Source organism: Tyto alba, unplaced genomic scaffold (genome assembly GCF_018691265.1).
Source record: "Tyto alba isolate M040663 unplaced genomic scaffold, T.alba_DEE_v4.0 Super-Scaffold_12, whole genome shotgun sequence".
NCBI lineage: Eukaryota > Metazoa > Chordata > Aves > Strigiformes > Tytonidae > Tyto > Tyto alba.
In genome coordinates, this window is record NW_024881274.1 from 4,742,686 (window position 1) to 4,880,966 (window position 138,281).

At 46.8% G+C, this 138,281-nt stretch overlaps 9 protein-coding genes and 1 long non-coding RNA gene across 19 annotated transcripts; 9 read left to right on the top strand and 1 right to left on the bottom strand.

Annotated features, from left to right (window-relative positions):
* The first annotated feature begins 23,387 nt into the window (after positions 1 to 23,387).
* HOXB9 (homeobox B9) lies at positions 23,388 to 30,741 on the top strand. The gene is made up of 2 exons (XM_032985030.2): positions 23,388 to 24,015; positions 27,454 to 30,741. The coding sequence occupies exons 1-2, from the start codon at positions 23,508 to 23,510 to the stop codon at positions 27,687 to 27,689; spliced, it is 744 nt and encodes a 247-aa protein (XP_032840921.1). The 5' UTR covers positions 23,388 to 23,507; the 3' UTR covers positions 27,690 to 30,741.
* A 5,505-nt stretch (positions 30,742 to 36,246) lies between these two features.
* On the top strand, positions 36,247 to 38,162 carry HOXB8 (homeobox B8). Of its 2 annotated transcripts, none has more exons than XM_009973236.3 (2): positions 36,247 to 36,969; positions 37,738 to 38,162. In XM_009973236.3, exons 1-2 carry the CDS (start codon positions 36,549 to 36,551, stop codon positions 38,043 to 38,045), a joined length of 729 nt encoding a protein of 242 aa, XP_009971538.1. In that variant the 5' UTR covers positions 36,247 to 36,548; the 3' UTR covers positions 38,046 to 38,162. The 2 variants fall into 2 exon arrangements, with proteins under 2 accessions (XP_009971538.1, XP_009971539.1); XM_009973237.3 differs by having other exon boundaries at positions 37,741 to 38,162.
* An 896-nt stretch (positions 38,163 to 39,058) lies between these two features.
* Positions 39,059 to 44,396, top strand: HOXB7 (homeobox B7). Of its 3 annotated transcripts, none has more exons than XM_032985028.2 (3): positions 39,059 to 39,233; positions 40,634 to 40,916; positions 43,938 to 44,396. In XM_032985028.2, the coding sequence occupies exons 1-3, from the start codon at positions 39,153 to 39,155 to the stop codon at positions 44,189 to 44,191; spliced, it is 618 nt and encodes a 205-aa protein (XP_032840919.1). In that variant the 5' UTR covers positions 39,059 to 39,152; the 3' UTR covers positions 44,192 to 44,396. The 3 variants fall into 3 exon arrangements, with proteins under 3 accessions (XP_032840919.1, XP_032840920.1, XP_032840917.1); XM_032985029.2 differs by lacking the exon at positions 39,059 to 39,233 and adding an exon at positions 39,254 to 39,893; XM_032985026.2 differs by lacking the exon at positions 39,059 to 39,233 and having other exon boundaries at positions 39,991 to 40,916.
* Positions 44,397 to 47,393: 2,997 nt separating this feature from the next.
* On the top strand, positions 47,394 to 56,578 carry HOXB6 (homeobox B6). 2 transcript variants are annotated; one of them, XM_032985002.2, is made up of 3 exons: positions 47,394 to 47,478; positions 54,375 to 54,961; positions 56,289 to 56,578. In XM_032985002.2, exons 2-3 carry the CDS (start codon positions 54,553 to 54,555, stop codon positions 56,546 to 56,548), a joined length of 669 nt encoding a protein of 222 aa, XP_032840893.1. In that variant the 5' UTR covers positions 47,394 to 47,478; positions 54,375 to 54,552; the 3' UTR covers positions 56,549 to 56,578. The 2 variants fall into 2 exon arrangements, with proteins under 2 accessions (XP_032840893.1, XP_042642980.1); XM_042787046.1 differs by lacking the exon at positions 47,394 to 47,478 and having other exon boundaries at positions 47,853 to 54,961.
* On the top strand, positions 47,395 to 62,340 carry HOXB5 (homeobox B5). Its single transcript, XM_042787045.1, has 3 exons — positions 47,395 to 47,478; positions 58,635 to 60,215; positions 61,179 to 62,340. The coding sequence occupies exons 2-3, from the start codon at positions 59,666 to 59,668 to the stop codon at positions 61,424 to 61,426; spliced, it is 798 nt and encodes a 265-aa protein (XP_042642979.1). The 5' UTR covers positions 47,395 to 47,478; positions 58,635 to 59,665; the 3' UTR covers positions 61,427 to 62,340.
* Positions 62,341 to 63,572: 1,232 nt separating this feature from the next.
* On the top strand, positions 63,573 to 105,959 carry HOXB3 (homeobox B3). Of its 5 annotated transcripts, XM_042787042.1 has the most exons (5): positions 63,573 to 63,669; positions 80,921 to 81,166; positions 96,188 to 96,250; positions 101,969 to 102,522; positions 103,599 to 105,959. In XM_042787042.1, the coding sequence occupies exons 4-5, from the start codon at positions 102,087 to 102,089 to the stop codon at positions 104,363 to 104,365; spliced, it is 1,203 nt and encodes a 400-aa protein (XP_042642976.1). In that variant the 5' UTR covers positions 63,573 to 63,669; positions 80,921 to 81,166; positions 96,188 to 96,250; positions 101,969 to 102,086; the 3' UTR covers positions 104,366 to 105,959. The 5 variants fall into 5 exon arrangements, with proteins under 5 accessions (XP_042642976.1, XP_032845540.2, XP_032845539.2 ...); XM_032989649.2 differs by lacking the exons at positions 63,573 to 63,669; positions 80,921 to 81,166 and adding an exon at positions 85,082 to 85,168; XM_032989648.2 differs by lacking the exons at positions 63,573 to 63,669; positions 80,921 to 81,166 and adding an exon at positions 90,304 to 90,611.
* Positions 63,610 to 79,333, top strand: HOXB4 (homeobox B4). 2 transcript variants are annotated; one of them, XM_042787044.1, is made up of 3 exons: positions 63,610 to 63,669; positions 76,666 to 77,092; positions 77,858 to 79,333. In XM_042787044.1, the coding sequence occupies exons 2-3, from the start codon at positions 76,672 to 76,674 to the stop codon at positions 78,172 to 78,174; spliced, it is 738 nt and encodes a 245-aa protein (XP_042642978.1). In that variant the 5' UTR covers positions 63,610 to 63,669; positions 76,666 to 76,671; the 3' UTR covers positions 78,175 to 79,333. The 2 variants fall into 2 exon arrangements, with proteins under 2 accessions (XP_042642978.1, XP_042642977.1); XM_042787043.1 differs by lacking the exon at positions 63,610 to 63,669 and adding an exon at positions 76,404 to 76,561.
* On the bottom strand, positions 94,978 to 96,666 carry LOC116960863. Its single transcript, XR_004406631.2, has 2 exons — positions 96,274 to 96,666; positions 94,978 to 95,554 (listed from the first exon to the last, which is right to left on the bottom strand). It is a non-coding gene; the product is annotated as an uncharacterized LOC116960863 (long non-coding RNA).
* Positions 105,960 to 109,272: 3,313 nt separating the features above from the next.
* Positions 109,273 to 111,791, top strand: HOXB2 (homeobox B2). The gene is made up of 2 exons (XM_032989625.2): positions 109,273 to 109,840; positions 111,057 to 111,791. Exons 1-2 carry the CDS (start codon positions 109,447 to 109,449, stop codon positions 111,698 to 111,700), a joined length of 1,038 nt encoding a protein of 345 aa, XP_032845516.2. The 5' UTR covers positions 109,273 to 109,446; the 3' UTR covers positions 111,701 to 111,791.
* A 9,586-nt stretch (positions 111,792 to 121,377) lies between these two features.
* On the top strand, positions 121,378 to 123,066 carry HOXB1 (homeobox B1). Its single transcript, XM_032989647.1, has 2 exons — positions 121,378 to 121,990; positions 122,741 to 123,066. Exons 1-2 carry the CDS (start codon positions 121,378 to 121,380, stop codon positions 123,064 to 123,066), a joined length of 939 nt encoding a protein of 312 aa, XP_032845538.1.
* The last annotated feature ends 15,215 nt before the right edge of the window (positions 123,067 to 138,281 follow it).

Genomic DNA, 138,281 nt, shown 5'->3' on the forward strand with positions numbered 1-138,281 from the left:
TCAGTTCCAGCCAGGGATTGCCCTCTCCTGGAGGACAGGAGAAAGTCGCATCCCACAATTTTGCAGTCCTTCCTTTCGGGCTCTAATCCCTGCACCTGCCAGACCCCGGGACAATTTGGCTCTCCTGGGGCACACTGTCCTGTAGTAGAAGATTTTCTCCATCAAAACTTGGGGTAACCACACCATCCATTGCTGACTAAGCTGCCAGGAACAGAGGACTGGTTGAGATGGAGGATGACAGAGATCTGGAAGGCAAAGGGAAGTATCCAGGGGAATACTTATTCTCAGTTTCAGAGCATGGGAAAGTTGTTTCTCATCAAATACTGTGGAAGTCCCTGCTACTAGAGGATGTAGAAGCCAAAATTGTAAATGACAGTCTAAAAGGGGTCCAACAGACTACTGAGGGAAACATCCAACTTTGTTAATCATGACAGAGCCACCGAGTCAGAAAGCTCTGCTGCTTTCCAGGGGCTGGGACATGATCCTCAGCAAAGGTGCACCCCGTGCATGTCCCTTTTCCCCTGTACATCTGCTCCGGGGCTGCGCTGGGAGCTGGGGTGAGTGCTGGAAGTGGGGCTGGAGGGTGCTCTGGGCTGATGCTTGTGATAAACCTTGATCCACCCAGCAGCACAGATGCTTCTGGGTCTTGCAGCTTTTGTAACATTACCTTCTTGCTAATGCCCAGCCACATAACACCGTGGCTTTTGCTCACCCCCATCACCCACTTGTAGGATGTCGGACAGGCATATAGACATGACCATGGCCTACCACCAAACATGTGTGTCCTGCTGTAAAAAAAAAAACCCACCCCAGCAGCATGCCACCATGTAGCCAGCCTGGGTTACGTGGACTCATTTCTTTCCCTGGTTGTGTCCCCAGCTCTTTCTCTGTCCCCATTTCCAGCAGCTGCTGCCACTCGTCTTGCATGCTAAGAGGCAGGAGGCTTCCAAGGTGCTTGGAGACCTCCACAGGGCGGTGATACAGAAATGCAAAGCATAAATCCTTTATGTATTTAAGTCTCATAAAAAGGAAACCCACATCTCCTTCAGCTGCTCTGCAGAGCCCCAGAGACTTGGCCTGATATGAAACAGATTTTTTTTTTTGTAACGTTGCTATTTGGATAAGGGCACCAGCAGGAGAGAAGGTCCATTTCTCTGCCTAATGGTGCTTCAAACACTCTTGTGAAGTTGAATTAACACCACTAAAGGGAAAGATTAGAAGTCACTTTAAAGTGGCTCTGGGGGAAGTTTTCAACCCAATCTATTTGCACCCATGACACTGTGTAAAGATAGAGCTAATGGGAGTGCAGTGAAGTCGTAAAGACAGGCAGCCTTGGCTTTAAATTAACAGGACCATTATTTACACCTAGGACACGGGATACAGTAAACCTTTTACATAATGACTGCTACTTTCTATTTTCCTCCCTCCTATAGACTTAGGCAATATTAGAGTAGTTAATTAAAAAGACAATATAAAATTTCAGAAAGGTTTGGTTCCTTTTTTTTTTTTTTTTACTGAGTGATTCATTTTTATTAAGGTTGGTTGGTTTCTATCAAGATAAATACACAATATCAGTGTTTTATTCTCCAAAGAGCCACTGAATTTGATGCTAATAAGATTAAAATGATAATAAATAAGCCCAACAACAGCTTTTATGACCTCGTTTCTGCTGAGCTCCCTTTTGGTTCAGTTTTGCTCACACTCAAGCCTGAGCTCATCTACCACACAGCTCCAGCCCATCCACTACAGCATGAAGACCTATTCTGGGGCTGCTTCCCCCTCTCCCCACCCACAGGATCTCTGCTGAAGTCTTCTACAACCCCTGAAAACCCCTCATTGATTTCAGGAGGCTTTGGACCTGCAGCAGAGATCTGCACTGTGCAGGAAGGGCTGCAGAGGGAGGAAGGTGAGGGAGGAACTGAGACTGGGGTTCAGGATGGGTCTGCAGATCCTTCTGCATGCAAGCAGCCACCGAACGAACACCCCCAAAAAAAGGTAATTCTGCTGCAGCCACTCGGCTGATACCCAAGGGTGTCCCTAGCCTTTGTGACCCTCTAGTGTGGCCTCTTGGCTGCAGTCCCATGACGTTTGGCAGGCTCTGGATCAGACCTGGGGATCTCCCCAGATCAGCTCTGCTCTGGCCTCCCTGGGCATGAGCTTACAGTTAGGCCAGGCTGGGAAATGTTAAACTCCTTAACATTTATTCCTTGCATTTCCCCTTCCTCCAGAGTCACCTCAGAAATCAATACTGGCATAAAAAAGGCATTTTGGAGACAGATTAATGCCTTTTGCTTTCCCTCAAATGCTTCAAAGTGAAGAATAAATACCTAGGCAGACAGGAAAGAAGGTCTGACAGCTGTTTAAATCACTTAGAGCCCAAATTACCCCGATTCAGATCACAAACGCACAAGACCGTTTCCTTTGCTGCATTTCAGGTTAGTGTCATCTTGCTGCTACATACGTAGGGGGTTTTGTATATATATCAGCATAAATGTAGCTTGAAATGCTTGTAATAGCACAAGTAGATTAATTCTTACTTTCTCTCCCAGCTCCAATGGTTTTCCCACTCAGTTAATTCTCAGTCGTTAATTAATTGAGCCCCGGGCTCCCTCTAGCGTTGCTCGGGGCTGCTCCCGGAGCAGGGGGCTGCTCTGGTCAGGACCCTCTCCCTTCCCTTCCCGACCACCGGGCCAGAAAACAGGAAAGAAAAAAGCCTTAAGGATGGAGTTAAGCATCGCAGCAAGACCTGGGCCGTGGAGGTTTACTGCAGATCTTTCCATGTGTGGCTTTCACAGATGATACGAAGGGCTGTTCACTGCTCTCTTCAAAAAATGTTGAAATAGGCTTTTTGTCCTTGAAGTCATTTAGACCATATTGACATTGGCAGATGATCTGGAGCTGAGTCTGTTCAAATCTTGAGGCTTCAGGGAGGTGGGCTGAGGTTGTGTGGAAGGTTCTGGATCTTCAAACACTTCCCTGTGTGCTTTGTTCCTCTTGGCCCAGGGGATTGACCGGCATATATTTGAACATAGACTTTAATGCCGTGTTGAACCACCAAAGGGAGCAGTTGCCAGTGATACATGGTGCCTGCAGTGCTGTCTGGATTTGGTGGGACACACAGGCAGGGGACCTCAGCAGAATCATGCTGTGATCCTGCTCACATCACCCCTATAAGCTCATCCCCTGGACAAAGCGGGGGCACAGCCTGTGCACTGGTATCCAGAGGCAGACATGCTCAAACCTCCATCTCTGCAGTCCATGGGCGCAAGCCAGATGGCTCTGGACCACTAAATAAGTTACTTTCCTCATCTGAATGGAGATCCCAGCAGAGAAATAAGGTTTCTGTAGCTTATTCTACCCTTGCTGCCCTGAAACAAGGCTTGCAGTACTCTTTGCTTCTCTGATTGGTATTCCCTGGGGGAAACTGAGCCATACAGCTGTAGGCAACTCCCCAGAGCTCTGCAGGATCTCACAGAGGGAAGACTTTCATAGTTGTTGTGTTGAACACAGATTCAAGACTCAGACTCTTGCTGTGCCTCTATGTTACTTCCCTGCCCTTGTGGGGATTCTCTTCCTTTCTTCACTTCCTGCAAAGATGCTTTTGGGCAGCCATCCCTGCCCAGATAGTGGGATGCTTTTTCTATCACTCTCCACAGCACCCAACTCCATAAAACGGCCAGCATCAGGGTCTCTGGGCCTGCCCAGAATGCAAATAGTAATAAATAATGAGGCCTTTTGGCTCCAGCCATCCTGCCCCTCCTTTCTCCCCTCTTTTCTCCCCTCCCTCAGCTGCGGCGCATCCTTTGGGGGGTCTGCAGGTATGAGACTGTCCGGAAGGAGCCCATAATTCTTGGGAAAGTTGTCCTTTCTCACCCTGACCGAGGCATTCCTCTTTGTTAGGGAGACTTTTCCCTGTGATCTCCAGCAGACACACCTCAAGTTTCAATCCAAACCTCGCACTCCTGCTCCTTATTCAAGACCATGACCTGCGACCTTCAAGGTCAGACATCTCTAATCCCAAGAACAACATCCCTCTAGTCAACAGGGGGATCTCTCCCTCTCTCTCTCCAAATTCCTCCGATCTGGCTACATAAATCCCTCCTCCTCCTAGAAAGGAAAAAAAAAAAAAAAATCCCACCACATTAGTAAAAATAATATATGAGGGGTAGTGGCTCTGGGGGTGGGGTAGGCAGAAGAGACCTTAAAAGGCCCCCATCTCCCATGGATGCGAGCTAAATGGTTTCAGGATGGTGCCACAACTTGCCTTTTCTCTGTCGGAGGGGAGAGATGCTGAGCTCTGCTGCTGGGATCCACGATCTCATTTTGCTCTTGTGACTCACCTCTTCATTTTGGGGCCTTTTAATTTTATTTTATTTCTTTATCTAAAGAGTACTTGGGGGACTAGTGGGCAGACCCACAGCACCTCCCAAGCACTAGGAACAATCAGAGCTGGAGAAGTCTCTTTTTTTGGCTCTATTTGGGATCCAAACCTTCAGAGGGACTGGAGAAGGGGAGGCTGTGTCATCAAGCGCACGAAACGCTGACACTACACAGAGAAGAACCATAAACCTAAGAGGCGAAGTTTCCCGGACAAGGGCCGGGGGGGCAAGGGGAAGAGGAGGGCTCACATCCATCCACTTTCAAGGGGAATTAACCCATGGATTTGCTCTTATGCTTTTTCCCTGACTGGATTTCCAGTGCCGCTTTCTCTTTTTTTTTCACCTCCTTCTCTCCCCATCAAACTCCTGCTTCAAACTCCAAAATGCACATGTAAATAGAAGGAAAACCAGAAAAACCAACAAAGCAACACACCTGAGGAGCTTCTGCAGCTGCTTCAGGCTGGAATTGGTTTGAGATTTTTTCTGTATGGATGGCTGGACCTGCATGAGAGCAGAATGGCCCTTGGGATGTCCCAGGGCCAGAAAAATCTCAGGACAAACCAGCCTCAACACCTTCTTGCAGAGACTGGAGCTGCTGCTGGCAGAGGGGTTTCCCCCACCATCATGGGGATCCCAAGGACTTATTAAAAAATGAAAATCCCCCCAGCTGGAATCAGAGTTCAGCTCCAGACGGTCTGAAAATCCTGCGGTTTAAGGCCAGGTCGTGAATCAGCTCTCTTTGCAAGGTTTGAGTGTTTCAATTCATGCTAAACCCAGAGGGATCTCTTGCTAGAAAACACAGCCAGGAGAGGAAGGGATGGAGAGTTAAGGAATTAAATGAAATTGTGTCCTGGGATTTGGGTCATAAAAAGTTGTTACCTGGTACTTTTCAGGCTCAGGAGATGTAAAGTGACTTTTACAAGGAAGGTTTCTTTATGAACTGGGGGCACAAGGGCTGTCACCGGGGATGTCCCATGTTCCACCAGCCCGGACTGGGACCACGATTCTCAGCCCGGGGCTGGTCGCCTCCAGCGACCGGTTAATATCTGCCGGCATCAAATTTGGGGAGTCAGCAGTTTGGGTTTGTTTCTCGTGTGATTTGCATCATGTGGCAAAATTCACTGCTTGTTCCCCGCCCTCGGCACCCGCCGCCCCGAGGCCCCGCACGATCGGAGCCGCGGGGCCGCAGCATGAAAACCCGAAAGCGAAGTAAATTGAGTAAAGCCCGTCAGGGAGCGGAGGGGAGGGAGCCCCCGGCTGCAAGTAAGTCAAGGAGCGATTGTCAGGATTTGGCCCGGAGTAAAAGGAAGCAAACTCCCCACCCCACTCGCCTTAACGGCGTGGATTTAGTCCGGGCCCTTCAGCGGCTTCCACCGGGCGGTGATAACGCCCCGAGCCCGCTCCAGCCCTCCCTGCCGAGGTCCATTTGTCATTCTTCGAGTATTTCCATCAGAAAGCCTCTCGAGAGGGTCGAGGGTCCATTCCAAGGGATGATCACATCCCCTGCCCTCTTCACTGCGAGGAGCGCAACCCGCGGGATCCAGCTGCCTTTTCCTTCGCATTTTTCCGATAGATTTTTGCTAAAAAAAAAAAAAAAAAAAAAAAAAAAAAAAAAAAAAAAAAGGAAGGGAAAAAATTAAAATAAAAAAGCAGTAGATTTTCACTCTTTTTAGCCGAGACACCCCAAAAACTCAATCCCGGACGTTTGCTTTAAAAGTCCTGTCCCTGTTTATCCTCCCCGTTCCCCGTCCCCAGTTCCCCGACGGCTCCCGGTGAGCGGGGCCGGTGGCCGGGGGGGACGGTGACGGCCGATCCCACTCGGGCACACGCTGGTTTTGTCCCTCGGCTCGCTGGAAGCACCCACGAGTGACCCTTTGGACCGCAGGATCGATGTGCAAAGCGGGTCTAGACTTTGGTTCCTGGGGGAGGAAGAGGAGGCGAGGCTGAAGAGAGAATGACCTCCCCGAGGGAGCTCAGTGCAGAATCAGACCCTGGAGGAGAAAGGTGGTGTTTTGTTTTGTTTTGTTTTGTTTTTTTAATTAAGCGTTTTATGCAAAGGCCCGGTGAGAGAGTAAGCGGGGAACCGGTTGGAATAGGAGATGGGAGGCAGAAAGGAGATGAAATGGGGAAAAGCACCCCAAATTCACAGCTCGTGGCTTGGAGAAGTGCGGGGAGCGGGTCTTGCGCGCTGCCCCGGTTGGTCCCGGCCGCGGGGGCCAAACACCCGCCGGGCTCAGGGCGCTCGGAAATGTGCCCCTTCTCCTCCCCCTTCGGTCGTTTCATAGCAGAGGTTTGCTTGGGTTTGCTTCGGGGTCTTTCTTTTCTGTACGAAGTTATGGTTTATACTTATGATTTCCAACATCTGTAAAATCTCAGTCTTTTTTTTTTTCTTTTTCTTCCCATTATTGCCCATTATTAGCTATTTAAATCGGCGTATTTTTATATTTTTGAGAATGTGTCACCAATATAGAACCAGCTGCAACTGCAAAATATCTTCCACCAGCATAAGCTTTAATAGTTTTCCACCAACACCCCGTCCCCGCAGGCTCATTTCCAGAAGGGAAAGAGTATTACAAGTGAAGAAATTGGATAAATAGATTCTACCAAAGAACCAAATTTCCCCTTTTCTCCATGCTCTCAGTCCGAGCTGCTTTGGCAATAGTGTTCCAGCCATCGGAAAACCGCCGGTGCCGCTGGGATTTGATTTCTTCTTTGCAATGACAGCCCTGCAGAGGACTGTGCCACAAACCATCATTTTTCTTAAAGAGAGTCAAAATTAACTCGCGCTGATTGTTAAATTGTCCTGTGCGGCCGGGCATTTAATCCTGTATATAAATCCTTTCTGAAGAGAGAGCAAGAGAGCTGGGCGCCGTCCTCCTGGTAAACCTGGCTTTGCTCTGTGCTGGCCATGTCCCCCGACAACCCCCAGATTAGGGAGACACCCCTGCCCTGGCTTTCCCAGCCCAGGAGCGGGGTCCCCGTCCAGTTACCAGCCAAGAACTTGAATTCCTGCTGGAGGGGGTGGGAAAAAGAAGTTGGCTGAGTCTGAGCATGGAGGGTACATTCAGGTGGGGGTGCTGCTCTGCCTGCTGCCCCTCCACTCCTCGTGCAGCCCGACCAGGCCCACGTGTGTGCAGCGCCGCAGCCCGCGGGGGTGCAGGTTTTCCACGGGAGCAGCCTGGCCCCAGCTCCGGTTTGGCTCTGGGAAGGGCGAGGAGAAGCTGGAGGGGAGAGGGTGGGTATTGGGGGGTATCGGGGTGGGCACCGGCATTTGGGGTACTCCGTGTCACCTCCCGGCTCGTCGCTCCGTGGGTCCTGGTGCTAGAGCAAGAAACTGCAGCTAGGAGGTCTCCCCTTCTCTAAAAATGCCACGGCCATTTTGAATTTAATATGTAATATTCAATATATTAATATTATATACATAATATTCGATATAATATCACTTAATATATTATATTTAATATAATGTTTAATATTTGCCCCCCTCTGCACTCAGCTGTGTGCAGCCTGCAGGCAAGCAAAGGCTTCGAGCCCAGCTTGCAAACGCTGGGCTCAGTGGGGGGAGCTGGACATCAGGACTCCTTCTCCTCTCTATCTTGTATTTTTGTGGATGGGCTTTCATACCTTGGCACAGCCACGGGCTCCCGCTTCACCTCAGCCAAGGGCTTTCCCAAAATAACCCCCACTCCAAAAATGGGGGAGGCTGGAAATAGAGGTGGGAGCAAACTGCTTGGGAGTCGAGCGGGTGGGGAGGGGCGAGGGGAAAGCCGGCGGTAGCTGCAGGTCTTTATATTAAAAAATACATTCCCCCCCCCGCCGCAAAGCAGTGAAGTTTCCCATTAAAACTGACACCAGGGGATGGTCTCAGCAGCCTCAGCCGCCCCGGATTGGTGAGCTCGCCTGCAGACGCGTTTTCTAACAGATAAGTCAATGGCCAGAGATCTCCCCCCCCCTCCCCTTACCCCAAAATATCTTTTTTGCAAAGCCCCAGCCCGCTCCTTCCCCTGGCAGCGACTCGCTCCCCCAGCAGCGCTGGCCGTCGCCTCTCCTCCCTCTCACCACCCTATCGCAAAGTGGGGGGGAAGAGGGGTTCCCCCCCGCCTCCACACCTTTGAGGATGAAAATGAGGGGCCAGCAGCCAGATCTGCGGGTCCCCCCCCTCCTTGGGCAGCCCAGAAGAGCCCTGCCCACCCCCCGCACCCCCCCCCCCGCCATGGCACAGAGTGGGATTCCTGCCTGGGAAGCGAGTCTGGAAATCCCCTGCCACCCCCCCCGCCTCGGGGGGGGCCGTGCCGGAGAGCGGCACCCCGCTTTACCCACCCCGCGGATTCTCGGAGGCCTCTCGGGTCCCCCCCCCCCGGCAGTAGCCGCCTCCCCCCTGGAAGGGGGCTCCGCAGACGCTGCCGAGGGGGATTTTGAGGTGCCCGTTGTGCCGGAGGCTGCTTATGGACCGGGGGGAAGTAAAAGAGAAGATAAAGTCCTTTTTTTTTTTTTTTTTTTTTTTTTTTCGGCAGGAAGCTCCATCTTTAGACAGGTCTAAAGATGCTAAAACAGCACGAGAAGTCGAAGGTGGGTAAAACAAATAAATAAAAATTAAAATCCCTCCCCTGCCTTATAGCAGAAGAAGGCAAACAAGCAGGAATTAGGGAGGAGCGGAGAAAGTCTGCAGTTTGCCGTCAAAACAGTGATTTTGTCTAGACAGGGGGAGGGAAGGTGTTGGGTTTTTTTTTCCCTTTGCTAACACAATGGCCCTTTGGTTAAAAATTAATTTACAGCACCCTCGCTCTCAAGCCAGACTAACATTCAACCAGGAGTCCCTACAATTAAAAAAAAAAAAAAAAAAAAAAAAAAAAAGCGCCAACCAAAACTTAAAAAAAATCAAATCAGTCAGAGCTGGGAAAGGTTTGCTCGGCTGTAACAAGTGGTGGAAGGATGCCTCTGCGAAAGAGAAGGGCTGCCGTTATTTATTTATTTCCCTGGTAATTTTAAAGGGGGAGGGGAAACATTTGCTTTAAAAAAAAAAAAAAAAAAAAAAAAAAAAGACAGAGAGGAAAGGCATGGACAGGTAAGTGAGTGCTGGATTCGGCCTCACCGGGAGGCTGCAGAGGGAGGTGTTTTTCGTAACGTGTTGGTCTTTTATAATTTCCCACATGTAGCTTCTCGAGAATACTTTATCCTCCTCCTCAGCTGCAGACGTCTGGGGAGAAAACCGCTAGCCGGCTCTCTGGCCGGGCGAGCAGATTTGCTTATCTTCCCTCTTCTTTATTTTTTCATTACAATTTCAGGCTCCGTCTTCTAAAAAAATCTCAAACTCTCTTTTAAAACAAAGATCGGAGGCAAAGCCGCGTTGCTCGGTTCCCCCTTCTCCACCCGCCTGTTTCTCTGCTGGGAGTTTTGACTATTTATTTTTTAATCATTGATCCGACTCTTCATCATTAGCATCACTTATTTAGTTATCTATGACTAAACCCACTAACCTGCTCCATGGACCCGGGGATTAGAAGCGGCCGCGTCGCAGATCCAGCTCACCGCAGAGAAATCCTGCTTGGCTCAAGGGCTGGGAAAGCCTTCTGGAATAAATCCCCCCTCTTGCAGCCTCTCCCAGCGCATACCTAGTTTTAAAAAATAATCATAATAATCCAACCCACGCTTTCTACTTACGTGGCTCTACCACTCGCGCGATTTTCCTTTCTCCCTCTTTTTTTTTTTTTTTTTTTTTTTTTTTTTTTTTCTTCCCCCCCCTCTCTGCTGGCTCTCAGAGCCCACCGGTGGGATGGGAAGGAAGGCTGCTTGCTAGACTTGAAACTAAAAGGTCATTTCGACAGGATTGCCAAGTCCACTTGCTGAGGGGGACTCAGCCTTTCCATGTCGCCATGTGTTTCACCCCGTCTGCATAAACTTGCGTCCGCCCGCAGCGATGCAGAGCTAGGAAAGCAGTTGTGCCGTAATGAGGTACCTTTAAATTTAATTTCCTGTCCCTCCCCTGCTTTATGGATTTCTAATAACAATGTTGAAAACCAGAGAAGAAACCTGTTAAAGTCTCCGGGACAGAGGGCTTATGTAAATAACTGAAGTTAGCCAGGCTTAATTGAATTTCCCAATAAATGGCTGGAATAGGAACAAACGGAGTATTTTGTTTAAGGAACCGCCCAATGTTGGATATAATTCTGTTGCTCATTTCCAGAGAATTTTTATCAATATTGTTCCTTTTTCTCTTTCTTTCTTTCTTTCTTTGTGTTTTTTTGGTTTTGTTGTTTGTTTGTTTTTTTTTTTTTTCCAACGGAGAACTCTTGCAAAGATTTAAGTGTAATTCAAAATACTCCGAAATACAGCAACTGAAATAATTCCTAAAAAGAAAGAAAGACTCTCCTGAAAATTATTACAACGAAGATCTTAGAAATATTTTGATGGCATGCGAATATACTGGGCAAAATAAATTCTCGCACGAGTTGTTGGACCTGTGAAGGTCTTGGCAAAGCGAGAGATTTAATCCAGGAGAGTTAAATGCGCTTGACCGATCGATTTCTTGTCTGATCATCGTCTTGTTCAAAATATTTTGCTAATTTATTTTATTTAATGACAGCCAACGTAACGTTTCTGACTCTTTTTGTACCTGTAAGAATTACTTTTTAAGGCTTAACCCCAACCCCTCAGCCCAAATTGCTAATTAAAGGAAGCCTCATTTGATTAACTCAGAAACTTTGCCACATGTTTGGAGATAAAAATCTTTTCCCAAGCGAAGCAGCTCTCCCCTGTCCCCCGGTTTTGGTGGGTCCTGGACCCCGCGGCTGGGCCGGGGCTGAGCTCAGCCCGCAAAGGCACCTCCGGCACCCCCGGACACCCCAAATTGATTTCGGCTGCCGGGGGAAGGTGTTTACTTGCTCACTGCCGAGATGGTTTTTCGTTTTGCTCCCCTGCACCTTTTGGGTTTCCAGTTCGCCCTGCAAAGAAATCAGGATTATCACGAGGCGGGTGTGTGGGAGATTTTCTTTGCTGTTAAGTGAAGTTTTCTAATTAATCTGAGCAGCGACGGGAACGTTGTTCTTTTTTGTTTGTTTGTTTGTTGGGGTTTTTTTTTCTTTTTTTTTCTTTTTTTTTTTTTTTTTCCTGGATTCTGCATTTAAACCCGGGGCTTTGCAGAGTTTGCTTGCCCTTAATTCCTCGGGAAGTGGGTGCGGAGGGGAAAGGACGCTGCGGGGACACGCGTGGGTCGTTCCTTGGGTTTTCCCTGCCCGGGACTAATGACTGCGTCTAATTGCGGGTTTAGTCTATAAAATCAGGGGCTCCGGCTCCCCCTGAACGCAGGAAGAGAGTGGGCGGCCGCACACCGTAATTTCGGGACCGGGGGGGAACCCGAAGATGGAAAAGCGAATCCTCCAGCCCAGCCCCGACAGGGAGGGCAGGAGGTCAGGCCGAGGGGCTCCGACGCGCTCCCGTTTCACCCCACCCGTGTCACCCTTGTGCCGGAGGAAAACTTTTTTTTGATTCCGTAGCAACAAGTAGCCGCGGTGATGCTGCCCCCGGGGTTTTGCTTCTCCCCGCCGAGGGGAACCGCAGCCGGAGCTGCCTCTGGCAGGGTATGGCCGTGTTTTAGGCGACCCACGGTGCGGTCCTGCCCCTCACGTCGCGGCAGGAGACCCACCCTCGGGGCTCCTCCTGCCCCTTCGCACTCCAGGGCCGTGGCAGGGAGAGGACCCTACTCACTCCCCGGTCACTTCCACTCGGGGCTGTGGCTCCTCGTGTACCTCGCTCCCCTCCACCCACTCGGAATTCCTTGCGTAGCAAAACTCTTTGCGTGGGTCGTAAGAACTTGACGGGGCTTCAGATAAACGTGATCTGGGTGAGGGTATTTTTTGTTTTGGTTTGGTTGTTTTTTTCCTGGTATTTGAATGCGGCTTTCCTTAACGCAGGAAGTTTAATTTAATTTTTATTCCAAATCTCTTTTTTCACTTTGCTTTCCTTCCTTTTCTTTCAAGGAAAAAAAAAAAAAAGGGGGGGGGGGAGGGGAAATGGGACAGAATTATGGAAAACAACAAAAAAACCAGTGATAATGTTTGTCTTCCCCCTTGGCAGAGAAACAAAAGCTGCACCTCGAGAGCTGGCAGCCGGCTCCGCGGAGCGCGGCGGGGCCGAGGGCGCTGCGGGCCCCGGGGCCAGCCCGGCCGGCGAGCGCCGCCCCGAGGCCACCGGCCCCGCCGGGAGCGAGCCCCGGGGCCACCGGCGCTGCCAGCCCGCTCCTGCCGGCCACGAGTGGTTAAATACAGCCTCAGCCAGCGGAGGGGCGGTATTTATTATTTATTCCTCTTTTTAAAAAAAATATTATTATTACCGGAGCTGTAATGATTCAAGCATTCACATAAAAAAATATATATATATATAAATTTTTGCAGTGGGTGGTTAAGAAATATCACAGCGCAGTTTTGTGTGCGTTGCTGTTATGTCCTTTGGCCTGATGGATAGCTGGAAGAAAGAGAAAGAGCCCACGCCGAGCTGTTCCCCACTCACATCCAGGCACAGCCGGGGCGGGGGGAGGGAAGGAGGAGGGTTTAAGGCCAACTTTTTAATCTTTTTCCTATAAATGCGACAAGCGCCTCCCGTTTGTAACATATTCCGCTTGGGAATATCCGCATGACTCCTAAGGAGCGGGCACCAAACACTCCCAAAGGCTAACGCTGATGAATGGGAACTGTGAAAACCAGCTGCTATAACCATATTTTAATAAAAATCCCGCTTTGTGAAGATCTAAGTAAGTCACAAAGAAACCCATAATGAGATCTTGAGATTCAGTGCCACTTCCCTTGGATGATATGTAATAGATTCTTCTATTATATAAGTGTGTGTGTGTAATGGATATGTACACATATATACATTTACTGATATATGCTCATGCAAACACTTGAAATCCCTCCCATCCCAGCCTATTAATTATTTTAGCACTTATTCCCCTGACAAGTAGAAGTTATCTTATAGCTAAGACATCCATTTACTGTCTAAGAGCTCTAACTTGTCTTTGACGTCTGAATTTAAAATGACTTTTAAAACTTTAGCAACAGCCAGAAGGGAGGAAAAAAAAATCCCATTACCTTAAAATGTTATTCCAGCCCAAGAATTAAACCTAATACATCACCTATTTAAATTTGGGGTTCTTTTTCTTTTTTTTTTTTCTCCTTTATTTTTCCCTCTTACTGTTATTTATTTTAACCTAATCGTGAAATTAAATGGCACATGCAGTTTTGTTTTTCACGCTTATCTTGAGTGCTTTTCTTTATTTAGGTTTTCAATCTGCAATTTAGGAGCGGGGGGGGGATACTTCATTTCCAAGTTACAGCAGTGAAAGCTCTGTTAAAATATATTCCTCCTGCCTGTTTTGTTTGAAAAAAAAGAGCTTTTAGTAGGACGAGTTCAAGTGTGACCACGACTTTTGTTTTACAAATTGCACTGGCATAAAAAGTAAAGCAGTAAGTCTAGATTAAACAAAACAAAAAAAAAAATCCTCCTTGTAGGAAATAGAAAATATTCGACACATTTTTAAATTATTATAAGTATGGTACATGTAAGTATAGCAGACTGTATGTTTGCATGTCTGCAAATATATATTGCATGTACGTACTAGAGGTATGTAATACTATAGGTCCCTCGTGTAAACGTAAGTGAAGTTTTACAGTAAACTTTAAGTTTTTTCCCTCCGCAGGGTTGATTTAAACTTGAACCCGCTTATACTTGTGTATCGAAAAGGAAAGAGAGAGAAGTGATGGCTTGTGAAATACTAGAAAACTCCGTATTCATTTCACATTATAGCTTATACCAAAGATGAGGGATCCGACGATGTTTCCTCCCTCTGTGCTTTTAGAGAGCTCTAACCTCACACAAAATAAAAACACAAACAAACCCCCAGGCTGACAATATCCCCCCCAAAAAGAGTCGTCGTCTCCCCCCTTTCTATTCTCTTTCAAATGGCTGTTTGGTTTTTTAGGGGGGTGTCTGTTCTTTGTGGGTTTGTTTATTTGCTTTTGGATTCCGCCCTGTCTCCTCGCCCGACCTGGTGTAAACTGTTTGAAGTTCAACAACATGGCTAAGTTTTATTGTATTTCCGGTACAATAGATTTATATACCGTCCCATCCAGGCTTTTAAAGGCTTTTCAAATGAAATGAAGCTAAGTTATAGTCAAGTTTCTGGCTCCTCTGTGCATTTCTTGAACTCGGAGGATTTGTTTCTTGAATGAACTTTTAAACCCCCCTAAACTTGCCCTTTCGGGACGGGGCTATCTCTGCCTATTGTCTTTCCAGTCTTTACTATTTCTTTTGCTCACTCCGCTTAGTTATTCAGTCCACTTGAGGACAAACCCCCAGCTTACAAGGTAAGACGTTGACTTTATATTACATCTATAAAAATATATACATATAAACGTGTTTTGTGACTTCACCCGATGGACTGGGGATGTACAGTCCTTTTTTTTTTTTTTTTTTTCTCCCTAAATGGGAATTTTGGCTTTTTTTTTTTTTTTTTTTCTGCAGAACTTCCCCCGCGGAAGTTGCTCGGAGCTCAGCAAAGCCCCCGAGGCCTGGCCGCCTCCCGGCCCCTCTCCTCGGCTTTAATTCTCCCTTTTATCACCACCCAGTCATTATTTTATAACACGCTTTTCCAGACCGGGGAGCGCGTTGGAGGGAGGAAAGGACACAATAAGTTTCTCTGTGTTGCTATTTACACCTATAAAATAGTCACAATGTCGCTTTTTTCTCTTGCTTTAATTGATTTATATGTTCTTGACTTTTTTTTTTTCTTCAAATGAATCACGTTATACTTGCTTTCAGGGGAGGAGAATATGAATTAATTGCTTTTTTCCCGGAACTCACTGATTTAACTCTATTCTCTGCGGAAAGTTATCCAAACGCTGGAAGATTTAGATACTAAAAAAAAATCTGGTAATAGAGTTTTAATACGAAGTCTTGATAAATCAGCTTCATATCGGAAACGATCCTTTAAATTAGCTTTCCAGAGGAGGTGGGGGAAGAACTTTAGGAATTTTTGCTCTTTTTTATAGCTGCGATAATCGCTTGTTTCTCAAAGTCAATAGCATTTTACTGTTTCCTCTGGTCTATTTGTAAACTATTTGTAAAGTCCTGCAGGAGGGATCCGCTCCAGACACTGTACATAGGAAATCATTTGAATAGTTATTTCGTGCAATCGGAGGGGTTTTATTTCGTCTCTGAAAAGATCCTTTTGTTGCTTTTGTTTCCTAGCAACTGTTTTCTATTATAAAAGTTCAGATTGCAGATGATGTCAAACAAAATGGCCGCCCAGGCGCCTTTCTTGGGAATTTTAGCCTTTGACCCAAGGCTGAACTAGAACTGCTCTGTGAATTAGGTAGTTTCATGTTGTTGGGCTTTTAATTTTAAACACAAGAACATCAAACTACCTGATTTACTCCAGTTATCCTCCTCGGTCTTGTTTGCTGAGGGCAGTTGCCCCGGGAGGGATGGGGAAGGGGTCCATCCCTGTATCCCTCCCTCCATCCATCCCTCCATCCCCTGGACCGCGCCGGGGCCGGCTGTGTCCCCCCAGGGCCGGGTCCCCCCTCTCTCGGGGCCGGGTCCCCCCCCCCCGGGCCGGGTCCCCCCTCGAGCCCGGTTCAGCCCGCGCCGCCTCCGGGCCCCATCACCGGGCACCGCCGGGGCAGGGGTGATAATTTCTTTGTTTAAATCCCCGTTTCAGGGACCTTTTGCGAGACAACGCAGGCACGCCCCGAATCATCAAGAGCTTATTAAAGGTCTAATTAGGCTGCGGCGCCTCTCAGAGGCTAAAATCCCCCTCCCCAGCGACAGGCAGCCCCGCGTTAGCAAGCCCCTCTATGCTCAATAAAGTTTGTGTCTCGCCTAAAAATATATACCTATAAATATATACGCAGCTATAAAGAAATCTTAGTGTGTCTTATTTTAGCAGTTGTGATCTACACCTCCGTGTAAAAGATAAGGTGTGGGTTTAGGGAACACAAAAGAACTGTGTCCAGCTCATGAGTTTAATTGTCCCCATTGATAAAATAACTTTATTAAAGGCTCTGCTGCTGCGCATCTCCGCAGTGCTTCACGTTTGTCGTGTCGCTGGCAAGGTTTATAGGAACAGGGATGGCGGGCGGGTCTTTGTGTCTTTTCCTATGGAGGTAAAAACGCCCGACTTAGCCATACGGGCTGGATATTCAATATTTAGTCACCGAGGAGCTCCTACACCTCGTAGGAAACATGCCCACGTCTTTAGAGACTGATAAATGCTAATCCGCGGTCTCTACGCAGGTAACCACGCAAAGATGCGCAGGTGATGATCGTTGCTGGGGATTGATCTGTGAGTTCTTCAAATATAACGTCTTCAGATGAGGTTGGGCAAGGACCACGGCTGCTAAGCTCACGAAATAAAAGGGTTTAGGTGGTGTCAGAAATGCCCACAGTAGTTTCACCACATCCTTCCTCTGTATCTCAACGTGTTGCACGTGGGAATATGCTGATTATTAAAAAAAAATAAAAAAATAAAAAAAAAAATCAAAACCTATAATGATCCGTGTGAGAAAGAGGGAGTGTGGAGAGCTCTGCATGTCAGAGTGTGTGCTTGGATGAAGTCCACCCATCCCACTTTCTGCAAACTGGAAACCCGTAGAGTTCTGTGTGCGTGTGAGCAATCAGCTCATGGAAGCGATTTTCTCTGCATTGGTGTTTCAAATACGCATAAAAACAAGATTCACATGATCCAGGCCACGGCTAAATAAGCCTGGGACTGGATCTCCCTTCGAGGTTTGAAGAATTAAACTTTGATACCATATCCAGGGTCTAAACCACCATCTGCTGCTACTTTTTGTGGCCGAGGGGATTACTTGGATTTCAAGGTTTTTTTTTTTTCTCCACTCGGAGTGTTAAAAGAAAACGAAAACAAACAAACAAAAAACTTGTATAGGTTTGTAAACTGGTGCGTGCTTTATTCCCGAAACTGGTGATTCTTGTAGGCATAGCGTCTATCTCGCCTATAAAACAAACAGCCGCTCAAGGGGAGGAGAGGGAAAGTCAAATAGCTTAAAATAACTCGGAGTTTTCTACCTTACTCACAAGTCCTGTGACTCCTTCCTTAGAAACAACGTGCTGCTTGTGCCCTAGCTCAAAGCCCTGAAACGGAAAAGGACAATCTGGGAAAGTTAATCATAAACTCTTCGGTAATAATGTCCCCATAGGCAACCACTAACCTGCCTCGTAAATGTCTGGGCTTCTGATTTTGATCTCCCTCCTACCCACGTAAATACAGGAAACAAGGGCCAGGGAGGAGAATGGGGGACACAGAGCTGGGAAAGATCAGAATCAGGCCCGGGGGGGTCTGTATTGCTGCCTGAAAACAGGAATTTGGACTAATTTCCCAAAGGCTTTGGGGGAGTAGGGTGCGGTGGGCAGGGGGTCCCGTCTGTCCCGCAGCACGGCTGCCTGTGGAGCGAATTGTTTCTCTTCTTTTCCAAATTAGAAAGATAAGAGCGACCTTACCTGGAGAAGCAGCTGTGTGGGGATGGCTACAAAATATTCTCCTCCGCGTTGTAATTGCCTGGTTTGCGACACGCTGAACATTTCTGCGCTTCCAGGCAACGAGCGGCTGCACTTAATGCAGCAAATTTCCCCCAAGTTGCTACCCTGCAAAGGTCCAGCCTGTCTGATATTACCCCGACCCGGGATGAGTTTTAATTACAGGCAAAAGTGTTGTGGAAAGAGCCTATCCGAAAGAAACTACCCCTTTTATTTCACTGGGGCTCATGCTACGGGGTTTATGGAAACAATTCTATCGCAACTTAATTCTTGTACCTGTGCTTTTATTTTCCCACCCTCTTCCCCTGCCTTGAGTGGGAGCGACAGATTTCTCACCATCACGGGCTGTTACTTCCCTTCCTCCCAGACTAATGCGAGTTGGACGATTTTTTTGGGGGGGTGTGGGGGGGTGTGTCTCCATTTCTATCGTGGTGACCCCAAAGCAGAGCCAGTGGAATCCGCAGCAGTTGGACCAGAAGCTCCCGGGGTGTAAGATCTGCAGCAGCGAGGCAGGCGCCCAGCTATTTCATGGCAGTTGAATATTATTTCAAGGAGGGAGGCGATGGAGGGGGGGTGGAAATTAGTCTAGTAGCCAGAATGTGGGTTCCCGAACAACAATCAAACTTTATTTAAACTTTCTGTCCTTCCAGCTTCCCTTTTCAAATGCACATACGCTTTTACTTTACAGGGGATCTAAATGCTTTATTAACTGCTGAGATTACAAACCTCATTTGGAATTGGGGTTTTTAGCCAGAGTATACTTTCGGTCCTTGGAAAATTGCCCACATGTGTAACTTGTTTTTGCTTCTCTTCAGACAAGGAATTCCCCCCCCTCCCTCCCTCCTCACCACTTACGGATTTTTAACAGACGGCAGCATTCAAACTGAGAGCTAGCACAGGAAATGGCAAAGGTAGATCCTTCAGCTTGTAGGCTACAGAAACTTATTTCACTTTTTAAAAAAAAAAAAAAAAATTTACTCTTCAGGAGGGATTTTTTGTCGCGCTTTCGTGCGTTTGGAGGGGTTTGTGACTGAAGTTTCTTTCATAACCTCTTAGACTTGCCTAAATGTATCATTCATAAATTATGTTTGCTTTATGCCGAGATTTTATTTCTGTTTCCTGACTCTTTGAAAAAAAAAAAAAAAAAAGAGTTATTTGCTTGCTGTTGTTGTGATTATCACTCTTATTGTTATTATTAGTATAATTTCGGAATGTTTTATATCGCCTAAAATAAACGCTCAGCCCTTTGAAGGCTGAGTTATCTCAGAATCTGGTCTCCAGACTCTCCATAGCCATGAAGTTCACTCTCAGTTTTTATCCCCTCTTAGCTTATCCTTATCGGCTTCCAAACCTAAACTGCACAAGTAAATATGCCTGAAGTAATGCAGGTTTACACCCCGACGCCGTGTCGGCCTTTTGGGGTGAAGATCCTGGTGAAGCCCCCCCGTCTTGCCCTTTCCGTGCAGCGGGACGGGGGGAAAGCGCTGCACCCCCAGGTCTCCTCACCTTCTCCATTTCAGTGATAAAGAGGCAAAATCAGCTGGAAGAAGGTGCCAGTTCTAATAAATAATAACAACCGTCTTTTAAAAGTGGTTAAATATGTTTCCGGTAAGAAGTGGCTCATCCGCTCTCTTTCTTTCTTATGCCAAAACTTATAAATCAATAAAAGGTGGCAATTGCACAGACTTAAAATCTGCATATTTAGAAAAAAAAAATATATTCAGTTGTTTTCAGCTTAGAAATGCCAATCCACATACTTGTTTGTTAAGGATGGATTTTGGCAGTTGCTCATTTCAAAGCACTATTTGGAAATGATTCTTTCTCTCCACAAACAATAAAGATTATTTATAAACAGTATCTGAGTTCAGAAACCTCTGGCTTTCCATTGCAAGCTGACAATACTCCGAATTTTTCCTCACAGCCAAATACACTTGGCGCTGATTCTGAAAGCAGGAAAAAGTTTCCATTTCGGACTTTTTTTTTTTTTTTTTTTAATAACTATTTCCAGTCCCACTTCCCTTTACCAACTCACAACAATCGCATATCTAAAATTAATCTAGTTTGCGAGCCGAGCAAAGCTTGCACATCCTGCCTCCTCTCTCCCGAAGATTCATCCTTTTAGACTTTTAGACTTTTAGACTCTGCTCTGAGGTCACTTTCTCCTTGACTTTTCCTTCTCCATTATTTTTTTTTTTTTTTCAGGCAGAAGAGGTTTAATGTAATTTCTGAGGGGTTCTATTTGATACTTGAAAATATAAACGCCTATATAGTGTCATCTGAAGCAGGCAGCACCACAATACGTGGTCTCTCCAAGCAGGCAGACCTGGGATGAAGCTGTAGTTTGCCTTAAGCCCCTCTCAGAAAAGGCTACAAAGAGATGAGCTATGGGGATATGTATAAAAAATAAACTACTGAACAAACGGAAACCTCCAGAGGAGCAAAAGCAAATGGATTTTGCAGATCTTCTTGTGAGGTTTCCATTCACTAGGGATCTGAAAACCCTTGGTTTCTGCCTCACAGCCACACTCCTAGGAGTCTTCTTGGTTTAAATTTATATACTACAGAAAATTATATACTCACATGCTGACATAGTTCATCATTATTTATAGGAGGCGCACCAGGATTTTTTCCAAGAATATATTTATTACAGGTAAGACATGGCCAATCTATCTAGCAAACAGAGAACAGGTGTTTTGCTTCAATTAACATTCAATAATTTCATCTATACTTATTCAACACCCTGTTACCAACACGGCTGTTTATCCATCAGTTGTATAAACACATTTCCATGTGCCAAGCGAGTTTAATCTCCACAACAGACTTAAATCAGCCCTTTCCTTTCCCAAACTCTCATAACATTTGCAGAGTCCCTCCGAATCTCTTGTGAAATAGCCTGATTTTTAAAAATCATTTCTGAAAGGCAATAAAGTGGAGAAATATGACAATGTGAGCAACCAGCTCGTATTTCATGTCTGATGACACAGGGTCTTTTCATTTCAAAACCTTCCCAACTCTTAAGGAAGTTAAAAGAAGGGAGGAGGGGGCAGGGAGGTGAGAGGAGATAGAAATGTGAAAAGTTGGAAAAAACAGGAATTTCTCCCCTTGTTTCACACAGCCCCCCTGTTCGTGGGAGATGCACCGGAGAGAGCAGCGATCCTGCCCCACGCTGCTCACTGGCAGGGGATTTCTCTGCCTTCACCAGTTTAAACGCGAAAGGGGTGAAGTGGAGTTACTTTGGATTAACCCCCCTGGAAAGGAAAGGAGGGTTTGCGGGGCAATGGGGAGTACTCACCTGGTGACATTTTACCCACGGCTGGCTTGGCAGGATCCTAGCCCAGAGGCTGCAGAGGGGTCCCCAAGTTCTCCTCAAACCTCACCTTGGCTGGAGCCCGCGGACTGAGCCTGCTCCTCCAGCACAGGGGGGAATTTGAGCTGGGTGGGGGGCTCCTGCTACCCTGATGGATGCAAAAATTAAAAATAAATCTGACCTCCGGCATTAAGCTCCGGCTCTCCTTGCCCATCATCACGACCCTCTCGATTTTTTTTAAATGAAAATGGACAGCTTCCTAATAGCGCCTCATTTAGAGGAGCTCTGGTCCTGGACATGGGGAAACGTGTCCCTCCACCAGGCTGCAGGGCAGATGCTCCTGGAAAAGCCCCGCTTATAGAAATAAGGAAAAATCTAAGGCTTTGAGTGTAGGCTTTTAAGCGCCTTCATAATCTTCCAGTTTCAGTAAAGCACCTCTGATAGCAATTTCCCACATCCGTTTTGTGTAGGCACGGACATATGGACACACAGGCACCCACACTCTCATACAGACAGAGAGAAATGTGAAATATATTTTTCCTTCATTTCAGGCAGCTATTAGCACCTCTCAATGTTATTATTAGCCTGTTAATATAGACTTCCTTCTCTATACACTTCAGGAAGGATTCACGATGATTTATCATTCCTAGAAATCTCTTTGCCCTTCACTTTAAATATCCTTCAGTGTTGGGGTGAGAGGGAGAAGGGCGGAGGGGTAATAGATTAAAGGAGGCAAATTGATCCAGACTGTTACAGCTGAAGTCCAGAGAAACACTTTTGCCGTAATCATAGAGAGCACCTTTTCCTTAACCAACATTTACGACGCCATCGGACCATCTTGCAATAAACGGATTTATCATCATAACTTGGCAAAACTGACCCCGTTACCCCGCATCATTTGGGCTGGGAGCCGCACCGAGCTCTAACCCCGTGTCAATCATTCGCTTCAGTGGAAGGAAAAAAAACCCGAAATCGTCGGGTTTTCGAAAACGCACGGAAAATGCAAGCTTGGGGGGTTGTTTGACACGCTCACATACCGTGGGCACATACATGTGAGATGTGAGGGGGGGCACGGTGACTGAAAACGCGAGGGATTCCTTTTTTTGCCCCCTTTCTTTTCCACAGGCAATAAATTCAAGGCTATAAAAATCAAAGAAAGCTAATGTAAGTTTTATTAAACTATTTAACCATCACAAGTTTAAGGCATTCTGTAACAAAGCCGGATCAGTGGCGCACTGTATTTTACTAGCCTTGTAAAGTTAAATGAAGGCTTCTGATTTCAGCAATGTGGGGAACTATTTTAGCCCAAGCAAAGCAACCCTGAGATTATGCCGTGAAACATGTGAACATATGTTCTTATACAGAGATATTTTAAAGACGTTTTATATATATATACAAGCATAAAGTCTAAGGCAGGCTCTGGATGTACACAGGGCTTGCGGCTCGGCAGCTTGCTGGTCAAAGTTGCAATGCCACGTCCGTGCCAGTGACATTTTAAATTTCATATTTACCCACATTATTTTACCATGTTAACAATCCATTTTCCCATCCCATCTGGTTAATTATTTATAACATTCTCCCCACCACTCTTGCTACCTAGATCCATCTTTTTCTTTACAAAAGAGCATGTATGCGTGCATTTATGTCTAGATGCATGCAATGCATGCACACACATGTATGTATATGAAATCAGGCGCGGGCGGGGCGGGAAGCGTTAGTTTTACTTATTCTCTGTTTGGTTTTTTTTTTTTTGCTATCGTACTCTGGAGCCCGAGTGGCAAAGAATAGCTTTTATCTCTATTCCCCTATGATGGTTATTAAAGGCAAAGCGAGCACATCAGCATCTTTCTTTTTAAAAAAAAAAAAATTAAAAAATCCGCTCCCTCCCCCCCTTTCCGGACCCCCCCCTAATATTTCAGGAGCAAATCTAGGAAGGGATATTAGCCCTAGCTCTGCCCGTTTGGTGGCTTTTCGAAACTCCTGACGTTTTGCAACATTGCATAAACATAAAACAATCCATCCTTGATATGGAATGCAAGGGCGGATGACAGCGCAGCGCAGCCCCCTCGGCTTCGATTGATTTACGCCGAGACTGACGCTTTATCAGGCACACGAAAAAAGTTTGACCAATCATTTTGCTGGGAGCTCACAACACAGCAGCCCAACTGTACTTTGTTGGCTGGGAAGTTGGAGAAGGGGGTAGAGTGCAAATCTAGATCTGTCCTATATATTTTTTTCCCTTCATTGAACCGTGCTTTGTATGATGTCTGAGAATGTCCATTTCTGGGACTCTTAGCAATTATTATGTCGACTCTATTATAAGTCATGAAAGTGAAGACTCGCCTTCAGCTAAATTTTCATCTGGGCAATACACCAGTTCCAGGCAAGCTGGGCACAATGAACATCTAGAATTCCCCTCCTGTAGTTTTCAGCCAAAACCTCCAGTTTTCAGCGCCTCCTGGACTCCTTTGAATCCACATTCTTCTGGTACCCTTCCTGCCGTCTACCATCCATATATTCAACATCAAAGCGTCCCATCTGATAGCAGGTATCTACGGAGCTGGCTGGATCCAGTACCCAGAGCAGAAAACCTCCCCGGGCAGGGATCTGTTAAGGCAGAGCCGCTGCTGGGCCGTCCCGGGGATGTCCATAAACAGGGAACACAGGAGTACAATTTAGAAACTTCTGCTGCAAGGGAAGGGATCGTTTCCAATCAAAGGCCCAGCTTCGAGGACAATAAAGTTTGTGAAGGAAGCGAAGACAAAGACAGGACAGATCAAAGTAAGTTATAAAAGTGAGGAAGTAAACAGTATAAAAGCTGGAGGAGGTGCAATAAAAGGGGACAATGCTGCGTAAAGTTTAAAATCAGGGCTTAAAGAAAAGTCTCAGCTTGCTGATGCCAACCTAAGGGGAGAGGTGGGGAGGGGAGAGGGGTGGCATTGTCTCTGCCGGTAAATAAAAATAAAAATAAAAATGAGCGTCGTCTCTGAGCTTAAACAGAGTCCAGAGAGGACAAAAGCTGGAGCGAGTCATCCTCTTTCCTACAGAGCGCTGGCTCCGGCAGCAGAGACCACTTTAGTAAGCGGGAGTAAATCTGTGCGGGTGCGGGCGGTGGGGACGGGGATGGACGGGGGGAGCCAGTAAATGTCGGGGAGAAGGGTAGGGAAAGGGGAGCGGAGGGTGAAGGTCGGGGGAGAAGAAGAGGAAGGGGGGAAAGAGGAGAAATTACGGAGGAAAAGTTCACGTGGGGGGAAGTAAACAGCAGCGGGGGCTTTTCCGCGCCCGCCGTGCCGGTGTACGCGGCAGATGCGGGGACCGGCTCGCTCCTCTCGGGCTTCCGTGGTGGTGTCTTTGTTTGGTTCCTAGTGCTTGTTTGTTTGGTCTTTTTAATTGTTTGTTTATTAAATGCAACGGTTCAGGGTATGAATATTTCAAAGCCACACTCCTTCCTTATTAAAAAAAAAAAAAAAAAAAAAAAGGAGGGAGGGGGGGGGTGCTTCCAACTTAATTAGCTTTTATTTGTAATGTAGCCAGATTGAGAAAACAAACTTCAGCATGTGCTTTTTCTGCGAGCTGTTTTGTCTTTTTTCCCCTGAAGTATAGAAAAAAAAATCATTCGCCTTGAAAATATCTAATAGTACTATCAATAATGCTATTAATAATTCAATTATTATTAATAATAATTATTATAGTGATGATAATAATAATAATGCAATGGCGTTTAAGTAAAACAGAATCAGTATCTTCACCTCCTGCCGACCCGGTTGGTACCTGGTTTCCATCTGAAAGGTAAACCGGAGCCAAAGCCCGAGCAGGAGGCACAGAGAGAAACTTGGCTTCACCCCCACAGTAAATATTTTGCCGTGAAATCCAAAGTTTTCCAAACTGGCAGAGGAGCAGCCCCCGCCGAAGGTATAACTCCTCGGAGCCTGTGCAGGACTCACTGACACAGTCATTTTTTTCCCCTTGAATTAACTTCTATTTTACGCGCCCCCCCCCACCCCCCCCGCAACGTGGAACAGCAACAGAGATTGCCATTGCAGCCATACGATTAAAAATACAGTATATTCTCGCCCCTCATGATTTCCTCCGCTCCTTGTGCAGGATGTTATGGTGACTTTTTTTTTTTTTTTTTTTCCTATCATTTAACTTGCGCACAGACACACGGGCACACACACACACTCACACACACACAACAAGAAAGTCCTATTCTATTGTACTGGGCAGAGATCCAGAACAAACTGCAACCGTGAGGTGAATGATTTGAGAGAATTAAATATCCAGGTTCTGTGCTCAATGTCCCTGAAATTGAATATATAAAAATCTTGTCCAAGAAAATGTTATTAAGTTATAAGTAAGTGCAGGGACCCGCGCTAAGAGGATGCTGTGTGGTTTCTATGGCATGTGGTTACGACGCATATTTTGTTTTAAATAATAGTTTAATTTGGGCTGATGTTGAGAGTCTGCCAGGGCTGGAAGACGGAGCTGTTTTGCAGCAAGTACTCCCACCAATTTCCCTGACTCTTTCAATTTTTGAAAGTATTTCTTCATAATGAATCTCTGCCCTGTGTATGGCACAGGGATCTGTTAATTTATTTGCTGGATTTTAAAGAAAAGATGTGCCAGAGCCTCTTCCCATTCACTTTCCTGTTTAGGGATTTGTGTATAGTGAATAGATAAAGCAACACTGGCATTTAAAATATCTTATATTTTAATGATCCAAAACATGACCAAAAAATAAAACCAAAGAGAATAAAAATCTGTTATGAAGCAGAGTCCTCCATTGCCATTAAAGGATGGGTAGCAGGATTAACAGTATCAATTATTAACAGCTTTCTTCCTCTTTAATATTTAATTCTGCATATTAGATCAAGTCAATTACATTAAGGAAATAGCCGTGCAAATTTGTAAGAGGCAGTACTTACAGGGGAAGATTAACCGGATTATTTTTTAAAAATATTCAATATATTTCATTTTACGTAGAGGAAACGTTCTGATGGCTCACGCGTGTGTGTATGTATATATTTATAATGGTCCATTTAATTGGTGTAAAGGTTTATGGCTTCAGTCATAATTTCAGAGGAGGCAAAGGAAATAAAATAGAAATACGTGGTCTGTCTATAACCCTTCATTTTACTCTTTCCCGCCTCTCAATTGCCCAACGGTCAGATAATATTTGCATGTGATTAGTAAATGTTCTGTTATTTACCCTGAACCCACCTCACCTTTGGGTGCGACCGTCACCACCACCGTGTCTGTGGAGGTGGTTTCTGCTCCTAAAATGTTGTTTTCTCCCCCCACCACACCCCGTGAGCAGACTAATTCCTGAAATGCCCTTTCTCCAAAAGATTCCCACGTAACTTCTCCCACACGCGAGGGTGACGGGCAGCCTGTTATTTATTTTTGGCTGCATTTGTAGCCCTGCAAATGTCCGTGTCTCTGGGTAACACTGTCCAGATCTCCGGCAGCAGAGTTCATCCAGCCCTCAGAGGATGTTTATTGTATCAAGACCGTTTCTTGCCACATAGCAAAAAATAGGCAGGATTTATGAAATGTTTCGCCAGACCTCCTCTCTCTGCTCTTTTCCTGCTCGATATGTCTGTAGGAGTAAATCTGCAGACACGTGGGAAAACATGTCTGAAATATATATATATATATATATAATTTTTGATTGGTTTAGTTGTATATAGCATGCGTAACGTGCAGATGGGCATTATGCAAATCTATAAGTGCATGTGGGTGTTTACCTGGCATAGATGGACCTGGGAAAAAGTGGGGGGAGCTCTGCTCACGGCACGTGTGCTCCCAAACATGTGTGTGCGCAGACACGTGTGTGCAGGCATGTATGTTCCAGGACACGCGTGTGCACGCAGCCGTGGGTGTGCACAGACACAAGTCTGTGCGTACAACCAACACAGACCCGCGGGTCCGCGGGTCTCAGCTCTCCTCCCCCCCACCCCACGCGGGAGGGATGGGGTGTGGGGTGCGTGTGCAGTGGTATTCGGGGATCAGCCCCCACCCCAGCTGCGCAGCCTGTGCTCGCCCTGAGGAGCCCGTGTGATTTTTCGTGGGGCCTCTGCTGCTCGCTCCTACGGCAGGGAGCATTTTTCACCCGGGCGTGCATATGCGTATGTATAATCTTAATATTTGATGGCATGATTAAAACCTTCTGAGAAACACTCAAGCTGCATCGTATTGATCTTGCTGCTTTTCTTTCAGCCAACCCAGCTGCCAGCTGGCTGCACGCCCGTTCCTCCAGGAAAAAACGATGCCCTTACACCAAATACCAGACCCTGGAACTAGAGAAGGAGTTTTTATTCAATATGTACCTGACGAGGGACCGTAGACACGAAGTGGCCAGACTCCTCAACCTGAGTGAGAGACAAGTCAAAATCTGGTTTCAGAACCGAAGGATGAAAATGAAGAAAATGAACAAGGAACAGGGCAAAGAATGAAAAACCAGAAAAGCAGCATCCCCCACCCCCTCCCCCCCCAGCTCCCCGCCTCCGCGGCCGCGCACCCCCACTGTAGTGCTGCCAAATCCCCCAAACACGAGGGGGAAACCTCCCCGTTTCCCATCTCCACCTTTGCATGCGAGATGTTGCTTATTATTCTTTTTTTACCCTCTTAGTATTGCCACATAGGAGGCGACTTAGCCAAAACTGCAGCTCCTTTTTGGGGACACATGCTGGGTTTTGTTTCTGTTCTCTTGTTTTCTTTCCCTATTTTTTTTCCTTTCTCTTTTCTTCTCCCTACAGTGTAACATAGACACAGGCTTCTGTCTGAGCAGCAGCTTTCTCTGCTTGCATTTTCTCCATGGAAAGCAAGACGGCAAACACAACCGGCCACAAACAACCCCGGCCCAAGCCCCCACCAAACCTCGCTGTCTTTCTTTATCCACGTAAGGACAATGATTGTCTATAACATTCACAACACCCCGGCGCGCACACACACACACACACTCACCCACTCACACTCACACGTTGAGGTGGCCAAGGAACCAGACGATTTAATTAAACTCCTGCAAGACAGACACATTCGTAAGACTCGCGTTTAATTGCACCCAACAAATCATTTTCAATTCGCCAACTTTATACCGGGGTAGTCGGTTAATGACAGCCCAACTCCCAACTGCGCCGGGTTTCTTCCCTCCCCCTCCTCGTTTTTTTGTTTTTTTTTTTTTTTTTTTTGGTTTGTCTTATTATGCGGGATTTTTATTTGAATCGTGCCATGGCAGATATGTGACTTTGACCTGAAAGTTTAGTAGGATCTCTACAGGCAAACCTCCTCATCTGGTAGTTTTATACTGGGTCACTTGGAAGAGGAGAAAAGACGGGGAGGGAGGCGAGAGAGTGTGTGGGGGGCACTCTCAGAGCCGCATTGTAAATTATTTAGGAGAAAAAGGGGCGGAAGAACCCCTGCCAACTTATTCCTAACTTTTAGAGAAGAGGAAGAATGGGATTTTCTAGTTAAAAAACTACCTTAGTAGAACTATAAGGGAGGGGAAGGTTGTGTTCTTAGTGCTAGCATATTTATAATTTATTGTGAATTGACTTTTCCTAAAGCAGTAGGCTGTTGCAGAGATAAAGTGCCAACCCTAGCCTGAGTGTTTTTCTTACCCCTCCTGTTCGCTGAGATGCTCTCAATACTTGAATGTCGGTGGGGTTTTGTTGGGGTGGGGTTGGCTTTTTGGGTTTATTTGGTTGGGTTTTGGTTGTCTTTTTTTTTTTTTTTTTTTTTTTTTTTTTCCGCCTGAAGCGAGCTCCCGGCATGTTTTCCCATTGCCACCCGCTTTCCAGTGGGGCCAGTGCCACGCCGGGGCCGGGGCCCCGCCGCCTCCCCGGGGAAGGAGCCTCGTCCCGTGGGTGGCACCGGGGGATGCGGCGGCTCCGCGCTACGCCCCCCCCATCCCCATCCCCATCCCCATCCCCATCCTCATCCTCATCCTCAGCCCGAGGAAGCGTTTAGAGTAACAAATATAGACCTTGCTGCTCTCATGGCATGCCGGCCGGAGCTGATTTCTCATCTGACAGATGCGCTGGAGGTTTCTCCAACCCGCCCGTGCGGGACTGGTTTCCCTTTATCTCTGTAAGACTTAACTTTGTTTTGGGAAGGGGGGGGGTTGGGGGGGGGGGGGGGGGGGGGGCCGGGGGGGTTTAGTACCAGTTGATTATATGGTGGGTATTGTAAAATGTGTTTGTGGTTGTGTTTCTGTGAATGTTGAAGCTCGTTTTCTGTTTCTACTGTGGCTTTTTAAGTATGCGAAGAGTTCTGCAGTTGATAGTGGATGGAAAATATCGAAATAAACCTCTCTCGTTTTCTTCGTGTGCAAATTTGTATATTTAGCTGCCAGGAGGCTTTCTAGGAACAAGGCGAGTGTAAGGTGGCTTGTTTTAATAGGGTGGGGGAAAAAAATAGAGAAAAGAAATGTATTCCTGCTGTATATCTGAACGAACCATTGCAAACCTGATTTCAGAAGCGACTAACTCGTGTATCCTTAGCGTCAGGTTTTGTGAGACCACTTTTATCTGCTGAACAGCGATTGCTCTGGGAAGGAGAGATAGGCAGATTTGCGTTTTTGGAAAGTGTTCCTGCTTTTCTCCCCCCTCCCCACCATGATCCAGAGATAAGAATCAAGTAGCTGCGCCTCGGTGCACTGAAATTTCCACCACTTCATTTCCTCTTGAAAGGGGTCAAAAAAAAAAATCTTCCACTCACAAGAAACCAGACCGTAGGTGTTTAAGACCATTCCTCAGAAAGTTTATTGTTTTTTCAGATTTTTTTTTTTTTTTTTAATGCCTAGACTTTCTCACGTAAAACTTTCCATCGTGAAGTAGATCCTTGGGGGCTTCAAAATTTAACTGTTCTGTTGCCGGAGAGAGATAAATGTAACCAAACTTCACCCTGTGTCAAAGCCCCTAAACTCCTTCCACGAAACTCAGTTAAGAAAAGCAGTTTCGCAGACATTTTGAGTTGGGGAAAAAAAGTTGGTGGCAGCAGGATCATTTCTCTAAATCCGGATTTATGTAAAGTAAAAAAAAAAAAAAAAAAAATAAGTGGGTTGAAAATGGTGATTTAGCTGTGTTTAAGCTGGGCAGTCAAATTTTTCAGTTTTGTTGGATTCTTCTCAAGAATGGATGAAATTTCAATCTGTTTCATGTGAATTGGTGTATTTCTCATATCTCGAACTGAGTATGGACTTGCCTAAATCCTCATTACTATATTTTTCAGACGCGTATCTGTGACTTAATTGGTGCTTGCAACCCATCGGCCACTCGGATTTAGAAACGTTTTTCACTTTCCTTAGTATTGTGGTAAAGAGCGGATATTTTTAAGACGACAATATAAGGTTCTTTTTAAATAGAATTTAAAATGTTAGTTCATTTTATTAGGAAATATGCTTACTTAAAAAATGTTGGAAAAATTGTCTTCTGTAGCATCAGCCCGGATGTATTTTCCAGAGATGTTTAATGCTCCAGAATAAAAATCGATTTTAGAACAACAGCACCTATATGTCATTGTGTTATACTGCTTCATCTAAAATTTCAGAAATATTTTCATTGTGTTTTCCTGCGTTCTTTAGTGGCTCGTTAAATGTATTATAAGAATCAATTTTTACTTAAGTTAAAAAAAAAATGTCCAGAGACAAATGGAAATAATTCCTCTTCGGTGTAGCAAGTGCTTACTTGGTCCCAGGCAAACTTGCTGCGTTTCGAAATACTTTTTATTTTAAAATTGGGGATCGTTAATCTCTGGTTACATTTACCGGTGGCTGCTTGTTTGTTTGTTTGTTTATTTGTTTGTTTTTGAGGGTTTAATCTTTGTATTCCCGCATCAGCCTTAGGGGACCAGAAGTAAAAGTGAAGAGAAGACTGGCTTTATTTGACTTTCTTTGGTTTATTCCTCTACCACCCAAGGAAAACTTTGCTAAAGAAAAATTAAAAACCCAAAACAAACAGTGGGAAACCCCACCCCACTTTCTCTGCTTGGCATCACCTCGGATTTGACACGCGGTTCCTTTTTCCAAGGGCTCAATGAGCGGTTCCTATAATTCCGTCTCTAAATTCGTTTGACATTTTATTGCTCATGAAGAAATACAAGCGCTTGAAAAGTGTTTCTATCTCTATATTTTAAAAAAAAACAAACAAACCCCAAGACCTGCTCAGCCCTGCAGGAAGCAGGTAGGGAGAAATATAACCAAGAATCTCTTTCCACTAATTTTTAACATAATGGGCGCTCTAAAGGGCAATATTTCACTTCTTAAAAAAATCCTTTCTTTGGGGCAGCTCTGAAAAGAAAACAAAAGAAGAAGAAAGATATTTGGAGCTTACTGAGGGAAGAGAGAGAAAGGGAAGTAACTTGTCATAAAAAAAAAAAGGAAAATTCAGTGCAGTGTGCTGCAATAAAAGAATATGACCGCTATAAAACTTTATAGGGTATAAATTTCTGAAGGTTAAGGAACTAAACGGCTGTAAAGCAAACAGTGCAAGAAAACTTTCAGGAACTCCTAAATTACTACAACGACTTGGGAATGTGGGGAAACCCAACGTGTAAATGCTCTTGTTTCTGCTTCAGTCACATACAAAGTTCTCCCCCCCCCTTTTTTTTTTTTTTTTCTTAAGGGAGGGGGTAGTTAAAAAATGGGGAGGGGGGAAGAAGAGAGGGAGAGAAAAGGTGGGGAGGGACTTTTGCTAATTTATTCTTCTCTTGCAGATGCCGTGAAAATCCAGCGCTCTGGATGATTCCCTTTGTTCTTTTTTTTTTTTTTCCCTCTCTTTTTTTTTTTTTTTTTTTTTTCTTTAAAGCAATTCCAGGCTGCCAGAACGCTGAGCCATGCACACAACAACAACAACACACACACACACACACACACAGGCCCCCCCCCCACTCACACACTCCAACTTCTGGCGAGACGTCTGGGCTTGGGAAGCTCTTTATCGGTTTACAGCCCCGGCCTTCCCCCTCCAGAGCAGAATGACCAATTGTTTAGTCTCGGAATTTGAAACAATAGTGGTTTTCAAAAGCAAACCCATTTTGCCTCTTTTATTGCCAGGGAGATCTTCCCGCGCTCAAAACTTCAGCGCTGCGGGGCGAGGAGGAACAGCTCCATTTTCTTTTTTCTCCCTTTTTTTTCCTCCCCTCGCTTTTGGCTGTTTTTATTTCCCCAGGTCGGAGCGGGACCCCCCCCTTTGCGCCCCCCCCGCCCCGCTCTGCGCCCCCCGGCGCAGGCTGCAGCTCCGCGACGCGCCGCGAGGTGGCGCCCTTGCTCCACGCTAGACGCGCGTCTCCCGCGCTCGGCCGCGGGGCTCCGCGTAACACCTTGATTTCATTAGAGGCAGCAACTGGGCTGTTTGCCGGCGAGCATGAATAATCCCGAGGCATAAAATATAGGGTTAATTATAGCCATTTTGCCGATTTTATAGGTTACATCTATTTTTCCCTGCGAGGGTAAATTATGTGAGGTTTAGGGGAAAAAAAAAAAAAAAAAAAGAGTTAATCTGGAGGCTCTGCTGGGATGCGGTGAGGGGTGGGACACACATCTATTTTAAATGTTCATTTAAAGAGGAGAAAAAAACATCGGGTTTTGTCTTCTGCTAGTTCGGGTGGCGGTGAGAGGACAGCTTCATTATCTCCAAACCCGAGATTTACGTTTGCAGGACTGGAAAAGAGAGTGGGTCCAAGATTTCGGGGAGAAAGGCACACACAGAATCAAGACGTTTTTCCCTGGCTCTTTACCTTAGCCATTAGGACGATCTGCTCTTTCTTGGCTCTTTATTTTATGTGTTTTAGGTTCATAGCCACCGCCGGAAAAAAAAACAAAAAAAACAGTATATGCTTTTTAGAAGTTGAACCGGTCATTTTTGGTATAGATGCTCCGTCTTTTGATGATGTTACTGCTCTTCGCCCAAGATCTTTGCTTAATATGTTTGGAAATATTTTTAAATGCTTCAAAATAGTAAATTAATCCAAAACGTTATTAACTTGCCACGTTTTGTGAGATATATAAATACTCTACTGACGCAGTAGCAGCAAAAATGTAAACTTTTAACTCCATTAGTTCACTTTTATTTTGACCTTTGTTTCTTCAAAATTACAAGACGACAATTATTCAGACGTTTTAGTCCTTCAGCTACAGATTCAGCTACAAATAACATAGAAAGGAATGGTGGCAATAATTTCAATATAGGTTTTCTTTCAAATTGTTATAAACAGGGATTTTCTGAATAAATGTTTCTCTGAAGTCACACCAGAAAATACATCCGTTCCCCGATAAGCAGCATTCAGGGGCAGAATGTAACAAATTGAACCGATACACACAACAGAACAGGATGCGGTCTGTTGTTTTAAGAGGCAAAGTTTAGGCATCTCAAGACCCTGTTTAAATGCTATAAAATGGAATACAAATGTAAACAGAAAGAGATGGGGGAAATAAAGAAAAATCCTGTCCTTGTGCTTTCAGTAAAATGCAGAGTAATGAAAAGTTGAGGTTTACCTAGGGAAGGGTTTGGGGTTCTTTTTTTTTTTTTTTTTTTTCCTTGTGAATTCCTAATAAATCTTTCCTCCACTGGGTATTTATAAATTATCTTCTCTCTCAGACACACACGCGCATGCACACACACACATCCCCACTTGTTTTTTCTTATAATAGAAACATTTTCCTTTCATCAGGAATCTGAGTACAGTATAGGAATGATTTAAGATCCGCCACTGATTTCTGGTGCATTGGTGAGTTACCATCACATCATGACCATAAAATTCTGCTGCACTTGATAAAAGTGTTAACTTCCAAGAACAACTTCACTCTCGCCTTCTTGGGGTCTTGAACGGGAATTCCTGCTATTTTGTACTTCACAAACTTCAATAGATGGGAGTACGCCTGTAAATACACATAGAATAAAATAGCTTATTTTCTAAAAATACTTCAGTCGATTTTTTTTTTTTTCTTGAAAATTCTAGCATCAAGCATCCCCACGCCAGGCTGCAAATCTCTATTTACTTCTGTGCACAATTTCTGGGGTTTTACGTTCAAAGATGAAACCAAAATCTGCTCAATCGACAATAAAAGTGTTGAGAAAAATAAAATGTTAACTTGTCTTTTAGGGGGGAAAAAGCCTTAATTATACCACTGCAAGTACTCCAACAACAATAATTACTTGAAAAGGCTCTTAGACTCGACTGAAATTATCCCTACACAAAATAAAGGAAACGTATTTACTTAAATTATTTCTCTAAGGATGGTTTTAAAGTTTTATTCCGTTACTATCTTTGTTTTCTTTCTTTCTCTTTCTTCCTCTCTGTCTTAATTCCCTGCCTACTCCCACTGCCAATTTTAATGCAAGTTTTTTTTTTTTTTTTTTTACCAAAGCCCTGGCAAGACAGACTAACCGAAACGTCGCAACTTTTTCCTCTTTTCCATGTTGTGGAGGTTGAAAATTGTCCCTCAGATCAAGGCAGGCACGAGTGAAACCGTCTTTAATTCACCTTTCTCGTGTCAAACCCGCACGGATGGGTGCAATGGGAAGCAGCAGAAATCCACACAGGGCAAATGAAAAGAAAAAAAAAAATGTGTTTAAAAGAGTGTCTTTAACTCCTATTGAAGGTTGAAGGATTGGAAAATATAGCTGGCATTGCGAGGGGCTTGGAGGGCGTCGTGGGTGTTAGGCAGGCTGGGGCAGCGCTTGGGCTGGGAGGGTTTGGTGTCGTTATTAGCTGAAATACGTCTCGGTAATATTTGCTGACTGCGATAAATGAATTTCAAAATCTACCCCCTGTGTGTTTAGATGGTGGAAAATTGCAGCGTTGGCATCTTAGGGGTAAGTTTGCTCCGTTGTTACCAAATGCCAATAAAATAGAAAGCCTCTCTCCTCTCTCCCTTACCCCATCCCCCTCTTCTTCTCAGTTTTCATTAGAAGTATCATGAAAAAAAAAAAAAAAAAAAAAAAAAAAGAAGTTACTGAGGAGGGGGTGAGGTAGGGAAGAGCCATCAGTTACTGACCATCAAGGTTCTGTTCTGGATGTGATAAGCGACACAATACTTTTAGTTCACAATCATCCCCGACCACATCTTGAACAAGTCCTCGGCGGGGGAGGAGGCAGGGAGGGGGCTGCGGGAGAGACACAAAAAGTCAATGTTATATATGAAAAACTATAATCATTTTAATTCAATATTGACACCTCAACATCTCGCTATAATGCGGACGGGTCCAATCGAAACCTCTGGTTTATAGCAGTAGAGGAACGAACTCGTAAAATCCTAACGGCTTTTATGTAGTGCGGTATAAACAACAACAACATCCCCGGCTTTATGGCGTTTTATAGTTTGTTAAACAGTTTACAGCCTTTTTTGGGGCTATTACAAATGCAATTCCCTTCATGTGATAGTTAAACCTTTATCAATAATAAGGAAATTGATCATTAAAATGTTAAATATGACTACCTCGTTTGTTTTAAAATATGTTTAGGGTAAGAAGCTGTATGATTTGATAACTTGTATTAAAATACCAATTACATTTATAGGACCTTTTAAAACTGGTAGCAATTAAATCGTGTTCTTTTACAGTTTTCCAAAGCGACCCTGACATTTAAAAAGGCTAAAACTGCCTCGTTAAAATTTTGAAATTAACGACTGCGAGCGCTTCTCTTTAATTTTCCAACACTCCCCAAAAATCAATCTTTTGGGTGGTCTAGGTATGTGATTTGTTGTGAGGCGAGCGATATCTCATTAATGTAGGTAGTTAAACATATTTAATCCGTATATTCACCCCACCTCCTTCTCCCTTCCCCTCTCGCTCCCTCTCTCTCTCTCTCTCGCTCGCTCCCTCTCCCTCTCTCGCTCCCCCTCGCTTGCTTTTCCTTCTTTATTCTCTCACACTCTTCCTTTCACAATCATGCAGTGCAGAGTCCGTGTGGAGTAAGGAGAAGCCAATAGGATGAGGTTTTGGTAATAGATGCAAATGATCATGAAAAGACACTGCAAAATATGAAACAACTCATTTGCGCTGAAGTAAATCACTGAAAACTGTTTATGAACTGGCATCTCTTCTTGGAAATGTAAAGCGAGAACTCTTTAAGTGGCGATTTTTTTTTTTTTTAGGGGTGGGGGGGAGGAAAGAATTCAATATCATGCAGGCTTAGAGTTTTGATTATATCCTCCTTTTATATTCCTGGAAATCACAAACTGTCGTTGCTTAGCATCTTAGCGCTTTCTTTTTTGCTAATAGATTCCCGTGGTCTGGTTTGGTTGGCTTTTTTTTTTTTTTTTTTTTTTTTTTATTTTCTTCCTCCTCCAAACAAATATTCTTATTTAAATTAAAATGAGCTCTTATTTTGTCAACTCACTCTTCTCCAAATACAAAACCGGGGACTCCTTGCGTCCCAATTACTATGACTGTGGGTTCGCTCAGGATCTTGGGGGCAGACCCACGGTGGTGTACGGACCCAGCACGGGGGGCACCTTCCAGCATCCGACCCAAATCCAGGAGTTTTACCACGGAGCATCCTCACTCTCCAGCTCCCCTTACCAACAGAATCCCTGCGCCGTGGCGTGCCATGGGGACCCCAGCAACTTCTATGGCTACGACCCCTTGCAAAGGCAGAGCCTCTTCAGCGCCCAGGAGTCGGACTTGGTGCAGTACACGGACTGCAAGCTTGCTGCCAGCGGCCTTGGAGAGGAGGCGGAGAGCTCGGAGCAAAGCCCTTCTCCGACCCAGCTTTTCCCCTGGATGCGACCGCAAGGTGAGGCGAGATGGAGAGGACAGCGAGGAGGCATTTCCTGAACCCAGAAAGTAGCCCTCTTGCTTTCTTTCTGCCCCTCTTGCTTGCTTGCTTTCTTTCGCTCCCTTTTTCTTCCCCAGTGACTGTATTTTACTGCTTTATGGGGGTAAACTTTTGCACTTGTAAATTGCTTTATAGTTTAATTACCCTGAAGGAGACCTTTTCTTCTGGGGGCTGAGCGAACCGGGCTTTCTGTGGAAGGAAGCGTCCTTAAAGTTTATGGCACTTTTATAGCCTCAAAAAAGCCCCTTCATTTTTGTTTTGCGTTTGATTTGGGATTTCTGTGGTGCTGCTTGGCTCTCCCCGGGCTGCAGCTCTTTTTTTTTTTTTTTTTTTTTTTTTCGGGATCCCGAAGAGCCGGACGCTGTTGTTGTTGTTGTTGTTGTTGTTGTTGTGGTTCGGGTAATAATAAGTGTGCAAGTGCAGGCTTTAGCTGGGCTGCTGGAGTGGGCTGGTGGGTCACCCCCCCCTCCCCTGCCACCATCACCCCTTTCCTTTATAACAATCTTCCCTTTTATAATATTCTACAGGAGCCTTTCCCTCTCCCTCTTTGCTTCCTGCCTTTGCTCCTGCGAGTCCTTTCTTCCTCCCCCTCCCGTGTCCGTGTGTGTGTGTGAGTGTGTGGGAGCGGGTGGGAGCCTCTGTGTGCCTATTCCCGAGCCTGGTTTATGTATCTCTCAACCTCCTTCTCTTCTTCCCCTCTTCCACCCAACCTTTGCAATTCCCCAGCAGCCGCTGGACGGAGGAGGGGGAGGCAAACCTACAGCCGCTACCAGACGCTGGAACTGGAGAAGGAATTTCTATTTAATCCCTACCTGACCCGCAAACGGAGGATCGAGGTCTCGCATGCCCTGGGATTGACAGAAAGGCAGGTCAAAATCTGGTTCCAGAACAGGAGGATGAAATGGAAAAAGGAAAACAACAAAGACAAGTTTCCCAGCAGCAAATGTGAGCAGGAAGAACTGGAAAAACAGAAAATGGAAAGAGCCCAGGAGGTGGACGAGGAAGGGGAAGCACAGAAGGCGGACAAGAAATAAAAGGATTTTTAAGGACTGAAAGGCAAGCGCTGCTGGGGTGGAAGAGCCCCTGAGCCCTACGTTAATGGCAGTTAATGTAAGGGAGGGGTGGGAAAAAAACCAACAATGCATAGAAAAGAGAAAGGAAAAAAAAAAAAAAACCTTTTATTGCTGTAAAACAATATAGCTGTAAGCACCACTTTCCTGATTATCCTTTGATACAATGAACAGTATGCAAAAGTGATCGGGAGGTCTCTCCTGCCTTTTGCCAGTTATTAACTAGTGGTAGTGTAACGCAATAGCTTATGTAAAACATGACTGTGAAATTTTCTCTCTCTCTCTGTCTTTCTCTCTGTCTCTCTCTTCTTTCCTGGGGGGTGGGTTGGTTAACATAGCTTTCAATGCTATAGGAGTTACGTGAAATTACATTTGTGCACTTTTTTTTAATTATTTTTCCACCTTTTTTGTTGTGGTTTATCTGTATGTACTGGAGGTAGCTATTGAAACAAACATCCCAACAACATGAAACTGCCTATTTATGCTATAGTTATCTCTCTCTTTCTCTCTCTCTCTTTACTTTCCTTACTTCTTTTCTTTTATTTGGTTCGGGATTTTTTTTTTTTTGTTTACAATTTTTAAATGTCTCTTCCAAAAAATAAGGGAAAAAAAAAGAAAAAAAAAAAAAGACAAGAAAAAACCCACGTTTTTCTCTCCTTTAGTTAGCATGCGCACAGTGAAGCAAGTTGTAAAGTGATCTTTAGGTTAACTGTGAAAAAGAATGTATACTGTATACGTGAATTACTTTATTGGGGGAACTAATGATATATTTTGTTGTTCTTTCATCACTTTGTTCTATTGTCTAAACCTGGAAGCGGCGGAAGAAAGTTACAATAAAGTTTACAAGCGAGAATTCCGTGACATCATTCTTTTACCCTGCTCCATTTCCTCCAGGACCACTTTGATAGAAAGGAAATAAAAGTCAATTGTGTCGGAGCTGCAGCCCTGGCCATCAAAGACTTCTTTGCCTGGAGAGATGCTGGCGGGCTGGAGCGCTGCTGGGACAGGCTGGGGCCGGGGAGCTGCTGCCTGGGAGCCTTGGGGAAGGGGGGGGGGGCCGGGGCAACTGCGATGGCTTCTGCTCTTGTTGTTGTTTCTAACAGTTCCTGGGTGGTGACAGGTTGGGAGGCTGTGTGGAAATCCTTCCTGAAGGTAAAGTGTGTTGTTTGGCTTTCCCCCCCCACCCCCCCCTTTCTCTTTCCTCCTTTCCCTCTCTCTGCTCGCCCACCCTACTGTCCCCGCAAGATGAAGCCCAGCTCTGGGTCCCCCTTCCTTTCCTCCCACATTGCGAAAAAAAAAAAAAAAAAAAAAGGAAAATAATTGTCAGTCGCACAGCTGAGCTGCTTTCTGCTCCTTCGCCTACCGAGCTGCCCTGCCATGGCAATACCGGAGTGCGGGGATGCAAACCCATCCCCTTGCAACATAACCTTGGGGAAGGAGAAACAGCACAAACCCGAGATGCATATCCACCATTGTCTGAGCTGCTTTTCCTGCCTGTAAGACTTTCTTTCTTTCTAAAACCTTCCCCCCCCTCACCCCCCCTACAAAAAAATTGAGGCAGATCACATTTTGGAAGGTGTCTCTGCTTCTCCAGCAGAAAGCAAATCAGCCAGCTGGTAAGGTTTTACTTCTAACTGTAATTGAGTCCTGCAGAACCGCTGACACGCTAAACAAGGGATCTGTACACTCTTTATTTTTCGCAACAAGAAAAGCAAATGCCAGCTCAATACGAAGCTCAAAGCCTGTGGCACTGGAATAAATTAGATATAGAGCTGAATGGCATTTGGGAAAAAAGAACCCTGAAACTATTAGGTATCAATGAGACATTTGTCTTTTTTTTTTTGGGGGGGGGGGGGGGGGGGGGGGGGGGGGGGGGAGGGGGGAGAGGGGGAGAGGGTCAAGGGGGAGGGAAGGGAATTATGTACAGTCTTGTGAAAAAGTACCTCGGAGCCGGGGAAATGGTGCGAAGGAGGGAATTTTAGACGGGATCAATAAAGGGATAAATAGAGCTCCCTTCCTTTTCCTCCAGCAGAGAGAGACCGAGAGGGAGACGCTGGTTTATCAGCAACGTGCTTTTACCCCCCCCCCCCCCCGCCCTTTTCTCTTTCTCCCTCGGTCTGAGCTGAAAACTGATTACAGGTTGCTTATCGACTCCAGCACAATTTCACCCCTTCCAGCATAGATCTTGGAGGGTTTTATATCGCATCAATTATTTATCATATTTTATAAATCCAGCAGCACTACAATTTTTTGCCCCCGAGGAGGGAGCGGGCGGCGATTGGCGCCGCCGGAGCCACGTGCCCGCGCGTCACATGGGCCGGGAGGAAAAAGGGCTCCTTTTTGGTGTAAATCTGGACTCTAATTCCGTAATATATCACGGTACCTCGTAAAACCGACACTAAAACGTCCCGACCTACAAATCACCCGGCCAAATTATGAGTTCATTGTATTATGCGAATGCTTTATTTTCTAAATATCAAGCCGCAAGTTCGGTTTTCCCATCCGGAGTCTTTCCCGAGCAAACTTCTTGCGCTTTCGCCTCCAACACCCAGCGAGCGGGGTATGGGGCCGGATCCACGCCTCCCTTCGCCGCCTCCATGCCCGGGCTCTACTCCAGTGGCAGCGCCGTGCACCCCCAGCCCCCCAGCATGTATTCCTCCGGTTACGGCCTGGAGCCCGGCTCCTTCAACATGCACTGTTCCCCTTTTGAGCAAAACCTCTCCATGATGTGCCCGGGAGATGCCTCCAAGCAGAATTGCAGCAAAACGGACCAGAGGGACTCAGATTTGCAAAGCGACAGTAACTTCCGTATCTACCCCTGGATGAGGAGCACAGGTAAGCCCCAGCCTCCCTAAAGAAAGGAGCCCCGGGGGGAGGGGGGGGGAGCGGGGGGGAGTGTAAATTATTTGATGGCGTGCGCGGGGGGTGACGGAGGGGGAGGGGAGGGGGGAATTGTCCCCAACTCCTTTCATGACGTTTCACCGAAAACGCATCTTCAAAAGAGAGAGGGAGAGAGCGAACAGCCCCCCCCCCCAGGTCCCCCCCCCCCAATCCCCGCCATAAAGCCATCCTTTTAGCTTTAAATATTTATTGGTGTTGCTGGGGCTGTGTATGTGCCATGCAAAAGGCAGTTTGTCTTTGAGGGGACAGACAGAGCTGCAGAAATAATGGCCAGCCCCTTCTTCTCCTATATTTACAGGATGGAGATTGTGCTACCCCCGTGTAGATATAGATATAGATTCTGAAAGAAACTATTTATGGGAGGTGCTTGCAAGCTTGGTTTGTTTTCTGTTACACTGCAAAACCTTCATTTGCCAGCCCCTCACCACAATGTCCCAGACACTGCAATTAAGCGTAGCGTGTTGCCATCAGAAACAGCCACACATCATTCCCGGGGCAATTAAAAGCCCCGCTCTCCAAACGGTGACACTCCGGCCGGAATCCGGATGGATGGATGGATGGATGGATGGATGGATGGATGGATGGATGGATGGATGGATGGATATAGTGGGGGGAGCACCTTTATCTGTGCCACCGCCCGAAAAACATCACCGCGGAGGGGTGCGGTGCACTCTGCGCGTTGGGGAAGGCTCTTTGGGGACCACGGGATGCTCAGCGTGGCCCTGATGGGGGGGCCAGGGGTCCTCGGGATCCTGCCGCGGCTCAGGGCTGCGCAGCTCCGCGGAAGGCCGCGCAGTGCTCCGCGGGAGCGGAGCGGGGGACACCCCACGCCGGGACACGCTGCCCCCGCACGTGTGTCTCAAGCCCAAAGCCGCTGAACGCCGGGCGGCCGCACTGCCTTCAGCCACCGCCGCGCTCCGTCTCAGGGTATTAATGTCAATTAACATTTAATAAATATCCATTTCCCTCGCGTGGGAGCGGTCCCGAGGCGTCCCGGCTCCCCGCGGGGCCGGGTTGGGCGCTGCGGGCCGGGCTCCCCCCCCGCTCAGAGCAGCTCGGCCCGTGTCCGTGTACACGCGTGGTGGTGTTTACACTCGTGTAATCCTGAGAAGGGGGGGAGAAAGGCGCTGCTGTCCCGGCTGGGAGCGGGGGGGGAGGCGGGAGCTCATTTTCCAGCCGCCCCGGCTTCGGCTCTGCCGTGCCAGACTGCAACTTGAGAGCATCCCTGGGAGTGAAACTGCCTCCGCCGCCGCGGATGGGGAGAGGGGCTCGGTAGTAAAACCTGGGGGGGCGAATGGAGTGCGGGCCAGCCTCCCTGAGAAGCAGAGGAAAAAGAAAACAGCGAAGCAGTCAATGTACAGCGGCTTATAAAGGCAGGAGTTACCCTCACACTTATTTGGTGGTCAGTTCTTTCCATTACCTGCTCCATAATTCATTCACTTTTACAGTTGATTTATCAAAGACCGAATATTTCTGCTCGTAAACACTTCATCTCTGCTTTTATCTGACTTTAGATTTAAGAAGCCCCCCCACTTGCCCCCCTTTCAGCCTGTGACGCTGCAAGGATCAACGTTAGAGAGGGTTTGGAAACAGGGCGAACGCGCGGGGACCTGCGCTCGAAAAAACCTGGATGCTCTGGGATCTGCGGAGCCTAAAACCAGAGAAACTCGACCTCGGTTGTAAAAGCGGGGTCCCCCCTCCCGTGTGTCCCCCTCCCCGTGCCTCATGCCCACTGTGCGATCGTGCTTGTGGAATTTCATCAGCGAGCAGAGATAGAGTTGTCATCCCTATTCAGCAGCAGTTTATGGCTCTCCCCTCAGAGGATTTTACAACCCACATTCCATGACCTGCACATTTTTACTTTACAGCTAGCCTGGCTATTTTGCTTTTTTTCTCCTTTTAATGACTGGATCTTTTCTTCTTTTAAAAAGAAAGAGGAATGGGGGAAAAAAACAGGGGAGAAGAAGAGGAGTCCGGTGGAATGTGTGGAGGAGAGGCCGAGGGCTGCTGTTCACCATCCCCACTGCTCTGGGAAAGAATACATTATACTATAGATATACATAGCATTTACATAGAAAATAGAGTCAGGATCACAAACACCATATTGTAGAATTATTTTCAATGAGACTTCAGGAAATGTCGGGTGGAGGGGAGAATTAGGAGCTGGGCCCTTTCCAAACTCCGCTCGCAGGCAGCTGGAGGATACTGGGGAGCCTGGAGTAAGTGTTGAGGTGCTTCTCATCTGCGCACACCCCTGCAAGATCAGCCCGGAGGGAGCAGTCCCCCGTCAGCCCCAGAAGTCACTTCTGTGCCCAGATCATGCCCTGGAACAACATAGACCATCACACACCTTCCAGGCAGGCACCCTGATGACAGCTTTAAGAGAGGACAAATAGTTGGATTTGTGTAGGTAGCAGATGCCTCTCTCGCTCTGCTCGACTGTGTTTCTGTATTTATTTCTCAACCATCCGAAATTTCAGGTGTCTAAATGAAAATTTTAAAAGCGAGAACTCAGAGCCTGAGCAGTGCTACGAGGGCAGGAAACTTCCTGAAGTTTGTTGATCACTCGGAGACACGCACAGGCACACACACAGAAGCACAAAAAAAAAAACAAAAACAAAACCAAAACCAAAAACAAAAAACAAAAAAAATAAAAGCACTGCACGCTTTTCCGAGATGAAGACAAATTAAAACTGGGGTGGTTTGGGGGCTGAGAACAGGCAGTGTGAGATGGGGAGAGCCTCGAGCAGAAGGAGCTGATCTGTCAAATAAAAAGAAGGGCTGTCTCAGGTTGTACAGCTCCTCCGAGGATTTTGTCCCCTCGTGGGACTGCAGTGGGTGGGTGCTTGATAAGGTGCCTCCAAAGACAAAAGCAAGAGAGCAAACCAAACCAGCAGCCCCCAAAAACATCTCCCCCAAGCCCCCAGCTGACTTAAATCTGCATTTGTTTCCCAGGCACCGACAGAAAACGCGGCCGCCAGACCTACACCAGGTACCAGACCCTGGAGCTGGAGAAGGAGTTCCACTACAACCGGTACCTGACGAGGAGGAGACGCATCGAGATCGCCCACGCCCTGTGTCTCACGGAGAGACAGATCAAAATCTGGTTCCAGAACAGGCGCATGAAGTGGAAAAAAGAAAATAAAACTGCCTGCTCCGGCTCCAACAGCCAGGAAAAACCAGACGCGGAGGACGACGAGGAGGAATGAAAGGGCGAGAGGTGGATGCAGGAAAGGCGGAAACCCACGCGAGAAGAAAAGAGGGGAAAAAACACACAGAAAAAGACTATATATTAAAATAGATAAATGATAAGTGCATAAATAATTAAAACCCCTAGGAATGATACATTGTGTTTCCTGACACTGAAGAAAATACTACCTATATTAAAGTCTTTTTTTTTTTTTTTTTTTTTTTGTACAATAGAATGACTATCTACCTATTAAATGTGGCTTTAGAGTCAGAATAGACACATTTTTCTATGTGAGTCTTCCTATAGTACAAGTAATTTGTAAATCTCCGTTTGTACTTCGCTGTGTACTTTTTGGTATGAAGTAACGTGGTCGTGTTTAGCACCTTTAATTTAGAAAATGTGACCTGAAAGTCTGAATGCAAATTATACTTAGCGTATATAGTCCTGTACATAATATGAATTATTATTACGCCTTCTCCCTGTAAGCTCCGTGGTTCTTTTCTCCTTGCTATGCTCTTTTGTCTGTGTATATTTTTACTTGGATTTATTTCTTCATTGTTCAAGTCTCTACGAAAAAAAGAAGAGGAATTAATATTGTGCTACATAAAATGTTGTATATCAAAGTAGCAAATTATTTAATGGCGACGCGTTGCTTTTTTATTTCCCCCCCTTGTCTGTGATTATTATTCTTCAAAATAAAAAGGAAATCTCCAGTAATCTACCATCGCATTGGGTTTCTTCCCCTTTCCTCATTAAAGTAACACACGGGCTTTTGGAATTGCTTTTTCCCGTGTAAAATAAATATACTAAAAGGCCCTTTTAGATGAATACATGCCCTGATCTATCATTCTGAACTTCTCTCCTTATCTAGCACAGCCACTCGCTTCAAAATTTTAGTACTTTTTCAACAGATTTGGCGAATATAGGAAGATATAATTGATATTCGGGGCTCTGGAAATGCAGGCTGGTCTTTCCCTCTCCCTCTGTGGCTGCGCTGGGGCTATTACTGAGGAAGGTAAGATCATAAAGGAGGAACGTAAAGAAGCCAGAATCAGCCCAAATAGTCTTTCCGCCCCTTGTTTTAATTCTCTTCCTTTTGTAACTAATTTGCAGAAAAACGATCTATTTTGCCGTGCCTATAGATTTTCTATTTATTTATTTATTTTTAGATTCCCCCTCCGTCCTTCAACTACTTTACTGCGCACTGGAACTCTTTCATTAGCACCAAATAACGCTTAGCATCAAAGCACGCATAAAATAAATTAAAGCAATTAAACGCAGGAAAAATCAACAATGCAAAACAAAAGGCGAGCAAATTTAAGTACTTGCGCGGGGGAGCATCCTCCGCCGCCCTCTCCCCCACCCGCCCCTGCCTGTTTATTTACATTGCCAGGCTGCGCAGTAAAGACGCGGATTCCTCCCGCGGAGGCTCACGTAATTTACTCCACAAATGCGTTGCGCAAGATGCACAGGGAAAAAAAAAAAAAAATGCAGCCAGCTTTGGAAAAAGGACTTGGCGATGGCAGCTTTCCACCTTCTCCCATTCCTTCCCTCTCCGTCTCTCTGCTTTTTCACCACCCACCACCACTGATGACTTCATGTCCTGAGCGAAGGCGCGCAGGGCATCCTTTAGCAGGTTTTAGAGAAAATAAGATGACACGTCAAGCATCTGCGTGCCTACGTCTATAATACAGATTTGCAGTATATGCCGCATATACTAATTATGGGAAGCCCATTATTAAAGGCAGCAGCTATTATGGCTTTTGCACACTGAAATTCCCACTTGAAGGGAAGGAGAAAAGAGGGGGAAATCTTCCTTTTCCATGGTTAAATCTCTTGGTGCAATCTCTTTGCAGGAGCTCTCCGTGCATAGCAAGGATGGGGGGAAAAAATGAAAAAAAAAATTAAAAAAAGAAGCGATTCCAGAAATTTCCCCCCCTCCCCCCAGCCCTGGACCGCAGTGGCCCGGCTGGCTGCCCCCCCCCAGCACGGGGCTCTGCGGTCCAGGGGCAAGCAGGAATTGAGGATAATTCCATTTAAAAAAAAAAAAAAAAAAAAAAAAAAGGCAAAACAAGTCACACCGATGCTTTAATGTATTAAAGCCAGGGCAGCGGTTTACCGGCGGGGTGACCCACCTTGCCGGAGCATCCCCCCCCATCCCTCCGCGCTATAGCGGGGGCCGCGGGGGGACCGGGCGGGGTCCCGGCGGATCCTTGGGGGGGTTTGGACGTGGGGAGCCGGGCAGACACGAACCCCTCCGTCTCGGCTCTGCCCAGGGCATGGGCACCCCGGCCACGCTTTTAGTGCCTTTATTTGCCTTTTTTTTTCTTCCCCCCCCCCCCCCCCCCCGAAATCTGCTAATTGCCCCTTTCAGCAGAAAGGATCCCAATCGTGTAAAAGAAAGACATTAAAAATCCCACCCGAACCCCACTGTTTTACTGTGTCTTTCCCCATTTAAAAGCCAACCCCAAGCTCTTTATTCTGGGGGGGCTATTATTGTTCTTAGCTTAACGTGTGAGGCGTTATTCGATTATTTCTTTCCCACACCCCCCCACATGCAACCAAGGAGGGGGGGGGAAAATCCCTGAACCCCCTTTCATATTCTTTTATTTTTGTTTTAAAAAAAAGATGGCGGCTAAGAAAAAGACTGCTGTTAAACCGGTCATGAAGAAATGCAATAAATTCCTTGTTGTTTTATGAAAATTTACAACTTTGTGATAGAACTTTATGAGTGGCTGGGTTCTGGGATTGGCCAGAGCCGGTCATGTGGACTGCTAACCGTGAACATGAACTTTTTATTATTTCCCATGTGGTTATATTGCACCATTCTTCTGTCCGCTGCACCTTGGGTCGGATCAGTGTCCTCTATAGGGCTCTCGCCTCTTTACATTTTTTTACTTTTGTGTATAAGCTCGATAGGGCTAAAACAGGGGAGAGGGGAGGGGGGGACGCCTATACACACATCCACACGCACACATAGACACCCACCTCCGCACACACACATAGGAAGAGAGTTATATGATTTTTTTTTTTTTTAATTCCTCTGTTAATTTGCCTGCTGATTTGGAATCTCAGTAGTAATGGAGGGGCAGAGGAGATTCTGGACCGAGTGGAGGCTATCATTTTTCAAAGAGGGAAGTTACTCCATTTTCTATGCAAATGACAGAAATGCAAGAAGCTCTCACAAGTCAGAGAGGCAATCGACGGCTATCAGGTTGGGACAATATTTGTCAGCTAACAGATAAGCAAACGCTGTCTCTCTCTCCCTATATATTTTACTTATACCACAGAAATGGACGTCAAAAGGTAAGGGAATAATATCTGTTTCTCTTCATTTAATTTTTTCTTTGAGAAAATGCATTTGTCAAGCTGCTTTTTCTATTCCATTCCCCATCGCCCTCTCCCCTCTAGCCGGGGGGGGGGGGGAATAGAAAGAAAAGGGTGGGGTGTTGAAGAAGGGAGGCACTGGAAGAAATCAGGGGTGGTGGAAACCTGTTTAAGTGACAATTTCCCCGAAAAAGTGTGGCGTAATGGTAGAGAGGAAGAGAGAAAGGGAGAGAGAAATAAGAATGGAAAAAAGGTAAAGAAATAATTTAAGAAAAAGAAAGAAAGAAATAAAGAATCTAGAAAAATATAAGAAAGCAGGAAAGAAATAGAGAAAGAAAAAGAATGAGAAAGAAACAGAGGAAGAAAATCAGAAAGGAAATAAAAGAAAGAAAAATTAAATAACAGAGTAAGAAGGAAAAACAAAGCCTGTAAGGTCACCTGGAGATAGTAGACTTGGAATGGAGGATTTTGCAGTAGCTCGGTGACGGAGGCTTTTAGATACTGCCTTTAAAAAAATACCAAACCCTTTGTGGGTAGTTGTCGTGTTTTATTTTTTTTCCCTCTCGCAGAATCTCTTGCCAGTTTGTCTGTCTTCAGGCGAGCCCAGTAATTTGGCGAAGTTTGTGTGGAAGCCAGTTGGGTTTTGCGCTGCTCTCCAGGGTCATTATTATGTGGGTGGTTTCTTCGGAGAGGGCAGTTCGCAGCAGTCCTCGGAAAATAAGGTTCTGGAAATGTTAAAAAAAAAAAAAAAAAAAAAAAAAAAAAAAAAGGGGGGAACAAAAAAAGAAAAGAGATAAAAAAAAAAGATAATAAGAATGAAACCAACCCAGAGCGCAGCGCTCTCATTGTATTTTTTTTTTCCTTTCCCCTCGTGAAACTCCCAAATGAAGCTGACGTTGCGATGCAATAAACCTCCTTGTATTTAATTGCGTTGTGCCGTGTTACCGGGGCTTTACGGCTTTCCCGACCGGAATACCGGCTTGGGTTTCAGCCCCACGGCGTGTCGGTGCTTTTCCACACCAAGTTATGTGCAAATCTCCCTCTCCCCTCCCTGTCTGATACCCAACCGTTTGCCTTCGCGTACGTTTAGGAGAATATTTATCTGGAGATGTTCGTCATTTTAAATGTGTTTTTCTCAACATTTCAAGGTGGGGGGTTTGAAACATAGTACTAATTGCTACTGTTATGAGGTGATTTTTAAATCAGATAATGTACGAGCCTGTGTATGTGAAGCGGGATTGAGTAAGAGGAGATTCATTACTTAAGCATAAACCATTTTATGACGTGACGATTTATCTCACCTAAACTGACTGTGCCCGAATATTGTGTGGACAAAAGTAAACGATCGCAAGCCGTGGAAATAATAAACAGAAAGTCATTTTTAAAATCTATTTCTTCCTGAACCTGTTACATTTTTCATAAATCACGGGGGAAAAAATGAATGTCGGTTCAAATGCCTGTTCTCCGTTTTCCCTAAGTCTCTCCGAGCTCGTGTTTTTTTTTTTTTTTTTGTTTTTCCCTCTCCATAAGAAAAAAAAAGAAATACAACAATTTAAGTTAATTTAGAAACCTTGCTCTAAAACGCTTTTATGCCGAGTCTTCCACATCCTACGTGGGCAACCACTTGTGGAAACCACGCACCTCGGTGCGGGCAGGTTTTTTTAACCATTTCAGCCCGGTTCGGCATGGGATAACCGAGAAACCTCCGCTCCCCCGCGGTGGGTCTGTGCGTGGGTGGGGGTGTGTGGTGCGTGTGTGGGGGGGGGTGCGGGATGGTGTCTCCGCGCTGCTCCCGGCTGCGCTCCCCTCCTGCCACCCTCCGTTGCTTATTGATTTCGGAACATAGGAAACGCAGCGGCCCGAAGCGCGGCAGCCCCCCCCCCCCCCCCACGCCGCGCCGTCCCCCCGGTGCCGCCGCCGCGGGACTCGCCCATTCCCCGCCGTTTGCTGCCATCTACCGTCGGCGGCGGCGGCCGGCGGGCTCCCGGGGGGCTCCCGCCGCCGGTGTTCCGCCGGGGGTGGCCCTGCCCCGCCCGCCCTCCCCACTCCCCGGCCGGGGGGGTGCCAGGGAGCGCAGTGTGTCGTGTGTCCCCCCCCCACCCCAGCCGCGCTCCGGGATGCGCTTCACCCCCGAGGTGCGCTGCTGCGGGTGGCGGCGGGGAGGTGTGCCTTCGGCTATAAGTGCCTGGAGATACGTTTAGAGGATGCACCCGCACATAGATGCGCACTCGTGTGAGTTACGAACGTCCCACATGCTATACATTCCCCCCCCACACCCCCGCACCCCCCCCCCCCCCAGCCTGTGAGGGTACGCGTGTACCATGTGCGTCCACATCTCTACACGCGTGCACATGTGAAGGCTCACGCCTGGCCGTACGCGCACCCACGGAGGATGAAAGGTTTGCTGGTTGGTCGCTGAGCGTGGACACAAGCGGAGATGTTGTAAAATGCGATGCAATAATGACGTGCGAGGCGGAGGGGGGTTCAGCTCATCATAAAAGGCAGAGGAGCTTTTATTTATTTATTGCTTGGAGTGGTCATTTCGGTGGGGTCTGGAAAAGATATGTCAAGCCGTGTACACAAAGCTGGGGTGGTTGCTGGGGAAGGAGCAGGGAGTAAAGGCAGACGACGAATCACTTTTAAGTTACTGTAGGCTTTGAAGGGACAATGCGTGTCTGTTATTTTAAAAGGTTTCTCTCTCTCTCTCCCTCCCTCTCGCTTTCTCCCTCTCGTTTTCTCCTTCTACCACACAGTTTCCTGGCAACTGTTTACGTGTAGACTAGGGACGTTTTCTTGAAGAAAGTGAGATGCCCAGGGACTATGGTAAAAAAAAAAAAAAAAAAGAAAAAAAGAAAAAAGGAGAGGGAAAAAAAAAAAGTTTCTCTCTTTTGACCAGCAACAGCCATGATTAACTTGTTCCATGCTGTAATTCCCAACACCCCCAGCATTCGCTTTCCACATTACATGATCCGTCTCGCCTTTTCCTCTCCTTCTCCCTGCTTTTCCAATATTATTTGACCAGCAGTCTCCCCTTTCCCTTCCCAGGGCTTGCTTTCGTGGAAATACTTCGGTCTGGATGCATTTTGACTCCCCCAATCTCTCTCTCCCCTCCGCTCTCCCCTCCTCCCTCCTCCCTTTTTTTTTTTTTTTTTTTTTTGTTAATAATTAGCTGCACTCTTTAATGGAACAATGGTAGATTATTATTGCTTCTTTTCAAAGATCCCATTAACAAGGTTATTATGCACTGCACGGGAAGTCAGGTAAATTAAACTTAAATTGCTGGAAATTAAGTTTCAGGCGGTTATGCGTGGGGAGAGTGGGTATTTTTTTACACCTTCAGGGGTCATTGTTTTAAATACTTCAACCCTGGAGCTCTACATGGCTCTGTCGGGGTTTTTTTCCGATGTGATTTTGGGTGTGCATGAGCATTACAGGGGAGGTTTCTCTGCTGCCAATGGCTTTCTATGTCTGACTCCAGGAACAAGGGCTTTTTTCAAGTGTTTTCGTGGTGTTGGCTTGACTTTATGGCTGCAATAAGTCCCTCGGTAGGGAAACCCCCGCTGTGTTCTCACTTCAGAAGGATCGGGAATTCCAGCTCCACATGAAAAAAAGAGAGTTTCATTTTTTATTGGAACCAACTGCAACTGAACTTTCTCCCAAGTTCTTAGCGGGTTTAGCTTTCACACAAGCAATGCTCTGTTCTGTTTGCATTTCGAAATATTTGGGTGTTGTTTTAATCCCCTCATCTATCTGCCTGGCTCTGCCTGGTGGGGTTGGCGTTTGCTGGCCAGAAAAGCAAAGCGACAAAAAGTGGGACCTTCCTGGGCAGAGAGCTGGGATTCTACATACTGTAAATACTTCTCTTTATCTGTATTTATACCCTGCCAGCTGAGTGATGTCTGTCAGGAGGGGGAAGCCGGCTTCCCAGCGCACTGAAATGTGTTATTCCACCTTCTGGTGTCTCTCGCAACTTCCCCGCTTTATTGCCTCCTTCTTAGCAAACCCTGCTCCTGGTTTTTTTTGTTTGTTTGTTTGTTTTGTTTTGTTTTGGTTTTTTTTTGAGGAGATGAGGCCAAAGACTGAATTAAGATGTGCCCGTCGGTGCCCTCAAAGACGGGTCTAACTTAAGGGCTACTGTATAAACTCGCTCCTGCAGCCGTTATTGCTCCGTGTCTGCGTCCCTCCCGGCTGGGCTGGCGCTAGAGGCGTCCAAAGAAAATATATTCGCAAAATCGGTCTCAGATTTACCTTCGGACTTTAGCAGGGAAGGCAGGAGAGCATCTGTTCAACAGCTACACTAAGAACCCAACATTTTAATTATTTGAAATGTCACTGTATATATATATTTTTAAAAATCTTTAAGCTGGGAATAGAAACCATCTCTGTGCTAAGCATGCAATTCTCTGAGATTTAGTGCAGTTTAAGACCTCTTCTCGTATTTACATGTATTATAGGTGGCAAATCAATTAGACCTCGGGCCTGACCCACAGAAAGATAAAAACTGACAGGCGCTGTTTCTTTTTCACGTTAGGAAACAAGTTTTCTTCTTTTCTTTACCATCCCCAAATAGCCATCTACAGCGTCAGCCTCCTTCTACGAGGCAAGACGTATTATTTTTAATCTATAGCGCGTCTAAGATGCCAGCAATAAGCAATTAGCAAGCGGCCAGCTTCAATTAGTGCATTTTTATTTTCTTGCAAAATGACGACAGTCAAACTACGCAAAAAGCCTGTTGTAGCCACAGGGTACTAGGATGAGCAGTATTTTGCTACGGTAAATTTTGGGGGAGGGGGGATTTTTTTTCCCCAACTATTTCGAGGGATTTATTTGCAGAGCAATTAGGAGAAGTGAGAGAAAATATTAGAGCCAACATTTTCAGCAGATGTACTCACGCATTGAATTATCAGGACATCACACGTTTTAGCCCAAAATTTACATGCGGATCTGATCATGCCAGATAATCGCTGGTTTTGCAGAGCTACAAATATTGCGTAACTCTCTAATCAAATGTATGAGCTGTTCGGCTCCTGCAAAGCAGTTAACTTCAGGCTCTCGTCCGAGCTTTTTTTTTTTTTTTTTTTTTTTCCTTCTTTAGTCATCGTTCCCTTTCAATCTCACTTTTTTTTTTTTCTTGCATACCAATAAAGCAGATCTACGTAAGTTTGGGTCCATTCCATACACAAAGGGAAACTCTGCAAGAACAAATATAAGAGATATCAGTCAGAGAGGGGGTGGAGGATGAAAACTACTTCCTTTGCATGTTATTTCCTTGAATTATAAGGATTACGTTTCAGTCGAAATGTTCATTGCAGCCGTGGCATGAAACAATCTTGGCTTTGCTGCTGTAAACATGATGTTTAAAATAAATTAGCTCGTAATAAGATACCAGTTTCGGAGATACTTAAAGCTTCGACAGAGCGCGCCGCGTTGGCAGCTCTACAGACACCATGTAATATATGTAATTCTAGATTTGTAGCACACACATTCACAGATTCAAGTACAGGGGAGTGTCGTTTCATTGCATATAAGACCCGACAGACAGATGGCTACAAATTCGGACAGGAAACAAATCCTTGATAAAACGCGACTGATCGGGGGGACAGTCCTGGGGTTAATTTAGGTTGGTTGGTTTTGATTTTTTTTTTTTTCTCTTCCCCTGTGAGATGGCTCTGATTTTCCCATTTGAAAAAAGGGAAGGCGGCAGTCAGAGATCCAAGCCTACCTTGAGCAAACAGGGATCTGAAGGAGGGATGCAGGTAGAGCAGAGCATATCTCTGGAAAAACAGAGAGGCAAACCCCAGAGCAAAGTGCAGCTTCTAGGGTGACCGGCAATTGCTCGAGACTTTCGGAATTCTCCCTTCCAGCCTTTTATGTCTGCAAAAATAGGTATTTTGCAGTGGGGACGGGCTCAAAGGGGGGAGATGCAAACCCGCGGGGTCTCTGTGCACCTCCAAGGCAGCAGCCCCATCATACCGCCAGCTTTCCTCTCGTTGAAAAAAAACCATCTCGATCGGTAACAATCAATAAACTCAGCTTTTGACCATAACCCAAGGCTTCCTTTTAGCCATAAAAGGTCGGGCATAGATTTGGTATTAACAAAAAAACGCAAGAGGGCACAATGCGGTACCGGACTCTGGAGGAGATCGGGATTTTGCAAGGGATAAAGGAAATACTTCGATTTTCCATTTATCTCCTGAATACAGAGCTTTTGCAGTAAAAGAAAGGAAAAAGATGCAATTTGTGAAAAGCGAAGGTTTGGTTCAAGCGACCGCAGCTTTCCTGAACAGGGAGTGCAAATCTATGGTAATTAGACAAACATGAACTGAAATAAGTTGTCAAAACCGATTTCTTCTCCTATAGCAAATCTAAGTCAATCAACCCGGTGGGATCTCCTCCTTGCAAACTTCACACATACACACAGAGCAAACTTTTTTCTTTTTTTTGTTTGTTTTGTTTTGTTTTCTTAACTGTAGCAAAGTACCCAGACATTTCAGGACTATTTGCAAACATTAGGGGTTAAAGTTTTCCGAATGCGAATCATTAACTTTCTTCCCCCCCCCCCCCCCCCCCTCTTACAGCGGGTACTTGTATACATTATATGTGTGTAAATATATATAGGCGCGCACACCGCCATCCGTGCAGACGGGCTCTCGCCACCCCCGCGCTGAGCTCCGGGGGAGGGGGGGGGACACACACGTTTATTTATTTATGAAGCTCCGAGCGCGCCGGGAATGTTTCTTTCGGCAGATATTATATATTTGGTTAAGGGGGTGCATTTCTGTTGTTTAAAAGGGAGGGAAAAAGGGGTGGATGGTTTGTTCTTGGGGTCCCTGGTGCAATCTCAGCTCCTCATGGGTGCTATTTTGCAACCTCAGGCGCCTGCTATTGGTCAGCCCCTGATCAGATGGTTGTATTTCCTTGTGTCCCTCGCTGGCACCACGCCATCTCCCTTCAGCTAAAACCCAATCTCCGATATACTACTAATAGCTAAACCACTTGGACTATAAAACACAACAAATCATAAAGCCGGGAAAGGACGGCAGGCTCCTTCCAATGAGTTCCTATTTTGTCAACTCGACCTTCCCGGTGAGTCTGGCGGCGGGGCAGGAGCCCTTCCTGGGACAGATCCCGCTATATCCCTCGGGCTATGCGGATCCTTTGAGGCACTACCCCACCACCTATGGAGCCACGGGCGTCCAGGAGAAGGGCTATACCTCCTCTCCTTACTACCAGCAAAGCAACGGAGCCTACAGCCGCAGCTCCGCCTGTGACTATGGGGCCGGCGGGTTTTTCAGGGAGAAGGACCCTCCGTGCGCCCCCCCCAACCTGGACGAGGTGCCCTTCGCCCCCGAGCCGCGCAAGTCGGACTGCGCGCAGAGCAAAACTGTGTTCGGAGAGAGCGAGGAGCAAAAATGTTCCGCCCCGGTTTACCCCTGGATGCAGCGGATGAACTCTTGCAATAGTGAGTTTACTCTTTTACAGAAATAAATACATCAATCTCCTCCCCCCCTTTCTTATTTGTTACCGCCAGAGAGAGAGAGCGAGCGAGCGAGGGAAGCAGGAATAAGGCTCACTTTAGAGCCCAAACTTCCAGCGGGGAAGTTAGGCGACACGAGAGGCTCCAACTTGCTCCTGACACGCACCAAAACTTCACGCCGATGAAGTATTTTCTCCCAGCACCCCCCCAGCTAAAAAGTTGGCCCCGTATTTAAACCTCAGTACAGTATTTCTCCGTTTCCTCCCCCCCCCTTTTTTTTTTTTTTTTTTTTTTTTTGCACATTCCAGTTTGCGTGTCACTCAGCTACAACGATTTGTCTCTGTCTTTCCCCCACACGCACAGGGAGATATCTTTTCTAAATCAGATCTGGATGACTTTACACACGCACGGACCCACACCCCCACGCAGCTCCCTCTCTCGCTGGCTACCCGATCTGGAGTTAAATAATATAGAAGTGTTTAAATATTTGAAAGGAGAGGACTACATTTTTAATGAAACTCGCACATAATGAAAAGTCTGCCTGGGGAGAATTTTTTTCCTCCTGGTGATATATGACTTCTTTAAGTGCTGTTTCCTCAATCAGAAGAAAAAAAAAAAAAAGGGGGGGGGGAGAAAAATAATAGAGGCTCACCACCCTCCTTCCCATGTTTAGATGCATTTGTTGCCTTTTAAGTTCCAAATTGATGTCCATTAGCGCAGGGACATAAAGTGTTGTGTCCTCTTTAATGTAGAGTTTGGGCAGATCGATTCACTTCATTATTGCTTAAATGCTCAGATCTATTACAGTTGCCGGTAGGGTGGAAAATAGCGAGGGCGGGCGAGGGGGGGGAGAACACCTTGCGATTTTTCATCCCGGAATAAGATAGATCTTGCCCTGTCTCCTCAGCCCTGCCTGCAGTCTGGCAAGTTCAGCATTAACCCTTCTGCCCGGCTGCCTGCAGCACGGCTGCGGATCCTCCGCGGGCGCGGCCCGGCCAGGGAGCCTCCCTGCGCTCACGGAGTGGCTCACCGCCATGGGCTTTATTTTGGGGTTGGCCAAAGCCTTTGGAGGGCAGGGGAGCGGGCACACACCCCTCCGCACACAGCCGCGGTGCGGGGCGTAGCATCCTCGCGGATTATCCAGAATCTCCACGGCTCCACTAAACCTCTGGGCTTTCCCCTCTTTTTCCTTTCCTCTTGATTTTTTTTTCCTATTTTTTTTCTTCCCCTCCCCCCCCCCCCCCCCCCCATTTTTTCCCTATTTTTTTCCTATTTGTTTCCTATTTTTTTTTTTTTTTTGCGGGTGTCACAGGTTCCTCCTTTGGGCCCAGCGGCCGCCGAGGCCGCCAAACCTACACCCGCTACCAGACGCTGGAGCTGGAGAAGGAATTTCACTTCAACCGCTACCTGACCCGGCGCCGGCGGATCGAGATCGCCCATTCCCTCTGCCTGACGGAGCGGCAGATCAAAATCTGGTTCCAGAACCGCAGGATGAAGTGGAAAAAAGAGAATAAATTGCTCAACTCCTCGCAACTCAGCGCGGAAGAGGAGGAGGAGAAAACGGCGGAGTGAAAGTATTATTTAAAACACACAAAAACAAAAGAAAAAAAAAAAAAGAGAGAGGGAGTGAGTGAGTGTGTGTGAGAGCTGAGAGGATGAGGGGGATGTGGGCTGGCTGCGAGGACAGGGAAAACCTGCACATTGGTGGGACAAGCCCTCAGCAGCAGCGGCAACAGCTAGAAAGTTTGGGCCACCAATGCCATGGACTCGTGTTCCCAGTGATCTGTCGTGTCCAGAAAAAAAAAAAAAAAAAAAATTCAGGCTTCTAGTTGCGTATTTTCATTTTTTTTCCTTCCTAGATCTCCCTCCCCTCCCACTCTCCCCCCCCACCCCGAGATAAAATAATAATAATAAAAAAAGTAAAGACATAGAGAGAGAAGGGGGAAAAGAAAGGGAAAGAGAAAAGACAAAAAAAAAGACTCCTACCCGTGTTTCTACCCTTGGTGTCACTGTTAGTAATCTGCTAACTCTTGTATTTAATGGAAGTGCTGCAATATATGTCATTTGGGGTGTTTATTGTCTTAATTTTGTAAAAATGTTTCATGCACGGTTGACATAGTTTTCTTTTTCATTTTTCTTTTTTTTTTTTTTTTCTCCTTTGGTAAATTAATCAAGCCCTGGGGTCTTTGTAATTAGTTTTTGGGGTTTGTTTTTGTTTTGTTTTGGGTTTTTTTTAAGGAAAATCTACTGAAAGAACGAGTACTACCTAAAAGGATGCAAAAGCAACAACAACAACAAAGTTATATTTTATTAATTTTTGTACGTGTTGTGTTTGAAGTTTGTCTTAGGTATGAACATGGAATTCTCTAATAAAAACAAAGTCTTCGATCTCACGCACACCACCCTGTCATTATTACTATTATTATTATCTTTCCCTTTTCCAGGGGAACTTGCCATTCTTAAGGAGCAGAGAGTTGTAAAGAAAGCCTTGCTTCTCTCTGTGTGACAATGTCTTCTAATCTGCAAGGACAAGCAACTCCAAGCACACGGAAGTTACAGTGGAGAGATAAATCTGGTTTTCCCTCTTTTTGTCTAATCTTAAATGGAAGACCTTTCACCAATAGTATTTCCTCGCTGACATTCAGCTTTAGTGTCGCTCTTTTTTATTGTTACAGTACAAAGAGTTATGACGAAACGCTCTCCATATACATAATAAATCAAGGAAACAGGCAAAAATATGCTCTCATTTATCTACCAAAGATACCTAACATTTGCCTAGCATCTTTCAAACATCTGGTCCCTTACTTCATATCCCCAAATCAAAGTGAAGTGTATTGCAAAAAAGTCCAGATTTCAAGGGAATTTGCTCTGCAAAACGAGGGGCTTCTCAGCTCCAGGAATACAGTCTCCATTTAAGGGGGAAAAAAAAGATGGAAAAAATCTAAACTAAGTCTAACGAGCTCTTTTAAAAGAGTAGATTTTTATTTTCACTTGAAAGCGTTTTCAATGGCTCCTTTTGAGAGGCTGACTTTGCTCGGGATGGGATGGGGAACGTTTCTGCTCCGTACCAAAGAGGAATCTCGTGCATGCAAATAGGAAACTTTTCCTAGGTTTTGGGAATTAAACGAAAGGAAGTGCTTTTTCTGCTGGGGATTTAGGACTGGAAGCAAGCGACCAGCCCAGCCTATTTCGGATACCGTTTTCTGCAGCTTGACGGGGGGAAAATGCGATGAAACAGTATCTCCTGCCTCCCATCCCCTTTCCCCACTACCCACAAGAAATACCTATGTATGAATGCATTCCCCCATGCCACAAGCTGGTTTAATGTCAGTCACTTTTAAAATCAATTCATGCAGAAGCTTCACAGCTGTAGGACATTTACTATTATTGCCACGCTTTTCATTGCCCGTAATTATTATAATTATATGTCACTTTCAATATGGCGCATAATTTCCAATGAGTTGCAGACAAGCATATGAAATTCCTAAACTGCCTTGGAAAAAAAAAAAAAAAAAAAAAAAAAAAAAAAGAGAGAGAGAGAGAAAAGAGAAGAAGGAAAGAAAAAAAAAAAAAAGAAAGTAATGCTTAACAAAGCACATCTCTTTCACAACGTTTTTACCAATTTCAGAGTGCTTTTGCTCCCCAATATTCCTTACAGGTTAGCAAATGGAAAGGAAAAACCACGTAGCACAATGCTGTGTTCAAAGAGGACATGAAACGCTGAGGAACAAGAATATCCTAAAAGCAACGTTGTCAACCAGTTCCACCGGCTGGACTTTCCCTCCTTTTCCTCTATTTCCACCCCCCCCCTCCCCAGCTCCCCTCCCTTTTTTTTTTCCCCCTCCAGAATTAAGGTGCGACCGCATCGCTGGCTCCACGCTCAGCGTGCAAGAAACCTCGACTTTTCTGACAATAACCACGCGAAATAACCGCGAGCAGCCACGCTCCCCCCCCCGCGCCCCTGTAGCAGCTTCGCCTTGTGTGTGTCCCCCCCCCTCCAGACACTGAGAAGACTGCCCGGCCTCACAGCGACCCGGCACCTCATCCCTCGATGCCTCTCGAACTTCCCCGCCTGTGTTACAAAGGAAGAAATTAAGAGTTTAATCAAGAGCCGGGCGAGAAGACCCACGCGGGGAGCGCGGACACGCGAGCGGCGGCGGGATCCCCCCACCCCCCCCCTCCTCTCATCTCGGCGTTGTTTTTTAGGAACGAAAAGGAAAATAAAAGGCGGCGGGGGAGGGGGTGGGGGGGGGACGCGGAGCGGGGGCGGATTTGGGGTGCGGGCCCCCACCCCCCCACCCCCCCCCGCCGCCACCCGCGCGCGCGGAGCGGTGTCCCCGCGCGGCCGGCAGGTGGCGCACTCCGCCAAGGCGGGGCGCGAGCGCGGCGCCGGCGCGCGCGGGGATTTGGGGCGCCGCGCGCCGACTTGGGCCTAAACGGCTCCGCGCTCGTCATTATTTGTAACCATAGAGCATGAATTACCTCTTGAGGTCATCAGTGAGAATTTACGACTGGTCAACAAAAGCACGTGATTCCCAAACGCACCCCCACCCTCCCCCCATATTTGGCCGCATACATAGCAAAAACGAAGTACAGTGCATTGCTATAATTCATTAATACATCATAAATCGTCAAGCACAGGGTTATAACGACCACGAGCCACAAATCAAGCCCTCCAAAATAACCCAAATGAGCTCTTACTTTGTAAACTCGTTCTCAGGGCGCTACCCAAATGGCCCCGACTATCAGTTACTAAATTATGGGACCAGCAGTTCCATGAACGGTTCTTACAGAGATTCAAGCACCATGCATTCCAGCTCTTATGGCTACAACTACAATGGGATGGACCTTAGCATCAACCGCTCAGCCTCCTCTAGTCACTTTGGGGCTGTGGGGGAGAGCTCCCGCGGTTTCCCTTCTCCAGCTCAGGAGAGCAGGTTTAGACAGGCGTCTAGCTGCTCCTTATCTTCTCCCGACTCCCTGCCCTGCTCCAACAGCGAGAGCCATGGAGGCAAACCCGCCCCGTCCCCCTCCGACCAAGCTACTTCTGCCAGCACCACCAACACAAATTTCACAGAACTAGACGAGACCAGCGCGTCCTCGGGAGCCGACGAGGGCACTCCACTAAGCAGCAGCATCCCCCGAGCGCAGGCAGAGCCCATCGCGACCTCCACCGCAGCACCAGAAGGGCAGGCACCTCAGATATTCCCTTGGATGAGGAAACTTCACATTAGCCATGGTACAGCTACTTCTTTTTCCGTCGTTGTCGTTGTTGTTGTTTATTTTCGCACACCCCTCGCTTTTTCTCTGGTGGGTTTTGGGGTTGTTTTTTGTTTTTTGTTTTTTTTTTTTTTTCCCCCCCTTTTTCCTCCCCACCCCCACCTCCCCCCCCACCTCACTCCCTTTTTTCTCTCCTTCCTTTTATTCGGTGGAGGCGCTTTGATCAGAAACGCAGCTATTTATTGCTTTTGTATTTCTTGCTCTGGTCGCTGCTTTAAAGCTGCCTCTGGCGCCTGGAGGGGGGGCGATTTTATTTTAGTTTCGCTATTCTTGCCGCGAAATGTGCGCTTATTTCAAGCTCTTAGCTCTATGTGGACGGTGGGAGAAGGTAATTTAAAAATTGAGGGAAGGGGGTGTTCCTTGGGGGGTGGGGGGAGAGGAAAGGAAAGAATTGACCATTAAAATGGCATTATATGCACAGATGGGTCTCTCAGTCCTTTCCTACTCTTATTTTGCTGGGTGTATTCTTGACAATCTGCTCTTGACAAAACCAAAATTCCGAGGAGATACAGGGGGAATAGTGAGCCCCCCCTTCCCCCCCGCCCCGATTTTTCTCCTGGAGAAAAGAAAGCAGCATTAAACCTGCTGCCCCTGCAAACAGCCCCAGAGACACCCAGGCAGAGGCGAGAAAGGGAGATTTCAAGGTCTCCCTTCTCCAGTTAAATTATGAATATTGAGTTGCGAATGTCGGTTCTGGAGGGGCCAAGGGTGGGGGGGTTTACACGTGCCTGGGGGTGTGCGAAAATGAGGAGGGTGGGGGCTGTTATTTGGGGAATAAGCAGTTTTCCTAGCTGCCCGAAGAAGGCGAGGCATTTTTTTAATTAAAAAAAAAAAAAAAAAAAAAAAAAAGCGCCTTAAGGATAACACAAAAATCCTAGCAGAAAGCCAAAACCCAAACCCCGCTGTTGTCCGTGTTATTCAGACATGACTGGACCAGACGGGAAGAGGGCGAGGACAGCTTACACTCGCTACCAGACCCTGGAGTTGGAGAAGGAATTCCACTTCAATAGATATCTCACCCGCAGGAGGAGAATAGAGATCGCTCACGCTCTCTGCCTCTCCGAGCGCCAGATCAAAATCTGGTTCCAGAACAGGAGGATGAAATGGAAGAAGGATAATAAACTGAAAAGCATGAGCTTAGCCTCGGCGGGCAGCGCCTTTCAGCCATAAATTCTAGAGGAGGAATATCGAGGAAAGAAGAGGAGACGAGGAAGAAATACATAAATAAATAAATAAAGCGCCGCAGATCTTAGTTTCGGAGTACTGTACAGTGAGGCACCTTCTTTTCGGCATGTTGTTGATATTCTAAAACAACGCGTATGGTACCGTTATCCCAGGACTGAGTTCATGTCGTGTTCTGTTTGGGTTTGGGATTTTTATTTTTTTTTTTAATTAAATTTTATTTCCAGATGCTCCTCATGCTCTTGTTGTTCTTATAAATGTATGTGTCCGTGCTCTCTTGATGCTTTCTGGAAAGCTAGCATGTTTTATGTGAGCCTTTTAAATGTTATAACTTATTTATAAATTGAGAACAGATACGATTGTTTGTTTATTTGTTGTTGGGTTTTTTTTCCCCTTTCCTGAGTTTACTGCTTTTGGGTGGGTTCTTCTCTGCCTAAGCTAAAATCGGGGGTTCCTGCACTACAGTCGCAGAAAAAAAAAATAATCTAAAAAAAAGCCAAACAAAAATGTAAAAAAAAAAAAAAAAAGAAAAAAAAAAAGAAGAAGAAAAAGCTCTTGTATCTTTCTGTCTTAAAATTGTCCAGTCTGTGTTTTAGTTCAAACTTCAGGCCAGGATTCCTAGTCCTAGGCTAATTCCGAGACGTACTCTTAGACGTGGGTAAACTTCACTATTAAAAAAAAAATGTATAAAATCGGACCAACAATAGAGTGCTCTAATGTTTGTAAATACTAGAAATATTTCTGATGTGACTAATAGACGGTTTGTAGTGGGCAGAGTGAATGCAATGTTATGTGTAAAAATGGCATCTGTCATGTCTAGCTGCCTGTTAGTACTTTGCCAATAAGCTTTTTGTATTTGTTTGTAGCTTTACTTGAAGTCAAATAAACGTTTCTCCTATTCACAAAGGCTCCCAGTTGCACTTTATGCACAACCTCTGAGACTTGCAGCACATGCTGAAGCCGGAGAGGTGCCTGGCATGGAGCTGAGCCTGTGCTGGAGCTCTCAGCAGAGCTGCAGCCTCTCCTGGGCAGCTCCTTGGGAGCTCCGAAACACCAAATATTCACATCAAACCCCCCCTCTGGCACCGCACGGGAACAAAACGCAACCCCCTCCCGCCCCAAACGCCGGCTCCCCCAAAACAACACAGACCCCCCCACCCCACCGCAGCAGACAAACTGGTTTCAAGTACTTCAAGTTGCAATAACACGGTATAAACGCTTCCCCGGCAGATTTCGGTGCATTTCAGGAATTGTCAGATACAGACATACACACGCACATTTTCAAAGCGAGAGGTATTTATATCCACATATATGTCCAAGTAAACCCGTCTTCTACAGAATTACAGATCTGTGTGTTTGTAGAGATATATTTATTACATATATCTAACATGTATATATATCATACATTTCTGTGCTAAGCTGTACTCTCTCCGCTACCTCTCATCCTCGGTTTCTTGTGCTTACTGCTTTTACCTCCTCGTCTCTGGCTCAACATGTAAACACCAGCTCACCACTCTGTAACTACTGACACTACAACGAGTCATTTTGTCTGCAGATAATTTAACATCATCAAAGATGGCAAATGTTGCCATTTCCCTACCTAGGGAATCTAACAAGGCACGAGATACTCCGGTTTAAAGTCGCTCGATTTGGCAAAGCGCCACTGACATCTCTACAATACAGCTTAGGCTTTTTGTTCGTAGCAAGTAAAGTTGGATCTTAAAACTTACCAAACTTAATCTCCCACTGTTTAGGTACTTCTTAAGTGATTTTGAGAGGGATGTGAAGTGGACTGTCAGATCCCAAACCATTTGCTCGCCTTCCCTTGATTTTTTTTCCTCTTTTTTTTTTTTTTTTTTTTTTTTTTTTTTTTTTTTACCAATAGCAAACTATACCAAAAGTGGGTATGACATTTAGATGTCAAATGGATAGGGTTTTATCTAGAAGTTAGATCGTAAAAATCGCCCAGACCTCAGACAGATACCCCTCACTGGCTCTCAAAAGTCACGTGAGGTCCATAAAGTTAGTTTTATGGTTTTGGGGAGTTGACAATGTACAATATATTTCACATTCTCTAGAATGTTAAGTGACACTTTAACTGCTTGGTTTGGCTTGTAAGGGGCAGCAATGGGTGAGCACTTTTCCAGATGAGATAAACGTTGCAATTGCAGGGAACATGTTTTGCGGGTCCAGTTTTCAGTCCAGAGAGCCAATAGACTGGAGTCCTGAAAGTAAGTTCTTCTGAAATATTATCTGCTTAAACTATTTTAAAGGGTTGATATGGCTAAAGGCTGAGCGGGGAGGAAAGAGGGTCTGTCTCTCTTTCAGAGCTTTATTTCTCACTTTTAGAAGGTCCTAATTCTTATCCTCCCGAGAGCTGGAATTGCATTACATTTCCATCACAGCTTCGAGGCCCACAAGTAAACTTTGTGGAAGGGGGAGAAATAGAAAATCTGTAAAGATTCATTATCATTGCAAGGCAAACTCCATCCTGTCTTTGCCGGGGGACGTGTGTACTTCAGAGAAAGTTTAGTTTTGTCCTTCGCCATGTAAAAAGGCTCTTGCTCGTTTATTGGAGGTGATTCGGTGTGGTTTATACTGCTCGCAAATAGCCACAAATCTGGCCCATGCCTTTGCATTTCAATTAGCTGTATTTTGTCTGTGCTCTTCAGGTTGTTAACACCTTTTGATTTAAATTATTTTCACCTGCTTGCCAAAGAAATGTGTGCACTTCTTTTTTTTTTCTTCTTCTTTATTCCTTTCGGCCTGTGTAGAGACCGGTTTTTTTGGCCCCAGGACTTTTTTTTTTTCCTCCTTTTTTTTTTTTTTTCTCTTGGGTTTCTATTTTTTACAATACGAACGAGTGCCCTCATATTTCCGTAGTTCGTTTCTACCATATGGAGACACCGAATGACCGCTGTTATGTCTCCAGCCTGTCTTGAAGTGCTACAGAAAAATAATCAGCCAGGCTGCAGTTTGCAAACGGACTCTCCAAACCTGATTGAACCCGCCGGGATCTCACAGATTTTCCCCGAAGGGTGACCACCGTTCTGGAAAAGGCAGGCAGCAGCCTTTTTCTTTGGGAAAATAAACAAGTTAGCGGGGAAGGGCAAGGGAGGGGAGACTGCCATGGCTCGGGGGCTCGGGGCTGCCACCCCCGCGCCGGGCTGGGGCGGGCAGGTGGCCCCGGCCGGAGGCTGCGCGGCCGCGCAGCCAGAGCAAAATAGAGCGAAGTACGGCATCCAGAGCAAAATAGAGCAACATCGACCACAAAACCGTGGAGAGGTTGCTTTTTTCTTGGTTTGTTTTTTTTGGGGTTTGGGTTTTGGTTTGGGTTTTGGTTTTTTTTTTTTTTTTGAAAGCCAAGTCGCCAGCTCTGCAGCAGAGGTGGGGGGATGCTTCGTCCACACCTGAACCAACTCACATCTATCCCTCCCCACACCTCGCTCCTTAAGAAATAATAATAATTTAAAAAAAGTTCAAAGCGGGGTTGCAGGGGAGGGGGGTGGGCTGGGGGTTTTCTAGAATTTGGAGCAGTCACAAGCTGCTTTTTTTTTTTTTTTCACTCCTTTTTACGGTAAGACAACATTTGGTGGACACATGTCCGTCTCTTTTACACAAAGCAGAATGTCCCCCTTTAGCACACTTTGGAGATTGCTTTTCCTTCCTTGGGCTGTTTTTCCTGTCCTGCTCCATGTGTCTCCTAATATCTTTACTATCATCATTTGAACTTCTGGCTTCTCCCTGAGCAGTCAGAGGGTGGCCAGTGCTATCCTGAAAAACCTCTGCTCTGAAAACCTGTAAACACAAATGCAAAAGCTGGGAATTCAGGGAAGGGAAGCAGGGTGCGGGGAGCTTTTCCTATGCAGCAGACTGATTTTATGCTGAACAGCCTCTCCCTAGTCCCTGTGCAAGCTGGACCCTGCTTTTCAGTTGATAATAAAGATATTTTACGGGATCCTAGAATGCTTCAATGGCATGGGTTTTAAAGGTGAATTTAGCCGCAGAAACACGACAGGCTGCAGACGGTTTGTCTACACGGATTAGAAACTCTCGGAGCAGAGAGGGTGTGGGGAGAAGTGTGTGGTCGTGTTGGGGTGAAATCAAGTTATGGCCTGCTAATTCTTTACCCTTCTGACCTGTACTGGTGACTAGAAATAATTTCTACTGATTCAAATGACGAGCAATGTAGGCAAGAAAAGTCACATCCCTCCCCCTTAATGTATGTTTGAAAATGTAACCGTACGTTCAGTGCACGCATGTACCCACAAACACCGTGGTTCCAAAATATATTAATCCATCCACGTATCCATAGATCCATCCATCCCTCTACCTCTTCCCTATCCATCATCTGCATCACTGCCCTGTCCCTACATCCCCACTCAAAGGAATTCGTCTTTCCTATAGTACCAGACAAACTTTCCTTCCAAATCCACTCTGATCACAGGAGTCACAAGGTGTTGTTTTGTTTTGTTTTTTTTTTTTTCTTAAGTACCACTATCTCTAGTCGCTTGGTGCACGCAATGTGTTATTTCGAGAGGAAAAAAACAGACCACGAGAGCCAGAGCGTAGGGGATTTGCTGTGCAGTTGAGCTGCAGGACATTGCAGCGAGGAGATGCTTGTGTGGGTGACAACAGGTAACAACCCTGTGCCCCCCCTTGATCTGAGCATCCTCGGAGAAGGGATGGCACTGGGCCTGTGTCACAGCACAGGAGCAAGGACTGGACTTTATTGTTGGCATAATAATAATAATAATCATCTTTCCCTCTCCTTTCCATTGCTCACAAGAAACCCTCGTCCTCTCTGTCCACGAGATCTGCTTTCTACCTGCCATGTGTAACATTTTTTCAGTGGGTTGGGGTTTGTTTTGTTTTGTTATTTATTTATTTATTTATTTATTTATTTATTTAATACAAGCTGGATACTGGGGGGTTTATCTGTGTTTGGGGTTTTGCCTTTTTTTTTTTTTTTTTTTTTTTTCCTACATGGTGTTAACATCCAGATTCCTGTGAGGAATAAGGAGGTACAACTGGCTACCATTTTACACCCTGGAGGGGTCACAGGCTTAGCACAGGCTTCCCCCCCCATCCTTTAAAGGAAAAAAAAAAAGTCCCTGTTGCTGGTGAAAAGGAAGTATAAGGAGAGTAAACAGGAAAACGGAGCTCTGACCGTGCAGGTAGGCGGGGATATTCCTTTGCATTTTTCATCGTTTCTCTCGCTTTAATGGCATACATCACACATGGGACAATTAGTTCTTCTGTGGCTGTAGAAGACAGAATAAATATAAAGTGCTTTAATATCGGGTCTAGGAATATGGAGAATCTCTAGGACATGATTACTGCTTAGGAAAGGAAATGTCTCTTTTAAAACCTGTAGTTGTGCAAACCTTTATGCCACGACTCTGGGCACAGATGGGGAAAATCTCTGATTTAAGGAATCTGCAAAACGGAGCCCGGTGGTGGTCTGGGTGCATGGGAGCTGTTTGCCCCAAATACACAAAGTCTACCCCAGCCTATAGGAGCCTCCCCATGAGCTCACCTGGCTCACAGCATCTCTCACTTACTAAACATGGGTGCAAATATATCCACTTCTGCCTTTTTTGTAGCTCCTGTCCTGTCACTTCAGCTTCTCCCCACCCCTGAAGGTTTTCTATTTCGTTTAGGAAACAGTATATAAACCTCACTGGTAGTTTGAAGGGAAAAAACCCCCAAACCAAAAGCAGTTATTTCTCACCCAAGAGCCAGCCCAGGTTCCAGAGATTGGAAGGGCCAAGCTGAGCATCTGTATTAATTACAGCCCCCCCCTTCAAGCTGCCTTTTGGGGCATCTCCCCAGGGCCTTGTGCTAGGGCAGGCGTGGGACCCCCATGCCCAGACTGCTGCCAAAGGGCGAAAAAGATGATGTTTCACCCATAAAATACCCATTTGGTTCCCAGGTTCATTCAGCAATAATTGGGGGGGGGGGGGGGGAGGGAAATGCATTTGTGAGCAGCACGGAGGTTTGGGGAGCACTTCGATGCAAAAGGCAGCTCCGTGTTGCAGTGCTGTCGTCAGGCCATCTTGAATGTCATGGATTTATTTATTTTTATTTCTCTTTTTTTTTTAGGATTTTTTTTTTCATTTAAAGTGGTTGTGCATTTTAGGCCTTCTTTGCTCACTGGGTACAGCGTAACACAAAATAAAATTTCCTTCCACCCAGGTTTTAAAAGCTCAACTAAGAAAGTGAGCAGACCAAACTAAAAACAAAACCAAAACAAAGAAACCCCACCAAAAACAAACTTTGCCAAGGTAACCTAGTTACAGATGTGTATGATGTCTTATTTTATTCAACAAAAAGTGATTAAAATCTGTTAAAGGATTTAATTAAGAGAATTAAATGAAAAGGAAGGGGCACAAATGAGTTGGAAAAAAGCGAAGCTATTCTAAACGATTAAATCGCCATTTTAACAGTATAATGGGGTTTGCATACTGAAAAGAGAAATCAGAGCTCATATCTCATCAATAATTCATAGGCAAGAGGGATCATTCCGAGGTCAGCAGACTTGTACAGCCCCGGCTCCTCTCTCGGAGGAGAGGGTGAGCATCGTATCACAACACAACACGGACCCCGGGGGCTGCCGGGTCACCTTTTTAAGGAAAACATAAGCTCCAGGGTTTTTTTTTCTTTCTTTCTTTCCTTTTCTTTTTTTTTTTTTTTTTTTTTTTTTTTTTTTTTAATTTACCAAGTCCTACGGCCCGGGTGTGTTGATGACTGGCAGTAAGAAGGGGGGAGGGCTGGAGAAGGACTGGATGTGGTTCATATTGCTCCAATACAGACACACACCAACAATGTGTTAATTATGCTTTTGAGAAGCCAAAGGGATCTCCCTTTTTTTTCTTTTTCTTTTTTTTCTGGCCACAAAAATGAAGGTTGGGAGGCTCTGGGTCCTTATCTGCCTTGGCGGGGATAGGCTGGAGGCAGGGACTAGAAATTGCACTCCTTGGGCTGTAATTCTTGTATTTCATTCTGTTTAGAGGAAGACTCCGATTATTCACCTATTTATTTGCAGTAGTCCTGTAAATTACTCCAGCCTACACACACACCGTGACCTCCCCAAGAAGGGAAAGCTGTGGAAGGAAACCAGCCCCTTCCCTCCAGCTCTGCTCCCCCAGCCCCTTTCCCTCCCCCACAGCTGAATTTCAGGCTGAGAAATTGCTCTTTCTTTTCCCCAGCCCCAACCTCTTCCTTTTTTTTTTTTTTTTTTTTTTTTTTTTTTTTATTACACGTCCGACCTGAAGGGAAGGAGCTGACGGGATTATTTAAAATCCTCTTGATAAAGGTCTGTCCTCAATTAGGGAACCTGAAATGGACTTTTATGGGGTTTGGCTCCTCCTCTGGGGGTCTCTTTCCAGTCCTAGAATGGATTTAAGAATGAAATTTCCTTTCAGAGCATGGTTATTTCGGTGTCTGAGCTGATTTTTCTCATTCTTTCTTCTCCTAATGTTAAATAAATGATATTTGGAAAGAGGTTGATAACTTAACTCGAGAGGTGTCCACCCGGCATAGTTTTTCTGTGTTCTGTTACCCTAAATAGCTTTAAAAAGAAACTATTTTGACAGCGAGCGTTGAAAGAATAAGACTAGTCCGAGGGGCTTTTTCCCCCTTTGATTTATCTCTTTTTAACATGTGTATGCCTATACACACACACACACACACACACACATATATATATATATATATATACACACACCCCCTTCAAGTCAAAATAAATTACAGCGCTGGGATTTTGTGGAAAGGCCGTTGGGTTGGTGGCAAATCCGGGCTCTGTTTGTGTCGGGAGACTTCGCCAAAGCGGGGCGGGGGGTTTGGGCTGGAGCGGGGGGAAGAGGCGACCCCGGGCAGGGGGTTTCGGTGCAGCCGCCTCGCCTGTAACGTCCCCAAGCAGCCAGCAGAGCTCGCTTCAGACCAAGTTCACGGCCAGCGGGGCCGGGACGGGCCGGGCCGGGCCGGGCCGGAGCGGGACCGGCCGCCCCGAGCCCCCCCCGCGCCCCGGCTCCCCCCGGGCGGCCGCCGCGCTGCTCGCCGCCGAGCTCCGCTGCTCCTAAAAGAATCATAGAAATCTCTCCTTCTCTATCCCCCCTCAAAAAAAGGAAGGGAAAAAAACAAAACAGAAAAATCAGAGCAGGCTAATTACCGCAGTCAACAACCCACTTAGGTGAAATGCCAATTAAAAGAGAAATAATGCGATGCAGCTGTGGCTGAAGGGATTTTTTTTTTAACCCTGCTTTTTTAAATATAAAAGTAGGGGGGAGCAAAACGGAAAAAAGAAAAAAAAAAAAAAAAAAGGTCTAATACAGCAATGGGTGAGTTAGAGATAAACATCTAATGTTTGCAAAGCTCTGAATTTTTTTTGTTCTTCCCTGGAAAAAAAATCACGACGAAATGTTCAGGTTTTTTTTTTTTTCTTCTTCTTCTTGAAGTAAAATAAATAAAATAGGGAAATCAGCGCCGCATTTCTAGAGACTTAGACGGTAACTCTGGTCTTGGGGGGCTTGTTAGTACAGCATTATAGCTCGAGGGGTCAAAAAGTTGAGGGTCAAAAGTTTACGCTGTGCGTGACTCAGTCTTGTGTATAACCCTGATAGACTGATGTCAGGGTGGAGAAAAAAAAAAAAAGAGAGAGAGAAAGAAAGCGGGGAGGGGGGTGAGGTGGGAGGAAGAGTCTCTGCTTATGGGCAGAGATGGGAGAAGATGATAGCGAGGTGGGAGAGACCTTCAGCCGCAAGCGAGAGAGGCAGGGGGAAGGAGGGAAGAAAAAAAAAAAAAAAAAAAAAAGAGGGCTGCAGGATTTGGGGTGGGATGTCGGTAGAAAATAAGGTAGATTGATTTGGATCTCCCGTGAGGAAACGCCGAGCGACTTCTTAGTATTTTTCTAAGATAACCCCGGAAACGCTATTGGGAGTCGAATTAACAGAATATAGGGGGAAATGCATTTATTAAATCCAATTACGTGGAGGTCCCTCTAGGATATTAACACGAGCAGTTAAAAAATAATTTTCAGTCCAGCGTCAATTTTGTTTGGATAGAGTTTAAATTATACAGAAAAAAAAAAAAATCTGACACGGTTGGTGAAAATGTGTTCTAACATCTTTAGTTGGAAACGCGTCCAAACCCCTTGGAGAGGTGCCTGTCCCCCGCCCCCCCCCGCGCCGGAGCCCCAGCGCCAAACAGTTTTTAATACCTGCTCGGAATGAGTGCAAATACTCATCCAAAAAAATAAAAAGATTACACGAAATAACGTCCATAATTTACTGTTTGCATTTCTACCTTAATCGGAGGAAATCGCAAATAATGATATATAGGCAAAATCAATGGACTGATGGCTTTAAAAAATTCACTGTGTATTTAAAGGTGCTTTTAAGTGCCCGTTTCGTCGGGCGGTCCGGTTAAAGTAGCTAATTTTGTTTTGCAGCACGCTTTCCGTCGGAATTTGAATGAAATGTTTTATATTTCTTGCTTGAAATGTGACTCCACTCTGGTCATTGCAACAGTTTAATGAACTGATATAATAAATATTTCCCTTGGCATTTCAAAGTTATTTCTACACTGCCAGACTTTGAACACTCCAAACTCTAAATATTATTTGCACTGGGACTGGGGAAGATCTTTTCAATAGCTTCTTAAGCAAACAGTCGTAGCAAGGCAAACTCTTCTGGAAAAAAAAAAAAAAGAAAAGAAAAAAAAAAAAGCCCTGTAAATTTGCTTTTTTTTCCCCCTCGGCTTTTAAATATTTTCAGTGACTAAATACTTATAACAAGGGTCATTTTTCTTGGAAGAGAGAGAGAGAATATTAGAGCCCTGGGAAAGGCATTCTGGAAAATCCATTTGCTTTCCCGATGCGGATATATTCACAGAGTAGGTGAAATTCAAGAGAACGTAAAGCGTTTTGTTTTGCGTGATAAGGCGAAGGTTTAATTAATTGCCATGAATTTGCTTGGTATTTATAAAATATCACTATATAAGGGCTACCGTTTAGTTGTAACTTGGGTGATCCATCTCTTCGTCCTTGTAATTACTGTACTTATCTCTCCAGAACAGTCATTTCTACTCCAGGTTTATAGAACAGGTAATGGATAATAAAGGCCATTTGTTTTCTGGATATTAAAACAAGCAGGTATAATTTCACGGCAATAAAAAAAAAAACAAAAACAAAAAAAAAAAACAAAAACACCACCTCCTAACTTTCCTTATAATATTCACTCCTACATCATAACGTTTAACTTTCAATTTAGGGACGCGAGGCTGCGTGTTCATTTGAAGTGGGTTCATTTGGAGAGATGTAAAGAGAGAGAGCGAGCGAGGGAGGGAGGGAGGGAGGGGAGGAGAGAGGGAGGAAATTAAAGGTATCATTTTCAAGGATATTTCTAATTTATCTCCCTTGCTCGGGACTGACTCGTCTTGGCCCGGGGGTGAGGGTCTCTGAGCTCTGCAAACACAATTCAGGGTGGGTTTTCTTTCTATTTATTTTTTTTCCCTGCCGGACAATCAATTGAATGCGCTTTTTAATCCCGATTTACTTTCCAAATGACCTCTTTATCGCGGAGAAAAACGCGAGGTTGGAGCTGGTGGTGTAAACGCGGAGATAAATGGTGAATCCTCGCAGGGATGCTCCGTTCCTCCCCCCCGCCAGAGCTCCTCGCTTGCTGCTTCACGGGGTTTAGGTGAAAATATGATTTTTTTTTTTTTTCATTAGAAATTAAAAGGATACACAAGGCTGGCTGGGAAAGGCTTAAATCTTCGTTTTCCTGTTGCAAAACAGGTGTGGGCTGATTTCCACCTAACCCTGCAGCCGCCCTCCGTACATTTACACAGCTCAGATGCAGTCGAGGCGCCGGTTGCTCCTTATTAAAAGTTCTGCCCTAAAAAGCACCTCAGAATTCCAGCGCTCCCCGTTTCCGGGGGGGGGGGGGGGCGAAGGGGGAGAAAATCCCAGTTTAATATATAAACCCGAAAGGTTTGCGCTTCCGAAAGGGCGGGGGGAGATAAAAAGTCCCCATCCTCATTGCTGCCAGACTCGAGAGCGAGATCTCCTGGGGAGAGGGGAGAATATACCCAGGAAGAAAAAAAAAAAAAAAAAAAAAAAAAAAAGGCAAAAAAAATGCGTTCTAAAAATGACAGCGCGGAGCGGCGCGGAGGGAGCGCGGCGCGGGGTGAACCGCGGGTCAGCGCGGCTCTCGGCGGCCGCCGCGCTGCGGACACGCCTCGCTGTTTAACAAAGACTGACAAACTATGAGATTAATACCAAAACTTGCGGGTTTCCCACCCCAAAATGCTCAGAGGGCCTCCTGGCGCTGCCAGGAGCAGTTCCGCTCGCCTTTAAGGACAATAGTGGTTTATACTGGGGGAACGGGGGAGGGGGCACCAACAAACCCCACCAAAAACAAAAAAAAAAAAAAAAAGAAAAAGAAGAAGAAGAGGAGGAAGGAGAGAGAGAAATTAATGTTCTTATCGAGAAATTATCTCATTGAAAAAGCAACACGGGGGAGAGAGAACAGAATAGCCCAGGCTGGACTGGGGAGGGGGTGGCGGGATGGGGGGGTTGGGGGGGGCTGGAGGGTGAGGGGGGGTTAGGGGGTTTCTATAGGATTCCGCCTGCAAAACCTTCCCAAGTTTTGAGGGAACCTCCTAAACCCCTCGGGGATTACTCCGAGGAAAGGACCCCCGTTCTGCCAAGGTAGGTACCGCTGCCGGCGTTACACCTGGGCGGGGGGGGGCGGGGGGGCACCCCCTGCTTCGTGCCCCCTCTTTTGGGGTGACCAAACAGGCGCTCGGCGTCAGGAGCGGTTTCACAGCTCCCCGGCGCTGGCAGGTGCCGTCGGGAGGGTTTGGGGGAGGGTTGGGGGCTCCCCCAGCACCACCTTGGCGGGGGAGAAACAGGCCGGGGAGCCCCAGGGACACCCCCCCACCCCCCCACCCCCCGCCCTTTTCTGACTGAGATTGCTTTGAAATGGAAAAGAACCGGGTGAAATTTGCTGTGAGAAACTTCCGCGACGTGGGGCAGTTTCCCAGCGAAAGGTAGAAAGGTGTGCGGGGGGGAGGGGGGGGGGCGAGGGGGGGGGCAGAGTGGATCTGCCTTTAATTTGGGATCAGAGGCGACGAGGGGGAGATTTCCTGGAGGTGTGGAGGGGGGACGATTTCTGGTAAACGCTAGGGGTGCTGGTTTGCTGGCACCAACCCCTGGTGTCACTGGGAAGGAAAATTAAAGCCGATTTATATATTTTTTTTAAAGGATGTGGGAGGGGGTTCAAAATACGGAATAGGCCTAGGTATTTCTATTCAGGCTCCTGTCCTCAGTTAGGAGATATCTACGGTACCGGCTGCGATGAAATACAATAAAATAAATCAGAGAAGGGATTGGAAAGGAAGAATAAAATTTAAGAGGGAAAAAGAAAAAAAAAAAAGAAGAGCTCTAATGGGATTGGTTCTGTAGAATTATTTTATGGCAGCCATCTACACGTTGTACAAGCAGATTTGATTTGGCTTCTTACTTTTATGGCAGGTTTTAGAGGGGAAGGTAAATTTTAGAGTTGCTGTCTGCTCCCCAGCAAAGTGTAGGTGCCGGGCTGTGGAGGTGGGAAACTCTCTGCTCTCTGCAAAATGCGCCTTCGTTTTGCTCTGCTGCTTTTCTGGAAACCTGGGGTTTGTTGAGACGTGTAAAATGGGTTGGGGCTTGTCCTGGGTGCATTTGGGCTTATTTCTTAAAATATAGGTTCGTTTATCTGGGGATGTTACGATTTATCAGAAAAACCGACTATTCACCTTAAAGTACCTGAAAAAACTCGGGGCATCCTGTGTCCGGGAAAAATACCGGACATTCATTCTTGGTCGTAATTATTTTTTGTTAGAAAAAAATGTAGGAGTGTGTGAAATACATTTAAGATATTTTCCAGGAATTTTAATGTGGGGAAACGCAGTTTTTCTCTGATAGCTTCTCTTCTGTGGCATTTAAATGCTATTAATTAGGGAAATGCTTGACCAAAAAATGTTCTGCCTTTTGAAATACAAAAAAAAAAAAAAAAGGGAGGGGGAGAGGATGCTATACTTTTAATCTCTTGGGCAACTGTAATTTTAAACGAAATCTCAACATGATGCTACCCTCATTAGTTCCGAATGAAGGTTCATTACCTAGACAGTATGAATATTTTATTGCTTTATATCCCTTTTTCGGAAATGAAACGCCTTTGATCTTTTTCTCGGGTTGTAAAAAGAATTGCCTGTCATTAAAAAAAAAACCTGTCGTCCCATCTGCCTTTACATTCTGTATTTCTTTTCATCTGTTTCTTTCTTTTTTTTATAATTTATCCGCACACGCACGTATAAACCCAAACCTTGGTTGACCTCCAAGAACGAAAAATGGATGAAATCTTGGTGCTGCATATCAGAGAATAATTACGAGGGTTTCAGGATGGAGGGGGACGGAGCTATGGCATTTTGCTTTTAAGTGACGATTATTTGGATTCGAGTCTCGTTGTGCGTCTATATTTATATATTCAGTGGAGCAGCTGATTTTTTTTTTTTTTTTTTTTTTTTTAGCACAGCGGTAAACTATAAGTTAGGGAGGAGAAGGTAGACAAATTCTAGTTTTTCTAGTCTAGTATCTGCTATTCGGATACTGAGTTGGTGCTTTAATTAATCGTCTTTCCTCTGAAGAGTGAATCTTTTAACCATCTTTACCTATAGATTAATTCTTGATCTCTCGAGTCACAAAACTTTACCCCCCTGCCCCAGAAGATAATTATGGCGGTAGGCGAAGATCTCTGACCAAGGAGGATGCATCTGTCTTCTATATGTACCCTGTAGATCCGAATTTGTGTAAAGGAAGTTGGGTCACAAATTCGTATCTAGGGGAATATGTAGTTGACACAAACACTACAGGTCACAATCCCAGGAGACATTAAAAACAAAACCAAAAAAAGCCACCCACACCCTCAAAACCCTAAATAAAAGGGTTATAACAAGATCTTAACCAGAAATACGTTTTATAGCTGAAAATAAATACTTTGAATTTGACCTTAGCTCAACTCCAGCGCTCCTGCGATAAACTTTATCATCACTTCGAGATAAAATCTGAGCTGCGAAGGCGGCGAGGGGGGGTGAGGGACAGGGGCGTTATTACTGCGATTCGAGAGCCAGGATCCCACTATTGCTTTAGTTTGTGTAATCTCAGCACTGACACCGAAAAAAAAAAAAAATTATTGCTTTCTTTCCTGCCACTCGTGAGGAGCTTATTGCGCGTTTCAGGTTTAAACACGAATTTGAGGAATTAGGGGTGGCTTTTGAAAGGCTGCTGGTTCGCTCTGGCTTTTAAAGGGTCTTTATTACAAGAAGGGCGAGGCGAAGATGCATTAGGACTTGGGCTAATTCGCTTTTGTAATTGTTCATCAAGTCCTTGATTTCTTGCTTGGAGGACGGGCTCCTTTTTCCATCGGTGCGTGGGAAAACAGTCAATCTCCGAGCACAGCTAAATGTGATTTAGGAGACCGGGTACCCCGAATTAGCTGATGAATTTCTTATCGATCCCAAACAAGCCCTATTCATCTCTGCCAGGCTCGGGGCGCAATGTCCCTTCCCGTATCACCTTAGCACGGAATGAGATGCGACCACCACCCGGAGGGACCGCCATGGATCATGTGCCGGGGCAGCGGCCGTGAGCCGCAGCCGCCAACCCCCGCAAAAAAAAAAAAAAAAAAAAAAAAAAAAAAAAATTACCTTCTATTTTAATTAATTTTTCTTTTTTTTTTTTTTTTTTCTTTTCGGGGGGATTTTTCTTTTTCCCACCCCACCCCCTTTTTTCCCCCGTTCTCCCCCGCCCCGAGCCAGGACACACCCCCGAGGGGTGTGGGCCTGGGGGGGTGCGGCGGCGGGGGGGGGGGTGTCCGGTTCTCGCCCACGGGGCGCGGCGGGGCCCGGGGCCGGCGGGGCCCGGCGGTGGCCGGGGGGGAGCGGGCGGCCCCGGCCGCCTCCCCGGGGATGCTCGGGGCCCCGGGAGAGCCCGGGCTGGGCAGATTTCCTTATCCGGGGATCGCAGGGCACCTCGCCATTGGCCCGCGCTGTCACATGGACTCCAACTTTGTTCACTTGACAGTAAGTAGGAGGGTTTCACGAAACAGGAAAACGAGTAAAGGGGGGGACAGGAATAAATTTTAGGACAGATATTTTTTTTTTTTTTTCGTGTGTGCAATTCTAAGAAATTAATGGCCATGAGCTCGTTTTTGATCAACTCCAACTATGTGGACCCCAAGTTCCCACCCTGTGAAGAGTATTCCCACAGCGATTACCTTCCCAATCACTCGCCGGAATATTACAGCAGCCAGAGGCGAGAGAGCACTTTCCAACATGAAGCGATGTACCAGCCGCGGTCAGCCTGCAAGGAGCAGCTCTACTCGTCCTGTCAGAGCTCCGGCCACCAAGCAGCGGTGTTATCCCCCCGGGGTCATGTCCATCCTCCGGCCGGACTGCAGAGCCACCTCTCTGAGCCAAACCAGCCCTGCGAGCCGGTCACCCCCAGCCCACCACCCTCCTGCAGCCAAAACTCTCTGAACCAAAGCCCTTCCAATTCCTCTTGCAAAGAGCCGGTAGTTTACCCCTGGATGAAAAAAGTCCATGTAAGCACGGGTAAGTGAACTAAAGTGGCTTTGCTTTATACTAAGTAGCACCTCAAAGTCTTGTAGAAATCTTATTGCACCAGTTGTAAAATAACCATTCGTGGAGATTTACGATCGCCTGTTTGCAGAGCGGTATAATTACATCCTCCATAAATTTTTATTGCTCTGCTTGGCCATGTGCCTTTGAAGTCTCTGTTACCATCCTCCTCCAATTTCTTGCAGGCTACTTTTTTTATGGCTGTTGAATCTTCATAAGTTAAGTTTTATGTTTTCGTAATTTGTATTTAAGTGGCGGGTTGAGTAAACTTTTACTATTTTCCCTTCCCCCCCCCCCTTTTTTTTTTTCTTAACTGTGATATTTAATAAAAAGAAGTGTCTGTGTTTGCTTGTTTGCATGTGTGTAAGGAGAACTTTAAAGATTTGGGGATAATAGAGTGATGCTCAAGTAGAGGTGTGTATATATCTGTGTATATACACACGTAGAGGGCATGGAAAATGTGTCTGGGGGACCTTATAAAAACGTTTAGACAGGAATACACGTCAAGCAATGAGGATGGAGGTGGAGATTTGGAGATAGGTTCTGGGTATATTTTTAGAAGGTTTGCCGTGTGTTTTTTTGAGTATAACCCCCCACCAAAAGAATTTGTGATGCTTTTTTTGGGGGGAAAGGACCCATTAAAGGAACAGCTCAGTAATTCTTCTTCTGCTCTTTTTTTTTTTTTTTTTTTCATTTTTTTTTCCCCCTTTTTCTTCTTCCTCCTTTGTGTTTGTTCAGTAAACCCTAATTACTCAGGAGGGGAACCGAAACGCTCCCGCACAGCCTACACCAGGCAGCAAGTCCTGGAGCTGGAGAAAGAATTTCACTATAACCGCTATCTCACCCGGAGGCGCAGGGTCGAGATCGCCCACTCCCTCTGCCTCTCCGAGCGCCAGATCAAAATCTGGTTCCAGAACAGGAGGATGAAATGGAAAAAAGATCACAAGTTACCAAATACCAAGATCAGGTCTAATTCTTCCAGCTCTTCCGCCAGCCTGCAGATCCCACAAGGAGGATCTCAAACCCGATCCCATGGACCAGCCACCAGCCTATAACTATTCCGTGGATGGATGGAGTGTGCGTGTTTGTGGGTGTGAGTTTGTGTGTGTGTAGGGAACACATGATTTGGGGTTGGTTTTTTTTTTGTTTTTTTTTTTTAAATGCTCCAAGAAACAAGGGAAGGAAGGGTGCTCTTTATTTATAGGGGGAACAGAGGGAGACTCAGCTGCAACAAAGCAGAGCTGTGCTGTTGTGCCTCTCTTCCATTAAAAGAAGGCTGTAGATAGTAGTTTTCAGATTTGGCTAAGATGGATCCTTGTTTCATCTTTAATCACGCCAAGCTCTGCCCCATTTGTCATGTTTACTCTCCCGTACAAAGGATGGACCTTATGTCTGCTATTACCTCGACAACCAGCGCTCACTTTAATAAATGAGGCTCAGTTTCTTCAAGACGAACTGGATTTTCTCTTCCCCCCCCCCCCCCCCCCCTTTTTTTTTCCCCTCCTCTTTTTCTTTTCTCGCCTACCAGCCACAAACGGAAAGTTTCTGTCCCGCCATCCCAAAGCTGCGGCGGTTCTAGCACAACCCTGCGATGGAGAAAAAACCCCAACAAATACAACCAAAATCCCCGCCGGGCACGGACCGTGGGGAGCGGGGGGGGGGTCTTGGACACTGCACTGGTCGTGCGTGGGAGTGGGGGGTGGGGAACACCCTGAAATACGAAAAGGGAAATTAGGTCGAGTGGGTTGTGGACAAAGAAAGCGAGAGGATGGAGAGTGATGTAAGATCCCCCCCTGGCTTTTTTTTTTCTTTCTTTTTTTTTTTTTTGAGTCCAGCAGGTTAATTGTGAGTCTGGGGAAGGGGGGGGGGGAGGGGTTTAGGTTAGAAAGTGGGTGACAGCGGGTGGCACCTGGCTGCACCCCGCAGCCCAGGGCGAGGGCCGGGGGGCGGGAAGCTCCTCTCCCGCTGTCTAGCCCAATTTTGTACTGAAAATGTGAATTTCGGACGGAGGGGTGAGGGCTCGCCCCTGTCGGGGAGAGCACGGCGCGGGGGGGCAGGGGTTTGGCGAGGCTCCCCCTGACACCCCGCCCGGGCCCGGCCGCGTCCGTCCCTTCCCTTTGTCCTTCGGGATGTCCAGGGTTACCTGTAAATAGCAGAGAAAAGGAACAGCAACAAAAAAAAAGCGCAATTGAAAATAAATTTTTTCATTGTGAATCTGACCCTGTGTGGTTTTTTTGAGGGGTGGGTGTGTGTGTGTCTTTGTTCTGGTGAGCAAAAAAAAAAAATCTATTTTAAAGAAATTAATTAAACAGCACGTTTCTTTTTTACAGGGATTTCTGTTGTCAATGGCACAGCCTCAACTCCCTAATGAAAACAAAAGATGTTTGACTAGGGTATATCAGCCTTAAGTACTGCTAAGACTTACATATTATGATTTATTTGTTCTAAGCATATATTAATATGCTCTTCCCAAACTGGTCTCAGACAAAACAGAGGTAGTCATTAGCGCTTTGCTTTGCTGTAAGGAATGGATGTAGCGTTGTATTTCTCTAGAGAGACTTCTCGATTTAAAAAAAAAAAATCTCCTTCTCCAAGGTAGTTAATGCATTAATGAGTCTAATTTTTGCACAGATGTTTCTCGGTGTTTGCAGGTTTTCTGTGTATTTTTATATTACAAAGGAGCTGGCTCCTGCGATAGCTCATAGCCTGACAAGCAAATAGATAATCAAGAAGACAAATGGCTTCTTTTGTGAGCCGCAGCTCTTGTATTAATTTTCATTTTCTTTCTCATAGAAAGTATCGAAAATACTGTTCAGGACGAAATAACATTCCAGCTCTAAGTTATAAATATTAAAAAAAAAGAGAAAAAAGACTATTGTGCGCAGGGGGGTCTGCAAGGGGAGGAAACCTCTGCACCAGCTGAAGAAAATAATAATTTTCTTATATTTGCTTCTTTAAAAAAAAAAAAATAGCTTTTGCTTATTTGTTCAATGTTCATGGAATTCTCCGAGACCCCCCATCAGCATCGAAATATTCCCTCGCATTATTCAAACACAAAGGCAGGGCTTAAAATATTTAAAAGTAGAGTGTCTTTATGTGTTATTCCTTTACTTGTAGTAAGTCACCGCACGACCACCTTGCAAATAAAGTGTCCCCAAAAGTCTCCCTGCCCCCAGCTCAAACAAAGGGCCGTTAGATTTTTCTTTCTATTGACATTTTAATACTTTTAAATAATATTAATGTAGTCACATGGTACAGATCTGTTACACGCTCTGATGTAAAATAAATGGATTTATGGGTGTATTTTGGGTTAAATATCTCATTTTTAGAGGTAGCAACTGCAAACCTTTAAAGTTTCTTTTTTTTTTTTTTTTTTTTTTTTTTTCCCAGGGAGGGTGGAAAGGGCTGTATTTTATTGTAATGCCTGAGGTTGGGGTGTTTTGTTGTTGTTGCTGCATTTTATTTTACTGTTTCTTTCTTTGATCTACTGGGGTTGTAAAGAGGGTGTTATTTTCAAGATAGCGCTTCTAAGAATGGCAAAAAATCGTTCTTTTTTTTTTTTTTTTTTTTTTTAAAAAAAAAAAAGCATATGCTTCCAGGAATGCGGGGTCTATAGAAGCAAATCAAAGCTGGAAAGTATGAATAGAATAGAAGGGGGAGAAAAGAAGATTTCTATAGGACCTAAAAGTTCACAGCCATTATAAGCAGACAGAAGCCAAGAAAAATGCGAGAATTATACAGAAAATCATTAATCACTTCTTTTCTTTAAATACTTATCCTTTTCCCATTGTTATTCAACAGCAAATCTCCGCAGACCGTCTGTTGGGAAAAAAGCACCCGGAGTCCTACAAGAATCTTCAGGGGAAATAATAATATTAATAATAAAATCTGGATCGTAAAGGTGAAAGCTTTATTTTTGGTGGAGAAAAACAAAACCAAAAACCCCCCAAGCCACCCCCTCCCCCAGACCTCTCACTTTGGAAGAAACCACCCAAACCATGAGGGCCGTCTCTGGGGCGTTGGAAAAAGGATGTGGGAGCGAACCAGGTAATAGAGCTGCTCTCTTGGCATGCATTTCTGATCGGTTTATTGCCTCCTTTCACGAGAAAGCTGGGGAAAAGCAAAAGCAAAAAAAAAAAAAAACCAAAAGTTTTTTTTTTTTAAAAAAAAAGGGGCAGAAAGAAAAACAACACGTGAATTCTTGTGCGGGGTTTTCCTTCTGTTTTCTCGTCTTATTTTGACCGATGTGAGCGAGGGGAATGGGCAGAGAAAGTTTGCAGGCTGGTTACTTGTGGCGAGAGTGTTTGTTTTTTTTTTTTTTTTTTTACCTCCTCGATATGGGGTTGTGCGTGTTTGGGGCTCGGCCTTGTGGAGCTTTGCTGCGGGACCCCGGGCAGGGCGGTGGGGGGCCCCGAGTGGGGCTTGGGGGGGTCACCCCGCTTAGGTATTTTTTTTTTTTTTTTAATTATTTTTTGTCATTTTTTTTCTTTTTTTAAGTCTTTTTTTTTTTTTTTTTTTTTTTTTTTTTCCGAGCAAGATCTCTCTTGCCCTTATCACGGGCTGGTTTGCGGACAAAGCCCCGGGGGTGCGAGTGTCGGGGGGTGCGGGTGTCCCACGAGTGGCCGTGTCTTGAGGGTGCAGGCGCTCCGGGGGTGCGGGTGTCCCGGAGTGAGGATGCCCCGGAGGGTGCGGGTGTCCGGGGGTGTCTGTATCCCACGAGTGGCCGTGTCCTGGGGGTGCAGGCGATCCGGGGAGTTGCTGCCCCATCCCGGGAGCGCTGCGGGAATACCGTGACGACGAAAAAGGCTGAAAATTGGGGAGACAAACTCCAGCGCTGGGAAGCCCCGATCGGGGGATAGAGTTCACGCAGAGGACACGTTTTCTAGGCGATTAGCTGTGTATTACAGCCGGGGACTGACCTCGCAAACCCCTTGACCTCTCCGAGGCTGGACATTGTGCTGGGCAACAGCTCAGCCCGAAATTCTGCAAAACTTTGCGTGTGCGGGGTCCCGCCGGACCCGGCCCTCCCCGCACGTTTGGGCCGGGGGGTGAGAAACCAGCACCGGGGGACAAAGGTGGGGGGAGGAAAGTGGAGAAGGGACTTTGGAACTGGGTTCTTTTCTGCTTTCTGACGGTTTCAGAGTTCTGTTTCCGAGCCCGGGCCCGACAGACGTTTTCCCCTCCGATTTCGCTCCAAAAGCCCCCGGTGTTTGTTGCCTTTTTTTTTTTTTTTTTTTTTTTAAGACAGAAGGAAGGAGAGAGGGAGAGAGGCCGGGGGGATCTGCACTGGTTTGCCTTTGCAAGGCAGACTGATTGCTTTACAAAAATAATTTGGGGAAAATCTAAAAGAGCGAAGCCCCCCCCCCCCCCCCGCCCCGCCGCCGTTTCCCTCATCCCGTGTCTCATCTCTCCTCTTATTTTCAGAAATTCCTTTGTTTCCGAGAGTCCCTCTCCATCCTCCCCCCCCCCCCGCCCTCCCTCCGCACCTCCTCCCACTTCGCCCCTGCCCAAGGCGTTCTCAAAAGCCTCTCTGTGCCCAGCTGCCTGATGCAGGCGCGGAGCTGCGCGGAGAGGCGCGGAGAGGAGCGGGGAATCCCACCGGGCCGAGGGACGCTCCGGCGGTCTCTCTCCGGCACCCCCGAGCCGAGAACTCCATCCCGGACCCCCCCAAACACCGGTCCAGACCGGGATGCTGAACCCCTTTGTTACTTTTTTGTCCCAAAATTGGACAAAAAAAGGATTCCTGTGTGAGAAAAATCGCGTAACCCAACCCCACTGAGATGTAGTTACTAGAAAGAAGGGGTATAAAGGAAGTAAAAATAAATAAATAAATATATATATATATATATATATATATACACGTATATCTATCTATATATGCATGGATATGGGGGTTGGGGGCGGTGTTTCTACCCGGTATAGGGGGCCGGGGGGGGTCGTGCTGTCCCAGTATAGCACTGGGTCGCTTTCAAGGCGGCTCGGCTTGGCGAGCGGGTTGGGAGTTTCTCAGCCCCGGTGACAGATTTATGATCCGCAATAAGAACGGCGTGTTTAAATCCGTAAATCAATCTCGCTTTCTCACTATATAAACGCTCATTTTATCTTTAGAAAGAAAACGGCTTTGATCACGGCACCTCGGAGGGCGAAGCCGCTGTTTATGGCCGCGTTTCCGACCCTTTGAACTGGGGGCATTAAAAAAAAAAACGAAATGGGTGCTTCTTTAGCATGAAACAAACCCCAAAATGCCAGCGGAGGTGCAGAAGGGGATATCTGCCCCGTTTGCTGCCTGAGATGTCTCTGTTCTTTTTTTTTTTTTTCTCATCCTCTTTTATTTTTTATTTATTTACCCGGCTCCGTTCACAGGGATGCTTCGTTTTATGACTAAGGAAAAAAAAAAAAAAAAAGAAGTGGTTGTGTGAAGCGAAAGTTGTGGCTTCTGAATTGACCTGAAGTTCCCATAACCCGCCCCCCCTTGAAGTTTCCTCCCTCTTAGGACCCCCCCCAGCGAAAGGATCCCCTTTTAATCGGATTTTTCCCCCTCTTCCTCCCACACCTTGACCAAACGTCTCTCTTCCAACAACCACTTTCACTCGATAAAATCGATTCAGAAATAATCGAGGGATTTTGAAAACGAAGCGCTCCCCCCACTCGGTCCTTCCCGGCCGAGGGGGTATCCAGTCCCTCCCCCCCATCCGCCAGACCCCTAGTCTCTGCTTAAATAGAGAAAACCCCCTACTTTTAGGCTTTTTAAATTTATTTTTTACGTTTAATAGGAGCTCCCTCCAGGCTTTCCCTGTGGGGAGGGGGAGGAATTTCGATTCCCGGTGTAGCCTCCGCAGTGGGGGTACTGGGGTGCAGGGGTGTTGGGGTGCTGGGGGTGGGGGGATGCTCTGCCCTCGACCCCCCCTGGCACTGGAAGACCCTCGGGCGCTGGGACACGGTCTTGAGGCTTTCAGGCTCTCCTTGCTGTCTTCTCTCGAGTGACAGTTCCCCCCCACACCCCGCCCGTGGCCGTGGGGGCCGGCGGGGCCGCCCCTTGGCTGCGCACACGGTGCAGGCAGCGCCGTGCCCGGGCAGCGCGCCCCGCTGCTTGCTCCGCGGCTGCTCCGCGGCTGCTCCGCGGCCTTTCCCAGCGTCTCCCTTTGTTGCTCTTTTTTTTTTTTTTTTTTTTTTTTTTTCCTTCCAGGATCCTTGTACTTGGCAGCTCTCTTCAGAGTCAAAATTAGATTTTTTTTTTTTTTTAAATGCAATAAAGGCTGGCCAAACAATAACAGCAGCAGGGAGAAAAAGGCCTGGAAGTGAGGCGAAGGGAGGGCTGAACTCTGAAGCAGGAGGATAAATATTCTCAGCTGATTTAGACTCTCAAACAGTTGTGCTAATCAGTAGAAGATTGTAATAAAAATCTCAGTGTGGAGAGAAAAAAAGGCAAAAAGCACGATGTAGTTCAGCTGAACCAAGGTCTATCAAAGCCAGTCTCCGGGAAAGGTTTAGAGAAGGGTTTAAATGGTCTCAACCCCAGGCAGGAGGGGAAATAAACTTAAAATCGTGCCTTTTAATAGAGAAGTGGCTCAGAGGTGAGTGCCCTCTGCACAGCCTCATCCCGCGCTGGCACGGCCGTGCCAGGCAGCCAGCCCTGGGGAGGAGGGATCACTGTCCATCGAGAAAAGCTTCGTTCAGTTCGAAACTTCTTTAAAAAAATACTGTTCCGGTGGAAGGTCACAGTGGTCCTTTGAGTATGAAACTGAGAGACCCCCTTCCCCCTTCCCCATCACGTGATTCATTAAATAATTAATGCAGAGGTTGCAGAATAGATATGTATTCGTCAGGAAAATCGCAGACATGGTCTCCTTGTGTCTGACGTGAAATTCAACTGTCCTTTAAAAAACAAGCCTATAGCTGAGAAAAAAAAAAAAAAAAAAAAAAAAAGAGAGAGAAAGAGCGAGAGGGAGAGAGAGAAAGAGGGGGAGAGGAGGAGAGAGGGAGAGGGAGAGGAGTCTGCAATAAAACAATTCTCAGGAACCACGAAGCCACGCCGAGGGCTGGATTATTGTAAGTAGCAGGGGCTTCCCAATTCCTAGCGTGTCTATATGTCCATGTAAATTTATTGTTTGTTATTAATGTTATTGTCGTAAAATGTGACAAATAGCCGTCTTCATTTCCTCCCATTTCTCTTCACATGGTGGTATGTGTGTTTATACCCATCGAGGCATTTCATTGATATTTTTAGGAATATTCCTCTCTCTCCCTCTCCCTCTCTCTCCTCGCAACCTTTTTTTTTTTTTTTTCTTCCCCCTTTCTTGATTTATTACAATAAACATGTCAGCAGCAGTGCGGCTGCCATTGTGTGTGTGTTTGTGAGAGAGTTGTGTTGTTTATAGTGGTGTCCAAGATAAATCATTTCTCGAGTGAAAATGATGTGCAAGCGATGATATTTTAGAGCGAGGATCTCTCTCTACCCCACTCCCTGGAGTTGATTATTTCAGACGATTTACTGTAATAGATCAGCAGCTAATATGAAAGCTCTGTAGCTGGGGGTCTTAAATTACAGCATCTGTGATTACCAATTAAGGAGAGATTTGTATAAATTTGGTAAACCGGGAACGCCTCATTGGCATATAAACCTAGTAAAAGAGCACGACCTTAATATAAAAATTACAGCTCGGAGTCCTGTGTTGCAGCATCCCTTTATCAACGATAACTCATTTTCTCCCCAGTTCCCTCTCCCCATCCCCCGGCAGGACTCCTCGCTGGAGAACAGACACAGGTTGCTTTAGCAAAGCAAGGCAGTTTCTGGAGATGCCCTATTTTAAACCAGACACAGAAATCAGACTTTTTTTTTTTAAAAAAAAAAAAAAAAAAAAGTTGCAGCAGGAGGACTGCAAGATAGGTGCCTCTCAGAGAGACACGAATCTGGTCCCAGGCAGGAAGGGGAGTTCGCCCATCAAAACCAGAACAATGGGGATCTGCGGGGACTGGGGCGCTGCCGAGGCACCCCAGCAGAGGCGACTCCCCAAGAGAAAGGGGAATAAACTCACTGCGGGTAATTCGTGGTGCTTTTCTAGCAGGAGGATAACTTTGCGTGGCTTTCTAGTGCCCGGATCTCGCTAAGGCTGTGATGGTGATGGATGGAGAGATAGCTAATGTTCTTATGATGAAAGTTGGAGAAGGTGCGTCTTTCTATTTAGGAGCCCGGGCCTGTTACTTAGCTCCGGAAAAGCAGAGCTCCGAGGAGAAATAGTACTGAAAATAGGCTGAAATAATAGCAGAACCTGGCTGGCAGCTGTAACCTTTTTAGTGATTCCTGTGTGAAATGTAGCTGAGCTGTAACAGGGAAATCTCTTCCGAGCCTCTGAGATAGGGTAGCGAAGCTGCAGCTTTGGGGACGAGATGTGTGTCCCAAACGGGGGGGGCACCGCTATCTGCTTCCCTGTCAGCGCGGGGAGCGCATCCTCCGCGGAAAATGGGAGGTCAGGAGCCAGGCACTGCCCTCCCCTCCCGTCTCCAAACTGGACCAAATTGGTCCTAACCGGGAGTGTTGAAAGGGAAGGAGGAAGTGGGAGATCGCGTTTTTAGATATTTTACAAGCTCCAACATGCGAGGAGTCAATAAAACTGACAACAGGAGCAAAGATTAAATGTTCACACCGGATTCTCGGATGAGAATTCAGCGCTTTTCCCCCCTTCCCTTCCCTTTCCTCCCCTCTGCTCGCCAGCCACGTCTCACACCGCCCGAGCGCGGAGATTTAACTCTGTCTGCTAGTGTAAACCTTTATGTAGCAAAATTAGAGCAACTCAGCGACTTTCATTAAATATTAAGGGAGATCCAGGGACGATGACTGAGCCAGAAATACAGCATCATTCTCTGTCAAGCCCCGTATTAATTTCAGTTGTCGGCTTCAAATGGATGCAGACCCCCTTCCCTCTTTTCTTCCCCCCGCCCCTCCCCCTTTACTTTATTCGGTGGTATTTTGTTTTATTTTGTTGCATTCTTATTTTTTTTCTGTCGTCTTGGGATGCTGAGCGTGTGAAATTGGCCCTTGGCGGGGGGCGGCTGCGGGCACGGTGCGGGAGATCCACCCCGCAGCCCCCGCCCTGGGCGTCAGCCCCCTTTAAATCAATACCGGGGCTTTATTTATCCCCGGTCCAGACGCCTTTGTGCGAGTGTCGTCCTTTAATAATCAGATGTCAGGAGGAGATGGGGTGACCGAGGGCTGCCGAGTAGCTCTGGCCGAGCCTTCGTGCTGGGGACACTGCCCCTACCCCGGGCCACTGCCTTCCCGGGGCGGGAGGGGAGCCCGGACCCGGGCTGGGGCTCTGGACCCGAAATACAACCCTGGATAAGAGCCCCAGAGCCCGATTAAGAGCCTCAGAGCCAGAATAGAAACTCAGATCCTGGATAAAAAACTCCACACCTCCACTATTAGGAGACTCAGATCCAGGAGGGCACCCCATAACAGGAATAGGATCCCAAATATCGGGAGAAAAGCCCCAAACATTGGAGGGGAGCCCACAGCCAGGATAGGAGCCAGAGCCCGGAGGGAACCCCAGCCCCAGGACAGGACCCTGAGCCCGGAGGGGACCCCGGCCCCAGACTGGGAGCCTGACTGGGCGGTGGGTGGCAGAGGGCTCCCCGCGGTGCTCCGTCCCTGCCCGGGGGCTGTGGGAAGGGGCCGGGGCAGAGAAGGCGCTTGGGTGATGCAAAACTTCCCTCCGTGCCGGATCCGGGCTGGGAGGGCACCGTCACCCCCCGAGCACCCGCTCGGTCCTTGCTCCTGCCTCAGATTCTCAGGGCTTTGCTCCCCCCACGCGTGTCAGCTCCGTCCTCCCCCCCAAAACCAAGTTTCTCCCCTCTGTGGTCAGCGGTGACCCGAGGGAAAGGGTTTGGTTTCGCCCAGAGCTGGGAAGGGAAGTCCGGAGCAGAAGCCCTTGCCCCGCGCAGCCCCCGCGCATCCTCCGCGCATCCCCGCCGCTCACCACCTCCTCTCCCAGCTCAGCCGCCCAACAGCTTCGCTGCTCTCCCAGACCCGCTAAAATAACCAGCAAATAGTTCCTTACCATTTTAAAGTTGTATTTCTTTATTAACTCATTGAAACAGAGTTTTTCGAGAAACCGCCTATTGTGCCTTATAGATACAAATGGCAGAAATAATGGTCAAGAGCCGGGCGGAGATAATAAGCTATTTCAAGTAGCTCGAGCAAGTTCTATTTCATTAATTTCTGTGCAATAAGCCTTTCTCCTTGCCTGTCATCTCGTCAGAAATTCCTGGTCTATCAGCGCTGCGAATCCGTGTTTATCACGTCTCATCCCCAAAGAAATCTCCCTCCCTTTCCCTCTCGGCCAGACATACCCTATCTTTTCCCAAAGAGGAAGCTATTAACGTTGTAAATATGAGTCAACAGCACCTTAATTCATAATTTATTGCAGGCGGTAGGGGAGAGTTATTTAAGATCAAAGCATCGCGGAGGGCGAGAGCTGCAAGGCGTGGAGACCAGGGAGCGGAGCAGAGCAATAAAGGAGGATAACGCGGAAACCTGTGGCTTAGGCGCGGAGAGGCGCGGAGCGGACGCGGCGGCAGGTTGGGCAGGACGAGGCAGCAGCTTTTTCCCCACCTCTTTTTTTTTTTTTTTTTTTTTTTTTTTTCCTCCCCTGGAAAGGGGTTCCAGGCGGTGTTTGCCCTGCTCGGCCCCCAGCATCGCCCTCGGGCATCTCCTGCTGCTGAAGCGAAGCGGCTCAGGCCGGAGCAAACCCGGCATCCCCCAAACCCGCTCGCCGTTGGCCCAGGAGCCGCAGGGGAGAGCCCGAAGCCGATGCCAGTTATGCCTGTGCATTTTCATATTTGAAAAGGGAGGCGAACACGAGCCACAGGCAGACAATACAAAAGGGAAGAGCTCAGTCGCTATGCAGTTAAATAGGCAAAAGTTTGGAAACGGTGACGGTTTTCTTTGAAGTTGTTTTTTTTTTTTTTCTTTTTTTTGGTGGGAAGGAGGGGTGAGACGAAAGAAATAAAAGGCAACAACCACATTTCAACACTTCCCTGCGCGTAACCATCCCAGTTGAAAAGGAAGGCTATAAATCAGAGGCGATGGTGGAGATTTGACTCCTTTTTTTTTTTTTTAAGCGTAGATATGAGGGGAGGGGTTAAGGAGAAATCCCCGCTCGTTGCTATTTCGTCTCCTTTTGATGTCCGACTCAATACGAAATATATCAGTGCTTTATTGGCAGCGGTATCTAGAGGTCAGGAGAGAAGCCTGAAAAACTTCGGGTCAAATTCTCTCCTAGCAGGTTCCGGTGAAATCAATAGGGAATGGCACTCCGCAGCCTCCGGGCTGGGGGGGGACGGGGAGAGGGACAGACCGTCCCCCGCCGAGCCCCTCTGCCACCGCCCCGGTCCTATCGCTGAGCCCCGAAGCCTGCGAGCCCATCACCTGCCTCGGGCTCCAGCGCTCCAGCCGCTCGCCCAGCTCGGGGAGGGGGGGGGTGGGCTTTTTTTTTTTTTTTTTCCGTCGGGAGGGTTTTCTCCCCTCCTTCCCTCCCGCTTTTTGGGAGCCGACGCCGCGCCATGGCACGCTTCGCCCTTTCACCAGCATCCAGATCCATATTTCCTCTCCCCGCGCTGAGGTCAGCTCCAGCAAAGCCGAGTCTAAAAATAACCTCCAGGATCTGGTTTGTTGCTACTGGTACCTCTCCCAGTTTGTGCTTCAAACGCGAGAGTCCAAAAATATTCCCTGAAAAAGGGCAAGACTTAATGACAGGGTATTTACCCGGGGCTACTGGGAAGCGGGGTGGGGGTGAAAGAAAGTAAGAAACCCTGTGGGCTTTGCATAACTTTTATTCCCCCCCCCTTCTTTCTCTCTCTTTCCTTCTTTCTTTCTTTCCTTCGTTTTTTCCCCTTTCCCCGGACGAGACATATGGAATCAATTTTGAATCCTGACATTGAAGGCTGGCCAATTCCTACTGGCTCTAAAAACCAGAATCCATTTGGTTCCCTTCTCTCCAGCACCCCTTGTCACTCAGTATTATAACCGTCTTGCAACATTTTAAGTCTTTATAAAGAGAAACAGCTTTCCAGACAGATACCAAGGAGTCGGGAGTGGGGGAGGTTTTGGGGGCTTTTTTTTTTTTTTTTTTTTTAAAAAAAAAAAAAAGGGAACGGGCGCACAACCCCCCCTCCCGACACCCCCATCTCATCCCCCTCCGCTCAGTATCTCTCTGCAAAGGGGGCTGCATCCCTGCAATACTTTAAGCTGTTCTGGAAGAGTTTCTATTTTTCTCCACGTCAAGTCAGTTTGAATCGAGCGAGTCCAAAAAAAAAATCAAAGCATCTTTGGGGGAAAAAAAAATCCCAACCGTCTGAGAAAGCTGTCAGCAAGATCCACCGGGGTGCAATAAAGTAGTTTCTTCTCCTTAATTTGCCTGCTCCAGTTGCCAACTCGCACCACCCCGATCCGGCTTCGCTCCTTCTTCTCGAAGTCCTGGGTCGGACAGTATCACAGGTAAGAAGTTAAAAAAAATAAATAAAAGAATGATGCAGCTCTGCCTTTCCTACCTTCTCAGCTCCGACGCTGTGAGATATAATTAATTGCTCCGAAAGCTTTGACAGGCTTCTCCACCGGTCACCGTGAGCTATAGCTGACTTTCTCCTGGTAACAAATTAAGACTGATGCCTCGGGAGGAGGATCGGGGAAGCTGAAGATGAGCAAAAATTATCTCGCAGGGTCCATAACCGAGACCGGCCGCAAACTGCTTCTTTCCAAGTGCGTGTTTCCCCGCGAAGTTTGTCTGGGACACATTTGTTAAAGGTTTAGCACCTCTCTCTTGTTTGAAAAAGAAACTACAAAAGCCCATTGGAAAAGCGGGGTGTTAAACTGAAGAATGTATGTGATGGTGATTTATGGCCCTACAAAGTTTTTTGTTTACTTGAAGCAGACCCTAATTACAAGGGCTTAAAAAAAAAAAAAAAAAAAAAAAAAAAGAAAAAGAAAAAATTCCCAAGCTCTGTCTATGTCCATAGCGGGTTTTCCCTCCCCAGGTCTGGGTCTAGTGGCCAGATGTGACTAACAAACATCTGGTTAGTTGAGCTGCTTTTCCGTTTAGCCGGCCAGTGCGTTTGACCGAAATGGGTAAGACTGAGACTCTTAAACATTTGGCAGAAAAGCGGTGGCTATTGGAGGAGTCCGAGCCTGAAAATATCAGGCTTTTAAAAAGGTTCAAGGTTTGTTTGGGACTGGGGAGGGGATGTCCTCGAAAATGGGTCAGTTCGCTCAAATGCAGTTTCTGGGATTGAGAGGGAAACGGCCGGGAGGGCGAGATTTCGCGTGGGAATATCGGATGCGTTATTTGCTATGGACTTGTGATATTCGTTTCTGGCTCAAAAAAAAAAAAAAAAAAAATCTCCCCTCCATCCTTCTCCGTGAACGCCCGATGTGTATTTTAAGAGCGAGACAGGAAAATCGTTTGTATAGAGGAAAAAGCCTTCAAGAAATCGAATTAAACCTAGAAAGTTTATATTTATTTATTTATTTATTTATTTGTGCTCTCTGCTCTCCTTTGGTTCCTTTCCCTTTAGAGCGAGATAATAACTCGGTCCCCGGGACAAGTTGCCAGTTCTAAAAATGTCCTCATGCATTGTGAAACTGGGAAAGTTTTGACTGTGTCTAATATTTCCCGAGGCGAACTGGTATATTGGCAGAGAGCAAGAGCTCGGATACACAAGCTTTTTTTTTTTTTTTTTTTTTTTTTTTCTCCTGAAAATTGCTTTGCATTAAATTTCCTCAGCTTCGGAATTATCTTTACTCGCCTCCAGCTAAAGTTGAATTTTTTTACCAAGCGCTTGATCTGTTGGTGAATGAAATCTGAGAAGAAACCGCAGGCCCTAAGTGGCCGTAATTTAATTGATTTTATCATAAATCATCAACTTCATGAAGAACCAAAGTTTTCATTGAAGTAAATTGATATTAATGGACACTTTCTGAAATTTAACCATATAGATCTATATGATGGTGGGGCTTCCACTTCTGCTCTTTTGGGACAGAAGATTTTAAAGGGGGCAGGTATTTTTCCACCCTTCCAGTTTTCGTTTCTTCTACCCTCCCTACAAAAATGGACTTTCTTTTTTTCCAGCGTGGGGATTCTGATCCCGAGTGTGGAGGGGGGGAAGCTGAGAGCTCGGCTCCTCTTTGGGGCACCGCAGCAGTGGGTAAATCCAGGAGCACTGAGATGAGGCTTTTTTGGGGGGGGGATGAGCACCAAACAGTTGGGTTTCTTTGGGCTATTCCCTTAGGTAGGTTATCCCCTCTGTCCAGGAGTTTGTTGGGCGTAGGGATGGGATATTTTTGTCAAAACCACACGGGTTGCAGAGAGGTGCGTCCCGGCTCGGCCAGCACCGCCTTGCTCGCATCTGCGTTAAAAATAGAAATAGGATTTAAAACCTCCTCTTCCACCTACGTGTCCTCTGCTGTGTTAAACACTGCTGTTCCCAAAGCTTTCCGGCCTAATTAAAAATTAACTAAGAGGCCGGGATGGATGGTAGCCCTTTGATATGGTGATTAGGATGAGAGACCGAATACCCTTACAGTAATAGAGGATTTTAGCAAAGGGCAGCGGCGCGGGTGTGCCTGTGTTAGTGGGGTGTTTGCAGGGATGCACCGTGCAGGGAGGATGCAGGACTCAGTCATATCCGCACGGTTCCCTGCAAGCGATAAATATTCAGTGTAAACATCCCAAAACAGAGAAATATAATTCTTTGACACCACTTCTGTCTCCCTCTCCTGAGACATCCTCCTCAGAAATTGTTAGTCTTTATGAATTATCAGAAGAAAGCAGGTAAAATGGAACTAATTTCTTCTCCCAGGTCCCTTCTCCCCCATGCCCAGCTCGTTCTCCAGCACCAGTTGGGTCACGGATTCAGGCGAGTATTACTGCAAAAAATAACCGAATTCCTTCATTTTCTCACAGAAACGGCCATGGCGGTGGCGTGGGTGCCTGGTACTCCCGGGAGGCGAAGGAAGGGCAGTGGGAGAAAAGCTTTGAATCTTCATTTTCTCCCTCTCTTTCTCCTTCTTTTTGTTTTGTTTTGTTTTGTTTTGTTTTTTTTTTAGAGGAGGGTTGGAGTTAAAATGGGAAGAAATAGGGAGCCTGAACGTGAGGGTAGGAGCCCCGTCCTCGGGGCCGGGGCCGGGGGCGGCAGCCCGGGGGGTGAGGAGCCCATCCCCAGGGCCTTCAGGCGCTGCCCTGCCTCCGGGGAGACAGAGAAGACCCTCTCCGTTTTTTCTGTCCCCCAAACCCGTTATTTTTTCCCATCCGTTTCCGTCGTCTTTGCCGTTTTGTTGGACACAGGCTTTGGGAGCGGTGGCTGCTGCGGTCGCTTTCCTCATTAGTGTTTGTTCGCTTCCTTCGCTTTCAGGTTAAGAGATAAAAAGAAAAGGAAAACTAAAAGGAAAAAAAAAAAAAAAGAAAAGGAAAAGTAGCTCAGAAAGCTCCAAAGGCCAGGGCTGCCCCAGCTGCGGCAGGAGGGAGCGAGGGACATCGGCTGCCCGGGAAGTTTGGGGAATTTGCTGATGGGGGAATTAGTGGGACTGAAGGGGGGAGCTGGTCATTTACCAATTCTGTATAAAATGAGCAAAAGGTTGACGTGTCCCAGTCACGTGAGCGCATAATTCAAGCTATTATTTTGGCATTTAGGAAAGGGGGTGGGGGGGGTAGAAGAGAAGAAAAGTGGGTATGGTGATTCCCAGCCCGCCTGTTGTGAGCTGCTCCCAAAATAGCTATTCGTAGCACGCTGATATCGCAAACTGCCGTCTCCTCCCACCCCCACGCACCCCCCCTTTCCCCCCCCCCACCCCCTCCACGCACCCCCTCCTCCGCTGGGGCCAGGAGAGGCTTTTGGCGACGGGTGGACCCGTGGGAGAGGGGTGCTGCGGGGGCTGGGAAGACCCAGCCCCGGCAGAGCCTGGGACTTGGGTGTCCGCCCGGTTGTTGTTTTTGTTTTGTTTTTTTGGAAACAATTCCAAAGCACTTCCGCTGATTGATCATTAACCTGGTGAGTTATTGCTCTTCTAAGCAAAGGTCAGGGGGAGAAAAAGGTCTAATCTGTCAAGGCAAACCCACTGCTCGCTCAGATTCATTTTGATTTCTTATCCGGGCTGGCTTCTGTTTGGGGTTTCAGGAGGTCCTGGACCCTCCATAACTCTCCCCTCCTCCTCGGAGCTCTCCCCTTCTTTGGGCTCTGTGGAGTGGGAAACCCCAAACTCCTTCCCTTTAGGAAAAAACAAAAAAACAAAACAAAAAAGGTCCAAGAGAGGGTGAGCAGCCCTGCGGGAGGGTGCGGTGGGTGCTGCGCGGCTCCTCGCCCTGCCCCGGGGGCATGAGCCCATCGGGGGGTGCGGAGCGAGCAGGGGCCGGGCTGGACCTGCACCGCCTCTGCGAGAAAAATGAATGCAAGCCAAATAGAGAAAAAAAACAACAACAAAAAAAAACCCCAAACAAAACAAATCAAAACAAAGAATATCGGGGCGGGGGGGAGCGGGAGGGAAGAGAACCTTACTCCATCCCTCTTCTGCCTGTTCTGCGAGGGAATAAATGAAAAACAAAGGAAAACACACACACACACACCCTCGCCTTCCTTGCTGGAACCGTTATTTCTGCCAGCTTCTTTTTCGGTTGTTTGTTTGTTTCTCTTTTTCCCCTCCTCCCTCCTGCATCCATTCCAAATAAACGCGATTTTCCCTCTTTTCTCCACCTCCTCGCTCTCGGGCTGCCCACTTCTCCCCTTCCTCCCCGGGCCCGGCGTGGGAGGAACTTGCCGAGACTCAGCTTGCGTTTGCTGAGCTCACAGCGCAGAAAGGGTGTTTTCTTTCTTGCTTTTTTTTTTTTTTTTTTTTTTTTATTTTTTCCCCCCCTCTTTACAAACCTCTGTGTGTACTCTACAGAGGGAACTGAAAAGCCCCAGTTAACCGGGGAAGGCTATGATGTAAGTGGAATATTGCCAAAGCTGTGTATTAAAGTGTGCGCGCATGTAATAATAATACTAATAAAAAATACAGCTATAGGCCGCCGACTAGAGAAGGTCACGAAGCATCCGCGGGTGATTTATGGACTTGGGGATGTTGTCACAAGCAGAGTAGGGGTGTGAGGGGAACATTTTTATTTGAGATTAATAACATCAACATACAGAACGGAAACAGGATTATTAAAGCGACTGAATGTTTCCCAAAACGAAAATATTTTTAAATGAGATTGCTTTTTCTTTCTCCCCTTCTTTCTCCCTTTCTGAGTCCTCCGTGCCAAAGTTGTGGTCATAAATCTCAGTGTGGCTTTAAAAATGTTTATGGCTCGATACCGTTAATTTTGATACCAAATCACTTCTGCGTGAATGGTGTCCTCGTACACTATAAAGCATCTCCGTCCTGCCCCCCTTCGTGGAGATCCTCCGACCATACTGCAGAAACACAAAACAACATATTCTAAATCCTTCAGGCTTTTCTGTCTTTCAGGAAAACGCCCTCCTATTTTCCCTACTGTTATCCTGCTGTTGAACCCAGAGCTAGTTATCTGCATGTATTTCATATCTTAAACGCATTTATATCTGAAATTACCACCAGAATTTAACCAAACCCCTTTCTGATATATATATTTTCAAAATTACATTCAGAGGTCACCACCAGCCGTGGACAAACCGCCCATGGTCCACGCCAAAGCGTTTCCATCTCTAACGCGAACCCCAGAACGGGCGAAGGGTTTCTCTCACCGGGGGGTTTCCACGGGGGAAGGTGGAAGGAAGCGCCGGGGAGGCAGGGGATTGCATCACATTTACAGAAATAAAGCTGGTGTCCACCGCCTGCGATGAGAATATTGGGTTATCAGTGGACGGAGCCGGGTGCAAGCCCTGGAGAAGCTGTGGTTACTTGGATGGGAGATAATCTCAGAGGAAATGCTGGGGCTTTTGTTCAGCAGAGCCTGTCTTCTCCCCATTTCCACCCAAAGGTTTCTCCCTATGATGAATTCCCTTGCCCACGCTTTTCTGACCGAAGTTTCATACTCTTTTTTTTTTCCCCTTTTTTCCCTCCCCCAGTTCTTCTCCTTTCTCAAAGTCCACTGCTGCCTCGGATTTGCTGGACCAGACATCCGAGAATTGGTGAGTTTTGCTGAATATCCTACCTGGTCCCCTGTCTGTGTGTGTCTCCGTATCTCCCTCTGCATCAGGCTTGGAAGCCATTCCTTCTCGAAAGTCACCCAACGTGACTTTTTTTGGTTTTTGTTGGTTTTGTTGTTTTTTTTTTTTTTCCCCTTCACCAACCCCAGAATAAGCACGGCTGCCCTGGATTTCAGCTGAGTATTTTCATTTTGCTACTGGCTTGTCTTTAAACTTTGTGATTTATGGCTGTAACTTTGAGGGAGTGTTTTAAATGGAAGATATTTCCTGTACTCCCTTTGAAGGGAAATCCAGTCAGATTGCAACATTTGCTGCTGATTTCGTGACGAGTGCGAGGGAGTTACATTTTAAAGAAAAAAAAAAAAAAAAAAGCTGCAACCAAAGGAAAGATGGCAATAGACAGGGAGCCTAAAAAAAACTACTTACAGGAGCTCCACATATAAACGTGCAGCGACTTTCTTAACAGGTTTCTTGTCTTTTCTTTTCTTTCCTTCCTTTTTTTTTTGGTTTTTTTTTTTTTTTTTTGGCTGCCAGTTAAGGTTAAAACAAAATTTTGCACTTCAGAGGAGTTACTTGCAGTATCCGAGGTACTTCTGATTGCCTAGGTACTCCCAATAAGTCAGTGGAGATCCATACTCAGAAACCTATAGAGTACTTCACCTACAGAAAAGTCTTTACAAGAGTAGTCCACGCCTGTTTTTCCTCTTTCCTTCCCTGGAATATCAACGCCGGGGCTCCAAAACAGGAACTATCTTGTAGCAGAAGATTTATGTTGGAGCAGTTCATAAAAAGTCAGATGAGGGGGGAACTAAAAAAAAAATCGCAATAATGGTGTCCCCTCGTCGAAACCCTCACATCTGGGATCTGAACGCTGCAGACAGAACAATAGCTGGAAACACCGTAGTCCTTGGGATAAGACTTTATCCATCATCTAGAAAACCTTGGCTGTCCAACCCAGAGTAAGTCCTCTCAGAAGTCAAATATTTACTTGGACACCTTTCTTTGCAGAGTTATCAGCCTAAAGGTGCACACATATACACACACACACACACAAAAAAAAAAAAAAAAAAAAAAAAAGGGGCGATGCAAACCCCACGACGGGTCATACCTTCCCAGCGAAGTCCAAAGAGCCTTTGTGGTCCCTCTTTTTCTTGCTTTGCTAAACATAAATATCCCCCGTCAGCACTTAACCCAAAGGAGCGAGCGCCAGAATTAAAGGAAGGAAGATAATTGCGATGTGAAACAAAAGTAGCACTTTAAAAAAAAAAAAAAAAAGCAAAAAGTGCAGACACCTAAATTCCTTGCCCTGCCTTCCTCCCACTCGCCAGCCCCTCCTCGGCCCGGACTTTCCCCAAAACGCATCTTGGCGAGTTTCTGCTTTCGGCAGCCGCGTGGGAGCGGGGAAATGCATAAATCTCCCGTGGCGACAGCAGCAGCGCCTTGCCTAGCAATAACGGCGATATTAATAATAGCAATAATAATCATCTTTATTGTTCAACACCTCGCTGCCTTGGCCTCCCCCGGGGGTGATTTGCGCCCTGAACCTCCCCCCCCCACCCGGCACCTACTCCCCGGCGGAGACCGAGAGGAGCCCCCAGACATTGGGACGCACAAACTTAACGCCGAAGTTACGCGGAGTTGCACCAACACAAGAGATTCCTCCTCCCCCCCTCCCCTCCACCCTTGCCAACACCGGGACCGGCGGCTCCCGGGTCCCCCCCCGGGCCCAGAAAAGGGGGTTTCAAAGACGTGTGTGTGTGTGTGGGGGGGGGGGGGGGTCGAGAGGAGCCAAACGCAGCCGAAGGGCCGGGGGAGGAAAAGCCTCAGCTATTCAAAGAGCCGCGATTGCCGCCGCGGAAGGGGAGGGGGGAGACTATGACTATGTTGAAACGGTTTATTAGCATAAATTGACACCTAATTGTTAAACACGTGAATCAAAGGCAAGCTTTGCTATCTTTCTGCCTAGGCCTCTGTCCACCACGTCTGCAATTAGCATAATTTTTCACTAGTGACGCTGTTTGGGAGGCTCGTTGGCTTTGCCCGGCAATCCAAACCAAATCTTTATTTTTAAATATCCCCTTCGCTTTATTCCCCCTCTCGCCCACCCCCCTCCCACCCCGTAGCCTGGATTCTTTTCGTTATTATTTTAATCCCAGCCAAGCATTGCATAGTTAAAAGGGGGGGGGGGGGGGGGTGTTGTGTTCAGCTTTTCTTTCTTTCTTTTTTTTTTTTCCCTTCTCCTTTCCCTTCTTCCCCTTTGCTGTGGTAAAGCAGAGGCCATTGTTATCAGTGAGCAGCGCGTACCAGTCTATAGGGCAACTAGAATCTCAGGGTTTGTCCATTCAAAGCCCTCAGCTTTTCTGCACATCTTGGAAGCTGGAAAGCATCTTGATTTTTTTTTTTTTTTTTTTTTTCCTCTTCCCAAACGGAGACAGAGAGACAATTTGAGCTGCCGTAACCGAAAGCTCCACTGGCTGAGCCCCCTCCCCCTCTGTTTTGGCTTTTTTTTTTTATACATATATACATGCATATGCTGGATTTTTTTCCTCTCTCTCGTATATTCCTTTAACGTTTTTAAAGGAAGGGGGTCATTCCTTGCTTATTGATTGCGTGGATGCTGGATGTGAAAATATATTATGTCTGCCTGTGCTTTGCTCGTCAGAGACTAAGGTAAGCCGGACTCAAATAGGCTATCACTTTGTGAATGGCGGAGTATATGTCCCAATGATTTATGACCATATGACTCCAATCTCGGTTCAAGAAGAGTTCACAAGCTTTAAGCTTCCTTCCACGCAGAGACTCTTTTGCAGCCCTCATCCAGGGCCCTTTTTTTCCCCCCTGCTTTACAACTGGGGAGTGCTGGTTGGGGTGAAGCTCGGTTGTGGGGGGAGGGAAGAGGGAAATTTTAGGAATGTGTCTCTATTTTCCAGGCATATCCACCGCAAGGCAGTCGCTGGGATTTGAGCTCTTTCTGAGCAGCCGACCTATTGTTAAGGGCATGTTTAGAATATTTATTATTAATAATAATTTAAATTAAAAGCGGGGCTATGCCTGCTTTCGCTGGCTGTGGGAAATGTACCTTAGGAGGGGGCGGGGGGGAGGGGAAAGGCGCTGCTCTTCTTCATAAACACAGTCAGGTTGTGAATTTAGGATTTCCAACATGGAGGGGATGGCTTTACAGGAGAATACCTCTGCCTTAGATTTCTTTTATCTTTTTCCCCCGACCGCCTGATTTTTTTTTTTTTTTTCCCTGAGCATCCTCCTCCTTGCAGCCCTTTCCCTCTCGCACCTTCCCCTGATTTTTATTTATTTATTACAAAAAAAAAAAATGTCTCTAAATCCTTGCACTCAAAAGTTGCAGGCAGAGTTTGTGGTTAAATGTTACTGCTCGCAAAGTGAAACTTGGAGCGTGATGAAACACCCAGCGCGGATCCTGCCCGGGTTTAATTGGAACAGGAGATAATCGAATATTTATTATTCTGCCCGAGATTTTTTTTTTTTCTAAACAATTCCTTGGAGTAAATAATTAGGATTGCGGCCGTCCTCAGCGAAGATAAATGAGCGGCATTTGTGAGGCGCTGAGAGATGAGGTACAAAGCAAATCTTCTGTGGAAGCCACAAGCGAGCGAGCTTTTGGGCGAAGGGGATTGTAAATTTATTTTATGGACATTTAAAAAAAAAAAAATCGTCGCTGTTATTTTTAGCTGCTTTAGCTGAGCCTGTGTGCCTGGTTCTGGTTTGGGTTTGTTTTGTTTTTGTTTTGTTTTGTTTTGTTTTTTTTTAAGAAACCTATGCCAGACGGGAAGGCCTTGGAGAAATTCCCACCTCTGCCCTCGTAGATATTTTCAGCAAACCTATTCATAATAAAGGCGCTGCTGTTTGTTAATTAATTCACAGCTTCTCGGCTCGGGTAGTGGAGTCTACTTTTTAATAAGACATATTTATCATGGCAAGGAAACCAAATGAGAATAACTCCCAGCAAGGATATCATCCTCTCTGTAGACAATAATACATCTCCGTGGAAGATACAATATAGATTTGGGAATGCATAAAGGATTTAATCAGTGTAAAAAAGCAAAGCAGTCCCTTCATGGACACGTTGTCTGAGGCTGTGTTGGAAGTATATGGAGGTTTCATATGACATGACATAAGAACACAGCAGTCAGGGAAGGGAAAAAAAAGATGTTATTTATTGTCAAGCTGTGGCTTCTGTTAAAACCTGGTACTTAGAAATATCACATTAGACTTTATCTCAGCAGAGTTTATTTTATTTTATTTTAGAAAATGAAAGAGCCCAGATAAAATTAAATATACAAGAGATACAATTAAATATACAGTGGATATCAATTTCAAAACAAAATGCACAGTGGCTCCTTGAAAACTCTGAGCTGCAGAGAGAAGTCTCTGGCTTTTTAAAATACGTGTGCTGCTTGATTGATCCTCACACATCAGATTATTTTCAGGTCAAGATAGTTTTCATATTTCTAAGGGTATTTCTACTCTGTCTTTATGGTAGAGAAAGTTTATGCTTTGAGAAAAGAAAGAGAAAGAAAGAGATAAAGAAATGTAAAAAGGTCAGAGAGAGAAAGAAAAAAGGAAGGTTTAATTTTGTAATTTGAGGCTTTGGGCTGGGTTTTTAGACTTTTTGATCTTGGATCGAGAGAGGGAGACATGATGAAAAATCAAAAGGGTAGAAAGTTAAGAGCAAATGGCCTGGTGACGTGTTTGTTTTCCAAGGAAAAAAAACAACAGCAATTAAACTGGTTTTGGAATCCCATCTTGTCAATGGTAGTTCCAGATTCAGGACTGATGAGCACAAAGCAGTGCAGGCAGTGAAGGGGTATGTGTTCTAAATACAACCTGTGCTACCAGAGAGGGAGAGACTAACAACCAGGCCACAGGAAGCACATTCTTGAATTCATGCCCTTACTTAAATCTGTTTAAAATATTTGCACTGAATTCCAAAGACATGGTGAGTCCCTGTGTAAACAGCAAATCAAGCCAACTGTGTCAGGACACCATTACCTGGATAAAACATAGTGACTATTTGCTCTTTTCAGGTTAAAAACAAATATACTGGACAGAGGGCCTACAATAAACTTAGGAGACTTTTAATTTTGGAGGCTATAATGTCTTGCTCGTTTTTATGTGTGTGAATGGCTGATTTGAATAGGTCAGGGGTAAGAAAGCAAGACTTCCATTACTTTCATGTTTGTAGCTAGCAATTATCCATTCTGTATTCTAATTTTTACATTAATTTGTGTGTGTTGTTTGGACATAGATGTGTATACATGCACACAACACACATGTGCATGTATACACACAGTTATATGAGTGTATATGTCTATGCATGGGTGTGTGTGTATATGCATATAGATAAATACAGAAGTAAATAGATGTATACAGACGAAACCATGTGTACTTTTAGAGCATGTGCGTAGTTATACAGCCTGGGTGCTATCCTCTAAAGGAAAAAAAGGTGCAACCAACCAACCAGGAAAACTACTCCCCCAAATCAGCTCAACACTTCTGCACTGTAACATTTGTTGAGCCTCCTTAGGCTGCACGCAGGACAAAATCTGCTCAAAGCATCTGTTCACCCTGTTCTGCGGGACCCTATTCATGTCATGGGCTTTTCAGGCCCCAAGATGGATTCATAGGCCGGGTACTATTATTGTGTGTTTTCTCCTAACCTTTCAGGTCAGCTTCCAATAGACAGCTGGAAACGGCCTGTCACGTGGCCTTGGGGTGCCAATGTTCTGCCATAGGGGTGTCAAGACCCTGGTAGCCGGAAAAATCATTTTGGGGAGTCCCAGAGATGCAGAAGACAACGTACTACGACAGCTCCACGCTCTTTGGGGGTTACTCCTACGGGAGTGCCAATGGGTTCGGCTACGAGGGTCCCCAGCAGTCCTTCCAGCCGGCCTCTCACGTGGAGAACGACTACCAGAGGTCTGCCTGCTCCCTCCAGTCTCTTGGCAACACAACCCCGCACGCAAAAAGTAAAGACCTGAACGGGAGCTGCATGCGTCCGAGTTTGCCCCAGGAGCACCACCCGCCTCCCCCTGTCTCGCCGCCCCCAAATCCCACCACCAACAGCACCAGTAGCAACAGCAATAACCAGTCCGGGAGCAGTAAAACTGCCCCCAGCAAAGCCAACCTCAGTGCAAACGCCAGTCTCACCAAGCAGATTTTCCCCTGGATGAAAGAATCGAGGCAAAACTCCAAACAGAAAAACAACTCCCCTAGCACAGGTACACTGTTCTGCTTTTGTAACCCTCCGCTTCCCCAGACAGGGAGGTAACGAAGCCTCCAGCTGGAATGGTCTTGTTTGGAGGGAGGGGAGAGAGGGAGAGGATCCAGTGAGGATCCAGCGAGGATCCTAGTGCTGGGCATGATCCCAAGACTGCCAGCTGCTGCCCCGGCCAGGCTGAACGAGCCTTGGCCCACCCTGCAGCACTGATTGTGAACACTTGGTTTATTTTAAATATATCCAAAGCACCACAGGGAAATACAACCAGGCGGTTGTACACAGCTAGTGTCTGACTGTGTAGATACAGATACATGAAACTGTACACCCACTGCTCAACCTCGCGATGCTAAAGCAGAGTGCTTGTTCTCTTCCCACCTCCCTGCCTCCAGACACAGCAGTAAACATGGTGCTTGGAGGGTATGTGTGCATGTATAGAGCATATGCATAAACGCATAGATATTCTTGCATGTATACACGCACATCTCTATCACAATCAAGAAGAAAAATCAGTGTGGAAATATCACTGCTTTGACAAATATTTTCCTGTAAACTTTTTGGCACACACCTCCCTCTACATTAACATAATCTATCTGTTATATACGTGTTTATCTCACAAAAAGGTAGGTATAAATGCTATTGGTGTTTAATAATGTACCTGCAAATATTTGTGTTACACAAATGCAAGACACAATTGAGCTGAATGCGTGTGTGTGCATTCGCACCTCAGCAAACAAAATACCTCCCAACACTGACCCGTGTTAGTATTAATTGACTTTGCAGTGTCTGCCCCCCTGCCAAATATTATTTTCTCAAAATTATCTGTTGGAAATAATCGACTCCTAAATAAATGGCCCTGGAATCCTTTTCTACATGACATGATCAAATTTTCATAAACCAGGGGCAGCTTTGGAGAACAGAACTCTTAATAAATGACATGATTATGGAGTGCAGGCTAATGCAAAAGGGTGAGGGAAGGGGGGGGGGTCGAACTCTTGTGCCTGTTCCAGGATTTATTAAGAAACGATGCATTCAATTTCTGCATGTAAGTAATTATCTTTTATTTCATTTCGCGGACAGCAGAAACCTGCAGTGGCGAGAAAAGCCCTCCAGGCTCCTCGGCCTCCAAGAGAGCCCGCACAGCCTACACCAGTGCTCAGCTGGTGGAGCTGGAGAAGGAATTCCACTTCAACCGCTACCTGTGCAGGCCCCGCCGCGTGGAGATGGCCAACCTGCTGAACCTCAGCGAGAGGCAGATCAAGATCTGGTTCCAGAACAGGAGGATGAAGTATAAGAAAGATCAGAAGTCGAAAGGCATGGGGTCTTCCTCTGGAGGGCCTTCCCCCACCGGCAGCCCTCCCCAGCCCATGCAATCCTCCGCCGGATTTATGAACGCCTTGCACACCATGAGCAGTAACTATGACGCCCCCTCGCCGCCTTCCTTCAATAAACCCCACCAAAATGCCTATGCCATGTCAACTAACTACCAAAACCCCATCAAAGGCTGTCCCTCGCAACAGAAATATGCCAACACGGCCCCTGAGTATGACCCTCACGTCTTACAAGGGAATGGGGTGGCCTACGGGACTCCCAGTATGCAGGGAAGCCCCGTCTATGTTGGAGGTAACTATGTGGATTCTATGCCCACCTCTGGCCCGTCCCTTTACGGCCTCAATCACCTGCCACATCACCAGGCTGCCAACATGGACTACAACGGGCCTCCACAGATGCCCCCGAGCCAGCACCACGGACCCTGCGAGACCCACCCCACCTACACAGACCTTTCCACGCACCACGCTTCTTCTCAGGGCAGAATCCAAGAGGCGCCCAAGCTGACCCACCTGTGATAGGGAGCAGGGACAGGCTCAGGTGAAGCGGATGGGACCCCGCCATGGGGCATGGGAGAGGGGAAGAGGGCAGGATCGGCTTCAGGAACATTTGTGTTGAGCTATTTTCTTTCTTTCTTCAACAGGGCAATTTCTACCAGGTTGTTGTGCTTGTTATTATTATTTCTGGGTTTTATTAGGCACAATTTCCAACCATTTCATTATTTACTGCCAAAAGCAGTTCTCTCTCTGAAGAGATATACCTCCTGTGTTTCAACACAAATGCTTCTGAAATGGGTTTGGGGTAGTTTTGTGGGAATCTAGCAGATTTTAAGCAGCAACATCCTTCATTTACAAAACAAGCACGGATCGTCACTGATCATTCTCGGACACTGGAAAGGGGAATAGTCAGAGAGCCAGCCAAGTCTTTCCAGTTGGTGTTTCTGCATCTACGTAAACATGCACACGTGTATACATATGCAATCAAAAGAGATTCGCAAGAAAACTACCCCCCTCTCCAACTCCCCAACTCCGTCTCAAGAGGAACCTCACGCTTTCCTTTCCAGCCTTCAGAGGAAGGGCATCCTTTTTTGCCAAGTAACTTTCCACCAGCCCACACATGAACTGCAAATATACATACCTGCCAATGCGTGGGATTCACGCTCTTCCCCTCCAGTCCTGCCTCCCTTCTCAAAAATAATAATAATTTAAAAATTAGAATAAGAGTGGTCTAAGAATTGCAAAAGGTTTGGGAAATTTTTTTTTGAAATGCCTAAAACCCCCCACCATCAGTAACTGCAGTCCAAAGAGAGGAAGAAAGAGTTGACAGGTCTGAATATTTTCCCACCTTTGCCTCTGCTGACATGAAGTCTCCATTTGACAACACCGGGGTTTTTTGTTTTGGGGGTATTTTTCTTAGGGTTCATTAACAGAAAAGCAATCTTAAGACTCAGAAGTCCTACGCTTCTTTCCTCCTCTTCTCTTGACCTTACGTGAAAACAGGGTATATTTGAACAAACGGAATGTCCTCCAATCGAAGCAGAAGTGAATGGATCTCTAGTATTTGCTAATGCTTTCTTGTCTGGACATCTTTGTTGCACTTAGAGTTTACATATAATGGGTATAAAAACAACTTTGAAGGGCTTTCGTCCAACTCAGTCGAGATGTCCTTCAATAGGTGTGTGTTCTGGTGAACATTCATATATATTTATTGGTTATAGCCAGTTTAAAATATTTTCCTTTTTTTTGTATTATTTATCCCCAATATTATGTATTTATATGAGGAAAAAAGAATCAAATTGTACTTTTTTAGTATTTACTTGTTATAAAGGACATTGTGTTTCCTTGTCATTGTACAACAAGCTTATTTTAGTTATTGTAATTTAGAAAGACCAGTAGTTTTATGTTACCTTCGTACTTATGAATAATGTAATTAGTTCTACTGGAGGCATGAGAGCAGAACCAGACTGTAATTGTATAGTCCTGAATTAGAAGAACTATAGCTAATCCCTCCCTCCCACCTCACCCCTCCTCTTTGGAGATCTTTCTTTGTTCTTATAGTAGTTATTTTATTTCCTTGCTTAAGGGTTGTCTGTCAAACAATTCTTGAATAAACTTTCTGTTATCAATTTTATCTTGTCCTATCCGTCAGATTTAAAGGCAAAAATAAATCATGTGTAAGTAAAAATAGCGAAGAGGACGCAGGAAAGGGATCACTGGAAATGTTCGGGAGTCCAGGCAGCCGGATTCATGTCTCCGTCCCCTTCTGGGGTGAAATCCCGGGAATTCGGGCCAAGAGCGGCCGGTTCGGTCCTGCTGCCCCCTCCGCGGCCCCGCGCGGCCCCTGCGCGGCCCGACCCGCGCCCGCGGCCACAAAGGGGGATCACGTGGCGCCAGAGCCGGGCTGCCATTGGGCCGCAAATGAAAACAAAGGAAAAGGATTAATCACCCCCCCAAAAAAAAGAAAAAAGAAAAAAAAAATGAAAAAGGGCCCAGAGTTTCCATGAGGGGACCTTAAAAGTGAAGAGAAATTAAATTACTTATTAAAATTAATTATTATTAAAATACATGCATGTGTGTACACACACACATACACACAGGCACACACGTGCACACATACATGTGCATACACATGCATGCAGACATACACACCCCTATACCCCCTCAGACTAACATGCATCAAAAATTGTCATGAAAAGGGGGAAAAAGCCGCTGCCAAAGGTTACTTTATCAGTGTGAGCAAAAGGCAGAATAACCCTTTGCCAGCAGCAAAAGCAGATGGGATAATACCGTGAATAATTTGCCTTTTATGCTCTAAAGCCCTAAGAAAACTTATATTAAAGCAGCAAGGGCCAATAAAAGTTTTATGGTTCTGGAAAGGGGGCGAACTGCTTGTCAGGCTCGAAATGCTCCATTTCTGTGGCTGATGAAGAGGGGAAAGTCCCCTCCGGAGGAAAGGAGAGGGGGATTTTGATTGCTGCCAGGAGAAAAGGGTGAAAAGTCTGTAAAAGGTACCGAAAAAAAGGGCTGGGCTGTAGAAATAGGGAGTGTGTATGTGTGTGCGTGTCTATATTTTATACACCTGTGTGCACAGCCAGGAACATCCATAGGTGTCTGGATAAACCCACACCTATAAAAAGGTCTAGGGGAGAAAGCTTTAAATGAGAAATGATCGCATGCCTCTTTCCATCTCTGAGCTCTCTTAATAAATGAAGTTCCAGGTTAATAATTATAACCTTCGTGCAATAATAAATAATGGTAGAACAGAGAGACAGGGCTTGTTTTTCTCCCCAGGACCGGGGCTGGGTTATGCCCGTCCATGCAGAGAGCCATTTACCATTCGGGGATACTATAATTTAAAAGCATAAAAGCGTGCAGGCTCTGATTGGGATCGGCTCAAAGAACAAGAGCTTGGGTTGGGCTTGGGTTTGTCGTTGGCTTTTTCTTCTCCCCCATCTCATTGAATATATTTTTCCGTTTCTCATCCCAGTCGCCATGTTGCTGGGGTTTGTGTCAGGGATTCCCTAGGAACTAGTTAAAATCGGGAAAAAGAAGCCAATTCCAAGGCTCAGAGCATGACACCTCTCAGTTTCTCAATGGGGTCCCTCTCCTACAACTCCTCATACCCACGGTTTAATTTGCGCTGCTGCATTAAAGCAGCAGGCCCTGATTTGTCTTACAATTATTGCATTTCTATATCGTTCACCAACCCTGTGAATTTATTTGTATAAAGTGATGCCTTTCCCCCTGAGTAGGGAGATTTTTTTTTCTTGAGCCTTTGCATGGTGCGTGGGAAAAATCCCCCTTTCCCCAAGAGGGGTTTTTTCCTTTTTTTTTTTTTTTTTTTCCCCTTTCAACTTTAGTATTAGCAAAAGCAGCAAGAACAGTTGGGAGCAGCTGGAAAGAGTTTCCTTTTGCATCCAAAACTCTCTCGCTGCATCCCAGTTCCCCAGTGAACTGCACCGTCCCTCAAAAAGAAGGAACCGGCAGCCTCATGACAAAGCCCGAGACCCCCAAAATGCCACTTTAATCCAAACAAACAAGAAATGATCGGAAACCCAACTATTAATTTTACATCAGTCCTGATCTGCTGAGATTGAGTAGATTTATGCTGATTTTGATAAGCGTATTCACAGGGACAAAATATTTAGTGAAATTCTCCTTTCAGTGGAGCTGTGTTTTGAAAATGCTTTTTTATTTTCTTCATCCATTTGCTAAACTGTGCTTCAGCCTCGGCTTCAGCTTTAGATTTATTATGTGTTTCTCAGAAACCCTTACCACCCACACAGATGCTTGAACTGACAAAAGTTTCTAGGCTTCTCCCTGCGTGAATGCAGCCTGCCAGTTCCTCTCTGCTGCAAAATGGGAGAAATGGAGCTTGAACAAACAAACTACAAACCAGACACATTTCCAGTGTGCAGCAGGCAGCTTAATTTTTCCCCCCACCCCAAAATTTTCACTTTCCAGACTTCCCGAATTCAGACCCTCGGATTAAACTTTTAAAATCTTTATTGGTTTAAGTAACTCTTTAGCAAAAGCCAAATTTCTTTGCTGAGCTGTTAGGCTGAGCTGTCAAAAGTCTTTCGAGGAAAAGATTGATCATTTCTCTCTTCTTTTCGGTTTGTGTGCACCAAGGCACTTTAAAGGGAAAAAAAAAAAAAGTCTTCCTGGGAAATTACTTTTAATTTTATTTATTTATTTAGTAAACTCTGGAAGTGGTGCTGTTTGTTGGCGGTGGGGGGAAGAGGGAAAAAAAAGATGGGAAGGAAGAAATGTGATTTCAAAGATAGCCATGACCTTAAAACACGTTTGGCCTTCAAGAAAAGTGCAAAAGGTCCATTAAGTCTGGCTTTAAAACCAGAAGGATTAGCTGTTTCTTTAAAAGTAATTTAACCAGGTAAATCAGGCCGGTCTAACTATACTTGTCTCGAAAGATCACTCGATTTCCAAAGTGCTCATACCCAGACCTCAGCACCAAACCTTCCCGCGGCTGGAACTCCCCGAGCCCCGCAGTGTCTGGAGGATGCGCAAATACCCGCAGGCAGCCCGGGCCTCGTTTGCCAGCCCCCAGGTCGCAGCTCGCCCGCGGCTCAGGCTGCATTTCCCCGGCTGCAGGCGAGCATCTCGGGGCGGGGGGGGGGGGGGGGGGGGGGCAGAGCCCCTTTTCCCACGCTTGGTCCTGCCCCAGCCCGGGGTCCCAAACTCGCGGTGCGAGGGCGTCGGAACCCCCCCGGCTGCACGAGGAGAGATGGCGGGGCGGGTGGGGGTGGGGGGGACTTTTCGGGAGATCTCTCGCCTTTTTTTTTTTTTTTTTTTTTAATCAATTAAAGAAAATAATGCTTTCTGTTTGCCACCAGGCCCCGCCTGCCATTGGCCAGGGCTGGCCACGTGACCAGGAATTGGCTGCAATTTCGCCCCAGTCTCGAGTTTAATAGAGCAAGGTCCCCATACGCCTGTATTATCAGCAATATAACAATTATAAAAAGCCCGAGAACCATCATCATCACTGCCATAAAAACTGAGGCCCTCAGATTCCTTCCCTCTCCCCCTCCTCCTCCCTCTCCCCCCTCCCGTTTTTTTAAACCCTGGGCCCTGGAAAAGCCATGAATTTTGAATTTGAGAGGGAGATCGGGTTTATAAATAGCCAGCCTTCGCTCGCAGAGTGCCTGACGTCTCTTCCCGCTGTCCTGGAGACATTTCAAACTTCATCAATCAAGGACTCGACATTAATTCCTCCTCCTTTTGAGCAAACCGTCCTCAGCCTGAATCCTTGTTCCAGCAGCCAGGCAAGACCGAGGAGCCAAAAAAGAGCATCTCATGGCCTGCTCCAGCTCCAGCCCCAACCTCCGGCACAGCCCGGCCCCTTGGCAGCGGAATTCCCCTGGATGAAGGAGAAGAAATCGTCCAAGAAAGCTACCCAGGCTCCATCCTCTTCTTCCTCCTCTTCCCCCCCATCATCTTCCTCCGTGCCGGTCCCTGCCGCAGGATCTCCTGCAGGTTCGTATAATGAGGGGGCGAGGGGGTGTTTGCTGAAATCGGAGAGGATCCGAATAATAAACAATCCCCCCCCCGCCCCAGAGCAGCCCTACCCCAGCTCCCCCCCGCCTCCCCAAACAGACTTTGCCCCGCACCTCCCCCGAAACTGTGTCACGCAATGAAATACACGGCAACAATGTACACAGCCGGGGAAGGGTGTGGGGGGGAATTTCTCCTGCCTCCTCCCCCCGCAAATAAAAGAGCAAATTGCTGTAACTTTTGCGAAAGCAAAGAGGGAGAGGGGGCCGGGGGAACCGGGCTTTTTATTAGCTCCAGCGGGGGGACCTGGCAGCTGAGCCACAGCTCCATTTGCCTGACTTTTCCTCCCAGCCCTGAATTATTTTTTTTTTTAAGAGTTTACAGGAAAAAAAAAAAAAAAAGGCAAACAAATAAAAAAAACCAACCAAACCAAACCACAAAAAAAAAAAAAAAAAAAGACGAAAACGAAAGAAGATTGGAAAGGGGAAAAAAAAAAAAAGAGACGGGTGGGTAATGCAGGGGCTGCTACCAGCAGGATAGGGACGCGGAAAGTGCGAGAACTGGACTCTCAGCACTGCGGGGAGAGTCAGATCCCCATTACAAAATAAAATAAATACACCCCTAAATCCTCCCCCAGTAAAACCTCTCTCCGAGGCACCCCTTTGGCAGGGACCCTCCTTCCCCCGATATAAAATGTTTGAGGCACAATTCACTGTTTCAAGGTTTTAATGGCACCGTTCAGGTAAATGCTCGGGCAGGAGAAGGGCGGACACCGGAGCTCATTGGCCAGATAATACAGGAATAATGAAATCAAAGCCCTGCAGCGTCCGTCCCCGAACTACTGGCAAAAGGAGGGAAAAGAAAAAAAAAAAAAAAAAAAAAAAAAGGGAATGGGTCGAAATTCCCCTTGTCTGTGAAGGTGCCAGAGAAGGAAAGTGTCTAAAGGGAGAGGCCAGGGAGCAAAATCCTTTCTCCTCCTTGGGGCAAGGGGATCGGAGAATTATTTCCAACCCTCTTCCGCAGTGGGAAGAGTTTAATTAAACATTTATTTTCTCCCGTTGCGGCTCTCCTCCCTCTCCAACGGTCGCTAGTGCGGGGCACGGCTCTGCCCTGCCCGACACAGGGAGGGGACGGATCCGAACCCTCCACATGCCCCCGCTCCCTCTCTTTGCAACGCGCGGTTTTCTGTGTGTTTAAGACACCCAGGGGCTGGCAGACACCAGCGGCTCCAGGAGGCTCCGGACCGCGTACACCAACACGCAGCTGCTGGAGCTGGAGAAGGAATTTCACTTCAACAAATACCTCTGCAGGCCCCGGCGAGTGGAGATCGCGGCTCTGCTCGACCTCACCGAGCGGCAAGTCAAGGTCTGGTTCCAGAACCGCCGGATGAAACACAAGAGGCAAACCCAGTACAAAGAAACCCTCGACGGGGATCTCGCCTACCCCAACCTGGACGAGGGCAGCGACCCGGCGGAGGAGGCTGAGGAGAGCCCGGCTTTCGGGCCGGCCCCGGAGCCCCCCGGGCACTACCGGAGCGCGGAGCCGGGCAGCGAGGAGCCGGAGAGCCCGCGGCTGGCGGGGCCCGGGGGGGAGCCGGGGGCCGGGGGGGACCCCGGGGCCACCGCCGGCCCCTCGGACCGCGCCTTCCCCGAGGGCCAGGACTCGCCTTTGTTGCCAGAGCTGAGTATCTTCTCGGCAGAGTCCTGCCTGCAGCTCTCCGAAGGGCTTTCCCCCGGTCTCCAAGGCTCCCTGGAGAGCCCCGTCCACTTCTCCGAGGAAGACCTGGACTTTTTTACAAGCGCACTTTGTACTATAGATTTGCAACATTTAAATTTCCACTAGCGACCCCCGCCCGCCTCGCCGATTCTGCCCCTTCCAGGAGCACCACCCCCATCCCGAGCCACTGCCAGCTCCCCCCAGCCTCCTGAAAAGGGACACACACACCCCCCCAAAAATAAACCCAAGCCATCTCTTATTCAATCACCCCATCCCGCCCCCCCCCCCCATTTTCTTTTAAGCTTCTCACACTGTAGGACCCGAATCACCCTCCCAATATTTATTGTAGAAGGCTCACATGAAAGAACAGCCCGATTTTTGCTAAATGCAGGTATTTAATTATAGTTTTATTTTTTCCTTATTTATTTTAAAGAAAGCACCCGGTGGTTCTCACGCACATCAGAGATATCAGCCCCCAAGAGAAAACATTTGTAAATCCTTCAAGCAACTTTCTCAGGAATCAGAACGAGACTTTTAGATTTCTTAATAAAATAAAATTTAAAGAAAAACAGAGGAATTTTCCTTCCTCTTTTTAAGTTTTAGATGTAGACTATTTATTCAAATCCTTTAATAGTAAATGGCAAATTATTTATTGTACATTATTTTCATAGAGTAAATAAATGTCTTTATAAAACCAAGAAACGTGTGTTGCTGAATATTTCATTCGAAAATGTGCTAGTTTTGGCCTAAATCATTCGCCTTCCTCTTTCCTGCTTTGCAGTAATGATGTCCTAATAACCTCCTCGTGTGCATTGAGAGAGGAGACAAAAGGAATTGCTCCCAACTAACATTTCAAGAGGCTTCGGGAGTCAGAAATTCAGTTCTGTTTGCATTTTCCTTGAGCTTGGTTTTTATTTATTTTACTTTTTACTAAATCAAAGCAGGACATTTGTTTCTAATTTGAGCATTTGCGGTTATATTTTTGTCACTGAAAATCCCTCCTGTAAGGAAATTGCCGAATAAAGGGATACAAAGCAACACAAAGGCAGCGCTCGGAGAGGCGCTGGGGCCGCGCCGGGGGCCGCAGCCGCTCCGCGGAGCCCCCGCACATTCCGCGGCCCGCGCTGTGGGCGGTGCGGCCGCGCAGTTTCCCGCGGCGATCCCCCCTTCTCCCCCATCCCGGCTTGGCAAGGCGAGCTCTGCTTCTTGCCTTCAGCCCCCTGCTCCTTCTCTCATCTCTTGCAGCAGAAAATAGAGACGTGCCACATCGCAATTCTTGGTGTTTTAAACGTCCCGGACTACAGGAAAAAAAAAAAAAAAAAAGGCGGAAAGGGAGGATTTTGAATAGGTGCAAAAAATCCACCCTGGGAGGATGGTGGGTGCCGGTATTTTAATCAACAAATAATTGTTATAGAAGAAAGGGCTAAGAGATTAGCCTGAAAGAAGCCTTTCCTTTTTCCCCTCTTTTTTAGCAGTACAAACCAGAACTCCCTCGGCCTTTTAAATCTGTGAGCTCCTTCCACGACTAGTTGTGCTGCTCTGTCCCGGCTCGCGGATCCCTTTACGAAAGCTTTCTCACAACATGTAATTTTAAATCCAAAACTCATATATCAGGGAGGGTGAGGAGGGGGGGCGGTGGGGAGGTTTATGAATGAAAAGGGGTCAGCGCAGGAATCAATCGCGGTGACACCCAAAATAAATCATATTACGTCTTTGCTAAGTCATTGGTGTTTCCTCAGACACGGCAGAAATTTGGTAGGCGTTCAAGCGGGGTTTCTGCGAAAGTAACGCGGAAAGAGGAGCCCGGGGGGGCGGCGTGGGGCAGGGAGCGAGCGGCCGGGGCGGGGGGGAGGGTATGGAAACCCGCGGAGGCGGCCTTAAAATGGAGCAGGGAAACGCGGAGAGGAGCGGAGCAGCCATGATAAGCGGCGTTGCCCCTCCAGCCCCTTTCTTTAGGGTGAGGGCAGGGGAAGGCGCAGCCCGGGCCCCCCGCCCGGCTCCTCCGGTCCGCGGGCCGTGGGGGGAGCGCAGCCGCGCCCCGCGGGACCCCGGCCTTTCGGGGGGGCTCTCCCCGGGGCTGCCGACTCCCCCCGCAGAGAGCGGGGCTGTTGGAGGGTCTGCTGGGTGCCTGGAGGTTGCCTGGGTGTTGTCATCCTCCCCCCGGAGCCCCTGGGTAAAGCAGGGAGCCCGGGAAACTTCCGCGTGGTCGCCTGATATTTTATTTCGGATTAAGAGCATCAGAGCCGGGCTTGCTTTCTACTTCGGGCTGTAAAAAGAAATAAAATGAAATAAAGAAAGCCCTCGACAGATGTTTTCGAAATTGCTCTTCGCAGATCTGGATTATCTCTTCCCGCTGTAACAAAGGGGGGTTGATTTTACGGCTACCTTTTTATTCTTAATAATATTGCCAGCCTCTTTCCCTTCCAAACGAGCAGACGTTTCAAGCCTGCTAGCATCTCACTCCGGGAAGGAGTAGGTTTGTATTGAAAATCGAAGTAGATTGCAATTAAAATATGCAAGTGAACATTACTTAACACCTTCCCATAAATAAAAGGAAGCGTCTAGTGCATAGTTTGCACTGCCTGCAGACGAGTTGCCTTCGCATCCCAGCCTAGGAGTCATCATCCCCCCCCCATCGCGCTGCCCTCTCTCAACAGATTTCTCTCTGCTCTGAAAGTCCCAGAGCCATGCGAGGGGAAAGAAAGCCCAGGCGCAGCCCAAGTACCACAGAAGGCTATTCATTATCTTTAAGTTTATTTAATATCTCCAGCTTCTGGAACATACTCTGCGGCAACGTTGGCACCGCCAGACGTTGTCTATCAAAGCGCCATTTGTTCCAGTGCTTTACATATTTCCCCTCTCTTCTCCTCCCCCTCGCAAGCCTGAATACAGGCTTGTTGGGGGCCGGCAGGAGCAGGGAATCAGATGGTCGGGGCTGGCCCAGGCCAAGAGCCCCGAGAGCTGCCGGGGAGCTCCGGGCCGAGGCGGCAGAGCCGGGGGCCACCCGGTCCCCGGGGCCACCCAGCTCTGCCCGGTCCCCGGGGCCACCCAGCTCTGCCCGGTCCCTCGGGCCACCCAGCTCTGCCCGGTCCCCGGGGCCGCTCCGCGCCGTTCTGGTTCGGATGATGGATCTGCGCACCCCCTTTTGCTCCTCCAGAGAAAGGAGCTTCTTATTCAACTTCAAAAGAACGGGCACATAGAGTGATCTCTTCGCAGCTCGATCTCGCAGCGGATTTCCACAAACACACACGCCCTTTCCGTGGGGAAGTGAGGAGGGGAAGGAAGAGGCGGAGGGGAGGGGACAACGGGGGCACCGTCCTCTGCAGGGTCCCCCCTTTCCCGGGGCTGGGAGGGGGCGGCCTCCCCCCGCCCCACGAAGGAGGCAGCGCTGGGGTGGGAAGGGGGCGGGGAAGAGGTTTCCACGAGCCCCCCAACGTAAACCCTGACACCTTATCAATACAAATCTCTAACAAGAGCCCTTCTGCAGATCATAATGACTTCTCAAAGTTGCTGCAGGTCTAGAAAGCATGCCAGTCACAGCCACAGATCAATTCTACACCCACGGAAAGTGACTTAATAAATGGAACCTCGCCAGTTATTATCCTTGCTAACAGCAGGCCCCTTCTTATTTGTCCTAATTAGCAAGACTGAAATGTCGGAGGAAAGAAGGGGAATATTCAATAAAATCTAAATTATTGAATGACTGTAAGATTTCGCCATTAGTTCAGCTATTCTTTACCTTCTTCAAAATGTCAAACAAATGGGGAATGCATATTTGCAACCCTGCCCTTCTGTTCTGTGCAACTGGAGGGCATATATTAAGCATATTAAGCGTATTCAGCTCTTGATCGTTGTCAAAACACTGCAATTGCCTCACGATTATTAACCTAGAAATATGCAAATGAGATACGCTCGCACGTGTTGTAGGGATGCTAAAGTAATATTTATCTTGTGCTGATCTAGTCTGGGGATGTGTTTGCTAAAGAGCTACTCGAAGCCCTAAAGATGTTGAACCAACCCGTTAGAGCCATGGGAAGGCTCAAAGTGGAAAACGTGTGAAGGAAATGCCTGTGAGACAGCGAGGCAGGAGTTGAGCCTTTGAGGTGTTAAGTGGGAAGAGTTAACTTCTGCTGAGGAATCTTTCGACCTTCCTCCTGAGCTGCCGTGCCAGACTCCGGCTTTCCGGGAATATCCCTCCAGTGACGGTTTTCCCAGCTGAGCTGTAGCATCCTTTTCCAGCCCGTAACCGCATCCCAGTCCTCTGTGGCCAGAGCCTGAAGAACGCTCCTAAGGCTCCACCTCCGTCCAAGAAAGGAGCTGGCAGAGGGAATCACCTTCTACTCGCCATCCTGGCACCTCCCGCGTCTATCCCAGCTTTGCCGGTTATTTTTTTCTCTCTTTATATATACATCGAAAGAGTGCCGGGTCCGGAGAAACTAATTTAAGAATCGCTGCAGTTCGGCCAGGTGAATCTAGTTTTCAACCCCAGCGGGACATTGTTTAAACTAACGCTGGTTGATATCAATAATGCTGGCTTACTAATATTAGCAACGTTGATGAAGTTGTTAATAAATTCATGCACTTCTTGAAGGGCGGGTTTAGGTGGAGCTAGCCCACGCCGGGCCTGCCAGGTGCTGGATCTGAATGAAACGCGGAGGGTTTGGGACCCTTCTGGTTCAGTGCCGGCCCTGCAATCCCCTGGAGCTGCGCGGGGCCGGCGCTGAGCCCAGAGGCCCGGGTGAGGGTCCCTCGGGTTCGTCGAGCTGTCCCGGGGGAAGGCAGGGACCGCCTGGAGAGGGCTCGGCCGGGGTGAGGAGCCCGTAGGGGCTGCCCGCTACGAGAAGGAGCACCGCTGTGCAGTGCACGGGAAGAGCAGATAGAGACCTCTCCTCTCCACTCTCACCGAGTAGAAAGGCTTAAAAGAACCTCATTAGTGAGACGGCCCGGCTTACTGACACACCCCTGCCCTGGGGACCACGTAGAAATAGCCGATGTGATTCACAAGAAACAGGGCAGGTTCCCCAGAGCCGTCAGAGACCAACATTTGATCTTTTGGCGCAGGAGGAGGCGGGGTTTGCTGTCTCTGTGCCACCCTCAAAAGAAAAAAAAAATATCGAAAGAGGCATTTCTCATCCAAATCTTCCACGGAGAGTGTTGGGCAGGAGACCGAGAACACAAACCGTGTCCCCCCCTCCGGGGGATGCTGAGCACCTGGGGACCGTCCCCGTCCACGGACAACATCGTGCTGGAGCCGGTGCCTGTGCCCACCCCGACCCGGCCCGTCCCCGCCGCCGCGCCCGCCCTGCTCCCGAGGGCGGCAGAGAAGAACGATCGTATCTTATCTTAATGGTCTCGTATTTATTCTGCAGCTCGGAGATAACCTGGTGTTTGTAATTCATTAAGAGGATTCCTTCTGCACTTCTCCGAACTCCCAAACTCTGAAGCATTCTTTTCCCCCATATATTATTTTCCCTCTTCAGTTTTTAGCCCCAAATATAGCTTAGCAGGCTATGATCTAACCAGGACACACGCCGGGGCTATAAATTTCTCTGACAATTTCTAGGGACAAGTCCTTTTTGGTGATAACGAAGTCCACAGCCAAACACACACCCCCAGCGCCAGCAGTGCTTCTTATAAATCACCCCGCCAGGAGCCAGAAGTGACATTTCTTACGCACGACACAAACTTTCTCCGCAGAGTTATATTTAACTCCAAAACGCAGCATCTCAAGACTCTGAGCACTCTGGAGCCTTTGGAAATGCCTCATTCTTTCTGTGTCGCCTGCCAGAAAGCTCCTCGGGTGAAGATTTTTCACAAGAGATGGTCCCACAAACCGCCTTAGAAGGGTCCAATCCCTCTGTGTCAGGGGAGTGTTTGAAAGCAAACAAACCATCTTTTGGGGAAAGGGAGAAAAGTCCTCTCGTTTTCCACCCTCCCCGCTCCTGCCCCAGGCTGCTGCAGCCCCGAGTTTCATGGAGCCGCTTTATGCCGCTAAAAGGGAGAAACTGTTCTCAATAAAAGGTTTATTTTAATAAGATGTCTTCATCGAGTTGGAACAAAAGGCGTGGTTTTCCCCAGGGGACCAAAAGCCCCATCTTGCTATTTTAGTAGTGAGGGGGGCTGTGGGTGTGTTTTCAGCCCGGGACAGCAAGTCCATGAGCTGCCCCAGGTTTTGTCACACCGAGACCCTCTGCCTCGGGGTGGACGGAGGGGCCAAGGGCACCGGATGGCTTTGGTGGGCATGAGAGGTCTCCCCCCCCCCAAGAGCTCCGCGGAAGAACGGTGTGCTGCTGCTGCTACCCTCCTCATTCCTTATCTGCTCGTCAATTAAAGCCCGGGCTTTAGGGGCGGTCGCTCCTGAACTGTTTCAGGCCCGCATCAGCTGCCGGGGAGCGGGAAAGCAGCTCTGGGTGGATGCTGCACACTCCGTACCGTGCGAGAAAGCTGGACCAGGAGGCACGGAAATTATTTTCTCTGCCTCCCATGGACCAGCCGACGCCGTTCCCGGGCAGCACAGTTTATTTTTCCAGTAATCAGAGAACTAAAAATTCCCAACTCACCCTCTATCCTTACCCATCTCCAGATATTTTATTTTAATCCTGTTGAGTGAAAGACGGCAGCATCCCCAAAACGGTGCCATCTGTGGTTTAAGGGGTAGGAATAATTACTGTCTCCCTCAATACATAAGCGAAAATCCAGCAACAAATATAATCAAAGGCTAATTAGCTATTTTCCGGGGGAAGAGGAGAGAGGGAGGACAGAGCTCTGATAATCTGAGAATCTCCACCTACACCTTTTCTTTGCCCTCCTTGACCGTTTTCCCTCTCTCAACTCCCAATAAACAGGTTTTAAATAAATAAATGTGTGATAGAATTAGGTTTACCCGACGATTGGTTGTTATCAATAATCTGATATTTCTTTCTTCTGCAGGTTATGAAGGTCTATACCGAAACTGAGTCTCACACCTTCTCCAAAATGGGAATTAAACCCTATAATAATAACAACAGTGATTTGATATCGGATCCAGGGCAAGGGGCTAAGCAGAAAATTTGGAAAAGCGATTCCTAAGCGATTCCCAGCGTGCCTGCATACCCGTTGACGCTGCGGCTTTCGAAAATATTGCACATTCTCCACAAGTCATGTCACTTTGGGGAAGTAAACCGGAGCCGGAGGGCAAGTGGGGGCTGAAATGCAGCTATTCCGCTGGCCCTGGCCGGGGCCCTCAGCCTGGCAGCTCCAGGAAGGGGCACCCAGGGGAGCCCCGGCGGGGATCCCAGCACTTTCCATCCCGTCACACCTCGAAATATGCCCGGTGTTTTGGTGCCTGGGCTCTCACGGCAGGTAAGAAGTGAAGGGCCTGAGCAGGCTGCCGAGGGGAGCAGATGGCGAGCGGCCCCGCAGTGCCGGGGGCAGGAGGAGCGGGAAGGCAGCCGCCCCATTCTGGGAGAAACCGGCTCCCACACCCCAGCTTTGGCGATCTGACAGTTACTTTCAAAGAGGGACAAAAAAAAAAAGTCTTTGACCAAGTGACTTCAGCTTCACACATCCCCTCCTCGGCTCTATCTCCACTTTCACACACCCGTCCCACCAGTATCTTCACTTTCCCCCAAAACCGGGGTTGGAGTAGTCCCGAGGACCACATTTCATCCCCAGCTCGGGGCGGGATAATCGCTGCATTTCATGGCTAAAATTTTAATCCCGTCCTATCCGATTTTTCCATCAACCAGAGAAACTCTGAGCACCCTAGAGCTGCCCCAGGTCTGAACTTTGGTTTAGCTTTCGCTGAGAGGAGATGTATAGCAAAACTTTTTCCTCCATAACTGCGCAGCAGTGGGCTCTCTCGGAGCTAATTCTGAAACTCCAGAAGACAGCTGTATTTTAATGACATAAAGCATGCCTTTAATGTAACAGCGGAGTGAGATCACGGTGGAAAATTATCAGACAATACGGAACAATTGATTCGAAGATGAAATAAACATCTATCCTTTTCTTTTTTCATTTTACACCCATAAATCATCTATTGTAAGCATCGTTTAAATATAATACATTCATTTAAACGCGAGTGCAAGATAATATAAAAAGCACTCCTGGAATCAAATTAGAAACCGATTTCTCTTGCAAGGGGAATGACATAAGAGTTGCTTTGAATCTTTATAATCATTTTCGGTTGTTTTATGCAAAAAAAGGAGATAGCGAGTTCCAGAGAACATTTGTAACCTAAAAGATTTTCTTCTTGAATATCTCAGCATCAGCAAAGTCGGCAGAATAAATGAATAAATAGGCACGCAGCTCTGGAAATATTTTTCTCCTTATTCTTTTTATTGAAAGACGAGAGTTGTAACTGGCTAAAACTCACGTTTTCTCTCGGAGGGGGGGGGGGGGGGGGATGTTAAAGGAGGGAGGAAGGTTGATGCCATGGCTGCCTGTGTCGCAGTTTCTTAACAAATGTTACCCCACCGTGTTGCATCAGCCAAACCTACCAACTAAAGGACGTGTTTATGCCTTTCAAAGTGAACTTTTGCCCTGGGGAAAAAAACAAAACAAAACAAAACAAAACCCTCCTGGTTCTTCTTAGAGGCTGAATAACCACTAAATATCCTGACAAGTAACAAATGACTGTGGGCGTCATATTGTTGGGTGCTCTTGTCTCCCTTCTGCTAACAAGTAAATAAATGTTTCCCACCTATGTTTCCATTCTGTGAGCAGTGGAGTGGCCGGTCTGAAGTCAGTGTCTTTCCACCTACTCATCAGCCGGGCTCTGCCTGGGGAAAGCTCCAGGCTGACAACAGATTCCGGGAAAGATCAAACTAGATTTGCCATGGAAAAGCAGAGCTTAATGCTCGAGAATTGGTTAAAGCCCTTAAAACATTTCCTGTTTTCAGTAGTAAATGTGGAGGTGCGTGGGTGAATGGATGAATAGGAAGATACATAGATAGACACATGGATCATTTTTAGATCCATTCCTCTAATTGCCAAGCTGGGCATGGTATTTCTCCAACAAAAGACGTTCTGTCTTCCTAACTTTATTTCATCGCCTCATTAGAATATTGATTTAATTACATTGCTTTTACCCACACTGGCCCTAGACACAAAGCCGGTGTGGCAAAATTAAAACACATGGAGCGTATTTTTCTTAGAAGTTTTTATTAGACGTCTCAGCTCAGAAAACGCCAAACACGTTCAAGCCACTTTCTAGGGAAAAGTTTCGAAATGAAGAAAGGAGCATCCTTTTGTGCTTGGGGGGGACAGAGTAGTCACACCTCCCTCCCTCTTTTCCCTCTGGCTTTCTTTTTCTCACATGGAGCTAGGGTTGGGGAAAAGCTTCCTTTTAAGTTGGGCAACGGGAAGTTCTGCCGAAATTTGCTAACCGCATAACTTGGGGGCCTTTTTAGCACTTGAAACAGTCGTGGATAATTCTAATTCTTCTCTCAGCCCCTCTTCCCCTCCACCTCCCCGCACCCCACCTCCCGCCTCTCTTTTAAAGTCTTTGAGGAAAGATTTTGACGTATTCGTGTTGTTATCAGATTGATGGGCAGGGTTTGATTGAAACCCCTTTGTCATGCAAATGTCAGGGCCTTGATGGATGAGCTCAGAGATGTGACAAACTTGAGGAGCCCCTCGCTCATTGGGCTGGGGGCGGACCACGTGCCCCCCCCGGCCCCCCCCGGCCCCGCCGACGGCTGCGGGGCTCGAGGGCCAGCGATGCATGGAAGGAAGTTTTACAGCTTTGACATACTATCTAAAGGTTGTAGGGCAGGCGGAATCCCCCCCAAAACAGGCTGACCCTCCTCCATCAGTGGCAGATGGACAATACTAGGATGAACTCCTTCTTAGAGTATGCAATTTGTAACCGTGGGACGGGCGCCTACCACCATTTAGAGCAAAGCTCCCCTTCCTTCCCCTCGTGCTCAGGTAGCCCCGCCAGTGACACTTTTCACGGGGACGGGCGCTTTGGCGTGGGAGGGAGCGCGGCCGCGGCCGCCCAGCTCCCCCAGCAGAGCCCCGGCTACCACCCTCCCTCCTCCGGGCGCCCCGTCCCCTTTGCAGGCGCTGCCCCAGCCGGGGGGTTCCCAGCCCAAACCTGCAGCCCCAGCTACGGGCACCACCAGCTCTACCTCGGTCAGCAGGACGCGGATGGGGTGTACTTCCAAGCGGCCGGGTACTCCGCCAACGCGGGATCCAACCTCAGCTCCTTAGCAGAGAGCTACTGCGGGGCGGTGGCGGCAGCTGGGCAGTACCAGCAACAACACCTTTACGGGCAGGAGCAGCCCAGCTACTTGCCCGGTGTTTACAGCAACCTCTCGTCTTCTTTAAACGAGGACAAAGACCCTGCGTGCCCCTCCGAGCCGTGCCCCAACGCCAGCGCCACGCAGACTTTCGACTGGATGAAAGTGAAGAGAAACCCGCCCAAGACAGGTGAGTTTTGGGAGCGCAGAGCTGGGCAAGGATAGTCCCCAGCCGGGCGAGGAGGGAGGTGGGGGGCAGCTCCTCAGCTCTGCAGGGAAAGGTTTTCCTTCTCCGGGGTTTGTACCCCAGGTAACTGGGCTCATCTTACAGGGGAGCACGGATTTGGTTTGCTCTGGGGGTTTGGGATTTTTTTTTTTTTTTTTTTTTTTTTAACATCAGCTCAGCGCTGCGGAAAAGCCAGCTAGAGATTTTCCAGACACAGCTGATGAAGGGTCCCTGAGCTCAGTTTCCCGCAGGCCCAATGCTATTTAAGCCCAGCTCGGAATAGGAAACGCTCCGGGCTTCCTGCTTCTTCCACAGTCGTGGCTTCCATCTCCCCTATTGTTCAACTTCCTTCTCCACAACCTTCCTTAAATCACAATCTTCCCTCCTCCTCCCCCCATCATCAGCCTCACCCTCCCCTTCCACTCCTTCCCACGGACTCGCAAGTCTCATGGCAGTTTGCAGGGAACTGGAGGGAATGGTTGGAAAGGGGGGACAGCCCTGCAGAGCCCGGGGTGGCCTATCCCTCCAGGTTGTGTTCCTGGGCTGGGAAGCCAGAGGTAGCTGAGGGGTCGGGAGGGAGCATCGGGCGGTAGAGGGACCAAATGCCCAGGAGAGGAGGGAAGTGGGGGGCAAGCCCGCACCCACAGCCCCCCCCGTCCCAGCGAGGGAGTTGCTCTGGCTGCTCCTGCCCTGTTGGTGTTTGCTCGTTAACAGCTAAAGTGTCGGAGTACGGACTGCCGGGCCAGCCCAACACCATCCGCACCAACTTCACCACCAAGCAGCTGACAGAGCTGGAGAAAGAGTTTCACTTTAACAAGTACCTCACCCGGGCCCGGAGGGTGGAAATCGCTGCTACGCTGGAGCTCAACGAAACCCAGGTCAAGATCTGGTTTCAGAACAGGCGGATGAAGCAGAAGAAGAGGGAAAAGGAAGGTCTCGCCCCGGCTGCTGCCTCCAGGTCTGCGAAGGAAGCGAGCGAAGCCTCGGATCAGTCCAACTGCACCTCACCTGAGGCCTCCCCCAGCTCCGTGTCTTCCTGAAACGCGTCCCCGCAGGGACAGGGATCAGCCCGGGGCTGCCCCCGAGGGACAGCTGCTCCCTCCAGACCCCCACAGACACACACGCACGAACACGCCCCTCCCACGCACAGCCCCGTCTGCACACACGTGTGGAAGCAGGGCCACGCTGCCCTGCGAGCAGTCCCTTCGGCTCCATCTGTCTCCACACGTGTGATACCAATTCTCCCGCTTGCATTTCTCTCTTAATTTATAGACCCCCTGTAAAACACTGGACTCCAAAGGAGCAGCTGTGTCCTCCTATATCCTTAGCAATAGGCGTTTGTCTCAGGGACATTTCTCCCTCTCCCTTCTCCCTCCCTATAGGAACTGCACTTTCAACTACAGAAACTTTAAAACGAATTTAGTTTTCACCCGTTTTAAAGATGTGCACAATGATTTTTGCCTGCAAGAATCTTACGTTTGATGTATTTTTCCTCCCCGCAAGATTGTAAAAAAGTTTGGGGTATTTTTTTGTTTCCCTTTTATTTACTGTATGTATATCTTGGAATGAGATTTGAGGTGCCCGAGATGCTAGAGGCCTCTGCAAAGACCCAAACACCAAGAAAAAAAAAAAAAAAAAAAAAAAAAAAGCAACTCCTCTGCTACCATTTTGCACTATTACTGCTTTACAGGGTTTTCCACACGCTCTGCGGCTGTGACTGTTACTGATCCTGGGGGAGGGGGGGTTGTGCTATCAGAGAAAACGAGAAGAGGCGCAGGCTGACCTCGGGGTACTTTGGGCAACGGTGACTGTCGTAGGAAGTGTGAAGGTGGACGGGAACAGGCTGCGGGGGGACCGCGGGGGTTCCCCCCCCCCGGCGCTGATGCACTGGCTGCTATTTATTGTACATCTCGATAGCCCGAAGTCTCGGAGTGAAGTAGCACGGTTCCTTGTACCCCCACCCTCTTAGGTTTATCGGAGTCCGATAAAAACATTATTTAACCATGACTAAATTGTTTCGCTTCCCCACGAGAAACTTGAGGGTCGGACGAACTGAAAACCACGGCAACTTCTGTTAAAGATTGTTTTAAAGGGAAAAACGTTATCGAGAAAAACTAACAGTTTCTTAATCGGAATCTCCCATTTTCCCTCCACTCCCTTCCACGTGCTCTGTATCTCGAAATGAAACTACCTCAGTCTAATAAAGTTTACTTTTTCCACATGCAAGTTCTCTTGACTTTAAGCGAAATGGAAACCTCTCCCTACCAGGGAAATGCGCGACACGGGGCGGGGGGAGCCCGGGCTCGGAAGGCGGAGGAGGAGGAAGGAAAAAGTCTCCAGCCGCTGCCAAGGCTCCCAAACAAAACGCCCGATTCTGCTTTCTGCGGGTACCCTACGACACCCCCGTCGGCATCGGCAGGATCGGGCCCGGCGCTCGCCTCCGTTTCGGGGGCGTGCAAAGCAAATCCCCCAGACGCGACCGCATAGAAACGTGGCGCTCCCCACGTGGAGTAATTTCACAGTGCAAGGAGGCCTGATGAGAACAAAAAATCATCATCCTCAGTGTAAGCATCTCTGCCCAGAAGCCGATCTGTATTACTGAAGCAGCAACTTTAACTGGAACGGACTTGGGGTCCGGGGTGGGGGCAAAGTGAGTTTCTAATTTTTACGGAACAGTTCTGCCAGGCTGATCCAACTCAAAACCAAAACCAAGCGTCAAATTGGTTTCATCCCTTCAGCTTCCCAAGGCCACCCCTGGAAGGGGGTTTTCCACAGTATAAGTAACACGCGAGACGGCCCGCCGTGGGTAGCGGCAGCGCTGCGCGGCGGGGCAGAGCTGTCCTGGGGCCGGGCGGGGAGGGGCAGGCAGCGAGCCCGGGTATAGCTCTGACCTTTTTACCTCGAAACGCCTCCGGGATTTCTAAACAAGTAAACAGAGGGGCTGCCAGGAGAAACTATTGTTCTGGCTTCGTCAAATTTGCAAACCTTTTCGGTGGGGGCGTGAGTGGGGTGAGGAATGAGCCAAGTACCTGCTGCAACTGCAGCCGAGCCCCGGCTCTCTGCCCGACGTCCTTGGGCCACAGAGCATCGCTTTTCCCCGACGAGACAATCTTCCCTCATCTAATACATCTCTCTTGCTCGAGAGAAAAGATTTCTGAGTGTTCAATTAGCTCAGAGATAAGGGAGAAAAATAGAAAAGAAAAAAAAAAAAAAAAAGAAGGGGGAAAGGTGAAAGAGGATTTTGTTACACTAGCAGTTTGCAAAACATCAGGGGAGGAAAAAAAAAGGCACTGGTAGCTAGACTGATTTTATAACCTGTTGGGTGTGAGACAGCTTGGTTTAACCTATTCGTTGAACCAATGCGCTTGAAGGTTTTGTTGAACCTGCGTGATTGAAGCTGTCTCATCGAAACACGGCGATGAGCTTCAGAAAGCCCGTGGGTCTCCACTGAGGCGATTTTCGGGCCCGGTTGTGCCTCCGGGCGCTGCTCTGTCCCGCGGCGCCGGGGAAGCAGCCAGAGCCCCGCCGGCCCCAGGTGAGGGGGGCAGCGCCGGGCCGGCCCCTCCGAGCCGGGCAGAGCCGAGAGACCGGGACAAAAAGAAGGATACTGATGTGTCACTGTGTCGGGCACAACAAAGGCTCCCAGCTCCCATTTGAAACTCAAAGGGAATCTCCGGAAGAGTCCGCAGAGGCGGTGCCGATGTTCCCTTACATATGTAACCCCCTCCGGGGTCTCCCCTCACCCCACTCCCTTTGCCCCCCTCGCTGCCAAACCCTGTTTCTCTAACAACGATCACCACACACAGCTAATCTTTCCCCCCCCCCCGCTCTCCCTCCAAGTTTCTCACGCTCCCTTTTGTCTCAAGAGCCCCAAACCCACTGCTGTGAAGCAGGAGCCGGCTGGAAAGGCCACGCCAGGACACCCGCGGCCGGGGGTCCCTCAGCCGGTAACAGATGCTCCTGTGAGGCGGTGAGGGACACCCGTGTCCCCTCCACACCCAGAGAAGCAGATAAAGAGCAGGCATGGTACTTCAGTGCCCACACAGGTACCTATGTATCCATAAGGGACATGAACGCGTGCTCCTTACCACACTACATCAGTGTGGTCTACACAGGAAGAGGCACGCACGAGTCTCTGCGGGCCTGCATGCAGAGGTCCCTTAGCCCTATCACCATAGCGGGGCTTTCTCACAAATACAAGGTCTACACACGCTCCTTTGTTTTCTATAAATGATACACAACATCGTGGCTATTTGTAATCTGGTATGTTCCCATATCTCCATGTGTGCCTGTCCGTGGGTCCCTGGTATTGCATTTTTCATGAGCAGGAAAATTAGCCAAGTCCCCCTGTATACTCACACACAAAGCCATGTCTTAATGGAGATTTATTCTTTTAATATCCCAAAGGAAGGGGAAATTCCCAGTTAAAGAAATGTAACCATGTAAATTATTAATGGCAGTCGCTGTGTTGGAGCTGTTGTCCCTCTGCGGGAGGAGGGGACGGGGAAGGGACGCTCAGAGTCCCTCTCCTCAGGCCTGGCCTGGCAGCTACTCCAGGGCCATCTGTTCCTTACTCCTTGGTGTGAAATATTTCTCCTCTCCCTAAAGCATTTGTTCTCACAATGTGAGGCCCTTTTGATCTCAGAAGAGGACATTCTATTAAAAAATAATAATAATACTACCCTGAAGATTTCCTTACTTTCAACTCCACTTTGCTGGCTGCTATTAACTCTGCTCCCGGAGCCTCTTTGCACTGAAGGTGTGAAGCGCTCCTGGGGGTCTCTGTCTGGGGACAAAACCTCCCCCTCAGTGACTGTTCTGTGCCCAGGTTGGGCTATTGCCAGCCCCTAAAAGCCTTTGCTGCCTTGAAGTGGAGCAGAAGAAGGGAGGAAGCCTTTTGGGTTTCTCCAAACTCATTTCACAGAGAAAAATTAGTCAGAGGCCACCCTTCCCCCAGCTCTCGGCAAAACCAGAGCAGGACGAGGGTGAGATGTTTTCATCACACAGCGAGTGAGTCAGAACTGAGACAGTTTGATCCATCTGCAAGTGGCCCCGAGGCAGCGAGGTGCCCATGCACCTGCGTAGACACTAACACTGCCAAAGGAGTTGGTACACCCTAAATCAGGTAAGCCAGGAGGGATTTTCATGCCTGCTAAGTTTTCTCAACATCTTGACACGAACACATTTTTTAGGTGTACTAAAATCCCTGTAGAATCAGGCAAAAGACCTGAGGAAATGCTGGGTGAGTACAGCTGCCCTCTCATCCCCCCTGGGCAGGAGAGCTTGCACACTCAGCAGCCCTTCCTCATCCTCAGAGACTTCTCCTGCCCCACAGCTCCGGCAGCATGGTCAGGCTAGGTTCTAGGAGCTGGGCATATATGTGTTTATTTGGATTATATGTATTTATAGACAATGTATTTCACTTTTATTTGTATCAAATAGGTAGTGTATTTATTTTTCAGCATTGATGCTGCATAGGTCACCTGGATTTAAGGTGGGGGACCTCTGATCTCACGTCTGACCCCACCTGTAACTCTCCTGGCGCATTACACCAAAAGGGTCACCCCACGTTGCCGTCCCCTTCCTCACCCCTCTGCCCCTCAGCCATTCACTTCCACCAACACAGATATTTCAGCTCCGATCAGCTTCAGGGTTGCTTTAGCCTCTTAGGCAGGTGAAATGAGGTCTGGGGCAAAGGGCTCGGGTGGAAGGAACAATTGCAGAAGTCAGTGTACGAAATGTTTCCTTGCTCTTCAGAGGCCTCACCTATCCTTTCAGTTTACACTGGTCTGACAGCTCCATTTCAACCCCAGCCTTCCCATGGACTTGTTCAATATTTACTCAGGCTGATGGGTTTGCTCACAACTTGCCTCCGTCAGCCTTGCTCTGTCGGGTTCTCTTCCCCTCGGGCCCAGGTTCACACAAAGTTCAGCCTGAAATGAATTCACCCAAAGATGGGCCCAGCTTGGCCTGAGGACCAGAGATGGGGTCAAGCCCGGGTCTCTGCAGCCCAGCCAGCCCTCACGAAGGCCAGCACTCAGCACTCCCAGCCAGGAGGCTGCTTTGAAAAATTATTTGGGGTTAAAAAAGAAAAAGCACTGGGCCAGGGAGGACACACCAAGAAAGGCAGGAGCTGCTTTTCAGTGCAGAGAGCACAGGTCAGCCCTTCTGGGAGGGTGGAGAGTTCATGGACGTTTACTCTGCCCAGGGGGCCTGTGTGACAAGGTACAATCCTGCAAACTCAGTACCACCATAAAAACCACAGTGGAGAAAAAAATGATTATATATATATATATATTAAAAATGATATTTATACAAAGTATAAAATGCACACATATATATTACATATTATATATTGTAGAAATCTGTATTTTTAAGTATATCTGACAGCAAGGGATTAAAACCTAGAATGAATGAAATTAAGGTTGATTTGTTTCTGTTTGAAGCCATGACAGGCGACATGAGTTTAGGTAACAAGCAAGATGAAAACTGCCTCAGAAACAATAACAAAAGACTTTTCTGAAAGCCTTTCTTCAGAAGACCAAATAAAAATTTGATGCAAACAAGAAATATTGCGAAGGGGCTTATTGCAAAACCCGTACATGTTCCCAGAACCACAAGACAAATCCAATGTGTCTCGGAAGGAAATAACAACTGGATCGATACCTTGGGCAGCTCTGTGGCAGGGGCCAAACCTGTGAGGTGACTGAGGGAACAAGGGTCAGCTGGGGATGGTCCCAGAGACCCGAGATGTCTCAGGGATATGGTGGGAGTCAAATCAGCCCCTGTTCGGGGCGCTGGGTCTCTAGTGAAGACAAGGAGAGTTTTATTTTGGGCCACTGCTGTCTGGCTGGCGGCTTGGCAAAAAGCCTGTGCGTGTTTCCAGAGGGTTTGGGGTCAGACCCTGGGGTAGGAGCTCCTACCTGAAAGCTGAAGGGCCCCAGGGAGGTCAGGGTTTGTCCCCAGAGCCCATGGCAGGAGCTTCTGTTTGAGGATCTACAGCCTTGCAGAAGTTTTGCACCCTTGTAATAATACCTTGGCAGAGCATCTCTGAGAACAAGGGGAATGTGAGGTCTATATTGTGAGCCTACAGCCCTTTCACACAGGAATGCCAAACAGCTGCATGTGAGGTATCTCTTAAAATCAGACACAAGGAAGGTGAGCTCCCTTTTAGTGGCCATAAAGTTAATCCAATGAGATTTAACAAATTTTTTAATGGCTATATAATTCTGGAGGTTATCACAGTCCCTGTTGATTAAACAACCTGGAGAGGTGGCGAAACACAAGTGTTTTCATTGCAGGAAAAAAAAAAAAGTGGGGGAAGCATGGGGAATCTGACACGATGCTCATGGTCTTTCCCCTGAGAATTATTTCAGTGGAAATATTAGCTCGTGGAAATCTTACCTCAGTCTGTCTTTATTTAATTTCTTCCTTCATTCATCAACTCTGCCTGAATCATTTTCTTTGCATTTCCCTCTCCCAGCTCAGCAGCGGGTCCTTGGAGTCCCCCGTGGGTTTTGTCCATGTCTTCATAATCTTTTCACTCGAGACAGCAAGGCACGGAGCTACACAAGGCAAGAAAACAGCGTTACCAGAAAGAAAACAGCATGCCACTTATTTCAAATAGAGAAGCTGGCACTGCAAAAAGATGGTGAAACAAACTGTTTCTCACCTAATAATGAAGTCTCTCTAACTTTTGCTAAGAGCTCAGAGTCTCTTGTTTTTGTCAAGCTAAAAGATCAAAACCATCAACAAAAAGTCTTTCCCAAAGAATTTCTGTAATTTAGGTGAGAACTTTTTCCCTCACACAAAAAAGTGGCTTTTAACCTTGGTTATATTATTAATATGTATGAATATGTTTTGCAGAATGGATTTTTTTTTTTTTTTTTTTTAGTTACCAATACAAAATATTTCTCTGTGTGAGTTACCCTGAATGTGACACACCTGAAAATATTGGCATTGCTGGCATGAAAAAGAGCAGTACTCAAACTCCAGTTCCTGATTTGAATCCCTTTTCTCAAATTAGTGTGTCAAATGGCCACGGATTTACCGCGTGTTTCAGCACACCACACAGCGCGGAAACTCTGAGCGTTTAGTACAGAAAAGGATACGAGAAAAATGCTTTCTTAATGACACTTTAATTGTGTTTCCTACGGAAGGATTCGAGGTAGTTCCCATTTAAATGCCGATTGACAGAGTGAAGAAAATATAGCTCCTTCTAGCAGCCGGAGATGTTTTAGGGCTCTCATATTTCAAAGGCAGTGCTGGAGTCTTCCTGATAAAACACTCCAGCGTGTGCAACCAAACTGGTTTTGGAGCAGTGCTTCTAAACACAGAGCTCATGGGCACAGGAGTTACTGCCAGCTTTGCTGCACTTGGCAGGAAACCCAGCCGAGGCGTCCGGGGAAGCCGGGGTTTCCCTCGGCGCTGGGACCCCCGCTCCAGCAGGCCCAGCCCCCCAGCTGCCGTGCAGGGATCAGCCGTGAATATCTGCTTCGGCACAGTTGAAACGATGAGAAAAATGGAAAAAAAGTGGAAGCCCTTCCCTCTGCATCACCGATAGCCATTTCTGTAGCAGTTTCCAAAGGATAAATCATTTCCTTGCTAGGCTTCCCCCAGGGAAACAGCTGGGTTTACTGCCTTCCAAATTTTTTTTTTCCAGTCACTCTCCTCTTTAATATATTATCCGCTTGGAGCTGAATGGCCAAAAAAAAAAGTTATTTTTTGCATTAAAAATTGTCCTAAATTATTCTTCAATAAAAGATCAAAAGTTGTGGCAGCATTTGTCTCCCATAATTATTTTTGGAGGGAATCTTGTAAAGAAAAAGAAGTTTATGAGAATCATTCTTTGCTTTCCCTTTGTCCATTTGCTCTGTGAAGGCTCTCTGCTCTTTATTATTAATGGATTTGGCGAAGCTTTTCCTGCAGTTTGGAGGAATATGCTAGTAAATGAAAGCATCTCATTGATGGATGAGGAGCTGGGCTTTAAATCAGTCCCTACTGATACAAATTATTTTAATATGCCCCTTTTATGATTTATTTCAAATTTATGAAGTAGTGAGCTATGTTGTAAGACTTGATTATGGAGTCTCGTTGCCTACAAAGTTATAAAGTCTTCTAGGGGAGCTTTTTTGAATGGCTTATTACAAATTCAGTACATTCACAACTGTGTTGCCAAGGCTGTGCGTATCAAGGAAAAGTAAATCTTTTTTCCCTTGACCCATACCCTGCCTCTCCTCCTCACTGGAGAGGAAATTGATAGTGCCATGAAAATCAGCAGGCTTTCTTTGTGCATTTAATATTGTTTCTGCTGCTCCACCAAAACCCCCTCACAAATAATACAACCCAAACAAAAAATCTTTGTTTTATCTTGAGATAGTAAGTAGAAGAAAGCAGAAAAAGAGAGAGATAAGATTCTGTACTGTGCACGTCGTTTCCCAGGAGGGTGAGGCTCTCGCTCTGCTAGGTGCTGTGAAGGGGAGACACTTTCTGCTCTATACACCTTACAAAGACAGTGGAGGTACGGCGGTTGGCTGGGCTGTCTCAGGTGGCTTCTGCCCTTCGCTGTAACTCTTGCAGCCGGGAGGGCGGTGACATTCCTCAGGTGTGTTGGACCAAGCCTGGTTAATTGTTCCTGAGGACATGCCAGTCGAGTTGACCGATTCCCAGGCGGTGCTGGAAGCGAGCGTGCAGGCAGCTTTGTCTGCAGGAAGGCTGGTCTGGGCGCTCCCCGAGGCGGGGTCCAGCGGAGCAGTTGGGCAGGCGGCCTGGGGCCAGCTGGATGGTGCTGTACAGCGTGGGCAGAGCCCGAGGGCAGGGATCTGCAGCTTGAAGGCAGTGCCGAGGAGCTCGTTAGGGTGATACCCTCCTAGCCTTTGAGGGAGATGCAGAAGTGAGTGGTTATGAAGGACCTGAATTTTTGCAATGTCTTTGACCTGCTGTGTTAAGCTTTGTCCAGTCATACATGAAATACATCAGGAGCCCTGTTTTAACTAGCCTGCACTTTTCTGTCATCATCAGCACTGGACATAAATCAGTTGCACAGTCTTGGCTATGAAAGGTATGACTGGAACCTCATCTGGCTTGCTTAACTGTCTCTGTGCCAAGGCCTCAGTACCCTGCTGTGCTGGACTGTATTCCAGATGAAGCTCATTGTATTAACTGTCTGTGGTGGTCATCATCTCTCAGTGAGGAGAAACATTAATGGAAGCACAAGAGGAGGATACGTGTCACTAAACTAATGCATTTGATGCGTGCAAAGTATCTGCTCAACATCTGAGTGCCTTTTGGGCTCTGTCTCTGCAAGATCAGAGTATTTCACGTCAGCAGCAGCGTCATTTCAACAGCTTAACAGTCTAAATTTTGTTCCTTCTGAAGACCTTTGTACAAGTTTAAAACTCATTTCATAAAATTGGGCTTGTACCAGCTACTTGAACATAGAAACTTAACACAGTGATCAGAGGTCAACAGCATCAAGCCGAAACTGCTGGTGTTTCTGCCAGTAAATTCAGAGCTGCATATCCCCCTGTAGTTTCCTTATTCTTGTTCACTAAATGGAGAGCTTGTGAAAGGTGCCCATGAGAAGGCTGGGGAGAATGAGCCCTTGTGTTGATTCATAAGGTGGGAATGGCAGGGGAAGTTTCACCTTGCCATGGTTCTTTCCCTTCCTGATCTCGAGGAAAGGGAACCCAGTGTCAGTAATTCACTGGATCTCCAGTCTGTATTAGGTGGTATCACTTGTAATGGGTTTTGCTTTGTTTGTTTAATTTTTTACAGCAAACCCACACTTCCGCTTGGCCTTAGATCTGCTGAACTCATTTTATATCACATCAGAGAAAGTTTATGCTCAATATCTACCAGCTTGGTTAAAGCATGAACTTTCCCTGCTTTCTTACTCGCAGATATGTCCAACATTTCTAAATTTCTACTTTTTGGCTAAATCTTCTTTTATGATGTGGCCACATTACTGCATAAAAGAGGGGTGGGGAGGAAGCATTCCAAGGAAATTTACTCACTATCTTATTTAAAACATCAAAAATATGGAGGTGTTTTTGTCTGTTCAATTCCTACAAGACAAAACAGACAGAGATGGTTGCAAAACTTCTCCTGATATTACTGCAAAAGGATTTTACTAAAAAATAACAGCACACACGCAAAGGCTCCCAGCAAGATAAAAATTCTCCTTGATCTGCTGATAGGAAGGAATCTACGAGAGTGGCAGATCAAAGGGAGAACAAAGGCCAAACCCTTGAATAACAAAAGCAGTTATGTCTCCTCTTCTCTATCAGTCCTCAAAGTCATATCTCCTTTCTATGTTCTTTGGGGCAAAAGATTTCCTACAGTAAATAATTTCCAGAAATTCAGTGTTTCAAGTAGCACAATAACCCAAGGAACTTGGGGAAAATGAGTAGGATTGTTTTTCATAATGTTTCTTGGAGGCTCCACATCTTTCAATTTCTTATCAGTTTTGAAATACAAGACACAAAGTCTCTAGCACCATTGGGACCAAAAGGTTATCAGCATGTAAATACCTGAGCTGGAAAGACATGTTTGAGAAAGAACAGATAACATTTTAAACATACTTATAGCCCGCATCCTTTCCAGCTTTTATCCCAATTTCACCTGAACTTTCACAAGTAAAGGTGTGCTTCTAATAACCCAGCAGATAAAAATGGGTTTATCTCAGATCAAGAGCAATAGAACCAGCACCATGATCACCTCTGTTATTTACTTTTTGTTAGAAAGCGACAGCCAGCTCTTCTTTTAATGAAGAGTTTTTAAACATGAATCTGAGAATGTGAAACTGCTGGGCCAATGGTACAGGGCAACCTGAGTAACAGGGGTTTTGTTGTATCTCTGACAACCAAGGAAATTGAGGCTAAAGATGTGAATGTGGCTTTTTCTTTCCTGCACAGGGGCAAAATCAGAAAGAAAACCCAGGATTTCTGGTTCTCAGAAGTAACCGCTAGACACCACCATAGAAGACCATAGTTCTTTCTATCTGGAAAGGAAACATCAGCCCAAAGGCCAAGGCTTCCTGTCAAAATAGGTAAATGACAGCTAAAAAGTCCAAAGGATATTTTCAAATGAGGTAGAGAAAGAAATCAGCTCACACAATATTTTCTCCTAATGTTTGGTAGATGCCTTGATACTAAAAACTGGAGGGGACGGCCTTGGTTTGTAAAGGAACACGAAAGGGAAAACAGTACTTCTTGTTTAAATGCTGGGTAGGCCTTGTAGGATTTTGGAGTACTTTAGGACACTGGAGGCCTCATTGTTCAGACTGGTTGTAGAGCTGGAAGGGTGAAAGAGCCTCCAGGAACTGGTCCATAAGGGCCTCTTGAATGAAGAACTAGTCAACGTACAAATTCAGTGGCAAGCCTATCCTTTGCAATGTTGTCTCTAGCAGCTTCAGACAGTAAGGGCAGGACTCACTTTATTAAGTGCGGATGTTTGAAACATCATCACATCTATCTGGGCTTTCTAATCACTGAAACTCTGGTGAGGAGAGAGAGGGGATTCCAGGCAGCCGTCCATCTCTTTCTAGAGAAGGTCATGTCTAGTCAGGTGAATCACCCTCTAGATTTCACTGCCTGTACTGATTAGATCTCTGCTGACTGTAAAGAGTTTCTGGGTGACCAGTTTAGATGAAGATGGCTACAACCTAGGCAGTGATTCCCCCTTGGAAACTGGTGTGTCCTGATTCTTGCTGTAAGCTGGCATCACTGAATCAACTACAAACTCCCACAAGGAGATCCACAGACTTCAGTGGATGACCCAGAAACCATGACTATATCACAACTGTTTTAACTTACAGTGGAATGGTAAGAGGGTGTAGAACTATCTCAGATACAGGGAAAAGAGACTGACTTAAATTCACCTTTCCCCCCTGGCTTTCATCCATGCAGAAGTGGAGAAACTGATACCCAGATGAGGCCGATCAAAATCCTGGTTCTAAATCCTGAGTCAACAGAGTATGTTATGATTTGCACAAGTGTATTACAAAGGGAAGATGTTGGCGATCACATGCTGCTGATGGCATTTAGACCAATACAGAACTGGTCCCTATAGTAAATTCACTACTTTTTTGCACAGTCAGCTTCATAGTACATCTCATACATCGCTGTTTAAAAAAGATCACATGTTAGTGTTTTATCTCTGGTATGTGCTACCCCATGTTTTCCCCACTCACAGTATATTAGCCTCACATAGGTGGGGAGAAAGCCAAATAAACATTATCAAACAAGGGCATCAAATATTTAGTGTAGAGGTTTCTGAGTGCTTCAGGATGAGTGGGACTGTTTAGATATCAGATGTTCTCCTGCCAGGTCAAATGAACCACTGCTGAGTAATGGCTAAGTTCCCCCAGCCACCTTTGGCCATCAGTGCATTATCACCCCTGCCCTTTAGCTTTCTGTCCAGGCCAAGAATCACTTTCTTAATCCAGCACCTCAGCCTAAAGCTGTTTCAGCTGAGACAGGGGATTGTTTACAGGAGGTGCTGGCTCCCTCCCCTCCACCTGGTTTCTGTCTGGGCCACACTGTTAGAGATGAGGGCAATACATCATTTATCTTGGCCTCATTTCACAGGCAGGTCCTGCTGTCATTGTGCTGTTGGTGTCTGGAGGTGCAGCATCCTGATAAGCACACTCTGCTCTCGGGTGGGTGAGTAGCTGCCCAGCAGTCAGCAGATGATCTGTGCTTTGCTTGATACCCCCCGGTGTACAGAGTGCTGCAGGACATGGGATCCAGCTGGCAGGGGCTAACAGGAGTTTATGCAAAAGGGTCAAGTGGTTCTTGTGTTCAAGGGACCAATAGATACTAAATAGGGGGGATTTATTTTTTACCCCCTCCTCCCCATCCAGGAAAAAGACTAGAGAGAATGATGGGAAATTGTTCATGTCTTGAGGCTGACTTAAACCCTGATGTCACCCCAATAGAAGGTGTCATTTGTTTTTTCAGAGGCTTAGGGTTTCAAAAGCATATGGGTCAGTGTTTTAATATGGACATTTAAAGGGATTGTTGTTAGAAGCTGTCCAAGTAAAAAACGCCATCTATAGCTGATAATATGGAAAAGGAGGGAGAGAGGAAGAAAATGTTCAGACACAGAGTTTTGTACAGTTTATAAACTTTCATGCTGAAGGGTATAAACTAGCCTTTAACTGATGGGTGTCAGGGAGGAAGTTTCCTTGTGGGTAGGTGATTTGATAATTGCATTTGCAGAGTTTTCTTGTACCTTCCAGTACAGCAGCTAGTGCTGTCTCCCGGAAAGAGTTTCAAACCAGAAGAGAGAATGGTCTGATCCAGTTCCAGTTTTATGACACTGTAAATCCTGTACATCACTTCAGACATGACGTTTACTCTTCTCTATGCTCTGTCCTAAGAAAGCCAGTGAATGGGTGGTGGTGGAAAAGAACAATTTCAACTGGAAGTTTTTGTTCTGTGGGATATTGTCCAGGTTATTGCACGAATTTGCAGACACACAGTAGGGTGCTGGCCTCAGATGCATCTGTTTGAAAATATTGGGAGTTCACTGTTTGTTATGGGGCAGGGGCACTATGTACAAGGGACAATTATCCAAAGCCAGTATGTGGGTTGGAATGGGGTAGAGATGGTGTGATTTCTTTTTAGCAATAAAAACCACTCACATATACCTTAGGACTCAGCCCTCTGCTGTCTTTTCCTCTCTGATAGCATTTTCACCTGTGCAACCCTCATTCACCATTGTGAAAACACAGAACATGCAGGTCACATAGAAAGGACAAGGCAACAGAGAACTAGTCTCAATGACTTTAAAATGGCCTATTTTAAATCACACATGCCTGCTTCTCTCATCATATTGATTTCCCTTTTTTCAACAAGTGCTCTTGGCTGCTGAGAACCTGGCTGAGGCTTTGAAATCTCGGAGTAACTAATATATTGTGTCAGTTTGTGGCATTTCATAGAGAGAAAAATGGCAAATCAGGGAAGCAAGCCCAGACTGTTTGCTTAGATTGAAAAAAAGAAGCTGTGTCAGTAGGATGACAAACATGGTCATCTTTCTATCCCTAAAATGCAGGCTCATCTTGTTCATAAAGATGAATGTTATGGTTTTGACCAGCTGTTAGGACACTTCACAAAGCATTGAACAGTTGGGCACAGTCTATCAGGCTTCAGTTGTATGAAGGGGCAGAGAAGGATTTACTAGGGTTAAGAGAGCTGGAAAGAGGAAGGGCTGGATCACAGAAGAGTTATTGGTGTGAGGAAGGACTGCTGATAGCTGTCAGATCTGTCTGTACACACAGGTGGGGACAGCAGAGAGTTCTGCAGAAAAAGGTCACTGCCATTGTCAGATCTGGGGTTGTGAGATGGCTGAAGTGGCTGGGATTGCTGCAGGTTCAGCTTCAGAGAAAACCTGAGAGCCACTGGAGCAGCAGTCACAACCGAAGGGCTGCACAGTGTTCTCCCATGGCTACAGGCAAAGGACAAAGTATTCTGACAGCTAGAGAGGTGGAGTTTTGTGAAGGTTAAATCTTCTCATCCCTATTTTTAGTGTGAGCTCATTTCTCCAAGTCAAAACCATAATTTAAAAGGTTAAAAAAAATCATTTAGCCATGGGGCTGTTTGGTCCAGTTTGCTACTCCATCTTTAATGCCTGCTTATTCCTTCCGTGGCACACCTAAAGAAGGAAAAGCAACAGGGCAATCACGTATTGGTTTAGGGTTTTAAATTGCTGCCTATCATAGTAATAGCTGAATGCCTTTTACATAACAAGCAACAATAGTAAATTGACCAGCAGATTTCACCAGAGGGACTCATCTCTGCTAACTTTAGATGCTTACAGTGTGTGTGTTTACATCCAATCCAGCCATCCAGAATCCTTTTATAGCTGGTGGAGAGTAGCTGGCACTTTGCCTGCACAGTTCAGCTAAACTCTGGCTTGGGAGGAGATGAACCACACCTTAAAAGTGTCTGCTTCCCTCAAGTTATTATAAAGAAAGCATAAACCACCAGCTCAGTGGCAGACATCTACCACATCCATGATGACTCACCTGTAGTATTACTCATATTGCTCCCTGTATGGATATACCAGTCTGCCTAAGGCAGTATTTTAAAAGTTGTTATAAGGCTTTAAATATTTTCTAATTTCTCCTGGGCGGAGTTGTGGATGAAAAAGGAGAGATTTTTTCTTAGAGTTGGGATGGTTTCCCTTACACCACCAAAGCTTTTGTAAGAAGGAGCAGCATCTCCCAGAAATGGCCAGCTTCAGAGTTTGG

Excerpts from the sequence above, each read along its gene's own strand:
- HOXB9 (XM_032985030.2), top strand. The coding sequence starts at position 23,508 with ATGTCCATTTCTGGGACTCTTAGCAATTATTATGTCGACTCTATTATA. Across the intron at positions 24,016-27,453 it reads CAAAGACAGGACAGATCAAA|CCAACCCAGCTGCCAGCTGG; the intron begins GTAAGTTATAAA and ends CTTTTCTTTCAG.
- HOXB8 (XM_009973236.3), top strand. The coding sequence starts at position 36,549 with ATGAGCTCTTATTTTGTCAACTCACTCTTCTCCAAATACAAAACCGGG. Across the intron at positions 36,970-37,737 it reads CCCCTGGATGCGACCGCAAG|CAGCCGCTGGACGGAGGAGG; the intron begins GTGAGGCGAGAT and ends GCAATTCCCCAG.
- HOXB7 (XM_032985026.2), top strand. The coding sequence starts at position 40,517 with ATGAGTTCATTGTATTATGCGAATGCTTTATTTTCTAAATATCAAGCC. Across the intron at positions 40,917-43,937 it reads CCCCTGGATGAGGAGCACAG|GCACCGACAGAAAACGCGGC; the intron begins GTAAGCCCCAGC and ends TTTGTTTCCCAG.
- HOXB6 (XM_032985002.2), top strand. The coding sequence starts at position 54,553 with ATGAGTTCCTATTTTGTCAACTCGACCTTCCCGGTGAGTCTGGCGGCG. Across the intron at positions 54,962-56,288 it reads GCGGATGAACTCTTGCAATA|GTTCCTCCTTTGGGCCCAGC; the intron begins GTGAGTTTACTC and ends CGGGTGTCACAG.
- HOXB5 (XM_042787045.1), top strand. The coding sequence starts at position 59,666 with ATGAGCTCTTACTTTGTAAACTCGTTCTCAGGGCGCTACCCAAATGGC. Across the intron at positions 60,216-61,178 it reads GAAACTTCACATTAGCCATG|ACATGACTGGACCAGACGGG; the intron begins GTACAGCTACTT and ends CGTGTTATTCAG.
- HOXB4 (XM_042787043.1), top strand. The coding sequence starts at position 76,448 with ATGCTCGGGGCCCCGGGAGAGCCCGGGCTGGGCAGATTTCCTTATCCG. Across the intron at positions 76,562-76,665 it reads CCAACTTTGTTCACTTGACA|AAATTAATGGCCATGAGCTC; the intron begins GTAAGTAGGAGG and ends TGCAATTCTAAG. Across the intron at positions 77,093-77,857 it reads AAAAGTCCATGTAAGCACGG|TAAACCCTAATTACTCAGGA; the intron begins GTAAGTGAACTA and ends GTGTTTGTTCAG.
- HOXB3 (XM_042787042.1), top strand. The coding sequence starts at position 102,087 with ATGCAGAAGACAACGTACTACGACAGCTCCACGCTCTTTGGGGGTTAC. Across the intron at positions 102,523-103,598 it reads AAACAACTCCCCTAGCACAG|CAGAAACCTGCAGTGGCGAG; the intron begins GTACACTGTTCT and ends TTTCGCGGACAG.
- HOXB2 (XM_032989625.2), top strand. The coding sequence starts at position 109,447 with ATGAATTTTGAATTTGAGAGGGAGATCGGGTTTATAAATAGCCAGCCT. Across the intron at positions 109,841-111,056 it reads TGCCGCAGGATCTCCTGCAG|ACACCCAGGGGCTGGCAGAC; the intron begins GTTCGTATAATG and ends TGTGTGTTTAAG.
- HOXB1 (XM_032989647.1), top strand. The coding sequence starts at position 121,378 with ATGGACAATACTAGGATGAACTCCTTCTTAGAGTATGCAATTTGTAAC. Across the intron at positions 121,991-122,740 it reads GAGAAACCCGCCCAAGACAG|CTAAAGTGTCGGAGTACGGA; the intron begins GTGAGTTTTGGG and ends GCTCGTTAACAG.